Here is a 132,901-nt window from a genome sequence, read left to right on the forward strand (position 1 = left end):
CTCCATCATAACAAAAAGGACAAGTACAGTTCCAAGCACAGATCCCATAATCAGGGTACTAACAATTTATTCTTCCCGCCCCAATAACAGAGACACTGGGGATCCCACAGCAGCCAAAGTGACCATTTGGGCAGTTATGGCCTCATTCTAGGCGGGGTGGGTGTGCCTATGCAAATGAGATCAGCCCCTGAAGTTCTTTTCCACAACTTGCTACACCTCACCACCAGATGTCAGGGTGGAGCCCACCCTGTCTCTGCTTACATTTAATTCCTGCAGACTCCAAGACAATCCTGGAGGGGTGGCAACCCTAGCTGTGATGTAACCCCATGAAAAGGGGTAGGAGCTGCCTGGCAGACTAAGGGCTCCAGCAAGGCCAGCTCACTTGGCACATGCTACCCGCTGTAGAGGGGAACATTGTTTATTCCAGGGGTGCAAGATTGGCTGGCTCTGGTAGGATCTGAATCCCCTTCGAAGGGGAGGAGTTGGGGGAGTATGGGAGGCTGTATCCACAGGGCTCCTATGACTTGTCCCCCAGCACACCCCAGTGCTGCCAAGCAGTGCAGGAAATGGAATTCTCCCCCCCCGTAAAGCAGAAGCCCTGGGGCTAGGACTGGTGATGGATGGCCACAGGATTCCTCTGGGGAGCAGGGCTGGTGATAGGGTGGATGCTGCAAATGGATGGTGCTTAGGCCATGCCCTATCAGGCACTCCACTCCACTCGCCCACCCCCAGCCTAGACTAACCTAGCAGCTGAACAAGCCCAGAGCCACCCACAGTCACTGTGATATGTTGCCAGAGTACGGCATTGCCCTAGAGACCGACTAGCCCAGAAAGGCCTGGGTTTACCCTGGGGGGGGGTATTTAGGGGCTCGGTGGCATTCAGCCCCAAGGTGAGACTCTGTGGGACCTGCCCTCCCATGAAACCAGTGCCAGTACTGATAAACCCGGCTAAAGGCTCTGACTCAGGCACCCTCCCTGCACCCTGAACTTTGGATGCCCCTGCTGTTCCCTGGTGAATGCAAGAAAGTCAGAGATAATGAAACCAATGTCGGTATGACAATCCTCTAGATCAAATCCACAACCTCTGGATCTAAAAAGGAGGAGCCTCTGCTACTTAAGCTAAAGAAGCAGCTGTATGAGCAATGAGGCTGGATCAGGCTTACTAACCGCTATATACAATCCAGCCACCAGAGAGAAGCAGTGCCCCATGCAGAGTTAATATGGATTTACACATCTCAGACAACTTCTTGATCATTTACTTAGTACGTGGCCCAGTCTACCCAGCTCCCACACTTTCCCTTGGGGACACAACTCCACCTCCCACCCCAGGTCCTGAGATCTAACCAAGTCTTCTGCCAGGCGTTGTGGTCAGCTAAGAGTGCTGGATTCAAATATCTAGGGTTCCTTTAAAAAACAAAAACAAAAACAAAACAAAAGCAAAAAACCCACCACACTTTGAGCCCCCACTCAGAAACATGAAGAAAAAAGAAAAAAAACCAAACAAACAACCTAAATACCTTCCCCAGGTGACCTTAACAGACATCCATATCCCACCCACATGCAGTGAGCAGGTATGAAACAAAGAACTGTATGATGGGGAAGGGACACAGAATCCACTCTGGGAAGTACAGTAACAATCAATCAACTATATATGACTACTAAGTCGGGCACCCACTCCATGTCATCTTTGGTCAAAGTCCTTTATCTCAGCTCCCCACCCTTAGCACTCATTTCCCCCTTCCCCACTAAGCACGCCACTCAATTTGCTGTTTATAGGTCACACAGTCTAGCGTTCAGACAGATCTGTCTCCAGCCCCTAAGGAAAGGCTATGTGGTCGAGTCTTGAGGTTCCACCACTTTAACTCACCAGATATGGATTGTTTTGTCAATGTTCCCCATAGTGTCTCCAGTCCACTCTGCAACTTCTGCCGATAGCCACCTCTGACCCAACCCTGGTCACAAAGCTCCTACAGCCAAAAGAAATCTGATGAGGTTCAATAAGGATAAGTGCAGGGTCCTGCACTTAGGATGGAAGAATCCAATGCACCGCTACAGACTAGGGACCGAATGGCTAGGCAGCAGTTCTGCGGAAAAGGACCTAGGGGTGACAGTGGACGAGAAGCTGGATATGAGTCAGCAGTGTGCCCTTGTTGCCAAGAAGGCCAATGGCATTTTGGGAAGTATAAGTAGGGGCATAGCGAGCAGATCGAGGGATGTGATCGTCCCCCTCTATTCGACATTGGTGAGGCCTCATCTGGAGTACTGTGTCCAGTTTTGGGCCCCACACTACAAGAAGGATGTGGATAAATTGGAGAGAGTCCAGCGAAGGGCAACAAAAATGATTAGGGGTCTAGAACACATGACTTATGAGGAGAGGCTGAGGGAGCTGGGATTGTTTAGCCTGCAGAAGAGAAGAATGAGGGGGGATTTGATAGCTGCTTTCAACTACCTGAAAGGGGGTTCCAAAGAAGATGGCTCTAGACTGTTCTCAATGGTAGCAAATGACAGAACGAGGAGTAATGGTCTCAAGTTGCAGTGGGGGAGGTTTAGATTGGATATTAGGAAAAACTTTTTCACTAAGAGGGTGGTGAAACACTGGAATGCGTTACCTGGGGAGGTGGTAGAATCTCCTTCCTTAGAGGTTTTTAAGGTCAGGCTTGACAAAGCCCTGGCTAGGATGATTTAACTGGGAATTGGTCCTGCTTCGAGTAGGGGGTTAGACTAGATGACCTTCAGGGGTCCCTTCCAACCCTGATATTCTATGATTCTATGAACACTTCTTCTCAAAGCCTTCTATAGAAAGAGATCAATGGCATAAAAGATTCTAAATACAGCCTTTTCCACATTAGATTCCCACTAAACATCAGGTGCCTCTCTATATTGCCTGTACCCTATGCCACTACCCAGCCATACCAGGCTGAGCTTTTGGTTGGGGTGACCTCTTTCCTAGGGTACACTCTGTTGGGTGAGCAAAGGGAAAGAGAACTGCAAAGAGATAATAATGTCTTGTTACCCCTCAAGACAAACCTTCACTAAATTTTTTACCAAAATGACCCACCAATAGAAGGCAGTGGAAAGCTCCTCCCTGTGGGGAGCATCTGGCCATCTGGGGTCATGAAGCAGCTCTGGAAGGCTCCCTGCAACTCACCAGTAGGTGACAGTAACGAGCTTCCTAGTTTCAGAGTAACAGCCGTGTTAGTCTGTATTTGCAAAAAGAAAAGGAGTACTTGTGGTACCTTAGATACTAACCAATTTATTTGAGCATAAGCTTTTGTGAGCTACAGCTTACTTCATCGGATGCTTCCTAGTGTAGAACTTCAGGGCACAGGGCTTATAGCTTCCTGACTTGTTACACCCTCTCTGGATTCCTCTTCCTTCCCTGGGCCTCACAGCCTTCAGATTCCACCAGTCCCATCGACTCCAGAGGAGCTATGGCCAATTCACACCAGCTGGGGATCTGGCCCCATTCATTCCCCACACCCCTCTGCATCCTTGCAACATCAGATCCAAGAGAAGGGGGTGAAGAACCAAGGCCTGGGAGCTGCAGGGGAAGTGGACATGGAGTTGGAGGGAGGGGCAGGTGTGTGGCTAGCAGGTGGGTGTCAGAATTAATCTATTAGACTTTTGGGGCTCAGGGAGAAGCTGTGCCCTGAGAGCTCCTGCAGCTGGGCCAGAATCCCCTTTCTCAGCATGCTGTGATTGTCTGTCTCTCCCTCTCTCTCACACACACGCTGGGGCAGAAGGCGTTTAAAAAAAACCAAAACAAAAACCCCACAAGATGAAAGACACAATTTAATCTTTTTTTTTTAAAAAAAAAAAAGAATCCTGGTTTGGGGCCAGTTTCCTAAGTGGCTCTCCTGATTCTTGGGGGCCTGACTCATGGTTGTATAACTTTCAGAGTTGATGACTTGGTGCATGCACGTGTGGACTAGGAGCACACATCAGGGTACGGCTGCACTGCAGCAGGAGCTGTGATACCCAGGGCCAATATACAGACTCACACTAGCTCTGCTCAAGCTGGTGCAGCAAAAATAGTGTGGAGCCCACCACACCCTCTGGGTCTCAGCTCCATTGGCTTGGCTAAGCCAAGCCACCATCTGGGCCACTCCATCCACACTGCTACTTTTATGGCACTAGCTTGAGCTGAGCTAGTATGAGTCTGCCTAAGAACATAAGAATGGCCACATCAGTGGTCCATCCAGCCCCGTATCCAGTCTTCAAACAGCGCTCAATGCCAAAGGCTTCAGAGGGAATGAACAGAACAGGGCAATTATCAAGAAATTGATCCCCTGTCATCCAGTCCCAGCATCTGGCAGTCAGAGGCTTAGGGACACCCAGAGCATGGGTTGTGTACCCAAACATCTTAGGTAACAGCCATTGCTGGGCCTCTATGAACTTATCCAATTCTTTTTGAAGACTTTTAGCCTTCACAACCCCTCCTTGGCAATGTGTTCCACAGGTTAACCAGGTCAACATGGACTGGGAATCACACCTTGCACCTGCAGTGTAGATAGCATTCTATTTTTATTGGTGAATATTGTTACATGTCAATTTCACCATACACACCCACCCACCCCAAAGAAGAACGGTTTCCTTCACTAACCAGCTAAATGTACAGCAAGGCAAGGTAAAAAAAGGCTGCTTGCGAACTGATTTGAGTTGGTATATTCTGATAATTTGTGATTTAACAATGTGTCAACCGTTACAAAGCTTTACGGTTTTGAATCTCAGCATCTACTGCCATTAAGTGATTGCCTGGCCCTCTCCCCCACTATGTGACACATAGATCTGAGGATTTCCTGCAACTGTGAAAGTTTAAACCTAGACAAATCAGGGGGCAAAATGCTAAAATATCAACATCAATATTATCCACTGAAATTATAAAAATCCAAAGATTGAAATCTGCTACATCTGAGTCCAGATAGAGTGAGCATGTGTGCCTGTGTGTGTCACTATTTACTCTCTCCTGTGCCAACCTGTTCCCTTGGCTTTAGTCACATTCCTGGCCACACCTGCCCCCACTCTCCGCACCCTATGGGAGGCCACGTGCAGGGTGTGGACCCCTCTGGCTCCTGGCTGCACCCTCCTGCCAGAGCTGGGTGTAGGGCGGAAGCCAGTGTCACCTGCAGTCTCAGAGCCAAGAGTAACTCAGAGGAGTTACTCTTGGGGAGGAGGAGGCCTGGAGAGCGGAGGTCATCGACTCACCATACAGAAGGCAGGCTCAGGCATGATCTGAGGGGGAAGGAATCCTGCCCTATCCAGGTCTCAGGCTCTGGGATGGTGCCTGCTGGCAGGTGGCAGTTCAGGGCAGCTGAGTAATGGAGACTGGCAGAGCCTCCCTGGATGGGCTGTTAGGCACAGGGCGCTGGAGATGCAGCGAGGAGACAGGACACAGTGCCGGACACCAGGGGGCATGGAGACTGAGCTCACTGAGATCAAAGCTGTGATTGTGGGGGACAGTGGCTGCGGAAAGACTTCCCTGCTCATGGTCTTTGCCAAGGGGGATTTCCCCAGGGTAAGAACCCCCCCTCAGCCAGCATGACCTGGGGAGCGATACCCCTCCCCTCACACTGCTCCACCTAGGGGACCCTGCCCCAGAGAGACCCCTCTCACTGCTTCCTTATGGGACCCTGTCCCTGCCTCAACCCCAGAGACATCCCCCTCCTCCCCTCACACTGCTTCTCCATGGGATGCTGCCCTAGACCCCCCCTCCCCTCACATGGTTCCTCCCCCTGCATGGGACACAGACAGTGTCCCAGTCCAGATACACACAGCTTCCCCTGGGGGACCCCAACCCAGAGAGAACCCCCCTCACACTGCTCCCCACATGGAACCCTGAACCAGCCATGCTTGGCCCACCTGTTCCATTTCCAAGGTAACCTCTGCCCTCACTGGGTCAAACCCCTGGTCCATAGAGCAGCCCCTCCTTGACACAAGCTCTCTGCCCCACACCCCCCTGCCAGGTGCTCTGAGTAAGCCCTCTGTGGGCCAAAACCAGGCAGGAACCTCTGGGAGTGGAAGGAAACTCCCCCCATCAGCAAACTATGGGAGCCCAGCTGGCCAAGGGAAGTGAAAGTGATTGCTCTGGGGAAGAGTCCTGGCCTCATCACATTCTCCCTGCCCAGGGAACCTGCTCTGCTAAGGCCACCAGCAAACACCCTCCCCAAGGAGCCAGCAGGAGCTCACCCAAACAGGATCGTCCTGGCAGCCAGCAGTGGCTAGAGAGATCCCAGCTCTGGGTCACCTCCAGCAATGAACTGGGGCATTTCCAGACTTCCCAGCTACATGCTGAGATGCTGTAAGGCATTGGCTGCACACACAAGTTGTAGCTGTGCCATTCTGGCTGTACACATACAGACCATGCTGTATAACCCCCTAGTGGTGACAGAGTTACACTAACAAATTTATTTGGGCATGCTGTACTAGTCTAAGGTGCTCCTCGTTCTTTTTACTAGTACACCAGTTCTCAAACTTCATTGCACTGCAAACCCCCCCCCCCCAACAACAAAAACTACTACAACATGACCCCAGGATGGGGGACAGAAGCCTGAGCCCACCCAAGCCCCACCACCTGGCACAGCAAGCCTAACACCAGCCCTGGCAACCCCATTAAAACAGGGTCCTGACCCACAGTTTGAGAACTGCTGCACTAGTATAAACTCAGTAACCCCTTGGGGAAATGACCCCAAATTTTGCACACTAACTGTACCCACACCTCCATGCGCCACACAAAATGTCAAAGGAACCCAAGTAACGGGGAGGCTTTTCTAGCATTTAGAAGAGTTGAGCTTGAAACAGAAAGTTGGTCTAGTCTAGACCTTAACTAGCCCAGGCAGTTTGCTGAAGCATGCATACACCAGTACGGCCATCGGATCGATCACAGTGGTTTCATAAATGGAGCCCAGTCAGAAGGACAGAGCTACTTCAGGTTTCTTGGGTGAAAAATCAAAGGTGGTCTTAATCTTTCAGGGCAAATCCTATGGAATTTAGTGGGGCAGGAAACAAGGGGGCTCTGTAGGAATTCCTCTACAAACTTACTATAGAAAGCAATGGCGAATGAAACATTTTCTAAAGGCTTTTGTGACCTGTTTTATATAATTTTCTAGCAGGGGTATCATGCCCTATTCAATGCTATAAGCTGGTTCAAAAAGACGATATGAAAGGTTGTTGTAGCTGTATTGGTCCCAGGGTATTAGACACACAAGGCGGGTGAGGGAATCTCTTTTAAAGAGAAAATCTTCCAAGCTCACACAGAGCTCTTCTTTGGAGAATGCATTGGGGCACTCTATATTGGCTGCCCTTCCACCTGAACTGCCCGCTGCTCACATCTCCCCACTAGCACCTTGGTGCTTGCTCTCAGGTTGCACTTCTCGCATGGTGGAGGGGCAGCTTGGAAGAAGCACAAAAAGCCAACACGTTCTCCTTCAAACCCACCTCTGCTGCATGGCCTGCAAATGATGCCAACCTCCAAGCAACTGGGGAGCTCTGGTCACTGTGGGTTCCACTCACCATGGCCATCTTACTGTGTTTGTGGCAGCCACCTGTCCTCTTTGACTTCATGCTTGGCATGTAAACCCTCTGGGGCTGGAACCACTGCCTTCTTCTACATGTACAGGGCCAAGCACAATGGGGTGGTGTCTCTGGTAAGCAAATAGGTCTGGGAAACCATTTTTTCAGTGAATACTAAATTTGCCCACAAAATGTATTTTTTAGAGCACCAAAAATATTCACAAACTTGGGTCAAATTCAGTGACTAGTTTGACCCCCTCCAAAAAATTGGGGGCAAAAAGGTTTTTAATAAAAGAAAATGTCGCATTTCACTGTTTCGAAATGAAACATTTCATTTCAAATCAGTGTTTCATTTAGAAGTGTAGTCAGGTTTTTTAAAAATGAAAAAGGGTGAAACACACCCAAAACCAATCCAACATGAAACAAAACACTAGGAGGGAAATGTCTCTGCTCAAATGAAACATTAATTTGATCCAAAATGAATTTTTTTTCTGGGGTGGGAGGGGGTCAGGGTTGGGGGTGGTTTTGTTTGTTTTTGGTTTGTGTTTCAGCGAGAAAACCCCCCCAAAAAATCCATTTTGGTTCAAACTGATTTTTTTTCCTTTCAGTTCAGCCCTGAACTGAACAATATTGGTTCAGCTCCACATGTAAATAAAACAATAAACCACAGGGAGATACACAGCACAAGCACCCTAGAAAATCACATGGGTGGGGAGGGGAGAAGAAAACACACTGTTGCAGTGAATGGATGGTACAGTCAGTGGTTAATGGCCATCCTTGGGAGACCTCCATTCAAGTCCCTGCTCTTCCAAAGAGCTTCCTGTGTGACCTTGCTCTGCTCAGTGCCTCAATTTCCCCATCTCTACAACGGAGGTACTACTTCCTTACCTCACAGGGGTGTTGTGAGGATAAACACATTACAGATTGTGAGACACTCAGTTATTATGGTGTTGGAGGTCATGTGAGTACTTCAGATAAACTGATAGAGAAGCGTTTAAAGAGGAATGAACACTAGCTCCCCGTGGGCCAGCCTGCTGAGCAGTAGTGATGGCTGTCTTTCTTTCTTTCCAGCACAGTGACTCTCCCCTCCTTTCTCCTCCTAGGTCTATGTCCCCACAGTGTTTGAGAAGTACTCTGCCTCTTTCCAGATTGGCGGCAAGCCGGTGCAAATCAATCTGTGGGACACAGTGGGTATGTATAGGTAGAGGATGGGGTGTACCAGGGGTACACAAGTCTTCCGGGGGTACATCAATTCATCTAGATATTTGTCTCATTTTACAACAGGCTACATAAAAAGCACTCTCTCAAGAAAGATCTTGGAGTCATTGTAGATAGTTGTCTGAAAACAACCACTCAATGTGCAGTGGCAGTCAAAAGCGCAAACAATGTGGGAATCATTAAGAAAGGGATAGATAAGAGAAAATATCCTATTGCTTTTATACAAATCCATGGTATGCCCACATCTGCATATATTCATGCAGATGTGGTCACCCCATCTCAAAAAAAAAAGATATTGGACTTGGAAAAGGTTCAGAAAAGGGAAACAATGATTATGGGTATGGAACAGCTGCTGTATGAGGAGAGGTTAATAAGACTGGGACTTTTCAGCTTGGAAAAGAGACAACTAAGGGGGGAGGGAGAGACACATGATAGAGGTCTATAATAGCATGACTGGTGTGGAGAAAGTAAATAAGGAAGTGTTATTCACTCCTTCTCATAGCATAAGAACTAGGAGTCACCAAAACAAAGAATATCATGGTGGGAAGGGACCTCAGGAGGTAGTCTAGTCCAATCCCCTGCTCAAAGCAGGACCAATCCCCAACTAAATCATCCCAGCCAGGGCTTCATCAAGCCGAACCTTAAAAACCTCAAAGGAAAAAGATTCCACCACCTGCCTAGGTAATGCATTCCAGTGCTCCTAGTGAAAAAGTTTCTTAACATCCAACCTAAATCTCCCCCACTGCAACTTGAGACCATTACTCCTCGTTCTGTCATCTGGTACCACTGAGAACAGTCTAGATCCATCCTCTTTGGAACCCTCTTTCAGGTAGCTGAAAGCAGCTATCAAATCCCCCCTTATTCTTCTCTTCTGCAGACTAAACAATCCCAGTTCCCTCAGCCTCTCCTCATAAGTCATGTGTTCCAATCCCCTAATCATTTTTGTTGCCCTCTGCTGGATGCTTTCCAGTATTTTTACATCCTTGTTGTGTGGGGCCCAAAACTGAACAATACTCCAGATGAGGCCTCACCAATGTTTAATAGAGGGAAACGATCACATTCCTTGATCTGCTGGCAATGCCCCTACTTATACATCCCAAAATGCCATTGGTCTTCTGGGCAACAAGGGCACACTGTTGACTCATATCTAGCTACTCATCCACTGTAACCCACTAGGTCCTTTTCTGCAGAACTGCTGCTTAGCCATTCGGTCCCTAGTTTGTAGCACTACATGGGATTTTTCTGTCCTAAGTGCAGGACTCTGCACTTGTCCTTGTTGAACCTCAGATTTCTTTCGGCCCAATCCTCTAATTTGTCTAGGGCCCTCTGTAGCCTATCCCTACCCTCCAGCGTATCTACCTCTCCTCCCAGTTTAGTGTCATCTGCAAACTTGCTGAGGGTGCAATCCACAGCATCCTCCAGATCATTAAGGAAGATATTGAACAAAACCGGCCCCAGGACTGACCCTTGGGGCACTCCGCTTGATACCGGCTGCCAACTAAACATGGAGTCATTCATCACTACCAGTTGAGCCTGATGATCTAGCCAGCTTTCTATCCACCTTACAGTCCATTCATCCAGCCCATACTTCTTTAACTTGCTGGCAAGAATACTGTAGGAGACCGTGTCTAAAGCTTTGCTCAAGTCAAGGAACACGTCCACTGCTTTCCCCTCAAGCACAGAGCCAGTTATCTCATCATAGAAGGCAATAGATTAGTCAGGCATGACTTGCCCTTGGTGAATCCATGCTGACTGTTCCTGATCACTTTCCTCTCCTCTAAGAGGTTCAGAATTGATTCCTTGAGGACCTGCTCCATGATTTTTCCAGGGACTGAGGTGAGGCTGACTGGCCTGTAGTTCCCAGGATCCTCCTTCTTCCCTTTTTTAAAAATGGGCACTACATTAGCCTTTTTCCAGTCGTCCAGGACTTCCCCCAATTGCCATGAGTTTTCAAAGATAACGGCCAATGGCTCTGCAATCACATCTGCCAACTCCTTTAGCACTCTCGGATGCAGTACAATCCGGCCCCATGGACTTGTGGTTGTCCAGCTTTTCTAAATAGTCCCGAACCTCTTCTTTCTCCACAGAGGGCTGGTCACCTCTTCCCCATGCTGTGCTGCCCAGTGCAGTAGTCTGGGAGCTGACCTTGTTTGTGAAGACAGAGGCAAAAAAAGCATTGAGTACATTAGCTTTTTCCACATCCTCTGCCACTAGGTTGCCTCCCTCATTCAGTAAGGGGCCTACATGTTCCTTGACTTTCTTCTTTTTGCTAACATACCTGAAGAAACCCTTCTTGTTACTCTTAACATCCCTTGCCAGCTGCAACTCCAAGTGTTATTTGGCCTTCCTGATTTCACTCCTGCATGCCTGAGCACTATTTTTATACTCCTCCCTGGTCATTTGTCCAATCTTCCACTTCTTGTAAGCTTCTTTTTTGTATTTAAGATCAGCAAGGATTTCACTGTTAAGCCAAGCTGGTCGTCTGCCATATTTACTATTCTTTCTACACATCGGGATGGTTTGTTCCTGTAACCTCAATAAGGATTCTTTAAAATACAGCCAGCTCTCCTGGACTCCTTTCCATGTTATTCTCTCAGGGGATCCTGCCCATCAGTTCCTTGAGGGAGTCAAAGTCTGCTCTTTTGAAGTCCAGGGTCTGTATTCTGCTGCTCTCCTTTCTTCCTTGTGTCAGGATCCTGACCTTGCAGTGAACTGAAATTAATAAGCAGCAGGTTTAAAACAAAAGGAGCTATTTCTTCACACAATGCAGAGTCAACCTGTGGAACTCTTTGCCAGAAGATGTTGTGAAGGCCAAGACTATAACAGCATTCAAAGAAGAACTAGATAAATTCAAGGAGGATAGGTCCATCAATGGCTATTAGCCAGGATGGGCAGGGATGGGGTCTCTAGCCTCTGTTTGCCAGAAGCTAGGAATGAGCGACAGGGAATGGCTCAATTGATGATTACCTGTTCTGTTCATTCCCTCTTGGGAACCTGGTACTGGCCACTGTTGGAAGACAGGATACTGGGCTAGATGGACCTTTGATCTGACCCACTATGGCCATTATGTTCACTAGCAAAGTCGGTACAAACTAAAATTTCATACAGACCATGACTTGTTTATACTGCTCTGTATACTATACACTAACATGTTCAGAATACAAATATTGTACTATTTATTTTATAATCTTATGGTAAAAATGAGAAAGTAAGCAATTTTCCACTAACAGTGTGTTGTGACACTTGTAGGTTTATGTCGGATTTTGTAAGCAAGTGATTTTAAGTGAGGTAAAACTTGGGATATGCAAGACAAATCAGACTCCTAAAAGGGGTACAGTAGTCAGAAAAGGTCACAGGGATAAGGCTTGGGGCATGGCTTGCTATGCAAATCGTAGTTGGAGCTTGATTGTGTACACTATACATGTGTGTTGGGGTGTGGCATATTATGCAAATCAGTGGGTGGCTTTTATTAGCATGCAAATTTGGGGTAGAAAAAGAGACACTTTCAAACAAGCCAATTTTTACCACAATGGTTTTTGAAAGAAAGTGACATTTCTTACAAGTTTTTTTTTTTAAAAAGCAGATTTTCCTCATGTTCAGGAAAAAAAATATTTTTAGCCTTCCTTTTCTTAAAACATTTCCCTGGAAACAGAAGGGCCCCTTTCCCACAGGCTCACATCAGCACCCTGGGATCAAAGTTCTTTCTGGGTTCTGCTGTTGGCATCCTGAGCTCTATCCCCTACCTTGAACTTAAAGTGACACAGCCCAGGACTGCTGGCCCCCCATCCCTTCCAACAACAGGAGCCAGGCCTCAAATTCATAGAATCATAGAATATCAGGGTTGGAAGGGATCTCAGGAGGTCATCTAGTCCAACCCCCTGCTCAAAGCAGGACCCATCCCCAATTAAATCATCCCAGCCAGGGCTTTGTCAAGCCTGACCTTAAAAACTTCTAAGGAAGGAGATTCCACCACCTCCCTAGGCAACGCATTCCAGGGTTTCACCACCCTCCTAGTGAAAAAGTTTTTCCTAATATCCAACCTAAACCTCCCCCACTGCAACTTGAGACCATTACTCCTTGTCCTGTCCTCTTCTGCCACTGAGAATAGTCTAGAACCATCCTCTCTGGAACTACCTCTCAGGTAGTTGACAGCAGCTATCAAATCCCCCCTCATTCTTCTCTTCCGCAGAATAAAAAATCCCAGTTCCCTCAGCCTCTCCTCATAACTCATGTGTTCCAAACCCCTAATCATTTTTGTTGCCCTTCGCTGGACTCTCTCCAATTTATCCACATCCTTCTTGTAGTGTGGGGCCCAAAACTGGACACAGTACTCCAGATGAGGCCTCACCAATGTCGAATAGAGGGGGACGATCACGTCCCTCGATCTGCTCGCTATGCCCCTACTTATACATCCCAAAATGCCATTGGCCTTCTTGGCAACAAGGGCACACTGCTGACTCATATCCAGCTTCTCGTCCACTGTCACCCCTAGGTCCTTTTCCGCAGAACTGCTGCCTAGCCATTCGGTCCCTAGTCTGTAGCTGTGCATTGGGTTCTTCCATCCTAAGTGCAGGACCCTGCACTTATCCTTATTGAACCTCATCAGATTTCTTTTGGCCCAATCCTCCAATTTGTCTAGGTCCCTCTGTATCCTATCTCTGCCCTCCAGCGTATCTACCACTCCTCCCAGTTTAGTATCATCCGCAAATTTGCTAAGAGTGCAATCCACACCATCCTCCAGATCATTTATGAAGATATTGAACAAAACCGGCCCCAGGACCGACCCCTGGGGCACTCCACTTGACACCGGCTGCCAATTAGATATGGAGCCATTGATCACTACCCGTTGAGCCAGACAATCTAGCTAACTTTCTACCCACCTTATAGTGCATTCATCCAGCCCGTACTTCTTTAACTTGCTGACAAAAATACTGTGGGAGACCGTGTCAAAAGCTTTACTAAAGTCAAGAAACAATACATCCACTGCTTTCCCTTCATCTGCAGAACCAGTAATCTCATCATAGAAGGTGATTAGATTAGTCAGGCATGATCTTCCCTTGGTGAACCCATGCTGACTGTTCCTGATCACTTTCCTCTCGTGTAAGTGCTTCAGGATTGATTCTTTGAGGACCTGCTCCATGATTTTTCCAGGGACTGAAGTGAGGCTGACTGGCCTGTAGTTCCCAGGATCCTCCTTCTTCCCTTTTTTAAAAATGGGCACTACATTAGCCTTTTTCCAGTCATCCGGGACTTCCCCCGTTCGTCACGAGTTTTCAAAGATAATGGCTAATGGCTCTGCAATCACAGCCGCCAGTTCCTTTAGCACTCTCGGATGCAACTCGTCCGGCCCCATGGACTTGTGCACGTCCAGCTTTTCTAAATAGTCCCTAACCACCTCTTTCTCCACAGAAGGCTGGCCATTCCCCATGTTGTGATGCCCAGTGCAGCAGCCTGGGAGCTGACCTTGTTAGTGAAGACAGAGGCAGAAAAAGCATTGAGTACATTAGCTTTTTCCACATCCTCTGTCACTAGGTTGCCTCCCTCATTCATTAAGGGGCCCACACTTTCCTTGGCTTTCTTCTTGTTGCCAACATACCTGAAGAAACCCTTCTTGTTACTCTTGACATCTCTCGCTAGCTGCAGCTCCAGGTGCTATTTGGCCCTCCTGATTTCATTCCTACATGCCCGAGCAATATTTTTATACTCTTCCCTGGTCATATGTCCAACCTTCCACTTCTTGTAAGCTTCTTTTTTATGTTTAAGATCCGCTAGGATTTCACCGTTAAGCCAAGCTGGTTGCCTGCCACATTTACTATTCTTTCGACACATCGGGATGGTTTGTCCCTGTAACCTCAACAGGGATTCCTTGAAATACAGCCAGCTCTCCTGGACTCCTTTCCCCTTTTTGTTAGTCCCCCAGGGGATCCTACCCATCCGTTCCCTGAGGGAGTCGAAGTTTGCTTTCCTGAAGTCCAGGGTCCGTATCCTGCTGCTTACCTTTCTTCCCTGTGTCAGGATCCTGAACTCAACCAACTCATGGTCACTGCCTCCCAGATTCCCATCCACTTTTGCTTCCCCCACTAATTCTTCCCCGTTTGTGAGCAGCAGGTCAAGAAAAGCTCCCCCCTAGTTGGCTCCTCTAGCACTTGCACCAGGAAATTGTCCCCTACGCTTTCCAAAAACTTCCTGGATTGTCTATGCACCGCTGTATTGCTCTCCCAGCAGATATCAGGAAAATTAAAGTCACCCATGAGAACCAGGGCATGTGATCTAGTAGCTTCTGCGAGTTGCCGGAAGAAAGCCTCATCCACCTCATCCCCCTGGTCCGGTGGTCTATAGCAGACTCCCACCAGTACATCATTCTTGTTGCTCACACTTCTAAACTTAATCCAGAGACACTCAGGTTTTTCTGCAGTTTCGTACCGGAGCTCTGAGCAGTCATACTGTTCCCTTACATACAGTGCTACTCCCCCACCTTTTCTGCCCTGCCTGTCCTTCCTGAACAGTTTATATCCACCCACGACAGTACTCCAGTCATGTGAGTTATCCCACCAAGTCTCTGTTATTCCAATCACATCATAATTCCTTGACATCACCAGGACCTCCAGTTCTCCCTGCTTGTTTCCAAGGCTTTGTGCATTCGTATATAAGCACTTGAGATAACCTGCTGATCGCCCCTCATTCTCAGTATTAGGCAGGAGCCCTCCCCTCAGACATTCCTGCTCGTGCTTCCTCTCGGTATCCCACTTACCTCAGGGCTTTGGTCTCCTTCCCCCGGTGAACCTAGTTTAAAGCCCTCCTCACCAGGTTAGCCAGCCTGCTCGCAAAGATGCTCTTCCCTCTCTTCGTAAGGTGGAGCCCGTCTATGCCCAGCACTCCTCCTTCTTGGAAGACCATCCCATGGTCAAAGAATCCAAAGCCTTCTCTCCGACACCACCTGCGTAGCCATTCGTTGACTTCCACGATTCAATGGTCCCTACCCAGGCCTTTTCCTTCCACGGGGAGGATGGATGAGAACACCACTTGTGCCTCAAACTCCTTTATCCTTCTTCCCAGAGCCACGTAGTCCGCAGTGATCCGCTCAAGGTCATTCTTGGCAGTATCATCGGTGCCCACATGGAGAAGCAGGAAGGAGTAGCGATCCGAGGGCTTGATGAGTCTCGGCAGTCTCTCTGTCACATCGCGAATCTTAGCCCCCGGCAAGCAGCAGACTTCTCGGTTTTCCCGGTCAGGGCGGCAGATAGATGACTCAGTTCCCCGAAGTAGAGAGTCCCTGACCACCACCACCTGCCTCCTTCTCTTGGGAGTGGTGGTCGTGGAACCCCCCCCATCTCAGGACAGTGCACCTGATGCCTTCCAACCAGCGGAGTCTCCTTCACATATGTGAGAGAGAGTGTACATGCACATATGTATCAGCACACGTTAGTGTGTCAATATGTATGTGTGAGTGCACCAGTGGGTGGCTGAATACACACACATGGTTGGCTGTCCTTGGGGACTGGATCCCCTCTCACATACAGAGGATGGGGAGGGGTTGGGGACCCTGCACTTGAAGGGGAGGGGTACTTAGTGACCTCCATCTCCTCCTCACAGGGCAGGAAGATTACGACAGGCTCTGCCCCCTCTCCTACACAGGAGCCCACGTGATTCTCATGTGCTTCGACATCACCAGTCCCAACAGCTTCAACAACATTCTCACAAAGGTAACAAAACTTCTATAGATCAAATGGAAGAGGCTGGGACTGGAGTAGCTGGAAGCTCCTGCCACAGCCAGTGCTGCTTCCCTGCTCCCTGCAGCACCCCCTTCTGGAGAGGCTGGGGCTGGAGTAGCTGGGAGCTCCCCCCACACAGCCACTGCTCCCACCCCACTCCCTGCAGTGCCAGCCTGGGACTGGAGTAGTCAGGAGCTCCCGCACAGCCAACCCCAATTTCGTGAGCATTCATGGCCTGCCATACAATTTCCATACCCAGATGTGGCCCTCAGGCCAAAAAGTTTGCCCACCACTGCTCTAGCTCTGTTCTGCTGGCCTCTATTGTGTTCCTTAGGGGTATGTCCCATTCTCTGATTTAATGGGGATGAACATGGGGCTCAGACCCTCCCCCAAAGCCTCTGAGGGCATGTGGGGTCTCCCACCCCAGTGCTCAGCCCCTGTCTCCATCTCTCTCCCTGCATAGTGGTACCCGGAGGTGAATCACTTCTGCAAGGGCATCCCCATCGTGCTGGTGGGCTGCAAGACTGACCTGAGGAAGGACAAGGTCCTTCTGAGGCGGCTCCACGAGGCCCAGCTAGAGCCCATCACCTACCATAAGGTGACAAAGCCTCTCCCCCCCTTGGCCAACACACACCATCCTGAATCCTCAGGAAGGAAAAATAGTCCCTCCCAGAGATAATGGGCCAGGGTTCAGCCAAGCTCCTAGACTCCATGCTGGGATGAGGTTGTGGCAAGGCAGCGATTCAGTCAGCCGAAGCAGGGCATGTCCTGGGCCCTGCCAGAGACTCGAGGAAGCCCAGGAATGGTAGCTGGGGAGGTGATGCCCAATGGGAATGGATCCTGGAGGCCCCAGGCTGTACAATGGGCACAACATGCCTTCAGCAGGTACCCCAGGCCCTGCCCAGCCCTATGCCTTCTGTGGGTCTCACACCACTCCCCTGTTGCAGGCAGAGGCCATGGCCCGGGAGGTACACGCTGTCACCTACCTCGAGTGCTCGGCCAAGTACCAAGAGAACATCACCGACAACTTCATGGAGGCCTCCAGCGCTGCCTTGAGCACCATGCGGAAGGGCCAGCGCAAACGAAAACCCAAGAGAAGCTGCCTGCTCTCCTAGCCACCTCCATACTCCTCCTGGGGACACCCCAGTGTCCTGCACCCATCCCAGGACCATCTCTGCCCTCCAGCATCTCCATGGGCATCGGGTCCCACGCAGCAGGGACTGACAGGGCAGATCTTGCCCTCCTCGCAGCATGCATCACCGGGGATGAATGATGCCACAGGAAGGGCAAATACCTCCCCCATAATCTGGCACAGAATGAGACCAGAGTGGAGAAGGAGCCATATTCCAGCTCACATGATTCACTCCCTCAGCTCTGTAACAGATCACAAGTTCATGTTTGATAGCCCTAATTCCTCCCAGATTTGCCTGGCACCATCTGGCAACTACCAGCCCACGCAGCTCCTAATAGCATAGCCCGGCTCCTGCACGACTCCCACCACTGTGACCCACGGTGGCCCCATCCATGTCCACTGACCAATTCCCTGAACCCATCCACAAGACTCCACAGCCACAAGTCTCTGCAGGGCATAAGCCCGAGGAGGGACTGTGGTGTTGTCTTTGTTCTGTGTTTATACAGCACCTCACAAAGTAAGGTCCTGGACCATGGCTGGGGCTCCTGGATGCTGCAATAATACTCCTAGTTAGTATTTATTATGTGTAACAGATGAGGCTGAGCAAAGGGCTGAGGGTGAGGCTCCCTCTCCTGTCTGGAAGATCTGAGTAAGGGAACACCCATCAAAGACCCCTTGGTGTGAGAGATGGGAAGAACCAACGACACCACCCAGCATATTGCCACGAAGCCAGGGCAGCATTGTTCCCTACAGGACCATTTCCCATTGTCTTGGCCAGTCACGTTCAATGCCATTGGGGCTCTCATCACCTCCCCCGGTGGCCAATCCCATGGCCTAAGTCATCCCACGGCCTAAGTCATCCCACCTCCTGGACCATCTCCTCGCTCCCCTTGTCCCTCACTCAGGTTCCATCCTAGGACTCCAGTTATTCTCCTGTTTGTGAGACTAAGCTCCTTCCTCCTTGGTGGGGGTGGGTTAACCCATCAGAGATCCTGTGTCACCACTACCCTTCATTGCTCCATCCCTAAGTTAGCTAGACCCTCCTAAATCAGACACCTGAGCTTTTGTCTGAGCAGCTCCCAGTGTGCTGATCTCACTTTGGTGATGTGGTACCCAGAGCTCAGCACAACGGGACAGAACCCCAACTGGAGTAAATTGGCATCACTCCACTGACTCCAGTAGTGCTGCACCCATTTACACCAGCTGGGGATCTATGGACTCCAATGGAGTAATGCCAAATTTATACCAACTGGGAATTTAGCAGCTCCAGCTGATTTGGACCAGCTAGGGATCTGGCCCATTGATTCCAATGGAGTTGGGTTGATTTACACCATTTGAGGATCTGGTTCTACTGACTCCAACAGAGCTACAACCAGTTTACACCCACTGGGTACCTGGCCTCCTTGATTCCAATGGAGTGATGCTGATCAGCCCCATGGGGCAGGGGGAGGCTGGCATACATACTAGTTGTAGGGAAAGGGATGAACCATCCCATTGGGGATTAACTGAGTTAACCACAAGAGTGATACAAAGGTCCCTTAGCAAAAGGTCCCCTGTTCTTTGCAAGTAACTCTTGCCTCAGACGTGGTAAACTCACTACATCAAACATATCTTGCCAGGCATTTATCCATAAACTGTAACATGGAAGGTAGCTACAGAAAGCTCGTGATTTATCAAGACTCCTAATCATTGCAAGTAGTTGTTACAGGTAATAATTTAAGAAGCATAACTATGTTGAAAGTATGCTTTATGGACTCAGAGTAGAAGATAGTCTCCCAGGGATAGTATGTCTGCTTGAATGGGTTATCACCAGGAGTTGTCATGCCTCCCTCATTAGCTGGTGATGTAATGCAAGGCTCAATTGTCTAGCCTTGCTCCATCCCCAGATTATCAATAGAAAACTATCAGAGACCACTGCAAATATCTGAAAACACAGAGATAAAAGAGACAGTACAATGGACAAGGAGTCCCCTAGCTATGAAGGGACAAACGATTGTTTTGATATGTGACAAAGTGGGAATTTTCTGTAATATTTTATGAGCCCCTCTATGAGGCTCAGTTTCCCCTGTGTTGCATTGTTAGCCATTGGAGGGGTGGGAAGGACTGTTTGCTCGCAGGGCAGGCCACGACACACAAGTATGAATGTCACCCAACTGTCTGAGGCTGGATGGGTTTGTGAGTTGGTGTCAGTGCAATGGTGCCCCCTCTGGGCAGATTAGGGCATAACAGCTGAACTCAGCCTCGCAGGCAATGGCACTGGAACCCTTTTAACAGTGCAGGGAGGCTGAAAGCCAGCCCCCTTATCCCTGTCCACACCTCTCCCCCAGCTGGGACCAGGAGCAGTGCCATGCCTCTGGGACGGAGGGACCCACACAGGGATAAGGGGGCAAAGGCTGGGGTGGGCACAGTGCCAGTAGCAGAGACCCAGCCATGGGGCCAGCAGTTGGGACCCAAAGAGCAGAGCCCTGGGAGCAGGGGACCACATGCAGGGCCCCAGACATGGAGCCAACAGCTGGGACACAAGCCCCAGGCACAGAGCCAGAGAGTAGAGTCCCAGGCAGAGGGCCATGAGTGGGGCCTCGGGGCGGTAGCCCTAGGCACAGGCCAGCAGCCAGGAGCCAAGCTGGAGAGTGGAGGCCTGGGTGCAGGGCCAGTAGCCCTGCATAAAACCTGGGGGTGCTGCAGCACCCCACACCCCTAGTTTTCACCCCTATGATTAGGGGGTTAGCCACTCAAGTAGGTTCCAACTCAGGCCCCTCAAGCTAAGTAAGCTGGATCAGGATTCATCATCTCCAGCTGTATCCTCCACTCCTACTTACCTCCCCCAGGTTCTGCAGGCTGTCTCCTTCTAAGGTGGTGTCCCTGAGCAGTTCTTCAGCAGCTTGCTGGGAAGAGTTCCCTCCTCCAGGCCTGCTTACTCCTCTAGGAACCACACCACCCCCTCCCAGTCCTTTTATCCTCCCAGCTGCGCTGAGGCAGCCAATCAACGAGGGCAGGCAGTGCCTGTGTTAACCGTTTAGTTGCTGGGCTAGAGTGGGGTACATATACTCCATGACAGGGTCCTTTTAAAAAAGAATGGCCGAGACCAGCCCCATATAAATGGAAAGTCCAAAAAGACAATGGTAAACCCAGTCACCAGCACACTGACACCTAGCAACCAAGGACCCAGAGAGAGAAGGGTTTCCCCACCTCTCAGCAGGGAAGCTAAGCAAAAACACAGGCTGAAGAACAAAAGACTAAGAACTGAGGAGGTGGGGTGTTAAAGGTTGGCTTCTGTAGAAAGTCAGGGGCTGTCACCTGGGAATTGACCAAGAGGTCAGATGGACGGAGACAAAAACTAAACAATGGAGTTGTGATGTTCCCCAGGGTACAATCTGGCCTGTTGAACAGCTGTATTCCCCCAATTCTCCAACCTGGGGTGCCTTTTACACTGCTTTGCTGTGAGAGCAGCCACTCCCAGACTGCTCACTCACAACTCCAGGATGTAAATTACTCCCAGTTGAGTTATATGAGTGCTGTAAGTCAGCTGCTCCTGAATTATATTGCAGAGTGACACCAGAAAATTCTTAGTCCCAGACTTGTTCCCACAAATGTGCATCTTTTACTGCCCAACACCCTCCTGGACAATACAAGCTCATAGAAAGTCTGTCATTTCATTAATGGAAAATGATATGCACAAACTCCATTATCTCAAGTAGAGGTTCCCAAACACTTCAATCCAAACACACACTGGTTCAGTGAAAACAAATTTATTAACTACAGAAAGATAGATTTTAAGTGATTACAAGTGACGAGGCATAAAAGTCAGAACTGGTTACAAAGAAATAAAAGGTAAAATGCAAACTAATACTTAACTTAATAAGCTAAGTGAATTTAAAGCAAAAAGGTTTCTCTCGCCATATGCTTACAGCAGTCTGGGTGGATTTTTCAGCCAGGACCCTTCCCCTAGTTCAATGATGCTTCTTTTGTCTTTCAAACATTGTTGATGCCATGAGTACAGATGAGGGGAGAGGTGATTTGCGGCCTCTGTTCCTCATTTTTATATCTTTTCCTCCTCTCTGAGACTCCTCTCCAGCTGGGGTTCAGGAGACAGCCAGTCTGTTAACTAGGAGACAGCCAGGCTGTTCCACTGCCAAGATGTAAATTTCTCATTCACACTCTTCTTCCTGCCAAAGAATGGCCGTTTAACTCGGTGGTAGTCCATTTGATTTGTTGATACCTGGCTGAGGCATCAGTTTGCCTTTTGTCTATGAGGAACTGGTTTGAGCTGCTTCCCCAGCCTTGGAACATGTCTTATACAGAAGAATTTTATAACTTACTTTAACAACGTTACACGTTTTACCATGACAATAATGTTCAGCGGATTATGAGTTTTCAAGTGATACCTCACAAGGCATACTTTGTACAAGATTTATCATAATTTTGTAAAAGTGGTGGACATAAGAGTACAGTCTGTCACAGAGATTCACTACAGCTTGGCTGGGGCCATGGGTTAGCCAGAATGGACTTGGGTTGGGATTTAACCTTTCTTTCTCTGTGCTCACCTAAGACTTCCTATGCTGTATTGCAGCTGACTAATAAATCCAACTGTTTTCACAATGCTATGTGAATGTCACTGCAAATACTTGCAAAGGTGCATTAATGCCTGAAGAGTGGCCAAGTCCTACCAGGAGTCTGTCTCAGTTGGACCCACTGGACAGAGCTCACAGTGTGAAGCAGGAGAGCTGAAGCCTCAGAGATTCAGTCTCAGGAGGTCGTGAGGCTGTATGGCCTGCCCTGAAGGAAGAGTGAGACCCCTTGGCATATCAAAGGGCTTCCTCCAAGAGACTACCCCAAAGCTGAGGTTGTAGCACCGATCCTGTGGCTCCATGACACAGTATAACACACAGTGGGGAGAGGCCCCTTGGATCCCTTCCTTGAGAATACATGTGGTGGAGCAGACTCTGTTCATGAATGTTGGGATCCTGGTTCCTGTGAAGCCAGCCAGCTCTGCAACAGACTAAACTTTGGGGCAGAAACCTACTTTATTAGCTAGGAAAGGGAACTATTAATTGTAGCCCTAGTTTGCTTTTTTGATTTTTGTTTGGCCTTGTAACGAGTTGTTTCCACCACTCTCTCTTGTTTCTAGTTGAATCTTTATTAGTTCTGAAATAAACTTTCTTTGGTTTTATTGTAAGTGCTTACAAGTACTGTCTGTTATACACCAGGGGTGATTTAAGGTTACACTGGGGGTACCCTGCTACTTTGGGGGCAGAGGATCTGGGATTTCTGCGAGTAGCCAGTGTCAGGGGATGGATATTGCAGGGGAATGCTTCAAAGGGCTTCAGTGATTGAGGTGCACCTATTACTAACCTGCAGGGCAAAGACAGGGTTGGCATAGCCCAGAGGAGAGTGCTTGAGTGGCTAACAGGCCAGTGGTGGTAGGCAGCTAACACCCAGCCACCACGGGCAGAGCTTCCTCTTCCAGAGGCAGGAAGTAACCAGATGACTCACAGTCCTGGGTACCCCAAGAACAGTCACAGAGGCAGCATCTGACCTTCACTGCCCCACCCCTCAAATCCCAAAGGGGCGGCATTTCACCATCACTGCCCACCCCAACAGCCCACAGGGAGTGGAGTCTCACTGTATGTCCAGGCACATTGTGGCACCGCTGCATGGTGTGTCCCATGAGCCATCAGCTGCCACTGCATGGAGAAGCCAAACATGTGGGAATGCTTTTTCCCTTGTAGTAGGGGACCGAGGCTTCACCCTCCTCTTCACTGGTGATGAGACAGGAAGCTCCCTGAGGAGCTTTCCCTGGGTCTCCCCCTGTTGCTCCCTCTGGTTCAGCCCCACCAATAGTGGCAAAAGTGGGAGCTCTGGTGTGGTGCAAGAACTGGCCTCTGCTGGCACTTTTAAGATCTGTAGCTCATAGAGTGTGTCTACACTGCATAAAGAGGTGTATTGCTAATTCAGTTAGCTAACCCAGGTTACAATAGCACTGAAGACGTGGCAGTCATTGAAACCAAGGGGTACAGTGGATTCTCCATCACTGGCAATTGTTAAATCAAGAATGGATCTTTTCCTGAAAGATCGATTCTAGTGCAGACAGGAATGATTACTAGGAAGTCCTATGACCTGTGTTACACAGGGGATAGGCCTGCATGATCACAAAGGGCCCTTCTGGCCTTGGAATCTATGAACTGAGCTTTTAACTCGGGTTAATGGTGCAAGTTAAAGCCTGCAGGGGAGTCTGAGGCTAAGCCAAGTTAAAAGCCAAGTTGCCGCGTCTTCACTGCTATTTTCACCCAGGTTAAGATCAAACCTTTTTTAGCAGTATAGACATACCCATACTCTGAGCCAGGATAGATGATAATAAATGCTGCTGATTTGTCTCCCCAGCCTGAGCAGGATTGATACCATGTCCGAATCTGGATCAGATTTGCTTTCTCAGGGCTTCCTTTATTACTCAGATGCAAAACAAAGCTATTCCCTGCTCAGAGCAGGTTGCAGGAACTCAGAGACCTTTTGCTTGTGTCTGTTCTCCTCTGCTCCAGCCCCAGTTCCAGAAAGCCATTGGTTTCCCATAGTGCCCCTTCCCAACGTTGTATGATGAACCTGCTAAGCAGCAAACTACAGTTCCCATCCAACCCTGACCCCACTGCACATCCCCTTCCCCTGTCTAGACTGAGTATAATAATGACACTGGCTTTTAGAATCACTTCATCACTCTCACCTGGGAGATAGCTGATGGGTAACAGGTGAGGCTGGGCCCAGCTCCCCTTAATGGGCCAATCACCCTGTGAGAGGTCATTATTCCATCAGTGACCACCTGAGGACCTGTCCACATTGGGGGCTGCCATTGTTGCTGCCAGTCATAGAGCAGGACCAGTGGGAGGAGTTACCGGAAAACTTAGCCCCACAACCACCCTCCCACAAGGCTAGGAGGTCCCGTACTCAGGAGCCATTTTATGCTCCCTGTGGCAATCCAAGCTCACTCACTCACTAGCTCAGCATTGAGGGCCCCGTGCCACAAGGGGAGCCCCACCACCTAGCTCTGCCTCCCCCACACCCTGTGTGATCCCTGCCCCCCAGTGATGATAGCACTAGAGCTCAGGGGCTGGGATGAGGTGACTTTGTGCTGCCCATATCCCTGATGCATAGGCTGCCTCACCCTCTGCCATTCCCACACAGAGCCTGGGTCCTGGGCATCCTGGACGTGCAGGATGTGCCCTGGGTCTGGCCCCCCTCAGAACTCCTCTGTGGCTCGCAGGGAGCTCTTTCCTGATGCCTCACAGAGCTCATGGTGGCTGGATCAATCTTGCGCTTAGCAGATGATCCAACCACTGGCCATAGAGATTCTCCCCACAGAGTAGGAGCAGGAGATATGCTGCACGTTCAGCAGGGTGATGGATGTTCTACCCCTCACAGCTGCTGCTCCCATGGGCAGCAGGATGCTGTGGGGAGTCAATCACCCTGGGCGATGGAACAACGGCCCCAGAGAACATTCCGGGGCAGCTGGCAGCAAGAGCTTCATGTGGCTGGGAGTTGGCTCTCAGGGCTCTTGCCACCCACCCTCCCGCCCCCGAGATCTAGCCTTAAAGTGCTGTTCTGCTCTATAGCCCTATTCTCTGTTGTGATCCAGCCCCTGTACGGCCGGGACGTGGTGAAAGTGGGTGGAGACAGCCCCCAGGGAATAACCCACTGGCAGAGGGCCTCCCTGAGCAGCACAGAGCCAGCACAAGGTCTTGATACTGATCCCCTTGTTTACCTCTAGCATCTCAGCCCAGGGGAGCTCCTATATTCCAGCTATTCTCTGCTTCCCATGGCCCGAACTGCCCCCTTCCCTCCCATTTTAGTGCTCAGAGGAGAATTGGGGACATCGTGGCTTCGTGGGCTTCATTTATCGCAGCTCACTAGCTCAGAGACAAACTACATGCCAAATTTAGAAGCAAAATGAAGCTGCTTTCCCTAACCACCTACCAGCCCTACAGTCACCACCTGAGGTCCAGGAGGCTCCTTCCCTCTCAAGCAGCAGCCAGAATGAAGAGTTTGCAGTGGGCAGCAAGCAGGTTCATGGTTCTGCTAGCAGTGCTCAAGGCAGACAGCAATCCAGCTCTCTCTCCTGTCGCTGTGCTGGCTCTGCAGGGACAGCAGCAGGAAAGCAGTCAAACCTGGCTGTAACTAGCCCTGACTCCAATACCCATAGGGAACAGGTTGAGGGAGGAAAAAGGGATCATTGCTACCTACACGCTGTGACTGTACTTGCTTCCTTCTTCTAGAGCAGTGTTATTATATGTAACTACAGTAGTGCCTAAAGGCTCCCGACCAAGATCTGGGCCCATTGTGCCAGGCACTGCACAGACCCCTGACTGACATCTGGGCCCATTGTTCCAAGCACTGCACAGAGCCCTGACTGACATCTAGGCCCCATTGCTCTGACCACTAAACTCCCCTCCCCTCCCAGAGCCAGGGCTAGAACCCAGAAGACCAGTCTCCAGCCCCTTGTGCTCTAACCCAACTAGATCTTACGCCCCACCCAGAGCTTGTAAAAATAAAACAACAAACCCAGGAGTCCTGACTTCCAGTCGCACAGTTTGAAGATTAAACAGACATTGCTCATTAATAATAACTTGGTGCATCATAGTGGATAGCCCTGTCCTCCCCAATCAGAATGGAAACCAGTTGTTCCCAAACAGACTGATAGAGAAAACTGCATCTAAAGAGGAGAAAACTCATCAGGAGGAGCTACAAGATACAGTGAAAGGGCAACAGCTGCAGACTGGAAGGAAGATTTAGGGACTTGTGTTTTGCCGATAACCTAATGGTCCCTTCTGGCACTAAACTCCATGACTGTATGAATGCAGGTAGATACAATGCTATGGTTTGGCAGGATGGAGCTCAGAACAAGTTTGCAGTTTGGAAGTGGGAAATATTTCACTGTTATCAGTGTGTTCGGACAGGAAGTTGTCATTGCTGCCAGACCCCAGGTACCCCCATTCTTGCCATTCATAAAGGCAGCAGAGGGGGATTCACTATCCTTGCAGGCCAGGAGAGAAGTAGAGCAGAAATATCCAGCAATGCAGTTCCCACAATCCATAGATAGGAAGAACCACTCCTATTGCTTTTCATATGGGTTTGTTTTCACTGGATTTTTGTACCTTAATTGCCAATTAACTAAAGGTACTGAGCCCATTTGTAGCTGCTAGTGTGAACACTCTCCACCCTTTTGTTCCAGGCTAAAAATGGTCAGGCCCAGATCATCAAAGGCATTTAGGGTCCTACCTTCTGTTGAAATTAATGTAAGTTGGGAGCATAGGCCCAGATTCACAAAGGGACTCAGGTCATGTCTACACTATGGATGCTGTAGCGCCATAGTGTAGACACTTTCTACATCGACAGAAGGGGTTTTTCCAACCCTGTAGGAATTCCACCTCCCTAGGAGACAGGAGCTAGGAGGCTGGAAACATTCTTCTGTCCAGTAATTGTGTATACATTGGGGATGAGGTTGGCATAGCGACAGTACTTAGGGGTGCAGATTTTTCACACCCCTGAGCACTGTAGTTATGTCAACCTAACTTTTAAGTGTGGACAGACACTTAGAAAATCACAGGAACAACGCTGTGATCCACAAAGCCCAAGTGGGGTGCCTAGGCTCCACGTATGATGAATGGGGAGAAATAAGTGCCTTAGAAAACAATCTACAAAAGCCACCATGCCAGGCCGGGAGCCACACTGGCAATAAGAAATACACAGTCCAGCCTGCCTCACCCGCCTGGCACAAGCTCAATTCTCGCCTTCTAATCTCCAACACTGAAGCCTGTGGAGCGCCCCAGGATCTGTCCACCTCTTGATGCAGATTTACACCCTTCCACACAGAAGGGGGCTCTGACATTTGGTTCCACATCCCTAGCAGACTCCTTGGCTTGGGGTCTGCATAGCCATCAGGGAATCCAGGCGGCTTGGGGACTCAACCACCTGCTTCTTCCTTCCAAGTCAGTTCCCTGATACAGCTTGACCTAGGTGCAAACAAAATGTTACAAGGGCTGGAAAATATCAATGGCACAAAATTTAGGGGCTTTGAATTTCAGGGGCACTGTATCTTTGTATAACAACCCCAAATTTGGCTCACTTAGCCTACCCTGGAGCCCTATGAGGCTCGGGCATTTTCAAGACAATCTGAGCAAGCATGTGGATTTTAGCACACTTTGAAAAATCATCTGTTAAACAGCGAGTCTCAGCTTTAGCTAAAGCAGAGCAGTTGCTCTGTTATCTTAAAGACATCTTCAGGATACCTGCTCTTTTATAGCACTTTTCATCCATAGATCTCAAAGCACTTTACAAAGGAGGTCAGCATCATCCCCCTTTCACAGATGGGGAAACTGAGGCCCAGAGAAACAGCACAATTTGCCCAAGGTCATCCAGCAGGCCAGTGACAGAGCTGGGAATAAAACTCAAGCCCCAGATCAATGCTCTGCTCATGGCCTCTCTGCACCAGTTACACATGGTCATGTTTTCAAGGTTTATTTGCAACAGCTAGAAACTCTAGTTCTGTTATTTTTTCATGAGAGGTGAGATTCTGATTAACAAGAAAGCAGATTGGGAGACGTACTGGTTTCCTGTCCCAGCTCCAACCAGCCCTAGGCAAGGAGTGGGATGGAGAAACTATTCCTACATGGGTGCCTTCAGGGTGTGGGGTTGGAGACACCTGAGAGGGCAGAGGGGATGATACAGCATGACCTCCATGCCAGCATCTGGTGGAGAGATACTGTGTTTATCCCCAGAGCTCTAGGGAGAAGGGTCTCAGAGGCATTCTACTGTGTGTGCCTCCACAACTGTACAGAGAGCGGGTATCTGCACAGATTATACTGTGAGCACCCCAGGTCTGTGTGGGGAGGGGTCTTGGAGGTGATATGCTGTATGTCCCCAGGCCTTTGTAGCGAGGGGTCTCAGAGCCACCTACAGTTCTGTGGGAATGGGTCTTTGGGATGGGTATACCCCATTTACCCTCAGAGATCTGTACAAATAGGTGACTGAAGGGTTATAGAGTAGCAGCCATGTTAGTCTGTACTCGCAAAAAGGAGGACTTGTGGCACCTTAGAGACACAAATTTATTTGAGCATAAGCTTTCGTGAGCTACAGCTCATTTCATCTGATGTCCCCAGGGCTGTGTAGGTCACACTGGGGAGCACCCAAGTTGTGTGGGGAGGTGTTTGGGGGGGTCACATGGCTATGTGGGGAGCAATGGAGCCACACTGGGGGAGTCCCATAGCTATGTGGGGAGGGGTGGGGTTACACTGGGGGAGCCCCATGACTGTGGGGGGTCACTCTGGGGGTGCCCCAGAACTGTGGGAAGGCGTGGAGAGTAACACTAGGGAAGCCCCAAGGCTCCGTAGGGCGTCACACCGCAGGTGCCCCTGGTCTGTGTGCGGAGGCGTGGGGATCACACTGGGGGAGCCCCTAGCTCTAGTCCACACTCCCTCATGCTCAAATAAATTGGTTAGTCTCTAAGGTGCCACAAGTACTCCTTTTCTTTCTGCAAATACAGACTAACTCCGGCTGTTACTCTGAAAACTCCCTCTGCTGTCACCCGCTGTGAATTTTCTGAGCCTTTTGGAGTTTGCTACTACGCATGCGAACGGGTTCCAGGATGGATTAAGCTGATAGGCCGAAGACCGGTGTCAGTCTGTATTCGCGAAAAGACAAGGAGTACTTGTGGCACCTTAGCGACTAACCAATTTATTTGAGCAGACCGCAGTTGGACTCGTGGCGCGGCTTTTGCGCATGCGCCAAAGGATGGTTGGGAGGTTGAGCCAAAGCGCCTGCGCCGGCGTTCTCGACAAGAGGACGTGAGGTTCGTGCGCGTGCGCCACATGGGAATGCCCGTCGCTCTCTGGGTGGCGGGGTAGGGAGGTCGCTGCGCGTGCGCGGCCAGTGGAGCCTGCTTGGAACGGGAGGGAGGAAGCCGCTTGGGAGGAGGTCGCGGCCGCGCAGGCGCAGTGTGGCGGCCGGGCCGATCCTGTGTGTGTGTGTATGTGAGAGTCTGACGGGTTCAAAATGGCGGCGGCTGCTCCTGTGTGAGGAGGGGAAGCGAGTCCGGGCGGGGGGTGGGGATGGCAGCAGGGTGCCGAGCCCGCTGGCGCTGAGACAGAGCCGGGCAGGGCAGTGGGGCGCTGGGGTGAGAGCGGGGGGCTGGAGACTCTTGGCCTTGGGGTGCCGGGTCGGGGGGGGGGAGGCGGCGGCTGGGGGGCGAGTTAGGGGTAAGGAGATGGGATTGGGGGCGAGTTAGGGGAGGGACACCCCCCAGAGTGATTCCCTCATAGCCCTAGGGCACCCCAAGTGCGAACTCCCTTGGGGTGAGTTTAGAGGGGGAGATTTGAGGTGGAGTGATTGAGGGGGTGGGGCAGGAGATTTGAGATGCGTGTGGGGTGAGTTAGAGGGTGGCGTGGGTGGAGATTGGAGGTGGGGTGACTGGGGGTGGGGCAGGGGGTTTGGGGTCGTGGGCTGGGGTGAGTTAGGGGGTGGGTGGAGATTTGAGGTGGGGTGATTTTGGAGGTGGGGGGGCTGGGGTGAGTTGATTTGGGGGTGGGGTGACTTTCCCCTTAGGGGCATTGCCTGTAACTGGCTGAGAGTCTGTTCACTGGGTGTGTGAGGGTTTATTTACGGGGGGATGTCTGTGTGGCTGCTCCCAGCCATGCTGAGAAGGGTGAGTGTTGCAGGCACCCCGAGACCGTCCTGGCCCCCTTCTACGAGCAGAGCTGTTTTCCTGGGACTTGCCATCCCTTCTGGATACTAGGATCCTCTGAGCACCCAAGATGAAGACAGCCATGCGTGGGATTTAATTTCTCCTCTCTTTATTTTTCTGAATCTTTTTTCATCCCTAGAAAAGGACAAAGGAGAAGAAGAGACCTGGTGAGAGACTTGATTTTCTTCATATCCCCCTGTTTTTGCCAACAGTGATGAGTCTAGTGACCTCTCCAGTGCCCAGGGTCTCCCTCCTCCTCGACCCCTCTAACTTTATGTAACTCAGTGAACCACGCATTTTATTCTGGCTTCTTAGGAGCAGCCAGTCACTGGCATTATCTCTTCTTTGCCTTTCTCCTCAGAGATGAGCTGGGATTTGTATGTGGGGATTGTTTAATCTCTTTATTATATTGCACTGTTCTCATTTGTTTCATGGTTTTAAAAAACATTTTTGAAGAAAGAGAGCGGGGCACTGGGTGGGGGTGGGGAAGAGGTTGGTTTTATCCCTGAGGCAGGGAGAAAGAGTTGATGGGATTTCTTTCCGTCTTGTCTTTTACTACTCTTAAATACAAAACTTTGTAAGGAGTTTTTCCCTGACTCCTGAAGAGGGAGAGTAGGTTAAGACTTCTTGTTATTGACAAGTTATCTGGTATCTGTGAAACTTTTGTTTTAATAAGATGTGCAATTTAAAGTGAGTTCTGTGTTACTGAAGGATGCTGGATTGACAGTTCCACAGAGATTGACATCCTGAATGTGTTCCCAGCACAGCCAAACCAAGGCAGTAGCCATGCTATCTCCTTGCACTGTCGCAACCAGCTGCCTCTCTGCCCAGGCCTAAGATCACTTCTAAGGATGAGGGGTGGAGAGTTAATTCTGTAGGCCAATATCTGAATCGGCCTTCTCTGATGAGACTGCTAGGGTTGGGGGCCTGTTATACCACAACTACGCTATGTAATTTACCATGTGTTGTGGCACTGTTATGATGTACTAGTGCCCTCGTTATTATACCATAGCTTGTCTGTGCACATAAGAAAAAACTGTTTGACTGTTGCTAGACCATACTCAAGCCATGTAAACTGTCCATAACAGCGGTTCTCAGACTGTGGGTTGGGACCCCAAAGTGGGTTGCAACCCCATTTTAATGGGGTCGCCAATGCTGCCTTAGACTTGTTGGGCCGAAGCCAGAGTTTGAGCCCCGTTGCCCAGGGCTGAAGTGAAGGTCCGAGGGCTTCTGCCCTGGGTAGCAGGGCTCAGGTTACAGGACCCCTGGGCTTCAGCTTTGGCCCCCCTGCCCGGGCTGGTAGAGCTCGGGCTTTGGCCCATCCTGGGTGGTGGGGCTTGGGCGGGCTTAGGCTTCGGTCCTCTCTTCTGGTGTCATGTAGTAATCTTTGTCAGAAGGGGGTCGTGGTGCAAGGAAGTGTGAGAACTCCTGGTCTATAATAAACTTTAAGTCACTGGTGGTAGCAGTGGCGGAAGTGTTAATATAAACAGGGCACTGGCACTTTAACCATCGTGTTGTCTGATCTTGCTCATAATGGGTAGATATGACTTGATGGTGAAAACACCAGTTGCTGCTTGAGCTCTTTTTATGCTATCACTCCTATTGCTACCAACCATGGGAGATTTCCCCAAACAGCCTAGGAAAGACAAGGCCATAAAGATTGGGCTCTTTAATTTAGTTATAATACAGCATTATCTTGTCCACGTAGAAAAGATCAAACAATATTATATCAGAGCACCTCCATGTGATAATAGCGCTACAGTGGGGCAAATTCTGAGCTGTCGAATCTGTCCACACTGGTCACACTTATGGTGACTAGATAGCAAGTGTAAAAAATCAGGACAGTGGGTAGGGGGTAATAGGTGCCTATATAAGAAAAAGCCTCCAAAATTGGGACTCTCCCTATAAAATCAGGACATCTGGTCACTCTAGTCATGCTACCTGCAAGTATGTTGAACTACTGTTAGAAGAGTTTCTGCGGATTTTCCCTGACAAACATCCATGTGGATTTGTTGTTGTTGAAGGGTAGTGGGGGAGCTGCAGAGAACCACATTACAAACTATCAAGAGGAGGAGTCTACAGCATGATTTAGGAGACATGCTTCTCGGAGAGAGACATCTGAGTCTCTAAGAAAACCGTGCTACAACCCTGCTGCCACTGTATGTTTAAGTATACATTTGAAGCCAGCATGGTTCTGAATCCCAAAGTGGAATGGCTTACTGATGACTCTAATGTGGAGGCATCTCCCTGAACTGAGAATACGAACTCACTTCACGTAGACCAGAAAATGGTAATGACTCCAGATTACTAGTCACCTGGAGCCAAGCTAGAACCCCAAGGAGTTAATGGAGAAAGGAGTACATAAGAATGGCCACGCTGGGTCAGACCAATGGTCCATTTATCCTTCTAAATGACAGTGGCCAGTGCCAGCTGCTTCAGAAGGAATGAACAGAGCAGAGCAAATTTCAAGTGATCCATCCTCTGTCATCCAGTTCCAGCTTCTGGAAGCTGGAGGTTTATGGATACTCGGAGTACGGGGTTGCGTCCCTGGCCATCTTGACTAATAGCCATCAATGGACCTAGCCTCCATGAACTTTTCTAATTCTTTTCTGAGCCCAATTATACTACTTTCCTTCACAACATCCCCTTGCAATGAGTTCCATAGGTTGACCGTGTGTTGTGAGAAGAAATACTTCCTTTTGTTTTGAACCTGCTGCCTATTTCATCAGGTGACCCCTAGTTTTTGTTTTATGAAGGAGTAAATATTAGCTTTCTCCACACCATGATTTTATAGACCATGAATATATCCCCACTTTGTCGTCTCTTTTCTAAGATGAGCTGTGCTAGTCTTTTAATGTCTCCTTTTATGGAAGCTGTTCCATACACCTAATAATTGTTGTTGCACTTCTTTGTACTTTTTTTCCAGTTCTAATACAGTTTTTTGAGATGCAGTGACCAGAACTGCGTGCAGTATTTAAAGTGTGGGCATACCATGGAATTATATAGTGGCATGATATCATCTGTTTTATTATATATCCCTTTCGTAATAGTTCCTAATATATTAACTTTTTTTTTATTGCTGCTGCATATTGAGTGAGTGTTTTCAGAGAACTATCCATGATGACTCCAAGATCTTTCTAAAGTAGTAACAGCTAATTTATACCCCGTCATTTTGCATGTATAGTTGGGATTGTTTTCCAACGTTCATTACTTTGCACTTATCAGCATTGAATTTCACTTCCCATTTTGTTGCCCAGTCACCCAGTTCAGTGAGATCCCTTTGTAACTCTTTTCAGGAGCTAGCCCATTGCTGTTCTGTGGCCTCTGTACATTGTATTGCGCAATGTTACAGTCACGAATGAAGAAATGAAGGCTTAAAGGAGAGTTTCTAATAACTGTGTGCAATCTTTCACTATTTCATTTTGGTTACTAAGGAGGAAGAGGAGGAAGACAGTAGCCCCGGAGTGTCCTTCTCACTCTCTTCAGAAGAGTCAGAGATGGAGCCTGAGGAAGAGAGGATCCGTTACAGCCAAAGATTGGTCAGTATTCACTTTTTACCCATCAAACTCTCACTGTTAGTCTCTTTATTTGCCTTTCAACCCACAAAAAACACCCTGGCTTTATAGTGGGAGCAGGCTCATTACCACCCCATGTAGCAATGAGACTAGCATCTCCAGCTTATCCACTGAAACATATAACCACTTAGGTGGGCAGTCAATCAGATCATTTAATGCCTCCAATTCACATCATACAAGTGTGTCTTATTGTGGGGAAACGTTATAACCGTGGTTGTTACCAGCCCAATACATGGCCCGGACGATTGGAAAAAGGCAAATATAGTGCCCATATTTTAAAAAGGGAAGAAAGAGAACCCGGGGAACAACAGCCCAGTTAGCCTCACTTCAGTCCCCAGCAAAATCATGGAGCAGGTCCTCAAGGAATCCATTTTGAAGCACTGGGAGGAGAGGAATGTGATCAGGAACAGTCAACATGGATTCACCAAGGGCAAGTCATGCCTGACCAACCTCATTGCCTTCTATGATGAGATAACTGGCTCTGTGGATATGGGGAAAGTGGTGGATATATCCTGACTTTAGCAAAGCTTTTGATACGGTCTCCCACAGTATTCTTGCCAGCAAGTTAAAAAAATATGGGTTGGATGAATGGACTGTAAGGTGGTTAGAAAGCTGGCTAGATTGTCGGGCTCAACGGGTAGTGATCAATGGCTCTGTCTAGTTGGCAGCCAGTATCAGTTCCCCAGGGGTCAGTCCTGGGGCTGGTTTTGTTCAGCATCTTTATTAATGATCTGGATGATGGGATGAATTGTACCCTCAGCAAGTTCGCAGATGACACTAAGCTACGGGAGAGGTAGATATGCTGGAGGGTAGGGATAGGGTCCAGAGTGACCTAGACAAATTGGAGGATTGGGCCACAGAGATCTGATGAAGTTCAATAAGGACAAGTGCAGAGTTCTGCACTTAGGAAGGAAGAATCCCATGCACTGCTACAGGCTGGGGACTGACTGGCTAAGCAGCAGTTCTTCAGAAAAGGACCTGGGGATAACAGTGGACGAGAAGCTGGATATGAGTCAGCAGTGTGCCCATGTTGCCAAGAAGGCCAACAGCATATTGGGCTGTATAAGTAGGAGCATTGCCAGCAGATCGAGGCAAGTGATCATTCCCCTCTATTCAGCACTCGTGAGGCCGCACCTGGAGTACTGTGTCCAGTTTTGGTCTCTTCACTACAGAAGGGATGTGGACAAATTGGAGAGAGTCCAGTGGAGGGCAACGAAAATGATTAGGGGGCTGGGGCACATGACTTCTGCAGAGAGGCTGAGGGAACTGGGGTTATTTAGTCTGCAGAAGAGAAGAGTGAGGGGGGATTTGATAGCAGCCTTCAACTACCTGAAGGGGGGGTTTCAAAGAGGATGGAGCTCTGCTGTTCTCAGTGGTAGCAGATGACAGAACAAGGAGCAATGGTCTCAGGTTGCAGATATTAGGTCTAGGTTGGATATTTCAAATCACTATTTCACTAGGAGCGTGGTGAAGCACTAGAATGGGTTCCCTAGGGAGGTGGTGGAATCTCCATCCTTAGAGGTTTTTAAGGCCTGGCTTGACAAAGCCCTGGCTGGGATGGTGCTGGTCCCGCTTTGAGCAGCGGGTTGGACTAGATGACCTCCTGAGGTTCCAACCCTAATATTCTATGATTCTATGACTGTTTAAGCTTCAAAAATGGAAAAGTCACAGGTCAAAGAATATGCTTTCAGACATAAGAAACTGGTATAGTTGTTACTTGTGACAAAACAGGCATCTCTTAGTATTTGGGGCAGATGGGGAGAGGAGGAGTTGGGATACTGTGTAGCTTAAACTGGGGTGGCTTTCTGTTGGCATTACATTGGCCCAGATCTGACTTGAGTATACTTTTTAACCTGAGACTGTCAACATTTAAAACACTACAGTAGCACCACTATAGAGCTTCATTGTAGACACTGTACAACAACAGGAGGCGCTTCTGCTGTCACTTAGTTATCCACCTCCGTGAGTCGACAGAAGAATTCTTCTGTCAATTTAGCACTGTCTACACCGGGCTTAGGTTGGCATAGCTACAGCCCTGAAGACATAGCTATGCCGATGTACTTTTTCAGTGTAGACCAGCCCGAAGGAAATCGGCTTTACGCTGAAGTTAGTTTGAACTGGTTGTGTGTGTCTGTCTTATTTTAGTATTCGCACTCCAGAGGCCAGATCTACACTAGGAAAGTAGGTCACTATAACTACATAGCTCAGAGGTGTGAAAACCCTTCACCCCTGAGCGACAGATAAATTGACCTAACTCCCAATATAGAGAATGCTAAATTCATGGGAGAATTCTCCCATCAGCATAGCTCCCACCTCCTGTACAGGTGGAGTACCTACACTGACAGGAGAATCCCTTCCATTGGTGTCGGTAGCATCTTCTCTGTAGTGCCACAGCAGCACAGCTGCAGCAATGCGTCTGCACTACTGCAGCATTTTAAGTTTAGACCTTCCCTTAGAGAGTCTGAGATTTTATTAATGGTGTCTGTGTCTGGGACAGAGTTCCCATTAAGAGAAAAGAAGAAAAGCTGGTGTTCTTTCATTCCCATTTCTTGGAGAAGTTGTGCTAAGCTGCATGGTCAGCTTGGTCTCTTTGCCCTAACCCTCAGGCTTTTGACTGCTGCAATTAAATCTTTATCCTTTAACTCTTCAAAATAAAATCAGTTGGCATGAAGTCTAGTGAAGTGGTGCACTGATCTCTAGGATTAGGTTTCCCAGAGAGGTCGCTTTCCTTGTCATCTAGTCAGTCGCTACTTCTGTGCCTTAAGAGCCTGCGGAGAGCAAGCTGGAGAGTTGTAACTAGTGCTCACCTTGTAAGGGTGAGGTAGTAATTGTAATCTGTAGGGTAATTGGTTTCACTCCCACTAAAGAATTTGTTCCTTAGAGGAAGGAGAAGTTAGTAGGGCCATGTTTCATCTTGACTTAATGATAAAGCTCTAGTTTGAGAACTGTGTATGGCAGGGGATAGTGTTGGTTGCATCTTAAATTTTGTGGATATAATCTTCAGGCTAAACATCTGGTGCAGAAAACATCTTAGTGAAAGACACATTCTTCATACTTCCAGCCCCTTATGGCTTCTATGGGAAACTCTGAAGTAACTCCTACAGGTTGTATAGTTAAGTCATTGTTTGCCAGCCATGCCTGTTAAAAATGGCTGTAGTCATCAAACTTAAAATTACCAAGAACTTGGGGTTCTTTTACCTATAGTTGAAGTGTTGATGGTTTAGCGCCAATATGAACTGAATAAACAGCAGTGTTGAAGTAAGTTCAGACCACAGGAGAAGGAGCATGGCTGGGGATTAGAGCAGAGGACAGAGTCATAGCTTGGTTCTCTATCTGGTTTTGTAGGTCTTCCTGTGGCCTTGGGTAAGTAAGTGTGGCAGAAACCTCAGTGAAAGTTTTGCCAGAAAAATCACACCCACAACCAACATAGCTAGGTGAGTAAAAACCCTAGTGTAGATGCAGCTATGCCATCAAAATGGCTTATTCTGATAGCGTTAACTGATGTAAACAAAGAGATATTTTGCCAGCATGAGCTTTCTCCACTGGAGGGGGTGGCTTGTATAGCTCTACTGGTATATCTGCACTGGCAAACCCTTTGTCTCATAGGGAGATCTGTCACATGGGGGTTATGACGTTTAATTTATTAACGTTTTGTAAATGTCTGCTGCTTTCTTCTCTGTAGTGACTTTGAATTTACCATGCAACCACTTTATTTGGACTTCACTGCCACCCCCTTCCTAATCTCCTCTGCTAAAAGTGATCAGTGGTTGAAGATCTGTTGGGGTTAACTCTGAAGTACCAGCATTAACTATTTAACATCTCGTTGAGATGAATGGGCTGGAAAAGTAATTCTCCTAGCCCAGGGGTTCTCAAACTGGAGGTTGCGACCCTTCAGGGGCTCATGAGGTGTCAGCCCCCTGCATGCCAGGGCTTTGGCTGTGAGCCATGTGTGGAGCTGACAGTCTGAGCCCTTCAGAGCTGGGTGGCCGGAGAGCAACAGCTGCTGGCCATGCACCCAGCTCTAAGGGCAGCGCTGCCCAGCAGTAAAGGTAGCGTGGTATGGAGGGGAGGGGGAGTCACTTTTTTGGGCCAGTCATCACAGCCTGATATATTTTCAAAGGGGGTCCGAGCAAAAAAAGTTTGAGAGCCCATGTACTAGGTAATGCATTGGGCAGTAGCAGAGTCAAGAAGACTGCACTTCATCAGTTTACATTCTGTTTTTTTCTGTAAAGTTATCATGGCTGCAAAGAAGGCTAGAAACTCTTCTAAATGCAAGCTTTGATTCTGAGGAGTCCAAGAGCGTGTCTGCTACAGGGACACAGTTACAGTGCTGGAGCACCATAGTGTAAATGCTTCCTACATTGATGAAAGGGGTTTTTCCGTTGCTGTAGTTAATCCACGTCTCCGGGATTCAGTACCTAGGTCGATGGAAGAACGCTTCTTTAATCTAGCTGTGTCTATAGTGTGAGTAGGTTGACCTAACTACATCACAGGGCAAACAATTTTTCACAGCTCTGAGTGGTGGGGGTAGGTCAAGATAACTACAGCGCACAGGACGCACAATTTTTCACAACCCTGAGCGGTGTAGGTAAGTCCCTCTAGTTTTTAGGTGTAGACCAGGCCTGAATGTATTTGAGTGAGCAGCATGACACCAATTGGATGTCAAGTCTATGGGTCAGGCATTTGACCACCGTGGAGACTGAACTTCCCGCTTAGTGCCTGCAAGGCTATGCTGGCAGGAATGGTAGTGTGAGTAGGAAGCATGAACTGCAGATGTTTAGGCTCTACCTATGCAGAATGAACTGAGAAATTCATTCTCCTGGGGCTGTCAATCCAATACTTTTCACACTCAAAGACACCACTTAATTCCGTTTTCATGCAGACATGTACAGATGGACATTGTAGTGAATACAAGAGTTAAGAATTTCCGGTTAGTCATCTGGCCATTTTGAAGAGTCTGATTTGTCATACTGCATCAGAATACTGGTCCAACTAGTCGAGGATCATGTCTTCAGCAGCAACCAGTATCTGATGCTTCAGACGGAAATTAAAACCCTTTCCATATTGCACTTGGCCACTTGTAGAGTGCTTACAAGAGGAAGATTCCTCTATGACCATCTTACTGGCTGAAACATGATACTTTATCATCCTTGCATCACTATCTGAGTTCACAGAACCACAAAGGTGTTTAGTTATCATGTTGTGCCCACCCAGTGTTGTATTTGTCTCTGTGGTCCCTTCTGATAGTGAGTTCTACAGTCTATCCTGTAGAGAAATGGCTCTGTAGTTTGAAAAGTTACTGCCCCTTACTCTTGTGTTATGGAGCCAAGGTATTGTTAGTTCTGGAGATTCTTTTCCTGTCAGTGGAGCATCATTGGTTTCAGTGCACAAGAGCAAAATAATCCCAGCTTCCCAGATCTGTTTGGGTGGATTCAACCAGACTTTTAAATAGTATTGGTATAAAAAAGAATTTCTGTTCTGGCTAATGATTTATGGCAGTGAAAGGGGAATTCAGTCTTCAAGGCCTACTCAAACCTTGTCTTCTCTGATGTTAGTAAGAGCATGGAATGGTAATTGTGGGCAGTTTTAATAGCGTAAAAATGTGCCACTGGAAACATAAACATTGCCTTTCATATACTGTCAGTTGCCAAATAGTCATTGGTGGGAGCTATATGCAGTTGGCACTAGAGGGGTGGATTAGAACCAATGTGTGAAAGACTCCATATTTTAATCCCTTCAGCAATCTAGGGACACCATGGGGGTGGGTGGTGGTGGTGAATATTTGAATCACAGGAATAAGAAATCTCAGCCTCTCGTTACTCAATGGAACTTAAAGCCTTATCCATATACACACGAATTAAGACTTGCAAGACCCTTGGGAGAGAAATTAGGGATTGTTTCACTCACCACTGAAATTGTTCCACAACTGTTCAGTAATGAAGTTTAAATTAGGAAATAAAGAGCAATAACATTGTATCTAGTCAAAGCAGTTTGACTAGAATGTAGAGCAATAAAGTGTCATTACCTTAGCTGGAAATTCTGCCCGCCACTGGGTCTTTTATGTTGTCAAGTCATCAAGGCAAAGGGTCTTTGTCTCAAACTATCTCTTTGTGTTTGTACATAGTCAAACACGATGGGTGCCTTGATTGCTGATTGGGGCCTCTGGACCCTACTGCAATACTTATAATCTGAAAGGCTGCATCTCCCATGATGGCTGTTTTGTCATAGAAGAAAATGCCTCCTATAGAATGGCCGATACTGCTTTCCACCAACTCTCCTCCCACTGACCCTAGGTGTTCTTGGAGATCTCCCATTTAAGTACTGGTTTGGCCTGACCTCTGACTAGATCCACATGTGAAATCTGCAGACGCTTTGTATGAGAGAAACTCTGTCCCCACCAGCACAAAGTGAGAGCTCTTCCATTCGAAATGTGAACCTGCTTAGACGTGTTTGATGTCCGCAGTATGAAAGCTTATGCTCAAATAAATTGGTTCGTCTCTAAGGTGCCACAAGTACTCCTTTTCTTTTTGGGAATACAGACTAACACGGCTGCTACTCTGAAATCAGTATCCCCCCAGGCACTAGTTCAGATATGCTTTACAGTGTGTGGAGTCATAGAATAAGGGAAGGTGCTCAACCACAGTTTCTGCCACTGACCTCCATTATGCTGTAGGAGGGATCGTAGTCTGTGTTTTGGGGAAGCACTCAAGGCAGGGATGAGAGACGGACTTTTCTCTAGGAAAATGTCCTTTGCAGTAGAGTAAAACATACAAGTATAGTATGTTTTATACTTCGTGTTTTTTAGTAGCAGTGAAACTGGCTAGACCATTGTAACTCAGAATGCTATGCTGGGAGTTAGGAGCAGGGGAAAGGGCAAAATCAGTGCACCCCAAAGCACTGCAGCGGGGGTGGGGATGGGGGGGGGGAGCAACAGAAATGGAAGAGTGGACACATCCCCATCCTCTACAGCAGGGGTTCTCAATCTTTTTCTTTCTGAGGCCTCTGAAACAAAAACTCCACGGCCCACCTGTGCCACAATAACTGGTTTTCTGCATATAAAAGCCAGAGCTGGCGTTAGGGGGTAGCAAGCAGGGCAACTGCCCAGGGCCACATGCCACAGGGGGCACTGCAAAGCTAAGCTACTCAGGCTTCCGCTTCAGGTGGCGGGGATCAGGGCCCCAGGCTTCAGTCCCTTTCTGCCCTGGGCCCAGAAAATCTTACACTGGTCCTGCTTGGCGGAGGCCCCTGAAACCTGCTTGTGGCCCCCCCAATAGGTCCCAGACCCCTGGTTGAGAACCACTGTTCTACAGCAATCATAGATATAGGGAATTAAGAGTGGGCAGGGTCTTCCACTCTAAGCCATCTGCAGCTTCTAAATTGATCATACCTAGGCTAGCATCAAAATATAAGCCCCAGTGGAAGGAAGCCAAGTAGCCCTTGGCTTTCTAGCAGTGGGGGATGTTGGGGTGGTCATCAGAATGATTTCTCTGGCTTCTGTTGGCCTTAGGATCTCTTGTATTGGCCTGTACCAAGTAGTAATAGCTAACAATTGACTTTAGATCTCAAAGTGCTTTACAAAAGAGATCAGTGTCATGTGTGGTAGCACATTCTCTGCTCCTTGAAGTCTTTAAACCATGATTTGAGGACTTCAATAGCTCAGACATAGGTGGGAGGTTTTTTGCAGGAGTGGTGGGTGAAATTCTGTGGCCTGTGCTGTGCAGGAGGTCAGACTAGATGATCATAATGGTCCCTTCTGACCTAAATATCTATGAATCTAGTCCTGATCCCAGTTATTCAAGTGCTTGCAACTATGGCTGTGTGAGGTGGCAGGGTGGGGGTGGGAAGTGGCTTGGATTGCCAAATGCATGCAGCTGTGGATGCTTGGGCGGGTGAGAGGTGCCAAATATACTTGCATGTGAATCTGGATGGGTTACATTCACCCCATATTTGTATTCTAGGACTGCCTCCCAGTTTGGGAACAGATGCTCTGTGAGCACCTACCTTGACAGGCTATACTTTGTTAAATCACCTAAGAGGACCAACTAAAGTGGTTCTCCAGCACACTACGTGAACCTCGTGTGACTGAATGCTCTTCAGCTGTAACGTGATCATAGCTGCTAAACACACCTTACTTTCCTAGTCTAGACAGGACTTGTGAGACTAATCACTTCAACCAACTCACTCCTCCCCTTGGCCTCAAAAAATGGGTTTCAGGCTCACTTCACTAACAATGTGTGGGCAGCAAACTATCTTGTCTTGTAAAGACTCTGCTCATATTTAGCCCCAAACTTAGTTTTTGGACGTATTTTTAATGGAACCTAATTTCAGTAGAAATGATTACTTGGAATGCCCTGAAATGTCAGTGGAACAATTACAGTATGTTAAAGCATTTCTCTGCAGTATTTGCATCCTAAACATTGCAGCCTTGTGCTAGCCCATGACAGAATCTGAAGAAAAAAAAAGACTAAAATGTGACTCAGTTGTGTTCATTTTCTCTCAGCTGAGACGTGCAGAAAATAATGCTTTAAACAAACATTTAAAAGGCTGATTTGCTCTTTACTATTTAACAGAGCTGTTTTTAAAAACTGACTGTCCCTTTAACATGATTTGTAAGCTGCAGTGCTGACTGAGCTGAAGAGACACAGATGAGCACTTTCAGTTGCCTGTCAGATACTAAACAAAGTTTGCAAGTAGCATCAGTGTTTCCTTTTAATGAGCATGAACAGGTTTTATGGGGTTATCCCTGCTGGAGGTGGTACTAACTCCTTAGGATACCTGTTCCTCCCCACTGGCTTTTTATTGTTCACTAATCCTTATTTGTTAGTCCCAACTCTGGGTCTGCAGTTCAGCAGGTGGTCCTTTGGGACAGACACTTCATGTGATGGGGCAGTGGCACTGTGTTTAGAGGAAAAACAAAAGCTCTTACCTCAGTTTGAATTAGGTCATTGTCTGTGCAAACATTTGGGGCAATTGCTCCCTACCATTGGGGAAAGCTGTTAACACTCCTGATGCACAGACCAGATTTGCTGATTCCAGGGAAGGAGAGGACAAGGATGAGCTTAGTGGAGGGCTCTAAATGGCTAGTATGAACTCTGAAAGTTAATTCAGTGGCCATTGTTGACCTTTCAGTTCATTGGCTTTCAGAATTATGCAGTCATTGTTTTGTTAGGATTTAACTACAAATCCAATGATCATATGAAAATGCCCAGAGATATTCATCACTGTGAAAGAGAAGGAAGTTAAGGATCTGAGAGACCTGCCATAATCAGTGTTGTATATGCGCAATACTGAGCTCTGCTCTTATTTGTGGTCTCTAGTATATTAATACAGCACTATTAACCAGTTCTCCCTTCTAGCAGTATAAGAAATTCCATAGTAGGTCAGATCTTTGGTCTAGCTAATGTATTTAATATGTTTATTATGGTAGTGCCTATGGGCAACTCAGTGTAGGGACCCATTGTGCTAGGTATTGTGCATAGAAAGTAGCAGATGGCCCCTGCACTGAAGAGCTTACAATTTAAATGATGATGGGAGAAGGGGTATAACGCGCAAGCAGAGCGTGCAATGTAATGTCAGCAAATGGCAGGTTTTTTCCATGATTATTTTGGGGGTGGGTTTAACTAGAAGGGGGATCATTTCTGTTGATATGAGGCTCGGTTAAAGATATCCCAAAAAACTAACTCTGGGGCTAAAGAAAACAAAGGGCAGAGGGGGACAGGGCAGGAGAGAAGAGGATAAGAGGACACTGTGGAGGTGAAGCTGAGGGGAAGAGACTGTGAGGGAGCAGGAGTGGAAACGTTGGAGCAAACAGCCAATCAGCACAGGACAGAGAAAATCCAGTCAAAACTGTAGACAGTTCTCTGAAAGTCCAAAGGTCACTGCTTTGGCTGCTTCTGCCCCTGCTGGCTGGAGTCTCTCCAGCCTCTGATATTTGCCCATTCTCAGTACTTTAGAAAGGAAGATGGGAATAGGAAACAGGCACCCTAATGCTAAATAGGTTTGAGGGAGAATGAGTTTGAATGGATCAAGAGAATCAGCTGGAGTCAAAAGGTGATGCACATAATGAACAAATGTGGACTGTTGTTGGCCTTTGGGGGGAGCATTCAGAGAATGGCACAAGTATTTGGAAATGGGATATGGAACTTTTTTCTCATGTCTTTCAGTTCCAATATGGCCCAACTTGGTAGTGTCTGAAAGTGGTTACCTCCCACAACTGTTCAATGGTCTGAGACATGAGTCAGTCTTAGTTCAGTTCCTTGTGAAGCAGTAGTTATATTGAGAGGAAAGATGGCTGGTTAAGGTACTGGTCTGCAACACCGGAGATCTAGTTCTGTTGATAACTTCTGCCAGCGACCTCTTGTTTGACTATAGGCAAGTTACTGAGTTTCTTTGTACCTCAATCTTACCATCTGGAAAATGGGAATACTAATGGATTTGTCCTAAACACCTCTATATGAGGCACTCGCACAATGAGTGTGTCTATAAATGAAACCTAAAACTACCACCACAATGGGGTTCCATCTCAGCAGAGATGCCAAGATCTAGATTGTCCTTAGGAACTGAGAGCTCCCTTCACCCTAGACATGCTCTGTCTGATTCATGGTAGAGGTGTAGTTGCAGGGTGGCATGTGTTCACTCATAAGCATGCTTTGATGCTTCCAAGTTTGTATCTGCTCTGTTGATGGAGGTTCCTAGTCTTCTACCTTGCTGTGGTGGGAAACCTAAACTCTCTGCTCAGGCTGACACCTCTTGTGGAAGCCAATGGGGGAAACACTTAAGCCATGTCTACATTAAGGCAATTCACATACTGTAATCAAATGAGGGTTTACTCTGGTGTGGCTTAATCCAGGGCATACAGAAAGCATAAAGGTAGGCTCATAGAAATTCCTTTAGGTTGGTGTCTACTCCAGATCTACCTTTTAGCTCTACCCCTGCAACTGTGAACAAGGAGACCTTTGAAAACAGTGGTGGAAAAGGGAGAGGCTCCATAGCAGCCCACAGGCTACCAGCACACATTGCTCATAGCACTTTTGTCAATACTTCAGTTGGCTCTGAGAAACTTGGATGAAACCTAGCATGTGACTTGATCATCAAGGAGAGAGGGAGTAATGTGTATAGGCAGCAGGAAAAGATTCTGAGTCCACTTGATTGGATTTCTCTCACCTTCAGCTCTGAAGGCCTCTCTTAGAGAGGACTATACCTGTTCAAATTTTGTGCAGGTGTTCCCTAAAAGAGAACTGAATAAGCGCAGTGTTGGTACCTTTATGCTCTGCTTGTCTCTGTTGCTGTAGAAACAGTACTTGCAGTAAACAGCGTGAGCTCTCTGTGCGGGGACTCTGAATCTTGGTGGAGACACCAGGAGCTTAACTAAAACAAACTGGATTGAAGTATGGAGTTGTGAAATGTGCTACAGGTTACAGTATGGTAGTAAATAACTGGTGTTGATCCTCCTTACTCAGTTCTGTCAGACACAGGTTCTTTAAACTGAATAGAAGTTTTACGGAGAGGTGTCTTTCTTTGTTACACATCTGCACAAGTTGTGCACCGGGGAGGATGCAGAATTCAGGCTGTCTCTTCACTGCCAAAATAGGTAGTTATCAAGCTGTTAAAAAACAAACGTGTGTTAGCTATCCCGCTATAAAATACTAATGGAGACAAGATGCAGGCAGGTTTTACTGTGACATATTTAAGCAAGGTCAGTACTAACACTTCACCCAGCTGTATCATAATAAAAACTATCTGTGTCTTATCCCCACTAGGATTTTGCAGCAGGGTAGCTTACGCCCTTTTTTGGTGGTAAAGAGACAGCCAAAAGGGGTATGTCTACACTGCAATTAAACACCTGCAGCTGGCCCAGATCAGCTGACTTGGGCTCTTGAGGCTGTAAAATTTCAGTGTAGATGTCTAGGCTTGGGCTTGAGCCCTGGCTCTGGGGCCCTGTGAGAGGGGAGGGGAATCCCAGGGCTTGGGCTCAAGCCTAAGCATCTACACGGCAGTTTTACAGCCCCATAGCCCAAGCTCCATGAGCCTGAGTCAGCTGACATGGGCCAGTCATAGGTGTTTAATTGCTGTGTAGACATGCACAGTGTAATAAGTGCCTGTGGTTTTTACTGCTGCTGATCCTAAAGATTGGGTACAGACTGGAGAAATTGTACTGTTTTTACTCAACAGCCAGTCTCCTGAGGGTTTGGGAGAAGAGGAGGCAAGGTACAAGGTCCTAGGCATCAGATCAGGAAGCTCCTGAATTTAACTGTTGATTAGAATAAATCACAATATGCCCCACCTTCCTCTATTCTCATGCAATCCTACCTCCCTGCAGCTAGCTTCTGATGGATGTGCTTCTGGGTGTCAGGTACAGGAGCTAGCACTGGAAGGTTTTAGCAGCTATAAGTGGAGAGGAGAGGGCTGAGAAGTGTGTAGCTTGAGTATTTAGCTACCATAACTTCTCTAGCATGTTTCACCTGAGTGTTTCCAAGTGCTTTATAAATGCTCACTAATCTGCTTAATACCTTGTGAAGTAACAAAGGGATGTATAGTGAATGCTTCACCTAAAGATAAAATGCAGCTACTTCTGGGATAGAACATGACAGCTACACGGTAACACTATGCATAAGGCAATGAGAGTGAGATTCTCATTCCACGTGGGGGGAATCTGAAGGGCTCCAACTGGCCATATTCATGTAATTTGAATTTGAAAAGGACACTGAGGTTAGTTCCCCTACTTCAGTTAAAAAGCACCATGGATGGGCCCTTGAAGCAGAAGTGGTAAGGGCCTTGGGATGTCTTGTCTAATAGATGGCATTGATTTGGAGGGAACGGCAACCCAAATTTTCCCATGCTGTTGACATCTTTCAGCAAATACTGTCCTGGTCCAGCCTTGTCTAGCTTGTGAGATTTGAGAGCATTGCAACTTAAAATTATCAAGGTGTCATGAGAGAGGACAGGCAGAGTAATTTAAGCTTACATATTTTTACTTCCCTTCTGGTTTATTTGGAGAGGTCTGTCTGTCCACTCTTAAGGTGCTTTGTCACCAGTATAGAATAAGAGCCAACATGCTATTGGTTGGGCCTAGTGGGTAGTGTGTATACTGGGGATACTCTGGGAGAGGGGAAGAGTACTGATGCTATAGCTTACTTGGACTCTTTCTGGTTGGGGTGTGATGGAACACAATCCATTTCACGCCATCTACTACAGAAGAATGAAGAAGATTGAATCAAAGCGATGCCTTTAACATACACTGAGCAGTCAGAAGGATACTATATCCAAAACTTACACCACAGAGACTGAGGCTTTATCTACACTAGCACTGTTGTTGGCAAAACTTTTGTCAGTCAGGGGGTGTTGTTTTTCTGCAGTATAGACGTAGGGAGGGATAGCTCAGTGGTTTGAGTATTGGCCTGCTAAACCCAGGGTTATGAGTTCAGTCCTTGAGGGGGCCATTTAGGGATCTGGGGATCTGCTTTGAGCAGGGGGTTGGACTAGAGGACTTTCCGAGGTCCCTTCCAACCCTGGTATTCTATGATTCTTAGGCTTTGTCTACACTATGCACCTTGTAGCGGCACGACTGTACCACTACAGCGGCGGTAGCTTTGTCAGTAGGTGAGCACGCCTGCCAACAAAGCACTGTTCACATTGGCGCTTTTTGTTGGCAAAACTTTTGTCGCTTGGGGGGTGTGTGTGTGTTTTTTTTTTCACGCCACTGAATGCCAAAACTTTTGTTTCAGAGTAGCGGCCGTGTTAGTCTGTATTGTTGTTCAGCTTCCATTGTAGACAAAGCCTCAGTGAGTCCTCGTCTAGCTCTGATAGCATCCATGCTGAATTTCTGTCTCAACTCCAGTATGCTGTCACTCGTTTTTTGGCAGTCTGGTTTCTCAGCCCTTGTTTGGTAGCACTGCCAATTAATATTTAACTACTGTGGTAGGCTGAGGCATATTGGTGGGGTATTATGGAATAAGGTTGTGTTACCTGTCCTGCTACTAGAGGACATCATCTCCAGGGCAGTCTTTCATGGTTCACTTAAACTTAAGCTGTCAAATGTAAGCAAAAGCAAAAAAAACTCACAGTAAAGGGAGCAGGTTCTAGTGAGTGAGTGACCTTATTTTCTTAGGCAGAATATTGTTTCTGAAGTGATAAGCCAATCAGGAACTGGGCGACATTATGGAAGAGGGTGTAAAGTACAATGTAACCAGCAGCTTGTGCAGAGGATGGCACTGCCACGTTCCTTGTTGGAAACAGCATTCCTGTGTCCGGGGCAGCTGCCAAGAACCTGTCTTTGACCTGGCCAAACTCATCATGGGTCCTAGAGTTAAACAGTGTTGCCCATCAGTACACATTGTGTAAACAGCTGCTGAAGTCTTCTTCAGCCTGTGGGTGTTGAAGAGCCTGACTGTATGCCCCTCCCACTGAATTGTCTAGCTACTCCTTGGCACTATCAACTATAAATCCCCCAGAAAACATACAAACCACATGCTCTCTTCCCCACTTACTCTGAACCTGTGCCAGCCCTGCTTGTGATAGGAATCCCTCCTGAAACTTTAAACCCTGGAAGGTCTCCAGGTTCTGGCTAGATTCCTGCTAAATCATGAGCCTGGTACTTGAGGCTATCCTATTCTGGATAAACACCTAATATATGAAATGCTAGTTAGCTTGTATAGGGCTTTGAAAGCATAAAGCAATAAGTAGTAGTATTAGACCTTGGGGAAAAAATCTGCTGGATTAGTTCAAGGATTCTTCATGTGAAACCCGCCAGTGTCAGGGTTAGTTTAATACGGCTTTCTCTCCAGAAACCCTTCTTTGGAGGATGGGTTGTGCTACTAAAATTAGCCACCTGTCTCTCCCAGTGTCAGGCTGCACTCCAGATTAAGGTCAGCATTCAGATCTATGCAGTAGTTGGCAGAGTGTATCTAGGGTCACTTGTATGGAGGGTTGCATGATTTATTATGCTAAGGTTTGAAACCTTCAAGTTGGACAGTAGGTAACACAACACTGCTGTATTAATAAATTCCCTCAAGGTTCCAGCAGTTTTGGTTGAGCCAAATTGCCACGGGGAATCAGGATATTATTAACCTTACAACGCACAATTCAGCTGTGTAAGGTCCTTCACACACCCTTTTGCAGCAAGAGACGTAGTAGCACATGTCTTGCAGAATTGGGTGCAACTATTCGTACAGCTAAGGAAGGAGAAGATGAACAGAAATGGAGTTCAGGAAAAGCAGAGCTGAAATTATGAAAGCACTAATGCTGGAAAGAATAAAGAGTGTTTGGACCACTATACTGTCCTCCACCAAAGCTGGCAACACGATGTAGTGTTGGTTAGGCTCTAGCATGCAGGTGATTGTGATCAAGGAATAGTGGGTGGAGGTAAATTGTGGAGGAGCTGAGGGAAGGGTTAGAGATGGAGTAAAAATGGTCTTGTGGTTAAGGTTAACTAAGACTTGGGAGATCTGGGTTTAATTTTTGCACAAAAATTCTGTGGCATTTCAATCTTGAGCAAGTTGCTAAATCTCTGCCTCAGTTTCCTATTTTTATAGATAATACTACTTTGCCTCATCAGAGGGCTTGAGTTTAAATCTACAAATATTTAGGGGATGTATGGATGCCAAAGTACATTAGAAAGATCCAAATTTAGTTAGAGGTGAAAATGAAAAGAATTGAACAGGAGTGTGCATGGCTAATGAGGATGTTTTTGAACAAAGAAACAGCTACTAGTTTTCATGCATGTTTACCTGTAAATATGTGAAGGTAGAGGTGTGATGTAGAGGTGTGGTGGGGTGTGTGTGTGTGTGTATATATATATGTATGTAGTTTAGTTTTGAAGGAGAGAGTTCAGAAAAGTATGCACACATGAATGAAAAATTCCTTTTGTGGAAAGGAGATATGAAGATTAGAGAAATGCAGATTGTGAGGGTGTATGGGGAAGGGAGAGAGTAGGGAAGTTCATGGAACAAGTTTGTATAGAGTTTCAAACCAGGAGAGCAGTTCTCAACTGAAAGCAGAAGATAAGCTAGGGAAGTGGGGGAGAGAAGTGGGTGAGAGAGATGCATGTTGTGCTGCTGCTTCCTATGATGGAGAGAACTTGGGGGCAGCATTCTGGGCCCCCTGAAGTTTCAAAAGCAGAGATTTAGGAAGGTCATGGAGGAAACTGCAACAAATAAGGCAGGAAGCAACTAAAGCATTGTCGTGTTCACTGGCTTCATTCCTAAAACATGAGGTGGGTTGGGCAAGCTTGATCTGTTTTTAAATGTGACCTTGTATTTAAAAGAACACAATTCATAATTTGTTTCAAAATCTAGATTTTCAATTCTCTTCCATATTAGAGATGGGTCTGACTCTTGGAAGGCAGAAGTAGCCTGCAGAGGAGTGATGTGGGTATCAAAGGAAGTAGAGTCTGGAGAATTCCATTGTGCAGACAGGTATAAGCCTCAGCCATGCCATCCTTAAGGAGATTAGATGGGAGGTGGAAGGATCAGCGTGAGTAGGGAGAGCTGCAGAGTTGTATTATCTGTGTAGAAGTACGATCCATGCTTTTCATTTCCTTAGAGTATGTTACCTCTAGGAATAAATGGGGAAGGGACATGTAGAAGGTATCTAAGAGGTGACCACTGGCTTCTGAGTGTTGGGATGAATGGAAAATAATGTGTAATTGCCATTATTTATCCTCCTCTAACTGGTTCAGGCTTGGGCTCTTCTGTAGCGAGAGCTGCTTTGTTGGGCTTCAGTCCAGCCCCTCATTACATGAGTGCTCATTAGTATGAAGAACACTCAGATACTATTGTGCTAACATTACTGAAATACTTTTACAGCTATCCTCACTTGGTACTGAGATCTGTTAAATGTCAAGGTAATGTGGCAGCCATAGGCAACATGCCTAACCAGTGAAGTTCTCTTGCTCCCTAGTCATTGAGAGCTCTTTGGTGTGTGGTTTCTACAATCTATACGTGTAGAATGTCTTAGATTTGGGGGCACCTTATGCAAAAATATGCACATGGGATCCTAAGATGCCTGTTGTGAGTAATATTGTGGGATGGGAAGTGGAATAACTGACAACTTGGTGGGTGATGAGAGCAGGAATCTTGCCATTGCTGGAGAGGTGTGGGGTGTGAAGAAGTGAGTCATCTATGTAAGGCAGGGGGCTGGAGAGAGTTCAGTAGACATGGAGGGGGAGTGACAATAGGACATAATTTTATTGGCTGGGTGGATTTAGCTGGGTTGCTCAGTGTGGAAAGGTGATTAGAAGATTGGATTGAGGGGGTATGTCATGAGGGGTTCCTGAATTCCCTAGCTTTGCCCTTCTTATGCAATGGCTTCTAGCGTGCCTGTCCGCCATTGTACCATAAACATGCATCTTTGTCCCATTAAAAAATTGGCCTCCCTAGTAAATTGTGAGGATTCTGACCGCCAATGGAGTCAAATACTCCAAACAGCAGAGCACCGAATGTGTAGGAAAGTTTTATCTGATTCAAGATTTGGAGCATTCAGTCTCTGCTGTGCTCTGTTGTGCTCAAGCAAAGAAGTGGGCTGGCCAGGGTGGATTTGATTTAAATCACTAGTCAGGAAGACTCAATTTAATCATGGATTTCTACATAAAAGTGCATTCTTGTTGGTTATTCTAACCTTAATACATATTCTTCACAACTCAGAGATGTAGGTTTCATTTTTAGAACGTACACACTACATTTTTAAAGTGATTTATTTTGAAAACTTTTCAGATTAATTTTACAGCTATATCAGAAAAAGAGTAATTGGTTATTTCATTTATGAAAGGTAATTGAAGCAGATATTTATGAAGTCACTGGGAGGTGAACTATCTCCAATTCAACAGGTTAATCATTAATATTTGGAGGATTTTCTTGCCATGCTGTTTTAGGAAGAGAACATCACCAGACAGACATTTAATTGGTTTTAGTTAACTAAAACAACATTATGTATTCTGGATTTTTTTTTCTTCAACAGCAAACATATAATATTTTAACAAAATAAGCATATGAATTTTTGAATTTAAACCAAGTTTTTTTTAAAATCAAGTTTGTTTTTTTTTAAATTAACTAAAATAGTTAAATATTTTTTTAAAAAATCAACATGAGAAACTTAAAATATTGGCTTCTGCAGCTAACTCAGTCGTCTTCACCTTTATTTTCCTGTTTGTTCATAATCTGGAAAAGGAAAAACAAGCTTTCCTGCTTTTTCAGGTCCCAAACAGTTTCTCAATTTGGAATGAATTAGTCCAAAAGAAGAAAATACTCTTTCTACACCGGCAGAAGAAGCTATTGCTGTTAAAAGTGAGATTATCACGTCAACAGTCTCTGAATCCAAGTGCTTAAGTGACTTCGACCAGTTCACTGGTGTGACTTTCTTTAAAATATCAGCAAACATCTATTTCTTGAATGGTTCACCCTTTGCTCTGAAGTTTATTATAGTTAGCATTATGGAGGGATGATTGCTGGATGTCCATGTTATAACCAACTCCTCTTCTTCAGCAGTTAAGTTTGACTCTGGTACTGAGTATTGAGAATATCTGCAAGAAAATGATCTGGAGATAGTGCTTGTGCCATTCATTTTTTAATGCTTGTAATTTAACTCTGTCATTGCATATTTCTCTTTTTATGATCTCACTCAGTTCCTTCCAAATTTCAAGAGTGTCAGCAATAAAACCGCTGTTTCCCTGCGTTTTGTTCAAGGCTACAGAAATAGGCTTCAAGGTACTCAGCATGTGTTCAACATTTCTCTTAAGCCCAATGGTGAGAACTTCGGTTGTGACAGTGCCATCTATTTTTTTCATGATTTTGTTCACAAACTGTCATCAGATTAGGCCAGTTCTTGATATAGTGCTCAGAACATTTCACTACTTAGTTCCATCGCATGTCTTGTGGGTTCCTCAGACTTTTTTCAGAGCAGCTGCTGCAAAGTGGTTGTTATGGAAGTATTTTACAATTTCAACATTAGCCTTTATTTCTGGAACACTGAAGTCTTTGACTTGGAGGTGCATCAAATGAGCACTGCAACCGTACGTTATTAGCTTGGGACTCTCGTCACACTCTTCTAAATTTCTTCTCATTTTGGATACATATGCAGCATTGTGTCTGACCAAGCTGCATACTAGACATTTTGAAATTGTTTTTAGTTTGTTATAGCTTTTACTGCTACTTCTTGTAAGTATTCTGCTGTGTGCATTTCCTGATGTATCAATTGTTTCTGTAAGGAAGAGATTCCCTTCTTCTGTTGTCACACAAGCACATACAACAGGATCATTGTGGACATTGCTCCACCCATCAAGACTCAGGTTAACAATTTCACCCTCTAGACCTTTTGCACACTGCTCAATTTCTCTTTCGTACACTTTATCCAGCAATTTGCCTGTGACATCTGTTCTATTGGGTGGACTGTATCCTGGTCTTAATGACTGTACCATGTTAATGAAGTGTGGGTTCTCAATCATACGGAAAGGAGAGTTTGTTGCATAAACAAACTGGGCAATTTTTTCATCAATTACCTCTTTTTGTAATCTGCTGGTTTTTATCACAAACTCATCTTTTTTTTTTTTTTTTCTGGATGACAGATTTTTTTTTCTTTTTGCTCCAGGTTATAAACTGTGGCTATGTGACATACATGATGTGATTGAAATACTATCATTGGCAGGTAACTCTGAAACTATAGAAAAAGATGGTGATCTTGAAGGTGGATAGTCTTCAGAATCCTGTATGTTGAGGATGGAGTCTCCTAAACAAAATAAGTCAATGCAGTTATTTAACTATTACCACCATATTGCTCATTTAGTATTACTCATTGCATTCACTGACACTAAGTACTACTTTAAAGGTGAAATTATAAAAGGAAGATCTGCCTATTTCAGCTATTTATTTTTTATCACAACTGCATCTAAAATGGTAGTACCATAGAGTAACAACTATATTTTTTGCTCAAACATGAGAATTCAAGAATAGTCCAGAAGGAAGGAAGACAGTCCTTAAGAAAGAAGTATGAAATAAAAAAGTTTACCAACCTGAAGATCTTGCATGTTCTGACATGTTCCTTTCATCATCTTCAGTGCAGCTTCCTCCTGAGAAGGAACACTTCTCAAGATGTTTCATTCAGGCAACCAGGCCTTGCATTTCTTTGTTGCACTGTTTGTATTTTGCACGCATGCATTTTGCACAGGTTGAGGAACTTCATTAAAATATTCCCAAACTGGGTCTCTTTTACCGCCTGCTGCCATTATAGGTTTTCCCTTCTGGTGAGAGATAGTATGGTAGATCTCAAATCAGTGAAGGCTACACTCAAAAGACCTCAAGACTTCTGAAATATGCTGCGCAAACAGTTTCACTTTTGTTTCTACTGTCTGTCCCTCCCTTCTCACATTTATCTCCAGACTTCTTCTTCTCCTTGTCCAGATCTATTCTGCCCCCAACAATCTTCTATTCATTGAACTTTTTGAAACTTTGCACTTTCAGAGAGAGGTAAGGGATTGACTCTGTGTGCACAGATTTGCAGAGGGACAATAGGGCTGAGGTCTGTTGTTTCTCACCTCTCTCTGTATATTTATTTTAAAACATTTTTGCTGTTAACAAGCATGTTATCTCTGGAGATACAAATCCACAGTTTGAGAACTGCAAAACTAAGCATCTCTGATGGTATCTTCTAGACTGACCATTGAGTCCCATTGGGTAGATAGACAGATTAGCCTAAATAATCTATACAGAAACCCCTGGAACCTCAGAAGATTGGGTCCCTAATCCATGAACTACTGGAACACATTTACAAAACTTTTTTAAACATTAAATGAATATATTGTCTCATACTATAGAATTAGAATTTATAATCCCTATTCCATGATGAGATATCTTTGAGCTATAATGTATCTTTATCTTTTTTTCTCAAAAAGCATTTTATCAAAAAAAAAATCCAATTTAAATCCTTTTTTTTTTTTTTTTTTGGTTTTTAAAAAATCATTGATTTTTATCCACCCTGGGGCTGGCAAGCAATACACAGATGCCCACAGCAAAGGCAGCTGGGCCAAGAACCTCAGTTTAAAATGGAGAAATCTGCTGAGGTATATTCAAAAACAGATCAGGTCACAGCCTGATGTCTCCTTATTCACTGCCTGCCATGTCTTGGTTTGGGGTGCAGGGTGTACAGTGCAGGCTGGTCCTGCAAATAAACAACATCTGGGCAGCCTCCTTCCCCTTGAAAAAGGGTCTGTTCAACTAATACTAAGTGCATGCTAGAGCAGAGGTTTAACTATGGTGTTGGTCTGTCAGTATCTTGTGTACCTGCCTTTTCTTGCCCCTCCCACTTTTAAAATTGCCTTGCAATTATTAACTGTTGTCCAGTTATGTAAGTGTATAGTAATTATCTGGTTAGGCAGGCGAGGATCAGAATAGTATCAGGGTGAAAATAGTTTTTGCATAAAGGTCACTGCACAGAGTCTTCCAAGCTTACCAGGAACAAGTTGGAAGCTGACTAAGCAACAATTCCATTCTGCAGACCTGATCCAGGGGAGGGGGATCAATAAATATCCCAGATTGTCATCAGCTGAAAAAAATCCCAGAGGGAGAAGAGAAGACAATAACAAACTGTTTAGTTGCACGGAGGAATACTGCAAACTCTAGGAGAGAAGTCTGCTGTAAATAATTCAGTGCATCCAGTAGATATTACTGTGATAGATGCCTAAAAATAACTAAGATTCAGGTTGTATTTGAGGTAGTTCTGATTATCGCTGCAATTAATGACCATAGTTGTCTTAGCAGTCGGATTCTTTCCTTGCTCCCCCTCCACAAATGCACCTAAGTGTCTTCCTCTTCCTTACTCATGAGATGACAATGAAGTGAAAGTGCTGTGGTGTTGTCCTACTGTGTGCATGAGAGGCTTCTTGTAACTTGACAGTGAATAGCTGTTTGTTATGTGGTAGTGATTAGGAGTTTCAGTCATGGGTGAGGACCCCATTGTGCTAGATGTTGTACAAACCCGTAACAAACACTGTTCCTGCCTCAAAGAATTTACAGGCAAAGTAAATCTCAGGGTTTGTAAGATAATTTATGTTAACAAAATAGTAGAATTGGACTATGTACAATTCCAGTCTGTCAAAGAAAAACAATTATTTCCCTCAAACCATTTTGAAACAACTAGATCCCTTACTAGTTAAGTAAAAACAGGAGGGCTTTTCTGTGATCTACCTGGGAAGTGGCTGTGCCAGTGGTGAGGAGCTCCTGAAGAGTCTATATTGGTGTGAAAACAGGAATGGGGGAAATTGCCTACTTGAAGAAAAATACTTTGTTCTGCTTCGTTATCCTGGTAAATGGAGTCTGAGCCCTTTGTAGTTGACCCTGTTTGATAAGGTATAAACACTTAGACCTTGTCTAGATTAAGATTTAAAGGTGTGGTGGAGTTACTCAACTCAGTGTAATTAACACCTAAAACTCTAGTCAACACAAAGCAATTGTATTCTAGAATATACAAAACTGGTTGAGTTTAGGCTTTTTAATATCTTTAGCATAGTATGTAGCATGGTCTAAATACAGTTCTTGTAGCAGCATGACTACTTTAGTTGAGTGTGACTTTTTTATCAAAACAGTTATACGGGTCCAGCACCCTGGTGTGGATGCAGTTACATTAGTATAAGGTACCTTTCTGTCAATATAACTTATTCCACTTTCTTCATGGGAATAAGCTGTGCCAACATAAGCACCTTTGTAGTTGTACAACTGCATCTGCACTAGGGGTTATATCAGTTGAACTACACCAGTATAAAGTGTATAACTTGAGTGTGTTGACAACCTGTAAAATTTTATTATTTGACTATAGTTTTAGATCAAAGTAGGTAACTTGATCTAACATCACACCTTTTAAATCCTAGTCTGGACTAGACTTTAGTTCACACTATCTAAATCACGTTGGGTCAGCCAATATGCAGAAACACTAACCCAGGAATCTGTCCTTGCAACAAAGCCCAATGCCAACTCTGTCCACGTATTTATTCAAGTGACACCATCATAGGACCTAATCACATTAGCCACGCCATGAGGGGCTCCTTCACCTTCACATCTACCAATGTGATATATGCCATCATGTGCCAGCAATGCCCCTCTGTCATGTACATTGGCCAAACTGGACAGTCTCTACGCAAAAGAATAAATGGACACACATCTGACATCAGGAATCATAACATTCAGAAACCAGTAGGAGAACACTTCAACCTCTCTGGCCACTCAGTAACAGACGTGGTGGCAATTTTGCAACAGAAAAGCTTCAAAAAATGGACTCCGCCAAGAAACTGCTGAGCTTGAATTAATATGCAAACGAGATAACCTGGGTTTGAATAGAGACTGGGAGTGGCTGGGTCATTACACATATTGAATCTGTTTCCCCATGTTAAGTATCCTCACACCTTCTTATCAACTGTCTAAATGGGCCATCTTGATTATCACTACAAAAGTTTCTCCTGCTGATAATAGCTCATTTTAATTAATTAGCCTCTTACAGTTGGTATGGCTGCTTCCACCTTTTCATGTTCTGTGTGTGTGTGTGTGTGTGTATATATATATATATACACATATACATACACAGTCTTCTTACATAGATGTTCCATTCTATGCATCCGATGAAGTGGGCTGTAGCCCACAAAAGCTTATGCTCAAATAAATTTTTTAGTCTCTAAGATGCCACAAGTACTCCTGTTCTTTTTGCGGATACAGACTATCTCAGCTGCTACTCTGAAACCTGATAAACTAAAGTCACTCACAACCCTGGATAACAGTCTGGGTCTGTCTTCCTTGGCTATGCCACATGGCCACCTGAACCTACATAAAGCCATTCACCAGGCTACATCTCCTTTGTCTGGAGCCTTGTCTTCTGTCGGTGTATATGCCAGGCACAACATGAACTTCATTGTGACAAGAAAAGGAGTACTTGTGGCACCTTAGAGACTAACCAATTTATTTGAGCATTAGCTTTCGTGAAGCATCCGATGAAGTGAGCTGTAGCTCACGAAACTAATGCTCAAATAAATTGGTTAGTCTCTAAGGTGCCACAAGTACTCCTTTTCTTTTTGCGAATACAGACTAACACTGCTGTTACTCTGAAACCGTTCATCGTAACAATCCTTGTCCAGTGTCAAGGCTTCACTCACCAGGTGGACAACCCAGAACACTTGGGCATTGGAGTCCCTGTCCTAGTTCCCACACCTGATATGACAATAATCACGGATGCATCCTTCACAGACTGGGGAACCTGCATGGGCAGTCACACAGCACAAAGTACTTGGATACCTTTGGAGGCCATGATGCACATCAGTCTCCTGAAACTAAGAGCAGTCAGACAGGCCTACAATGCATTCCTCCCATTCACATGATCCTGTCATGTCCGGATAATATCCGGCTACGTGACAGTCATCTTCTGTGTAAACAAAGGGGGAAAATCCCTCCCACTGTACATAGAGATCAGCAATTGATGGCACTGGTGTATCCAGAGCCACCTCAATTTCTTTGACATACCTCCCAGGCACTCAGAACTTGTTGGCAGACAACCTCATCAGGCATTTTGCCATGGATCATGAGTGGGAGTTGCAGAATTCATTATTGAACAATATATTCACTCAGTGTAGTACGCCATCTTGGACCTGTTCATGAACAAGAAGTTCACTTTGTATTATTTCAGAGCAGCATGGGGTCAGGACTCCAGGGGCAATGCTCTTCTACTGTACTGGACTAGCCACTTGAAGTATGCTTTTCCTTCCATCCCACTACAACCCCAGGTTCTATGGATGATTCGTCACCATGAAGAATGAGTCATTCTCCGTGCACCCTGTTGGCACAGACCATGCTGATTTCCAGACCTTCTACAAATGTCAACCTGTCAACCCATCCACATTCTGTCCTTATCAGACCTGCTAACTCAAGAGCTGTGGAATCAGACATCCCAACCCAAACTCTCTTTGCTCACAGCTAGGTCTGACTCCCATCCTAATATCAAGAGTGTTTGTGTTCAATGGCCATTCAAACTCTTCTTAATTACAGCAGGAAAAACTACCGGAAAATTTTGTTTGCAATGTTGTAGCTGTGTTGGTCCTAGGGTGTTAGGGAGACAAGGTGGGTGAGATAATATCTTCTGTTGGACCAACTTCTGTTGCTTTTGAAGCTTTCTGAAAGCTTTTGAGCTACACGGAGCTATTCTTTAGGTCTGAGAAATGTACTCAGGTTTCCCAGATCTGAAGAAGAGCTCTATGTAGTTCAAAAACCTTCCTCTTTCACCAACAGAAGTAGGTCCAATAGAAGATATTACTTCACCTACCTTTTCTCTCTGCCAGAAAATGTTTAGTCAAATTGAGGTGTTTCTTTACCTGTTGCAACAGAACCAGTTATCAAGGGCAGCAGGTATTCCTGCTATTTTAGACTACCTCCTCGCTCTCAAGATGTTGCGTCTTTTTATTAGGTCACTGCAGCTTCACCTAGCAACAACTAGTGTATTTCCTCCTTCAGGAGATGGTTATTCTACTTTTACTCATCCAGTAATAACCAGATTCCTGAAGAGTGTAACTGCCTTCCACAAGTAGTGAAGCCACTGCTATAGTGGAACCTCGATCTCGTACTTTCAAACCATTGCCCATGTGCTCCATGTCCCACCTGTCTTTGAAGGTCCTCTTCTTGGTCACCATTTACACCAGCCAGGAGGGTGGGTGAGCTGGATCCCCTCGTGGCTGACCTGACACACTGCATTACATAAGGAGAAGGAATCCATTTGCCTCCAACTGAAATTCATCTTGAAGGTAACTTCCGAGTTCCACATAAACCAGTCAACTCACTGGTATCTTCCCTGAAGCCTCATGCCTCAAGTAAGGAGAAGAGATTTCATTCTCTCGGCGTCAGGTGAGCATTCGCATTCTACCTGCAGAGAACAAAACTGTTTAGAAAATCATCTGGCTTTTTTGTTGCTATGGAAGAGCGAGCAGTGGGACAAGTGATATCTGCTCAGAGACTAAGTTGGTTTCTGACTGTATGTTCCTTTGCTATCAGTTGGGTCATCTCCCTCCCTTGGACCAAGTGAGGGACCTTTCCACTAGAGCAGTAGTTTTCAACCTCTTTTCATTTGTGACCCCTAAAAAAAATTTTGAATGGAGGTGTGGACCACTTCGGAAATCTTAGACGTAGTCTGCAGAATCCCACTAGAGCACAGGCGACCTCAGTAGCAACTCTTCAGGAAGTGTCTATGCTGGACATTTGTACAGCAGCAACCTTGAATTTCATCCATGCTTTCACTAAGCATTGCACTTTGGTTCAAGCCTCTTCTCCTGACGCAGCCTTTGGAATGGCAGTGTTACAAACATCTATATGGCTGGCATCCTTGCACTCCCCTCCTCCTATTTTGAGTGCTGCTTGCCAGCCACCCACACATGGAATAACTAGAGGGACCAGCACTTCAAAGAAGAAATGGAGGTTACGTGCCTGTAACTGGAAGTTCTTTGAGGTGTGTGTATTCTGCTACCCATCCTCCTTCCCCTCTGCTTCAGATCATCACTGGATTCACCATAGAGAAGGACCTGGAGAGGTGGTCAGTCTGCACCTTCCATTGTGCTCTCAGTGCTGAGCACAAGGAGATCCAGGGCACAGGTGTGAACCAACAGACGCTATTTGCTAGTTTTTTTCGGTCTCAGGTACGTGATGCGCTTGCATACCCACGTATAGAGTACAGATGGGGCCACAAATCTCAAAGAACTTCGTTACAAGTAACTTCCATTTATTTACTCACATGCAGCTCTCCTGTTGTACTGCAATGCTCCCTGCTATTCCAATCCTTTGCCGTCCTTGAGCAGAGGTTGCTAGTTATCTTGAATAGCTGTGCTTGTTGCTGCAGACTGCTTCAGAAACTAAACTTATGTAGCCAATCATGTCACTTGCATCCAAAGTTGAATTTCAGTCTCGGCCTCTTGAGGCAAAATACTCATGATCTGACTTGATATGCCTCAGGTCAAGTCCATTTTATTACTTACCTTTTGTATAGCTTCATCTTGGAAGCCCTGAAACGCCCTTCTTGTTTCTGGCATGGCAACCAGATTTTCCTTCTGTTGGGACTAGTTTGCAAGAATCCTGTTTCTCCCAACACAGATGCCCCTGTGCCTTTTTAATGTTTCTGTCAGTTTGTACCAGAAACTGCATCGGAAAAGTGGGATCTCTTTCCAAAGCATTTGAAGTGAGCATTTCAGTAATCTGGGACTAGTGATGTATCTGGAGTTGGGCAGAGTGCAAGCCCAATGCAGCCCACAGTCTGACACTGCAGTTTGCCTCCACCCTCCTGTTCTATATGTGGCTGTTGCCCATAAACTATCGAGCCTAGCATGCTGTTATGCTTCGATATGCTCATCTTCTGTTCAGATAGAGCATTGCACGCTGGGACTGGTAGTCTCTTCAGTCTTTGTATTTAAAGAGATAAGGTTACTATAAAAATAGTGGACAGTATGTGTTACATGTACGTAAAAAGTAATGCTGGGGGGAAGGCTGTTTTCTGAAAGGACATTTGACAGTACTTTTTGTGTAGTCCGCTTCCCTGTAGTCTATTAAGGGAGAAACCACAAACACAAAAATACCCTTTGTTAAACCTTCTCACACGCAGGTTCATTCCAACATAGTGGTAAAATCACCAGAAGCCGCTGAAGCATTGTTTGCTCCGTTTCCACTAGTGCAGCTGAACTGTTGTGACTGCCACAGGGAGCTATTTCTAGAATTCCCTACTATAGATAGGACCTCAATTTCTAATGTAACAACCAGAAGAGAACCTTTGGGTTTTCTTGAATATCATAAAGAAGGGGAAAACATCAAGCCTAACTGACTTGCCTGTTGGCACAAAGAACCTTTAAACATAACTGAAAGGCTTCCTTAACACCCTCACGCTTTCTCTTCAACCTAGGAATTATTTTAAAATAGCACTCCAGATCTCCAGTGTGGTCGCCCGACAAATAAAGCTGTCTCAATTTTTTCACTTTGTTTTGGGCTGGGTGTGCCCCAGTCAGTATCCTTAAAATCTACAGCTATGCAGCTTTCCCAGAAAGTGAGCAGAAATGAAACTTCCAGTGTCTGGACTGAGTTTTGGTTCTGTGGGGCTGCCAACTATAGATACTTCCCTTGGCCTGCTTCACCCCTGCTATGTAGAGTGACTAACATTCTGGTTTTTCAGGAAAGTCCCAATTTTGTAAGAATCCTGGCAAATCATTCCCTCCCTTAGCTTGTGCAAAGGCCGGGGGTAGGGGCAGAACTGTAAAAGAAATCCTTGGGGAGCAGGGAAAATGAGATGCTGTGCCAGTCCTGATTCAGTGGCAGGATCCAGACTTCCATTGTAGAGATGTATCATATGTGCATTGGAGGTGGGGAGGGTGTATGGTCTCAGAACTTGTTTCCAGTGATACGGTTACAGACTAGGATAATGCTTCACTTCTTGATCTGGGGCTTTCCTCTTTTTGACCCTCCCAGGGGACAAGAGCCAGATCCCAAGGGGTTAAAAGGAGCTGGTCTCTTTCACTCCCATCTTGCAGGAGGTGGCACGCTGCAAGTGTGCATCTTGCAATGAACACAATGTGGTAAGCCAGTCACTATTGCTTCTTCTGACTACTGTCAAATCCTAGCATTCCCTCCTGATGGGAGGCTTACTGCAGCTGGGAGGTGGGATCACAGGGCTTCTCACTTACAGGGGAGTTGCATTTCTAAACATTTTAAGACTTACGCAAAAAGCACAGCACTTTGCTGTGCAGTAGTGTAGCTCTGGCCTTATCTTCACTAAGGAGCTTTGTACCTGTTTTTTCAGCTGTGGTACAGCTGCACTGGTGCACAACTTCCTAAAGTACATTAGCTGCTAGTGTGGTCAAAAGATTTAGGCTTGAAGCAAACCTTTCCTGAATCAGCATACGGGCACTAATGTTTCTTGCCTCCTGAAATGCTACTGGTTACCAAGCCTTGAACTTAAGACCACAGATGTCGTACCACTACAGCTCAAAATCCTGGACCAAAGTTGCATAGAATAGGACTCTTAATTGCTGTGTTTAACTGTTAGGCATGTGTGGATGACCAAAAAAAAAACCTTTAAGGCCGGAAGGGGCAATTATGATCGTCTAGTCTGATCTGTATAACATAGGCCTTAGATGCTCACCCAGTAACATCTGCATTAAGCTCATAGCTTCTGTTTGAAGTATAGCATATCTCTTAGAAATATACCCGGCCTTTTAAAGATTTCAGGTGATCAAGAATCCAACAATGAGGTTGGGAATTTAGCCTATTGGTCTTGTCCTACAAATACATCTAGGTGTATTATTATTAAAAACAATAGCAGAACTACTGAGAGTATTCTTACTGGGGCTAATAATAAGTGCTATTCCCAGTGGCTAGTGTGCAAAATATGGCTCTGAAACCGCCACATTAAGATTATTCAATATGAAATCTTCATTTATAACTGTTAGTATTGAGACCCTAATTTGGCCATGTTTGTACACCGCTAACTATATAATAAAAATAGACTTCCTAAAGTCTTAATTTGTCCTAAGATGGCCTTAAATGTAAACTGGCTTTATCTTACTGTATTTTATTTAAAAAAAACAAAAAACTTTTGTTGAATTAAGAATACTATTCATATTTGCAATCTGTTCTTGAAATGTGGCTTCTAAGACTGACGTTACCTTTCACTGGAGTTGAACGCTTAACCATCTACAAACTATGCAAACAAGTTTGAGAACAAAAAATAGTTGTAGAATATTTAGCTAGGTAATTTTTAAAACCATCATTCATAATTTGCATGTTGTTGCATGTCTTGCTGATAAGGTGGCTACAACCTTATTGTTCAAACTAATGTGTTGGCTTTCATGAAAGCGAAGCTCAGTTAATGAGGTGTTATCAGTGGGTAAATTTCTCTGGCCGGATGGTAGAAAATACTTTATACATTAATCAGTGATTTTTGAAGATGTTGTTAGATCAAACTTGTAAATTACTTGCAAGTTGAGGTAGTCAAAATACAGTAAAAGTGTTATCTGGCAGTTTACCAAGCAGAAAGCTCTATAAATCGGCATTTCTGATCTTCAGTAGGGTTGCCAGGTGTCCAGTTTTTGACCAGAATGACTGGTCGAAAAGGGACCCTGGCAGCTTTGGTCGGCACCGCCGACCGGGCCATTAAAAATCTGCATGGCTGTGTGGAAGTGATATGTCCCTGCCGCTCCTAGGCAGAGGAGCGGCCACAGGGACTCTTCGTGCTGCTCCCGCCCTGCCCTGAGCACTGGCTCCACAGCTCCCATTGGCAGGGAACCGCGACCAATGGGAGTTGTCGGGGTGACGCTTGCGGGTGGAGGCAGTGTGCAGAGCTGCCTGGCTGCGCCTCCCCTTAGGAGCAGCAGAGATACGTCACTGCTTTCAGGGAGCTGCCTGAGGGGAGTGCCGCTTGGATCTGGCACCCTGAAACCCCTCCCGTACCCTAAGCCCCCTCCCGCACCCAAACTCCCTCCCAGAGCCCGTGTCCCACACCCCCTCCTGCGCCCCAGCCCTGAGTCTCCTCCCGCACCCAAACTCACTCCCTTTTAGTTAACTGGAATTTTTGAGTTACTGCACCACCCATTCCCCCAACATGCTGGATAACAAAGCTTTTACTGTAATCCGCTCTTAAACCACATCCTTTTGCATCGTTTTAGCTAAATTGGTTTAAGAAGTGTACCTTAAGCTAAACCAGTGCAACTTTCTCCTGTGGATATGGCCTTAAGATTCCCCTTGTACCAAAGAGCATTGTCTAAATAGACAAGACTGAAGGGCGACAAGGATGAAAGATACAACCTACAGTGATCAGGGTGATGGTTGGCAAGTTAGTTGTAGCTTCTTTAAATGTTCTGGTTTTGTGTTTATGATCTGGCTTTATAATGCATCATGGGATCTGGGGAGAGTGAAGCTGGCAGCAGAGAGAGTGTGAAGGATGGGGAAAGAGGTCAAATCAAATGGCAAATTGAGTCCAGGATCTAAGCTAGTTATTCTGATTATCATCTCTATGTCCAGAGGTGGTAGTGCCTCCTGCTGGGGGATTTGTGTCTCTGGGATTTGCTCTTCCCATGCAAGTTACTGCTTTTACTCCCTCATTTCCCAGCTCACTTGGCTGGGGTGGAGAGTCAGATCTGAACCTGTAGAGAGGGCCCGTGGATGAGCCTCAACACCTGCCACCTATCCCACTTCCTTTGTTCCAAGTGCTGTAAACCTGCTTGCAGAGCACTGTGGTCTCAGAAGCATCTTTATACTGGTCTCCCCTATTCCCTGTCTGTTACTACTTTTTTGTGCCAACAAGGCCGAAGATTACACTAGGCATACAGAATGCAGGCACGTTTTAATCAATAACGTGGTAGGCGTGCTGGAATCTAAATGTACAAAAGACAAAATTCTGTTTCCCATCTCAAGACAAAATATTGATGAGTTGTAAAGCCCAGCTAATGTTCTTGGTGAAAATTGGGGGGCACTAGCCTCACTGCACATGAACCTCTGTCCCATCCCTTCCTTGTGAGTTGAGGTGTGGTCAACACTTGAGGCCAGTGAAGATTCTAATCCCATCTGTCCCCCATCTTGCCTAAAGTGCGGGAGTTTATAGGCAGCGGGGGGAACAAATATGGAGTTACAGCTGCATGCTTTCTGGTAGTGGGGGCAGAGGTTGCTTAGCTGTTCTTGCTGTTGCATGGCCTGCATCCAGGGAACTGACCACAATAGCTGATTATTTTCCCTGAGCAAAAGGAACTGGGTAATAAATGTGTGCACCAGTTAGCCAGTGGTAGATATCCCAGAATAATACCGGAATGACATGTTGACATGCTAACATAGCTGTTCCTCCTTTCTGGGAGGGTGGGGTGCTCATTTCCAGTGTAATACCAGTCCGGTGACGTGAGGCCCTCTGAAAACACAGGCTAGATTTTTTCTTTTTTTGTGAATCTGGAAAGTATCTTCAAGCAAAGTGTCTAATTTGGGGTTATTGTGACAGTTGGAAACGGAAGTCAGCTGGGTGCTTGGCACTGTCTACAGCTATTCTCATCCTCCTATTCGTTCTCTCCACAGCGTGGCACGATGAGGCGGCGCTATGAAGATGATGGCATCTCGGATGATGAAATTGAAGGAAAGAGGACATTTGACCTGGAGGAGAAACTCTCCACCAACAAATTCAATGCCAACTTCGTCCTCTTTATGGAAGGCAAAGGTCTGTGCCCCCTCTGCTGCCCACACCCATACTACTGCAAAGTTCCTAGAGAGAAACACTGGGGAAAAGTGCCCCTGTGAACAAACTGTCATTGTGTGTCCTCCACAGTCCTCACTCCTGTGCGAGGGAGGAGAACCTCTTCTCTAGTAGGGCATATATATAATCTCTGGAAGGAGAGGAGCTCTTCCTCCCTCCCACTCCCTTCCCCCCGGTGTGCTCAAGGCCTTAGAGGACAAAACTCACTGCTGAGTTCTTTAGCTGCCAGTTGGATCAGTGGTGACCCAACTACTGGTATTTAAATCCAGAGATTTGCCTCTATTTTTATTTTCCAGTTGCTCCCTTCACCCCTTTTCCCCTTGCTGTTTTGATTCTTTCTCCTCTCTGAGCTGCTCTGCTTTCCTAGCACATGCATCAGAGTAAATATGGCTTTTTGGCCCTACCTCCGCAAAAAAGCCCTCCTGTAGCTACTGTTAAGTGGCATGGAGTGGAACATGCTAAGTGAAGTCTCAGCTCTACCCCACACAGCTCTCTGGCTAATGAGCCAGCAGATGGGAGTCCAGTCCTAAGAATGGCTTTTTGAAGCTGCTCCCTAGCAAACCTCCACCTGAAACATACTGAGTAAGAGTAGAGCCAGGTCCCTAATTTTGCATACCCGGGTGGGGTGGGGTAAAGGGAGAGTTAGAGGGGCAATATAAGCTTGCAAGTGACACCAATAATTAAGGCTACGTTATTGTCACAGAGGTCACGAAGTTGCAAACCATGACTTCCAGAGACCTCTGTGACATTTTCTGCTTCAGCCCTGGGAGCTGGCAGCCAGTGGGGCCCTGGCAGGGATCCGGCAACAGCCTCTTCAGGGTCCCCCTGCAGGGTTCCAGTGATGGGTGACAGCCTCCTCAGGATTCCAGTGACTGGGGACAGTCTTGCGGGGAGGTAGGGAGAGAACCCCACAGCTCCCAGCCACCCAGTGGCAGGGGAAACCATGGAGCTGCAGCAGCAAAAGTCACAGACAGGTCATGGCTTCCACAAATTTTTGTTTATTGCCCCTGACCTGTCCGTGAGTTTTACTAAAAATCACTGAGACAAAATCTTAGCCTTAGGATCACCGGGGATCCTAGAAATCGGTTTGCCGTGGGAAAACGTTGGATTTGCATTTTTACAGAGAATCTTTAGTTTTTACATTTTGTGAAAAAATAAAAACATATATAATGGAACTCCAATTATCCGGTCTAACTGGGACCGGGGCCAGATCGGATAATCAAATTCAGATAATCAGGAGAATGGGCGGGACTTGGGCTGTCAGCTTAAAAATTTTAAATATATCAGTAAAAGCTTGTGTTCAACTGATACCTAAATATATTGTAGTTAAGGAAACTAAGTTCAGCATTTCATTTTAATCATGGAAGAACGTGGACTTTTGTGTGTTTTTTATTAGCGTTTTGGTGGGTTGTTAATCATGGAAAACTAGGATCCCTGATGCTCACTCAGCTCATGTGAGGTAGGCTCTAGATGCAGAGCCCTCAGGGGGAAGAAGTCTAACTGGTTTCTTTAAGGCCTCTTTTGCTTGACTGAGTTTGTTTGGAAAACGATAAACTCTATTTTCCTGTTTGTCTGACTCAGCTATAGGACCCCACATGCCCTGCCCTGCTTGTGCCTGTCTGGCTTGTGCTTATGGCAGGCTGCCTACAGCTGATTAGGATAGTGCCTGGAGATTAAATTCTGTAGGAGAGGGTGGCTAAACCCAGTTCTTCTTTCCACTCCTCATGCTACCTGCCCCTTCTGTGGTTAATATCCCCAGTATCTCTGTGGCTGGCAACCTCCCCTTAATACATCCCCTCTTCTCTCTCACCTCATGACAGACTTCAATGTTGAGTACATCCAGCGGGGTGGCCTGAGAGACCCTCTGATTTTCAAGAACTCCGATGGGCTTGGAATAAAGTAAGTGTTGAGGATAGGGAAGGATGGGTGACTCTAGCCTAGCTGGCTACTGACTGTACTAGAGAAATAACCTAGCAGTCTGACAGGGCCTTTCCATCTGAGGGTGGTCTTTCTATCCTAAGTTGTGTCTGTGGATGCTCTCCTAAAAGTGCCCAGTTCAGAATCTAGTCCCACTGTCCCCCACATGTCCAACTGTGGGAAAGCAGATTCTGGTAGCTGCCCCAGTGCGGTGTCCAACTTGTTTTTACCGTGCTTTTGACATACGTGCCCATTCTAACTGGGTGCCCATCTGGGGTGGTGGTTTTATTTGTATCGTGCAGCGCCTAGGATCCCCAGTCGTGGGCCAGACTACGTTGTGCGAGGCGCTGTATCAGCACAGAATGAAGACAGTTGCTTGGCTTATGAGCCCTGTCTGAGAGAGTATGAGTTGGGCGAGAGTTACAAGAATGGCTTAATCAGTGGAGTGAAGATGCTCTTGCCTGCCTGACTTGCTAAAGGGAGAGGCCAGTCAATAGCTTAGGACCATTCAGGATATGATAACAAGCACACTATAGGTCTTGGGTTTGGCTCTCCCTTAGTGGGGCTCAAATGCCCTTCTCCGAGCTCTGGTAGGTTCCTTGGGCATGGCTCTTTCCTGACTTGGGTGGAGGGAATTACCCAGAGGTGAAAGTAAGCTGGTACGCCATACCAGACTGGCTTCCCCAGGCTGGCACTTTAAAAGGCCTGGGGCTCCCCGCAGCGGCTGGAGCTCCTGGCCCTTTAAATCACTGCTGGAGCCCTGCTGCCGCTACCCCAGGGGCTCTGCCCTGGGCCCTTTAAAGCGCTGCCCAAGTCCCTCTGCCGGAGCCCCTGGGGTAGTGGCGGCAGGGCTCTGGCGATGCTTTAAAGGGCCCAGGGCTCCGGCTGCTGCAGTTTGACCTAGTTACGTTGCTCAGGGGTGTGAAAAAAATCACACCTCTAAGCACTGTAGTTAAGCCAACCTAACCCCTAGGTTAATGGCAAAATTCTTCTGTCAATCTAGCTGCTGCCTCTCTGGGAGACAGATTACGTACATTGCCTGGAAAACCCCTTGGGTTGCTATAGGAAGCATCTATGTGACGGTGGCATAGGTGGAGCTGTGCGGCTATAGTGTCCATAGTGTAGACATGCCCAGTGATTCTCAAGTATAGGCTGACCGTTTCCTAGAGCCGCTATACAAAGCATGTACTTGCTGGTGACAATTTCTCCTATTCCTAAGGTACCACTACTCCCCTTGTGACAGTTGTGCCCAGCATTTGCCTGTTGAGGCACCTGAGTGGATTTGTTTGCAGAAGAGTCTGTTTGCACACATTGGTTTGTGTGCTGCTATCATGTCTCTCTTGGCTGCCCTCAAAGAGGGAGGGGGAAGCATGTAGCGTTCTTTCGGGGAGAGGAGGGCAGTTGTGGAGGGATGGAGCCTTTGAGATGCCTATATGAAGCCAAGGGCTACAGGAGCGGGAGGGGTCTGTGGCAGAGACCCTAGTTTGTTTTAGTTAAGTGTCTGTCTTGCAGGATGCCAGATCCTGACTTCAGTGTGAATGACGTGCGACTGTATGTAGGTAAGTGTCTCTCCTGCTGCCTTGTGGCATGGTAGTAACTGTCCGTGGTGACTTTCAGAAGGGGTGGGGGGAGTAGTTCAGGCTGTTGAATCCATGAGCTACAACTTTATGGCTCCCTTAGCACATTGGTAGCTGAGCTCTAACAGCCCCTCCAGTCCAAATAATCAAGGATTTTTACTGCCTGAGAAGGAATCTAGTCTGTGACCAGGAGTAGCTGAGCCATGGGCTTTGTTCAGAAAACTCTAAACAGCTTCTGGTTGTCCTGGCGTGGATGAGGACAAGGGCCTAGGTACACTCCTGCAGGAGAGGGATTGGCCTTACACATAGATGGGTGGGGCTAACAAGTTCATCCCTCAGAAAGGGGTTGTCCTTTTGTGCCCTGGCTTGTCTGTCCTTAGTGGGCCCTTGTGCACAGCAGTGATGTCTGTTTTGCTCTGGCAGGGAGCCGGCGGATGGTGGATGTCATGGATGTGAACACGCAAAGGGACATTGAGATGTCCATGGCACAGTGGGCACGCTACTATGAGACCCCAGAGGAGGAGCGGGAGAAATTGTATAATGTCATCAGCTTGGAGTTCAGTCACACAAGGCTGGAGAACCTGGTGCAGAGACCTGCTACGGTCAGTAAAGTTGTCGTCTTCTCCCCCTTTTCCTTTCATCTTGGTAAAGGTAGAGCACTGAGCCTGGCCCCTCCGTACTGAAGAAGAGAGCAGCCAGAGGCCTCCCTATAATACTTATGGGGTCAGACAGGGTTGCTGCTGCTTCTCCAACCCCAAAGAGCAGCTGGAGCAATATATAAGTTTTGAGTGCCTGCGCCATTGCAGACCTTGCTAAACTGGTGAGAAGCGCAGAAAGGAATGGGTAGGCTGGTCTGTCAGAGGAGGCCACAGTAATCCTATTAAATCCTCAAGACAGTCATTGTGGAGGCAGAATTATTTAATGAGGCAGGTCGGGGACAAAGCCACAGTGAGGAGTGATGGCCTGCAGGTGAGAGAAATGTAAGCTGTTCCTAATGAGGACAAAAAGAAAAGGAGTACTTGTGGCCCCTTAGAGACTAATAAATATATTTGAACAAAACCTTTTGTGAGCTATAGCTCTCTTCATCGGATGCATTCTGATGAATGAGGACAATTAACTAGACAGCGGAGTAACCTGCTCTGCTGGAAGGGGTTCAAGTAGAGATACACGATTGAACACATCCAAGTCTGAATAAAGGGTAAATTTGGGCTAGTCCAAGTTTTAGTCCATGGACTGGGTCACTGACTCCCAACCTCATCCTGTTAAGCTGGTTCCACTGCCTGACAAGACTGTGGCTGTTTTCCAACCAGTGCCTGCTTCCGCGTTCAGTTGTGTGCACTGAATTGCTATGAAGCTTGGTAGAACCCCTTCCTGCATCTTGGGGGAAGCCTCAATCCCATTGTTAGTGAAAGCACAAGCAGCCAAATGGAAGGTGGGAATACCAGCAAAGCTGCAAAGTAATACTTTTGTTGCATGACATATGAAAATAACCCAGACAGGCAGCATCCCCTGTGTTCAGATTATTTATGCTGTTCTTAAACCTTCCATGTGCTTCAGAATCTTGTGTTACAAATGCACATTGCTATGTAGAGGTTGCAGTGGGGAGCAGGGGAGCTGGAGATTTCTGCAGCTTGGGTAAAGGTGTTGGGGGGTGGGGGTGTCTTGAGAAGGTGTGGAAAAACAGTTGGGAATGTGAGAGAAGCACACAAGCAGGATGTTATTAATATGATGGAGTAGTGAATTTTGACAACTAAATTAACTCTTAAACCTAAGAACAAGGTCCCATTGAGATAAATGCGGAGTGGTTCATACCTCAGCTATTGTCAGGTTCTCTGCAGACTCGGACACTGCTGTATTATGTACCCTTCATTCACATTTGGAAGGTTTCCTACGCAACCATAAGAATTACTGCAGTTTGTTTAAATAAGTTAGATTTCAGAGCACAGTTCTGTGGCAAGGGTGATCTACACACTGGATTCTGCAGAGTTGTGAAATGCATGAAATCCTGGATTCCAGTCCCAAGCCTGAAGTAGCAGTGCAGCAAAGTGGCTAGGAACTGTGACACCTGTTCATCCTTGTGACTGTGATCATACCTGGGAGGCAGTCTCGCTACAGCCATAGATAGTATTTCTACTTCAGTAGCCCTGTGTTTGTTACCTGGCCATTGCAGATTGGCCACAGGACCTCCTAGAAATACTCAAGCATATGAAGAGAGCCAGGGACCGTCTTACCGAGGCTTGGGCCTAATTCCTCTCTGGTTGCAGGTGGATTTGATCGACTGGGTCGACAACATGTGGCCAAGACACCTGAAGGAGAGTCAAACAGAGTCTACAAATGCCATTCTGGAGATGCAGTATCCCAAGGTGCAAAAGTAAGAGACCTCAGAAGCACAAGTACCTAGCTCCTTCTCCTTCTGGTGAATCTAGGGGGTGAGGCAATCATTCAAGGAAAACTGAATGTGGCAGGCAGCCTGGTATTGAGGAGAGATGCAGGAGTCTGTGTCCCCAGGTACTGTTTGCATATACCATTAAAATAGCAGAGCTGTTAACTCCTCCAGCCTTTGGGCAGTTGCACAAGTTCCTCTTTTTGTTGCATTTGGTAAAACTTGCATGGCTTGTCATTCTAATACAGCATGTTGAATTGGACAAGTTGCCAAGTATTTACTGTCCTGCCATAGCAAGCAAGACTAGGCAATGACAGACTTCAGTGATCTTTTAGAATCCCAGAGCTTTTAGGAAGATGAGGAGGGAAGCTCTTCCTTCTCCTGCCTGGGCTAAAGCTCCTCCTGTGTATTTCATTTCTTGATGTAAATTAACTCAACAGATTGCTGGCAATGGTAGGAATCACTGTAGTATTTGTCCCAGAGGTGGGCAAACTCCGGCCCATGGGCCTGTCCTGCCTGGCCCTTGAGCTCCCAGTTGTGGAGGCTAGACCCCGGCCCCTCCCCTGCTGTGTCCCCCCACCGCAGCCTCAGCTCGCTGTGCTGCCAGCATTCTGGCCCACCGCTCCTGCTGAGCACTGTTCCTGCCGCTCTGAGCGGCATGGTAAGGGGGGGGTTGGATAAGGGGCAGGGGGTTCCAGGCGGCAGTCGGGGGACAAGGAGTGGTTGGATGAGGTGGGGTGGTCAAGGGACGGGGAGCAGGGTGGGTTGAACAGGGAGTGGGGTCCCAGGGGGCAGTTAGGGGCAGGGGTCCCGGGAGGGGGTAGTCAGGGGACAAGGAGCTGTGGGGGCGGGTGGATGGATTAGGGGTTCTGAGGGGGGGGAAGTGGGAGGGGGCAGGCTGTTTGGGAGCCCAGCCTTCCCTACCCAGCCCCCCATACAGTTTCGCAACCCCGATGTGACCCTTCAGCCAAAAAGTTTGCCGACCCCTGATTTAGCCTCAACTGCTGCTCTGTCTGCATTTCCCTGGAGCCTAACGCTACTATTTGTCCCTTTGTCCACCCACCCGTATCTTGTCCCTTGAGTATGCTACAGCTGTTGGGGTTTCACAAGTGGCCGCTTTAAAACAGAGGTATGTGCTACCCACTTCCATCCTGCTCATCTCTTCTTCCTGTCTCCGGCTAGGTACTGTCTGATGAGTGTTAAGGGCTGCTACACAGATTTCCACGTGGACTTTGGCGGCACCTCTGTTTGGTACCACATCCACCGAGGGGGAAAGGTATGAGAGCAGCCCCTGTGGGGACTGCTAAAGATGTTTTATGTTGGTCTTTAAAAAGCAACCAGGGTAGAGCTAAACTTACAAAGCCATGTGCTTCAGGGGAGATCTGATCTCTAAACTGGGATGCTGTTCCAGGCTGGGTGTGACATAACGATCGGCGTTCGGGGACCAGCAGAAGAGACTATCTTGGGTTCCTAAAGACTAGCTGGAGTGCTTTCAAACCTGCAGCTGACTAAAGATCTTAAATTGCAAACAGGTACCCTTAAAGTAACACATGGGTTAAAAGTGTAAGGATCAGAGCTCAGGATGGGTGGTGATGGGTTTGAATATGAAACCCTTGAACTAGTATCCAACTCTGAGCTTCTCAGCTTTAGTTCATTTCTTATAACTGAACCCAACTCTGTCAAACTTCATCAAGCCTTGGATGGATTTGGATGCAAATTTCTGTGGCTCATCTCTGATTGGTTAGCATTAAGTCGCTCAACTTCGTATAATAGACTTCTCATGATTTACAGTTAAGGTTGTGGGATGTCTTTGAAAGCCTAATGTGACTTTCCACTGGTTTAGACTTCCGTGTAGTTCATATTTGTTGATTCTGTATTACAGTAGAACCTCAGAAGTTACAAACACCTTGGGAATGAAGGTTATCGTAACTCTGAAATGTTTGCAACTCTGTACAAAACATTATGGTCGTTTCTTCAAAAGTTTACAACTGAACATTGACTTAATACAGCTTTGAAACTTTACTATGCAAAAGAAGAATGTTGCTTTTAACCATCTTAATTTAAATAAAACAAGCACAAACAGTTTCCTTACCTTGTCAAAAAAATGTTTTACTTTCCCTTTATTTTTTTAGTAGTTTACATTTAACACAATGCTATATTAGCTTTTTCTTGTCTCTGCTGCTGCCTGATTGCATACTTTCGATTCCAAATGAGATGTATGGCTGACTCGTCAGTTCGTAACTATGGCGTTCGTAACTCTGAGGTTCTATTGTACTGTCTTTATTAACAAGAATGTTACCTTTTTGTAACACTTAAAGGTACAAGGCAACACAATAATAATGAAACTACCCAAGCATAATCTTCAAGGTATACTGTAAAGCATAAACAAACTTCAGTGCATAACATTTTATATGCATAAACTCAATGTTGAAAAGCCTTCCTGGGCTATTGATATCTGAAAGACCCTATAGGCATCACATGGACTCCTGCATATAAAACTACCTGGATTATTCAGGGGATTCTTCCATGTACAAACATCATTGTGTCTCATCCCTGGTCTATACTCCATCACAGAGGATCGGGTCTTTGGTAAAATGCACAGAGCTCTGACCACATAAACACCAGTCTCTAGAGGAATTGTAGGTCTGGAACCCCAGACTTAAGATATCTTCTGATGAAATCAGATACACCTGAAAGAGAGCTGGATCCCCCCAGCTCCTGGAGTCTCTTGCATAATGTGTTGTAAGCAGCCACAGATTTGCTACATCTTCCTAGCATGATAGATCTCCTTGCCTACTCATCTTGCATAAAAAGTGTTTTCAAATGTGTGGGGGTTTTTTTGTTTTTGTTTTTTTTTTGTCCTGAAACTGTACTTTGTCTTTGGCTTGGTTCAGGCCTGGCCTTAACCCTTAACATGTGTTAGCTTCTTGTGCTGAATCCTTGTGGGTTCATGTAGGAATTGTCACACTGGGGCAGACCCAGGATCCATCTGGCCCAGTACCCTGCCTGATACGTTAAATACCATGTTGTCCTGTCTACACTAGGACTTAAAACATGAAATAACAAAAGTGTAAGGACTGGAAGGGACCTTGATAGGTCATCTAGTCAAAGATTCTGCACTCAAGGCAGGACTAAATAATAACTAGACAGCTGTTTGTCAAACCTGTTCTTAAAAACCTCCAGTGACGGAGCTTCCAGAAGATTCCTAGGCAATTTTGTCCAGTGCTTAACTATCCTGACAGGAAGTATTTCCTAATGTGAAGCCTAAACCTCCCTTGCTGCAATTTAAGCCCATTCTCTGAGGTTAATGAGAACAATTTTTCACCCTCCTCCTTGTAACAAAGTTTTATATACTTGAAAACTGTTATGATGGTCCCTCCTCCATCTTCTCTTCACCTGACTGACTAAACCCAGGTTTTTCAATCTTTCCTCATGATTACTAGATCTTTAATAGTTTTTGTTGCTCTCCTTGGGAATTACTCTAATTTATCCATCTTTCCTGAAATGTGGCACCCAGAACTGGACGCTCTGTTCCAGTTGAGGCGTTACCAGTGCAGAGTAGAGTAGAAGAATTGTTCCTTGTGTCTTGCTTACAACAGTCCCGCAAGAATGATGTTCTTTTGCCAGTATAGCTTACTACATTCAGGGAATTTGGCATAGGCCAAGGGTGGGCGAACTTCTTGGCCTGAGGGCCACATCAGGGAATGGAAATTGTATGGCGGGCCATGAATGTTCACAAAATTGGGGTTGGGGTGCAGGAGGGGGTGAGGGCTCTGGGGTGGGGCTGGGGATGAGTTTGGGATGTAGAGGGTGCTCTGGGCTGGGATTGAGGAGTTCGGATGGCGGGAGGGGGATCAGGGCTGGGGCAGGGGTGCAGGAAGGGGTACAGGTTCCGGCTGGTGGTGTGGGCTCTGGGGTGGGGCTGGGGATGAGAGGTTTCGGGTGCAGGAGGGTGCTCTGGAGTGGGATTGAGGGGTTTGGAGTATGAGAGGGGGTCAGGGCTGGGGCGGGGGTTGTGGCGTGGGGAGAGTCTCAGGGGTGCAGGCTCAGAGCAGCGCTTACCTCAAGCGGCTCCCAGAAGCAGTGGCATGTCCCTTCCACAGCTCCTATGCGAAGGCATGCTGCTCCATCTGCAGGCACCGCCTCTGCAGCTCCCATTGGAGCACTGGAGGGGGCCATTGGAGCGCTTAGGAGCCAGAGTGGGACCATTCTGTGGCTTCCAGGAGCCTCATGGTGCAGCCCCCGACTCTGCACTCCAGCCGGAGCACCGGAGCAGGGCTAAGCCATGTGGTGCGGCTTGCGGGCCAGCTTAAAACCGCTCCAGCCCGTGGGCTGTAGTTTGCTCACCTTTTTTTTGCTGGTATAAGCGGTCTCTTCTGGGAATTTTTAATCCTTTCTAGTGTAGGCTAGGCCTCGGTGTCATGGATGCCAAAGATTTGTGATAGCTTTTTGTAAACACTATTTTAATTATGCACAACACTTTATGGAGTTTGACATGTACAGGAAGGGGAAGATCTTCTAACACCCAAGGCAGCTAAGGCATCCGTCTGCCACTGAAAGGTACACAACTTTCAGCTTGCTCTGTGTTAGAGGTGCACAAAAATCGGAGCCATTTTGGAAAAATTTCCCTGGAACCTAACGACTCCCCCCCATTTACATTAATTCTTATGGGGAAATTGGATTCGCTTAACATAGTTTCGCATAAAGTAGCATTTTTCAGGAATATAACTACAATGTTAAGTGAGGAGTTACTGTATTTCCATACTGTAGGGTACACAGAGGCTAATAAGAGAATAATCTTAGACATTTTCAATAGTAGAACTGCACGTCTGAAAACGTTGCTATATATCGTGTGTGTGTCTAAGGATCTAGAATTTCCAGTGGGTTTTGTATTTCTTGTCTCTTTGGTTTGCCTGTAAGGTGATAAGTTTCCACATACCCTGGATGATTGCAGTACTCAGTATGTCATTCTGACATTAAGTCTCTCTTGTTAGTTGCTGGTATCTCTAACAGAATATCTATTGATGGTTCTGTTAGAGCCATCCTTTATGGATCCTATTGTGGGTGGAAAGAGCTGGATGTATGATGCTTGAAAGGAATAATAGAAAAGGAGTGAAGAGGGTTTTGTCGACAACTGTTGAAGGATCTCTACCCAATGAACCTTGCAGATCTTCTGGCTGATCCCACCAACGCCCCAGAACCTGGAGCTCTACGAGAATTGGCTGCTGTCAGGGAAACAGGGGGACATCTTTCTTGGTGACAAAGTGTCAGACTGTCAACGAATTGAGCTCAAGCAGGGCTACACGTTCGTCATCCCCTCAGGTATAAGGGGCTGGGGGGGAGAACCCTGGAAGTGTGTGTTTGTCCTTGTCTTTGAAAGGAATATGTTCTGTGCTAGGAGTCAGGAAGTCTGAGGCAGTGCGGGAAAGAATCTCTGGGGGACACGCCCATAAAATTCGGGCAGTTCAGAGCAGGATGATTTCTCCTTGAATTTCCTGGATAGCAAGCCTCTGTGAGAGAGGAAAATATGATACGCTTCTGTTCTCTCTAGCATCTTTCATACAAACTCCCATAATGGATCACCACGTTAAATAGATACTAAATCTAAATAACAAAGCAGGGGTCAGTAATTAAGAGGCAGAGGAGAAAGATGTGTTCAGCTGAATATTTGAAATGAGCTGGATAAAGAGAGGCTCTTTCAGACGGCAGAAGTTGAAGAGAAGGTGCTTGGTGGGAACTATTGGAGGTGCAAAATGGAAGCTTGTCCTGATAGAGGAAGCAAGGTAGGGTAGTAGGGAAGAGGGTGTGTGGTTGGTTATAACAACTCCGTGGACATTCCTAAAATAAGGACAGTTTTGACCTGTGTCCTGTAACAAAAGGTGGGGGGAGGAGAGTGCATGTATTTAGGAAATGAGTAATGTGACTGCACTGCTTTGTGTGTGAGAAGGTGGCAGCAGCATCTGGCAGATGCTGGAATCTGGAGAGCTGGAAGCATCAAGATGGGAGTTGCAGGAGTGAAGGTCAGAGGATCTTGAGACTTTGAGGGCTAACTGTATAGTGACTTGTAGAACAAACATGTGGCAAAAGGGAGTTCATAGCCAAGGATGGTTCAAGGGCAAGGAACTGTGGAAGCATTTGGGAGCTCCAAACAGATGAGAAGGTAAATGAGAAGTGGCTTTTGAGTTTGGTCCATCTGTCCAAGAGAAACCCTTCTGTCCTTTGAGACGTTGGGACCTTCAGCTAAAGGGAGCTGAATCAAAGTTTAAGGCTGACTTTGCCAAGGCATGCAGAGGGTAAATAGAAAGGTGTCAAGAGTTCTTAAACATACTGCTGAGTACGATCCAAGTAAGTGTTAGAGAAGGTGAAGATGAGAACTCAGAGAAAAGGTAGACAAAGCAGAAAGATGAGTTGATCCTTGTGGAAATCTATAGATCTGAACACTTCTCTTTAAGACTCTTGATGATTTGAGTCGGGTATGCCTTGAAAATTAACAGTCAACTGGGCTGTGCTGGCAAATGGAATGGTCTACTGGAAATCAAAGCTTGTTTGAGCAAGAGAGCTTTCTCAAGAGCTGGTCCAAGGCTATGGAACTGCTACAGGATCTGCAGGCCACTATTCTGTCCCAAATGCTAGGCACACACTAGCCTGCCTTCACTAATAAAAGCATATAAATTACCATATGCAGCTTCTTCCTTGGGCAAGGAATGGAGAATACCATGTCAGGATTTTTCAACTGTGCTCATAATGCCTAGCATCTAAGTTGCCTCAGAGGGCTCTTGTTGCAGTGAAATTTGTTGCTGAAATTTGCCACAGGCATGGTTTGTAAGAGGTGGTTGGAGAGATGAGGAAAGCTAACATCTCTTCAGTGAAAGCAAAGATTACAAATAAGTAGCAATTGAGAGAGGTTTTTAAAGCAGAGAACAGATCGGAAAGATACCTGAATAAAAGAGCTGAATAAAAGTGTGGTAGGAATATGGGGTGTTAGGGACAAATGTTGCAGAGGTGGCTTTTCTAAGAGATTGGGGTGATAGGAAGGTAGGGGGAAAGAAGGAGATGGTATCAGTGGGGCTGGAGGTAGATACTTCCCTGAACCATGGCTGCCGTAGCTTTGAAGGAAGTAAATTCCTCCCTGCTGGTTGTGGGAAGGCTTCAGCAAGGAGAGAGAGCTGTGAGAGTGAAGAGTACTAATGGTATGAAAGAGAGAGAATTACATGCACCTTTGGAAAGAATGGGAGGATCAGGAATTAGACCACTGTTTAGAAGGCGTCGCTACCGAGCATATCTGTGCATTCTAGACCTTCTGGTTTAGTAAACAGTGCATAGTCCATCTCTTCTTTTTCTCAAGGCACTGACCTGTTTGACTAGGGTCTATTATAGCTGGCCTGCATACAAAACAGAGAATTGCAAACTTTCACTGGAACGAATTGGTTAAAGGCAGCTATTGAGCTATCCAAGCCGAGGGAACCCATGACCAAGATCACATCCTACTGGAGAATCTAGTGTGATCAGAAACACTTCAATTTCTGGATGGGTGAGGTAGACTGCCTGCTATTTCTTTGAGACCACAAGTGTGCTAGGTTCCACGCAGATACAGACAGGCTCTGCCCCAAAGAGTTTAATGTGACTAACAATCAAAGGAAGAAGTAGAAAAGGGAGAGAAGGTGCTGCTGGAGGTAAGGGAGTGAGTGACAAATGAGAATTTTCAGACATACATGAGTGGGAGTGGCTGGAGCAGCTAAGATTGGGATTAGCACTGCAAGGCACACACTGTCCACATCCTTCCAGGGGCTGGGATCAGCCAGCTGGATTCAGAGTTGGAGGGGTATTTTAAATTAATGTGGTCTGTGAGGATGCTTCAACCATGCATTTGTTAGACAGAGTTAGTCTATGAACTCTCCAGTTCATAGAATCATAGAAGATTAGGATTGGAAGAGACCATGGGAGGTCATCTAATCCAACCCCCTGCTCAAAGCAGGAACAACCCCAACTAAATCATCCCAGCCAGGGCTTTGTCAAGATGGGCCTTAAAAACCTCACCACTCCCCTTGGTAATCCATTCCAGTGTTTCACCACCCTCCTAGTGAAATAGTTTTTCCTAATATCCAAGTTAGACCTCCCCCACTGCAACTTGGGATCATCGCTTACTGTCTTACTCTGACAGGTTGGATCCATGCTGTGTATACTCCCACTGACACTTTGGTTTTCGGGGGCAATTTCCTGCACAGCTTCAACATCCCCATGCAGCTACGGATCTACAACATTGAAGACCGCACAAGGGTAAGGAACATAGGAGGGCCTGAAGGCGACCTCTGAATCAGAGACCCTCCCTCAGCACAAGGGAACAAATACAGGCTACCGAGCTTCCAAAAGGATCTGTCTCCAGCTTACTGTGTCTAAGAAAATGGGAAGACTGGCTGGTTTGGGGCTGGGGGAGGATGGGGTATGGGGTATTAACTTCTAGGGCACTGGTTCTAATCCAGCTCCAGGTTGGGGAGAACCAGGGGGAGAAGGGAATTGGGTACAGTGAATCTGAGTGGGGCTATCCAAGCCCTTCTTTGTAGGAAAAGGAAGATTACTTGTCACTGGAGTCGCCCAAATGTGGTGCTTCTGCATTTTCATTTTCCTTCCTCTGCTGCTTTGGAGTCTTATGCTAAGTTTTGACCAGCAGAGAGAGTTATTGTGGCCAAAGGCCTCTTGTGACCTTGAGTGAGAGTGCTTGGATCTGCAGGCTGATGCATCCCCACCAGTTAACTGCTGTGAACTGAGTTCAGGACTTGCCAAGTGTAGCACACAGCTCCTAACATGAAGCTGCAAAAGCACTACGCAGACTCTTATTGGCAATAGCCTTCCCTTCTCTTAAGCATCCTTCAGAACATGTAACTTACGTTAGATTTTAGCTTGAGGTCAAAGTGTGGTACTCGCAGCTAAGGTGTTGTGTAGCGTGCTTGTCTTGCTACTATCCCTGCAACAATGGGGGAGGGTTTGTTCGATGTTAAATGTAGCACAGATCTGTGACCCTAAACAAGAATAAAATGTTAATGGCCTGGGAGTGAGGTATGCCTGCACTGCCTGTGGGCAGTTTCCTGCAGTGAGATAAAATGTCAGGATGCTGAAAGCACTCCCTGTATATGCTGTTCCATGTACCTGCAATTCCCAACCCTCACAAGAGGCTCACTCTGGGACCAAGATAGCTGTGCTTGGAGTGTTGTCACTGTGCTTTCCTTTTGAGTGTAGCTGATCTCTTCCCTTGGCTCTGTCTTGCCTCTTTCACCCCATGACAGGTCCCAAATAAGTTTCGCTACCCCTTCTACTATGAGATGTGTTGGTATGTGCTGGAACGCTATGTTTACTGCATCACCAGTCACTCCCACCTGACCAAGGACTTCCAGAAGGAATCACTCAGCATGGGTAAGAGCAACTGCTTGGCCCCCATCTCCTCCTTGTCATACTGAAGGAGTTTCTTCCAGTTCCCTCACTGCCAATACAGCAGGGCAGGGGGGCATTCAGGAGGTTCACTTCCTTAAATTTCACACTTCCTGTCTTTCCTGTTAGTCATGTTTAAGGGAATCCGCAGGGAGAGGGCAAACAGGATCAATGAGTCAAAAGCTGCAGTTTGTCCTGGAGCTTTCCTTTACCCCCATGAAGTGCTAGGCCAGCCATCTCTGCTCGAAAGGGCTGCAGATAATCTAGCCCAAGTTGTCCCCCTGTACGTGCCCAGTTAGTGATGTGCAGCCTCTAGTGAATGGCGAAGGGGCGATGTAGTCCCTGCTGCTATGTTCATGGGCCGGCTCCAGCTGATGGGGAAAATGTTTCCTGTGGCCTAGAACCTCGTGTGCTAGATTAAGTTGCTGTGTCTGTGGGTTTTTATATTGAGGGTTGCAGGGGCCTCTTGCAACATAGCAGGAGCCAGGAATCCAATAGAGGGTGATGTATGAGACCTTGCTCTCAAAAGGGATCCGAAAATCATTTGCAGGATGCCCTCTCATCACACCTGTAGCATTTCCAGGGCTAGAACTTCTACCCAAAGGGCTCCAGCAAAGGCAAAGCCCTGTGACTCCTCTTTCCCCTGCAAATTTCAGAACATTTTCTTTAGTAGCTTAAGATGGTCAGTTCAGGGCAGCCTGCTGCTCTCAAACTCCTGTTCTTCTACAGTGTGGCTCCATATCCATTTGATCAGCTTCCCCCAGCAGTGGAGTGTGGTGAAATAATGAACAGAGGTGGTGTTAATGGGACAGCTATAGGAGCAGCAGCATCCACAGCCCTTCTCCTCTCTCAGCCTTGGTGGGGAGGGGTGCTTTACATTTGGCACTCATTGGAAATCAGGCTACTCTTCTGCCACTCTCGCACAGTGGTCACTCTAGATCAGCCCCACTGGTGTATCCATTCAGTGTCTTGCTCTGTCCAGCTGCTTGTTTTCCTGGCTTTACATGCCGTTCTCTCTGGTGGTTGAGGGAGATGCCTTCCTGTCTCCTTCAGATGATTAGCCTGAAAACCCTCAATCTCCTGTAAGCAGTCCGCTTGGCAGGCCTGCTATTCTGCTCCTCTCATTCTCTCTCTCTCTAATCTTTCCTCTCACCCTCGTGGCAGATATGGAGTTGAGCTGCTTGGAGCCGGGGAACATGGATGAAGAGGACGATGCAGCAGGGAGGGACCCCAGGCGCCCAGTCACCAGACGATCAATTCTCACAAGCCCTGTAGCTAACGGTGCCAACCTAGACTATGATGATCTAAGCAGAGGCTGCAGGAGCCTGCCAGGCCTCAAGAGAACTCTGTCTATGGACTCCTCTGACTCCAGCCGGGGCTCCCACAATGGTCAGGCCTGGGATCCCCATGGCAGCAGTCCTTTCAAGTACAGGAAGGTGCATCTGACCCAGTTTGAACTGGAAGGTCTACGCTGCCTGGTGGACAAGCTGGAGTCGCTGCCTCTGCACAAGAAATGTGTCCCCACGGGCATAGAGGATGAGGACGCCCTCATTGCTGACGTTAAGGTATGTAGAAGCTGAGAACCTCTGCTTCACAGAGTCCCATATCCCTGCCTGCCATTGTCCGTATACAAAAGCAAGGAATGCCAGGATGCTCCTGGCTTGCTGGGGGCAGTGCAAGAGAGGCTCAGGGAGGAATTCCTCCTGCAGCTGATGAGCTTGTGCCTGAAACCATGAGGTCTGGCTACGTGATCTAAGCTGGCACATAGTAATCAATGGTTATAAAACTACATCTTCCATTACTGAGTCCACTCCGTCTTGGTGACATTCTGGGAGAGGTGCCCCAAAGGCTCATTTAGTTCTAAATGTGCTACCTCTAACTTGGTGCCCCCCTTTTCCAATGGGGACTGATGGTTTTTACTCATATTTCAAAGATAAAATGCAGGTATTCAATCTACCAAATGATGTTTAGAGGGGATCTGGGCCCAAAGGGGAAAACTGAACCCAACCTAATTTTGATTCCTTTAGGGGTGTAAAGATGCCAGTGTGACTAACTATCTCTACCAAGGCAGTATTTTCTGGTGCCGTCATGGACACGAGTTCTGAAAATCATCTTAGGACCCATTTGGTTCATTTTCAGGTGACACTGCAAGATTGTTCATGGCACAATGTATTCTCCATACTAGCCTTAATCCTCCTTAGTGGTCATCAGAACAATCTCCTCCGTTCCTCACTGCCCATTACAGATGGACTTGGTTGTATTTTTGTTTGGTTGTTTGCCCAGGATATATGATCTCTTGCAGGTTTCGCTAGGTGGGTTATTATATGCATGTTTCTCCTTTTCACCCTGTATCCCACCATGCTTTGCAATAGGTAGGCCTATGAAGATGGTCACCATGAGCCAGGTCTCTAACCCTTGCATTACTGAAAGAAGAAGGGAATTCCAGCCCACCCTTTTCTGAAAATATCAGCTTTGAATCCTAAAACCAAGGTTAGAAGGCTGGGTTTCTGTCCCACCCTTCCTCATTGTCCACTCCTATGTTATGCTCTCTGTCCCTTCTGAAGCAGATAGAGACACAAACTTAGCCTTATCTCTCCACAGGTAGCACTGTCAGCCTTCTAGCCAAGCTTTGCCCATACTCCCACCATCAGCACAAGTATGATTCCCACCCATTCCTTCTTTACTAAATTTAGAAAAAACATGGTCCTTCCAGTTTGGGGAGGTGAGCCAAGGCTGTGGTTTATGGTAGTTAGCTAGTGGAGAGGTGTCTGCATAGAAGAGTGTACCGTTGGATGGTTTAACTTTATTTTGCTTTTGTGGCTTTGTCATTTATGTTGTCGCAACCTTAACCGATACATAGTATAGTGTTGTGTGATATAAGAATTGTGAAAGCAGTGTGTCTGCACTCTTGACCTGAATAAGGGATTTGCTGTGTATCCTTACCATCTGAATATCAGGAGTGCTGCCTTTAGATCCTCTCACAGATTGCACCAGTTGATGTTGCATCTTGTGAATTACATGGCATACCAGGCACATTCTAAATGTCAGTTAATGGACGCTCCAGACGGAGCATAGGAACTTCTTGGCCACTTTTCTAGGTTTTTAAATCCACAAAACAACGTGGTCGATCATGCCTTGCAGATCAACAGAAAGGACTGCAGGTGAAAAGGAGTATCGACTGGCCAGACCATTCAATAGAACTCCTGAACCAATTGTGAAGTTCCACAGAGTTCCTACCTCTTGTGAAAGAACCTCTTTGAAATGTGCATATAAACTCAATCCATAATTTCAAGACTTTTTCTCCACAGCCACGAGGGTTAGAAACTTGTTCAAATGAAAGCTTTGATTCTGGAGCAACTACTTGTCATCAAAAATATTAATCAACAAACATCATGCTTTTTTTGCCTCTATCTTCACTAACAAGGTCAGCTCCCAGACTGCTGCGCTGGGCATCACAACATGGGGAATAGATGGCCAGCCCTCTGTGGAGAAAGAGGTGGTTAGGGACTATTTAGAAAAGCTGGACGTGCACAAGTCCATGGGGCCGGACGAGCTGCATCCGAGAGTGCTAAAGGAACTGGCAGCTGTGATTGCAGAGCCATTGGCCATTATCTTTGAAAACTCGTGGCGAACGGGGGAAGTCCCGGATGACTGGAAAAAGGCTAATGTAGTGCCAATCTTTAAAAAAGGGAAGAAGGAGGATCCAGGGAACTACAGGCCAGTCAGCCTCACCTCAGTCCCCAGAAAAATCATGGAGCAGGTCCTCAAAGAATCAATCCTGAAGCACTTACATGAGAGGAAAGTGATCAGGAACAGTCAGCATGGATTCACCAAGGGAAGGTCATGCCTGACTAATCTAATTGCCTTCTCTGATGAGATTACTGGTTCTGTGGATGAAGGGAAAGCAGTGGATATATTGTATCTTGACTTTAGCAAAGCTTTTGACACGGTCTCCCACAGTATTCTTGTCAGCAAGTTAAAGTAGTACGGGCTGGATGAATGCACTATAAGGTGGGTAGAAAGTTGGCTAGATTGTCGGGCTCAACGGGTAGTGATCAATGGCTCCATGTCTAGTTGGCAGCCGGTGTCAAGTGGAGTGCCCCAGGGGTCGGTCCTGGGGCCAGTTCTGTTCAATATCTTCATAAATGATCTGGAGGATGGTGTGGATTGCACTCTCAGCAAATTTGCGGAAGATACTAAACTGGGAGGAGTGGTAGATACGCTGGAGGGCAGGGATAGGATACAGAGGGACCTAGACAAATTGGAGGCTTGGGCCAAAAGAAATCTGATGAGGTTCAATAAGGATAAGTGCAGGGTCCTGCACTTAGGACGGAAGAACCCAATGCACAGCTACAGACTAGGGACTGAATGGCTAGGCAGCAGTTCTGCGGAAAAGGACCTAGGGGTGACAGTGGACGAGAAGCTGGATATGAGTCAGCAGTGTGCCCTTGTTGCCAAGAAGGCCAATGGCATTTTGGGAAGTATAAGTAGGGGCATAGCGAGCAGATTGAGGGACGTGATCGTCCCCCTCTATTCGACATTGGTGAAGCCTCATCTGGAGTACTGTGTCCAGTTTTGGGCCCCACACTACAAGAAGGATGTGGATAAATTGGAGAGAGACCAGCGAAGGGCAACAAAAATGATTAGGGGTCTGGAACACATGACTTATGAGGAGAGGCTGAGGGAACTGGGATTGTTTAGTCTGCGGAAGAGAAGAATGAGGGGGGATTTGATAGCTGCTTTCAACTACCTGAGAGGTGGTTCCAGAGAGGATGGTTCTAGACTATTCTCAGTGGCAGAAGAGGACAGGACAAGGAGCAATGGTCTCAAGTTGCAGTGGGGGAGGTTTAGTTTGGATATTAGGAAAAACTTTTTCACTAGGAGGGTGGTGAAACACTGGAATGCGTTACCTAGGGAGGTGGTAGAATCTCCTTCCTTAGAAGTTTTTAAGGTCAGGCTTGACAAAGCCCTGGCTGGGATGATTTAATTGGGGATGGGTCCTGCTTTTGAGCAGGGGGTTGGACTAGATGACCTTCAGGGGTCCCTTCCAACCCTGATATTCTGTGATTCTATCATGGAGGAAAAAACAGCTCAGATGAATATTGTTAAATCAAAATAACAAACTAATAAACTTTAAAGTCAGCTTTCCCTTAGATGCACTTAAAATCTACAAGGTAAATCATCTTTTAATCTTAAACGAGTAAATTTTTACCAAAAGCTTGAGACTTGAATAAAGTTAAAGGGACCATTTTTAACAAATTATAATTAAATCTTTTGATCAATTTGGTAGAATCCTCAACATTAAATCTTCACTCTCAGATTATGTGCTGAGAACTTGGACGAGAGACGCTCCATTCTTTATGGAAAACAAAGGGGTTTTACCTTATGTAGCAAAATTGAACCAAACCTTAACTTTGGAGCTGCTGTCGATGCCTCCATAATTCAATACATGGCATAAAGGATGAATGAGACTTGGATAACTGTGTTTAATTTGCAAATATTGGAATCATAGAATCATAGAATATCAGGGTTGGAAGGGACCTCAGGAGGTCATCTAGTCCAACCCCCTGAGCCCGACAATCTAGCCAACTTTCTACCCACCTTATAGTGCATTCATCCAGCCCGTACTACTTTAACTTGCTGACAAGAATACTGTGGGAGACCGTGTCAAAAGCTTTGCTAAAGTCAAGATACAATACATCCACTGCTTTCCCTTCATCCACAGAACCAGTAATCTCATCATAGAAGGCGATTAGATTAGTCAGGCATGACCTTCCCTTGGTGAATCCATGCTGACTGTTCCTGATCACTTTCCTCTCATGTAAGTGCTTCAGGATTGATTCTTTGAGGACCTGCTCCATGATTTTTCTGGGGACTGAGGTGAGGCTGACTGGCCTGTAGTTCCCAGGATCATCCTCCTTCCCTTTTTTAAAGATTGGCACTACATTAGCCTTTTTCCAGTCATCCGGGACTTCCCCCGTTCACCACGAGTTTTCAAAGATAATGGCCAATGGCTCTGCAATCACAGCTGCCAGTTCCTTTAGCACTCTCGGATGCAACTCATCCGGCCCCATGGACTTGTGCACGTCCAGCTTTTCTAAATAGTCCCTAACCACCTCTTTCTCCACAGAGGGCTGACCATTTATTCCCCATGTTGTGATGCCCAGCGCAGCAGTCTGGGAGCTGACCTTATTCGTGAAGACAGAGGCAAAAAAAGCATTGAGTACATTAGCTTTTTCCACATCCTCTGTCACTAGGTTGCCTCCCTCATTCAGTAAGGGGCCTGAATACCCCTGAATACCTTCCCATTTCTCTGGTACCAGTACTGTGAGTCTTACCTGTTCGCTATTCGTTGGTTCAGTAACTCCCATATTCAGCATGGTTTGTATTTCTTCCTGCAGAACTGCAGCCATCTTTTCAGAAATACAGTGATACTATTGCTTTATCTGAGTGGAGTCTTACAGTGGTGATATGTTGTTCTGACTGGTCTTTCTGCTAGTAGTGCTTAGTCTTCCCTTGCAGTTCTTTGTTCTGTGAGATGTGTTTCAAATGAGGTTCTTCCTGGTGTAACCCTAGCCTGTCTAGATCTTACATCTTCTCCATCCTCCGCCCTTGTCTGGCTCATTGCTCTGCTCACAAAAAGTTAAGATCTGTTCTCACCTCACTTGGCATTTGTCTGGGATAGCTGCCTGATAACAGCCTTGCTTTCTTCAAACTTGCATATTGTTCTTCCCACCCTGCAAGTAACTTATTCTGTTGCAACTAGGGGCAGCCCACAACATTTTGGCACCTGAGGTGGGGAGCTCAAATGATGCCCCCATGTCCCATCGCTTGGGCCAAAACTTTGAAAGGTCTCAATTCTGCCTTCTTCCTGTTCTACTCCTCTCATGGTACTGCTCTGCTACCTACCCCAATAAAGGAGAACTAATAACTTAAAATGCCTTGTTCAAAAATTTTAAGTAATGCTTACATTTGCTTTCAGGCATTTGAAAGTTAACTTTTCTTGTCTGCATAGTAAACACTGGCATTTTTATCTGTTTGAATAATCAGTGGTGCTTTCCGTGCCGCCTTGGTTGTAAAGATTGAACTGCTTCCTGAAGGTCCATAGTCTGGGCCAGCTCATGCTCTACTGAGATGGTTGCAAGGCCGACCAGCCTCTCCTGTGTCATTGTGGAGCGTAGATGTGTTTTTATTAACTTTAGCTTGGAGAAGCTGTGTTCTCCACTGGCAATTGTTACAGGAAGTGTTAGAAGTATGCGCAGAGCAACAAAAGCATTTAGAAAGAGGGTGTTCATCTTATTTGTGCACATATATTTCAGAATATTCTTTGGAGTTGATCCTGCTGAAATGTATCTTGAAAGGGCTTTCAGTTCATCACCCAAATCACTCGCATCAGTATCGCACATGTCCTCATGTGTCAACACGGTCTCTAGTGCCCTGCATTGCTGGTGTAGGTCGTCTTCAGGTATAGTGAGGAGTTTTGAAATATCATACAACATCCCAAATATACTGCTGTGTTCCTTGAGCTACATGAAACGTTCTTCAACTGACTGTATTGCACAATCTAGCACCTGGTTAAAGAATTCAACTTTGAATTATTGTTTGGGGTCTCTTATAGGATTATCCCATACCTCATAATCAAAATGTAGTCTTCTTCGGTGACTCCTGTATTCTTGAATGGGTGGGGAAAATAGCTTCAGTGTGAAGTTCCTCTGCCAACTTCTGTGCACTCTTCAGAATGTTTTGAAATCCCTCATCTGACCGGTAAGACTGTAGATATGACTTTGCTTTGTCCAGTTGTTCCATTGCTCCAGATATATCAAGGTCAACACCTTGGAGTCTCTTGCTTATGACATTTATTTCAAACAGTATGTCGTGCCACAACACTAAGCCACACAGAAATTTGAAGTTATGTATGTTTCTGGTGATTCCATTTCCCTCTGCCACTGTTCTCCCACAAACAGTTCCTGTCATAGCATTAGCCTCCATAATGGCAACTATGGCATCATCTACCTTCCCAATTTGGTGTTTGATAGGCTTTATTGCCTCCACTCGACTTTCCTGTTAGGGGCTTATTCCTTCACCCACTTACTTCCCTGGTCCTTCTCACATGAAGAGAGAGCAACAATACCCAAAGTCCAAAGGTGCAAACAATTCAATGTTCTTTGGGGTGAACCTCCAGCAAGCATGATTCTAGTTTCCTTCCTTAGTGTCCACCTTCCTAGCTCTGACACCACAGAGCCTTAGCTGTGTCCCTGTCCCCATTTCCCCCCCCCCCCCTTAGCAAAACATGATTCCAATTTCCCCAACCCCATTCCCTGTTCCCATTCCCCTCACACACACACACACTCTTCCTGATTGACTGCAGACTGTATAGTAAAACTTGAGTTCTGCTTAGCTATACCTTAACCAATCATTTTACTGAAATTTAACTAACCAATCCTCACATATTGTAACATGATTATTTAACCAATTATATCCCATCACCTTAATTAGTTTACACCCAGCAAAATTAATTATACAGCAGATAGAAACAATCACAGAACCAGACAGAGACCATGCAAATAAACAATAGCAAAGTGGGAACTATAATGACAAAACAATACAGAAGTGAGGATTTCACATCCCAGCTATTGATTAGTGAGTTCTTGTGAGACAGGATGCTATCAAACGAAGTTTCCTTTTACATTTTCTAGGCACTTCCCTTTCTCTGGAGTTGATAGATCAGATCACCTTTCTAACAGCTCCAGATTGCCTTATTTCAGTGTGACTAGTTGGGAAAGTAAGGATGTGACCGCTTGCTTCCCAGCTTATGGCTGCCTCTGCTGCTTAGCCAAAGGCCTTAGCCTAAGAAAAGGGCCTCAGACTGTCACAGTGAGAAAAGGCCTTATACAGTCAGTGACTTTGATTCTCTCGTACCTCTATAACTATCTAAGTGATAAGAATACACCTAAATTCTTAGAGTATAGGCCTTTACAGACAGGCCTGAATATCTATATCCTAACATCTCCCATCATGTGGCACTCAGTGGTTTCAGTATCAGAGAGGATGTTCCCAGATGTTGCTTCAAAATTTGCCATTGATGAGTTGATTCAGAGGAAAATACATATATGCTTTGAATTACATTTAAAAAATTCAGCAGCCTCAATAGAAGCCCCACTGACCACCAAGTTCAATGAATGAGAACTGCATGGGACAAAAAATGCTCAAGGGTTTAACTCTTGGATCTGCGTCTGCACTCCTATGTTCTTTCCTCTCATGTTGGCACCATTATCGTAGCCATGACTTCTCATGTCAGCTATCGCAATTCCCGTATCTTCCAGCTTTTTAAGAATCACATTTGTCATACCAGCTCCTGTAGTATCAATGTCTATAAATTCTAGAGAATGCTCTCTGACAGTCACCACTGCAGGGACATTTTCACTGGGTTCTGTTACAAAACGCACCATTAAAGTAATTTGTTCCGTATGGCTGATGTCAGGTATGCAGTCCAGAATAACAGTAATATTTTGCCATCTTCAGATCTGCCACAATCTTCTGTTTGATTTTTGTTGCCAGTAACTGTATGGTCTCATTTTGAATTGTTTTTCCAAGGTAGTGGTGTATGTACATTTCTTGGGTGGTGACTCTTCTTAGATGCTCCTGGAGTACAGCATCAAACTCGGCCATCAGCTCCACAATTTTAAGGAAGTTTCCATTGTTTGACACATACAGCTGATCTGAAGTGCCACACAGTGTTAGGTTTTTGATAGCAAGCATTCTCACAATGGCAATGAGCCTTTTCAGAGCATTTTGCCAGTAAAGAGACGCTGATGCAATCTTCTCTTGATGCTGATCATCTGTGGTGGCCTTTAACCTTAGTCTCATCTCAAGCTCTTTCCACCTATGGAATGCTCTCTAGTGATTTGCTGCCTTCTCATGGCATGCCAGATTTCTAGCCAGATTTTTCCAATCCTTTGTTCCTGTAGAACCCAATGTGGCTGGAACATTAGACTGGAAGAGTTTGTAACAATAACAGTATGCAGCATTCTGGGGTTTTGAGTACATAAGCCATGGCCCCTCCACTTTGTCACCATTGGGGATTTCACGCCAGTAATATGTTGGGATAAAAACTTCTATTTTCATTGTCTTTGGGGAACATGAAGTTTTTCACTTGCTGTGGCCCATGCAGTACAAGGAAGTCCCTCAGGCTACCTCTCAAGTGGGTCCACGGTCCTGGATCATCTAGGCTTAAGGAGCTAAACTCAGCAGCAGCTGTTTCTTGCGCCTCCACCACACTCTTCTCTGATCTGTGCTTTTCTTCAGGAATGTGAATGGTTACATCCATTTGAGATGGAGATATGGATGCTGCAATAGCTGCCAGGTCACCTGCACTCTATCTGGAAGATCAGGCATCTCCTCACCACTCACATCCTCACTGAGGCCGGAAGGCTCACCGTGAACATTTGTGTTTATGTATCTCAGGAGAGCTCCTTCCTGCTTAGATAGAAAAGCTTCCTTTTGCTTTTTTTCCGAATGCTGTCCCAGAGGGGCGTTTTCTTCTTTCACTCATGACTGCTGTTCTGTGCCAGCTATAGTGGCTCTCAACACTCAATTGAAGGGGACAAATAAAGCAAGCTGGTAGCAGGGCCTGAGTGAGGAAAGATATCAGTGTTTTAAGGGCCTACCTGGCTCCTACTACTTCAGTTGACTGCCTGTTCTCCTTAAGTGGGTTCAGGGAAGCAGCGTGAAACCGGAAGGTCCCTGAGAAGGTGGTGTTAATCAGTCCAGGCTCCTTGGGGTGCTAGAGAGGTACATAAGAGGCTCCTCCTCCTCCTCTCTCTCCCTGCAGCTCCTGCTACTTTCTGTTCCCTCACCTTTTTGCCTGCCTGCCTGTTATGTCTCTTGTGCCCTCCTTCCTCCAGCACAGCACTCCTCCAGCTCTGTGCATCTAGAGCAGAAAGAATACACATGCACCAGCAGCAGACACAATTTTCTACGCTCTGGGTCCTAGTGGAGCCGCCCCTCGTCCCCTACCCCCGCCCAGTCTGGCACCTGAGGCAGCCACCTGAGTTCACTTCATGGTAAGGCCAGCCCTGGTTGCAACACTAATAAATAAAACCTTTTGTCCTGGTATTAGTAGGTTTTGCTTCCTCATTATGCTGGAAGTGGGGGCTTCCTTAAAATGTTCTTGTGCCAGCTTGCTCATTTGGAAGAGTCCATCTCTCACCTGAAGGTCTTGACTTGCTTTACTTTCCAGGCTTAGCTACAGTTCCCAGGTTTCTTTAAGAATGTGTAGCAGTCCTCACATCTGTCAGACAGAATAGAACAAAGTAAAAGCTATAGATACCTGAGGTATTTGGACATGAGCAGTCACCTATCCCAAACTGCCTATGTAGCATTTACAGATTCCCACTGCATCTTTTTAAACCTTTCTCTAGGGCTGTCAACCAATGAACGCATTTCATAGAATCATAGAATATCAGGGTTGGAAGGGACCTCAGGAGGTCATCTAGTCCAATCCCCTGCTCAAAGCAGGACCAGCACCAACTAAATCATCCCAGCCAAGGCTTTGTCAAGCTGGGCCTTAAAAACCTCTAAGGATGGAGATTCCATCACCTCCCTAGGGAACCCATTCCAGTGCTTCACCACCCTCCTTGTGAAAGTTTTTTTCCTAATATCCAACCTAAACCTCCCCCACTGCAACTTGAGACAATTACTCCTTGTTCTGTCATCTGGTACCACTGAGAACAGTCTAGATCCATCCTCTTTGGAACCCCCTTTCAGGTTGTCAAGGTTCCTTCCCCACTCTGAACTCTAGGGTACAGATGTGGGGACCTGCATGAAAAACCCCCAAGCTTATTTTTACCAGCTTAGGTTAAAACTTCCCCGAGGTACAAACTATTTTACCTTTTGCCCTTGGACTTTATTGCTGCCACCACCTAGCGTCTAACAAATATATAACAGGGAAAGAGCCCACTTGGAAACTTCTTTCCCCCAAAAATCCTCCCCAAACCCTACACCCCCTTTCCTAGGGAAGGCTTGATAAAAATCCTCACCAATTTGCATAGATGAACACAGACCCAAATCCTTGGATCTTAAGAACAATGAAAAAAACAATCAGGTTCTTAAAAGAAGAATTTTAGTTGAAGAAAAAGTAAAAGAATCACCTCTGTAAAATCAGGATGGTAAATACCTTACAGGGTAATCAGATTCAAAACACAGAGAAATCCCTCTATGCAAAACCTTAAGTTACAAAAAGACACACAAACAGGAATATACATTCCATTCAGCACAGCTTATCAGCCATTTAAACAAAACCGAATCTAACACATATCTAGCTAGATTACTTACTAAGTTCTAAGACTCCATTCCTGATCTGTCCCTGGCAAAAACATCACACAGACAGGAGAACCTTTGTTTCTCCCCCCCTCCAGCTTTGAAAGTACCTTGTGTCCTCATTGGTCATTTTGGTCAGCTGCCAGTGAGGTTATCCTAGCTTCTTAACCTTTTACAGGTGAAAGGGTTTTTCCTCTGGCCAGGAGGGATTTTAAAGGTGTTTACCCTTCCCTTTATATTTGACACAGGTAGTTGAAAGCAGCTATCAAATCCCCCCTCATTCTTCTCTTCCGCAGACTAAACAATCTCAGTTTCCTCAGCCTCTCCTCATAAGTCATGTGTTCCAGTCCCCTAATAATTTTTGTTGCCTTCTGCTGGACTCTCCAATTTTTCCCACATCCCTTCTGTAGTGGGGGGACCAAAACTGGACCCACTATTCCAGGTGTGGCCTCACCAATGCCAAATAGATGGGAATAATCACTTCCCTCGATCTGTTGGCAATGCTCCTACTTATACAGCCCAATATGCCGTATGGCTTCTTGACAACAAGGGCACACTGCTGACTCGTATCCAGATTCTAGTCCACTGTAATCTCCAGGTCCTTTTCTGAAGACCTGCTGTTTAGCCAGTCAGTCATCACCCTTGTTGCTCACACTTCTAAACTTTAATCCAGAGACTCTCAGGTTTTTCTGCAGTTTCATACCGGAGCTCTGAGCAGTCATACTGCACTCTTACTTACGGTGCAACTCCCCCACCTTTTCTGCCCTGCCTGTTCTTCCTGAACAATTTATATCCATCCATGACAGTACTCCAATCATGTGAGTTATCCCACCAAGTCTCTGTTATTCCAACCACATCATAATTCCTTGACTGTACCAGGACTTCCAGTTCTCCCTGCTTGTTTCCCAGGCTTCTTGCATTTGTGTATAGGCACTTAAGATAACTTGCTGATCATCCTGCTTTCTCAGGATGAGGTACAAACTATGAGGCAGGAACCCTCTCCTCTTGCACTCTCATGCTTCCTCCTGGTATCCTGCTTTCCCACTTACCTCAGGGCTTTGGTCTCCTTCCCCCAGTGAACCTAGTTTAAAGCCCTCCTCACTAGGTTAGCCAGCCTGCTTGCGAAGATGCTCTTCCCTTTCTTCGTTAGATGGAGGCCGTCTCTGCCTAGCACTCCTCCTCTTTGGAACATCATCCCATGGTCAAAGAATCCAAAGCCTTCTCTCCGACACCACCTGCGTAGCCATTTGTTGACTTCCACAATTCGACAGTGTCTACCCCGGCCTTTTCCTTCCACAGGGAGGATGGATGAGAACACCACTTGTGCCGCAAACTCCTTTATCCTTCTTCCCAGGGCCACGTGGTCTGCAATGATCCACTCAAGGTCATTCTTGGCAGTATCATTGTTGTCCACGTGGAGAAGCAGGAAGGGGTAGCGATGCGAGGGTTGATGAGTCTCGGCAGTCTCTCTGTCACATCGTGAATCCTAGCTCCTGGCAAGCAGCAGACTTCTCGGTTTTCCCGGTCAGGGCGGCAGATAGATGATTCAATCCCCCCGAGGAGGGAGTCCCTGACTACCACCACCCGCCGCCGCCTCTTGGGAGCGGCAGTCGTGGAACCTCCATCCCTAGGACAGTGCATCTCATGCCTTCCAATCGGCGGAGTCTCCTTCTGTTCCCTTCCCTCAGAGGTATCATCTAGTCAACTCTCCGCATTAGTACCTGTGGAGAGAACATGAAAACAGTTGTTTACCTGTATCTGCGTTGCTGGTATATGGACGCTCCCCTTTCTTCTTCTGGAGGTCACATGCTGCCAAATTTCTTCACCGTCCTTCTGTCCCTGCTGCGCAGCCTGCTCTGAATCTTCAGAATGTTGTGCCCATAGAAGCATATCCTGACATCTGTAAAGGAAATCTTCAGTTTCCCTTGTGCAACGCAGGGTTGATACTTGTTTCTCCAGACCTTGAACCTTCTCTTCCAATATGGAGACCAGCTTGTACTTTATACAGACAGTCGCTTCTGTCCTGTGGAAGAAAGACAAACATGGCACATCCTGTGCAGATAACAGCTGAATGCTCACCATCCATATTACCTTCCTTCTAAGAGCTTCCACAGGTGCTGTAGTAACTACTCAGAGAAGCCTGCAAGATGAAAGCCTCAGTGGGCTCTCCCCAGGCAAACTCCCACTGTTAGCCGCTCTGCTGGTTCGCGACTGACTGGCTTTTTATAACAGTCAGGCCCACTCAGGGCTCACCTGGAACAAAGCACTCCCAATTCACACTTTTAACATTTGAATTTTTTATTTCCAATTGTCTGTACAGTGGCTGCATAACCCTGGACATGACATTTCTGGTGTTTGCGGTGTGTCCTGGATAACAATTGAACGAATGCACTCACCACCTGCCGGCTTTTTAATATCTTCTTTGGGAAAGGCTTCTGGGTACGTAGTCATTAACAGCCACTAGATACTGGTTATCCAAATAACTGAATTCTAGGGGTCTTGCAGCATCCATCATTTTGTGAGGAAAGTGGCACCTCCTACAAGTGGAAATGTCACAAGATGTGTAATCACCTTTTTTTCTTAGTGAAGGCAACTTTCTGGAATTTCAGGCCAGGTTTGAATCCATTCCTCTACTTGTTGATACAAATGAGGCCAATAAAATCTCAGTGCTGTCCTGTCCTAGGTTTCTTTTTGTTGGTGCAGGGGGTCCTGCCTATGGAATTGTGTCAAACCATTAGGACCGTTCCTCTACAAGCTTTAGGGATTACTGGCTTCTTCCTTTTATGGGCCACTCTGATACATACTTATCTGTGGTCCCATACTGAGACATAGTTTATACCTTCACTGATATACCCCTGACTTCAGCCTCTATACTCCCAAGTGGTGTAGAAGAGTGAGGTCTGACTGTAGAACATCAATACTGAGAGGGTTGTACCACATCCAGCTTCATCTTTCTCTTAACCTCGCCTCATCGTGCCCTACCCTTTTCTCCAAGGCTTTGTTTTTTAGCTTTTCCTGGCTCCTCAGCAAACCTCTTGGTGTGATTCCAGGTCTTTCCTTTCTTGTCCTGTGATTGAATCACTATGCAAGCTGTAATGGTTTCACTAAGAAGGCCTATGAGAACTGGAAAACCTTGTCCTCATACCCTATTGGAAGGGAGTGTTCCTACTTTAACTTGCATCATAAAACAGTGATGTGTACTTCAGGAGCTGCATAGATCCCTCAGTCCTCATACATACAACCTGAGCATGGTAGCTTGGTCCAGATCTCTTGCAAAGAACAATCTTCTGAGAACTCCCTTTATCCAGCAGCACTCTTACCTCCTGACCATCATGCAAAGCCTTGGGCATCTTACTGGTGCATAGCTAATATCTGGTTCCTCTTGAGGTACATAACCTAAGCTGGCAATTGAGAGATTTTAACAGGGCAGCCATTAGTTTATGCCTCATCTGGTCTCAATAATAAATGAGGTTCCCTCCCCTCCCTCCACCTGCTTTATGATCTTAAAACCTACTTCACACACACCCATTTTTTCCAATCACCCTTGTCCCTCCGTCTTCCCACACATAATGCTCCCCAAAGTCTTAGTGGGGACCTGGTTTCTTAGTAGCGTAGCTGTTCAGTGGGCCATCAGAGAAATTGTTATATCTACTACCTGCTCATTGGACTTAGATGGTTCATAAGCCCAAGTCTGGACCTCTTAGTAATTGCAGTAGTAAATGTTTATATTTTGGTAGTGCCCGGAGGTCCAACTGGGATTGGGACCCCATTAAGCTCGGTGCAGTACAAACACAGAGAGACTCCCTACCCTGAAGGGTGAACAATCTGAAGTTCCCATATCCAGGATCTCCTCTCTGGTCTGGCTGCCGCTAGTGTGTAGCTGAGCTAATCGTTCATTGCAGAGTCTGACTGCTGCCCAGAACTGCTCTGTCTCTTCACCAATCTATTTTCTGTTATCTCTGCAGTCACTAATTAAATCCTCCTTCATTGCATGATGGGCTGCTACTGCCTCCCCTTGCCTGCGGGGCCTGTAGTCCACTCCATCTGTTAGCCATCTGTCAGCCATGCAAGGGTGGTCACCATTCATTCAAAGCAGGATAGTTCTCCTGTACCCCAGTCTTCTCCCCCCTGCAATAAATCAGGATCATTTAGGTTCCTGCCTCACTATTCTCCCTCTAGGTTCTGAGTGTCTAGAGCTGCTCTCTCCTGTCTCTGTTCAAGAAGTGGCGAGGACTTAGTTGCTGAAGCCCACATCTTTCAAAATTGCTAAACTAGACTTCTGGTCATTAGATCCTCCCTTTTTCATACTGGAGCAAGGATAGCCATGGTTGGAGAAAAATTTAGGACATAGAGGATCCATGGCTGGAGGGAGCTGGCCATTGCTCAGTCTGGAGACTGCCCAGAAGCATAAAATAGGCACCCTCTGCAGCAGAGAGGAGGTCACTGGCTACATGGAAAGTTGTTCCCATGCCACAGAGCAGAGTGAAACCTACAATGAAATCTGCAAAGGTTGTAGCTTGAAAGAGGTGTTTGGTCTGAAAAAGCAGCCACTCCTCATCTCTCCTGCTGTGAAAGGGAGGGTTAAACCTTCCCTATTCACCTGTAAAGTGCAGTAGACAACCACCCAAACTCTCAACCTTGATATATCAGGGTGTGATGAGAGGCGGTAGCTTCCTGCAGCACAAGATGAGTAAGAAGGCATATGTATTGAATATGTCAGAATCATTACCTAATGAGACTGTATGAAGAAACCTTTCCCATTGAGGGACAGGAATGCGGGGCATGTTTCACAGGAGGTGCATGTGATTGGTTGGTGAAACACCCAATGTACTCCATGATTTGCAGCCTTCTGGAGAATTGTGATCTAGCATCTCAGCTTTTTATTATACGAAGCTTCTAACCTTTATCCGTGCAGAGATGTCTTCCTAAGTCTGTGGACAGCCTGCAACAGTAGACCTGAGAGGGTCAGTTCACCATGGTGTTAATGCTGATGCCCCATATGGATGGCAGTTCAAACCACAGCCTTGTTAGCTACTGGATTATTTTAGCAGAAACATCCAGCTAATCTGTGCATCCCTGCCACATCCTTCTCAAACTGCTCCTCATGCCCCTTGGGTGCAAAAAAAATCCAACTGTCCCCTGCTCACCTGCCAGACTTTAAGCTTTCCCTGCTAGCTTCTACAAGAGTGAAGGTTCTGTGGTATGTAATATATGAAACTGGGGGCAGCATAACACAATTTAATAGACCTTAATTAGTACCATTTTCCTTGTATATTTCATACTTTAATAACATCCTCCATTTTTAACTGAAGCTGTCCCACAATGTATTATGTTGAGATTCACCAGTGATGGGAACGGGATGGGTGCACTGGGATATCTTGGGCATGGCTACACTGGAAACTTCGAAGCGCTGTCGCAGGAGTGCTCCCACGGCAGCACTTCAAAGTGCGAGTGTGACCACACACGAGCGCTGGGAGAGAGCTCTCCCAGCGCTCCTGGTAATCCACCTCCAGGAGGGGATGAGCTCAGAGCCTGTCTACACTTGCGCTTTAAAACACTCAGACTTGCTGCGCTCGGGGGGGGGATTTTTCACACCCCTGAGCCAGCAACTTAGAGCGCTATAAAATGTACGTGTAGCCAAGCCCCTTGTGTAACTCAGGTAAACCCAGTATGGCTTTTTGAGGTAGCCACTAGAGGGGGACATATAAATTGGTTCGAGGCTGCAACTGCCTCTAAAAGTTAGCGGATGAGGTCTCTTAGCTGAAGTAGTGGAGGTTCATGGTTTTAGATCCCCAGGTTCCCAGGTTCAATGCCTGCAGACTCAGTTTGTGTTCAGTAGTCTGCGTCCCCCCATGCCCCTCAATGAGATGCTGTGTAGGGCCGGGGTGTCCGTTCAGAGGAAGCCCGTAAAACAGCCTGATTAAGAAAATGGGAAGGGGCTAGCCAGGGCGTGTAAGACAAGGACAAATGCAAGCCAGCCGCAGCGCACACAAGGGGTTAACGCTTTTCTGTTGCTCTTTAAAGTCAGCCACACTGCCGAAGCCCTCGGGGGTCTGGCCCTGGGTTCTCCGATTGCAGTGGTGAGGGGAGGGTACAGGGGAGGGGGGCTCTTCGGGCAGCCCTGTCTGCCAATCAGCGAGCCGCCAGCCGCTTGTCCCAGCCTCCTCTGACTCTGCAGCAGAACGGAGCTGTCCTCTGCGCGCTGTCTCGCTCGCTGGCTCTTTCTCTTCTGCCATCTTCCGCTGCAAAGCATTGCTGGGAGCCGCATGTGGGTGACGCAGCAGCATTGTCTGCAGGCACAGGAAGCTGCGGACGGGGTCTGGAAAGGAGCGAGCTTCTGCTGGGGCAGCTGCCTGGGTTCGGGGGGCGGCTCTTGGGAACATGTCTCCCGAAGAGCGGGGGGTTTGCTGATTTACACACTGTAAATCGGAAGGAGTGGAGCCAGGGAGAGCCCCGCAGCTCGTAGTGCACGGAACGAAACAAAGGGGCTCGGAAACTTCATTCCGCACAGCCTCGGCAGCTCCAGAGGGACGTGGCACGCAAGGTCAGGCAGCGAGGAGTGCTTTCTTGGGGGGATTAGATGGGAACCTCCGGGGGGGGGGCACTTGGTTGCCGTCCACGTTTCCGCAGAACAATGCTATTGGCGTCCTTCTATGAGATCTGCCCTCTCGAAACAGCTCCCTGCTGGGGCTTGGGCTTTCCCCTCTTCTCTGACTGGGGTTGGCTTGTTTACGTGGGGTCCCTGCACCTTTTTGGGGGGAGGGCGTTCTGGGGTGGAAATCCCGTCGCCCGTTCCCTCTCTGGGAGTATTTTCCGCTTGTGCTAGCGATCCTCGAGGCGGGGTGTTTCAAGGCTGGAAGTTGGCGTTCTCCGTCCTGAGATGAGCACAGAGGGGACACGTTTAGGGTTCCCTGCCCCATACTGCCTTGTTTGGTTAGATGTTGGATCACGGTGTGCCCCCTCCCACTCAGAGCAGGGTGTTCTTGCCTGGAGTACCTGGGGCAGGGGGAGTGTGCATTTCCCCCTCCCTGCTCTGATAGGCATTGAGGTGTATGTGTGTCTAAGTGCCCCTGACCTTTCCTTTCAGTGTGTGCTCATGTGAAGGCTGGCTGAGGGAGGAAAGTCTGGTTGTGGACAGTATGCTATGCTGCTCTGGGAGTGGAGGCAGCCACTTCCGCCCGCGCCCACAGCCGCCTTAGAAGGGCGGGGAGTAACTGGAAAGCAGCCTTCCCCAGCAGAGGCTCCCTTTGGGGGACGTGCATCCCCTGGGGTGGATGTGAGCCCAGCCCATGCCCTGTTTCCTCCTGGCAGCAGGAAGCACTGCACTTGCCTGGCACATGGGAGTGCCAGCAGGAGGCTCCTGAAAACGTAGCCATAGCAACAGCCAAGTAAATAAAGCACATCTGCAACGGCAATCTGGGTGGGTGGGTGGGGTAGAGAGCAGAGGCCAGGCTTGGCACTGGTAGCCCAAGAGCCTTCCAGGGGATGCAGGTGCTTGTCGCTAACACCTGGCTGTAGGATGTCCTTGAGTTAAAGGCAGGAGGGCCAGCCCTGGGAACGTTCCTAGAAGCCTCGAAGCCCTGCCGCCTTTTGGAACTGTTCATTACTGTGAAATCCAAACTGGAAGGCAGAATGAGAAGACGCTTCTAGCTACCTGGCACCCAGCACAGGGCTGTGTGGTTTCCTTGTGAGAATGACTGCCTCCTACACCAGAGCAGGGGCTGGCTGTCCTGCACTCTGTCTGCTGCTTAGAGCGTTCAAATTACAGGGAAGCATCATGCCCCAACTTGGCTCCTCTGGAAAAGGGGCTGGGCTTCTGCTCCTCTACAAAAGAACTAGTCCCCACACAAGTGCACACTCCTCTCAGCATGGTCTGCCAGGGACTGCTGGGCTGAAACGGCTAGATAACTATCACTTGTGTAGCTCAGCTCAGCTCTGCTAATGATGAACAGGTGTCTCTGCTGGGGGTGGAGTGGAGGACAACTCTTCCCCAGCCACTGCAGCAGTATGTGAAAGGAATGCTCTCTCCCTGGCATCTGGACAGATCCAGGCTGGCAGCAGTTTCTTGTTCCCTTGCTTATGTATCTGTGCTGCTGTTTGTCTCCTTCCTTTTCTCTTCCTGACTCTCCAATAGCTGCTGCTGGAAGAGCACGCGAACAGCGACCCAAAACTGGCACTTACAGGAGTCCCTATCATCCAGTGGCCCAAGAGAGACAAGGTAAGAGACGGGGCTGTACCATGGCCCAGCCAACTGCTGGCGGTTTTGGTTTCATCTGGCTTCTCGCCTCCCTATTGCTTCTTCTGAGGAGAGATTCCAGTGGTGGAAGTGGAGAGCAGAGCCCTGGAACCTAACTGCCTAGTGACCCTCCATAGGGGAGGGGAGTCATGTTCCCAGCAGCCCTTCCCAGAGCTGCTTAAATGCAGGAATGTGGATGGGAGAAGGCAGCGAGATGCAGGATTCAAGGAAGTGGTGCTGTTATGTTCCCCACTTCAGGTGAAAAGCAAAGTGCAGAAGGAAAGATAAACACAAGCCTAAGTGCGCTTCTGTGCACAAGAGTTGGCACCCACCGACAAGCACCTCTAAGCCAGTGAACTTTTCATAAGTGGCTGTCTTGGAGCAGAGTGTGGTCCTCCCACAGATACGGCCTTTATCTAATGTCTGCTCTCTTAACAAGCCCACAGCAGGGCGAAGCAGGCAGCTTCCCCGCTCTCATGGAGATCAGTCCCTGCTATGCTCCTGCCTTCCTGCAAAGGAATGCTTCCCAGAGGTGGCAACTGGCTAGCGATCCAGAGTGACTGCCTCAGACTCTGCCCTCACATCCTATCCATGAATCTAAGTGTGTTGGTCTGAATACCAGTCATTCACATGCAAACGGGAGTCACCACTCTCCACCAGTTCCATCCATAGTTTGCCATCCAGTCGTGGAGCCGAAGTGATGCCATGTGATTTATTTGTCCAAACACTTGCCACTAGTGGTGAATAGTTACAGGAAAAACTTAGTGAAAGGTCCCATAGGCTGAAATGTCTGCCTAACCTATTCGGCGAATATATAGAAATAAGCAGTAAGGCCTAGATTTTAAAAGGTACATGGGAGTTAGGTACCTAAATACTTTAAAAAAAAAAAAAAAAAAAATTGCCTGTACATCCATAAGTCAGAATTTGTTCCCCAAAAGGGAGTGAGCATGCTGGATAATGGGCTCTCTCTGATAGAAATTACTGTGGTGGCAGTTGGCCAAGTAGTTTTTCTGCCTTCCTACCTCTCGACTTGGAGAAAGGGAGATACAATAAGCCCCCCACCGAGGCCTTTTGGCCAGGTGGGTCTGCAGCTTACCCCAAAACTGAGGATTAATTTATGCCCCATAGCTCTGTGAGGGTTGATAATCTGTTCCTCTTGTTCTGGCTGCTCTCGCCATGGGTGTTGCTCTTAGAAATGTCAGAATACGATGTCTCTTGGAGGAGAATTTGGGAATTGTACTGCTCCAAGAGGCAGCGTGTCAGTATTCAGGCGTGGACCAAAAAGTCTTGCTAAATCAAAAGATTGCTGACCAGCCCTAACAGGCTGAGCTTGGATCCCAGCTTCCCAGTGGTATAAAGCCCTGGCAGTTGGAGAATTTTCTGCAATTGTGTGAGAAAACTGTTGCAAAGGTGCTTAGCAGCTGGGCTGGTTATAAACAGTTTCAGATTTGGTGTACTTTCCCAGCCACTGGCTCTGGGTCAGAGGAAGCAAGTCTCACCAGGGGAAGGCTGGAAGGAAGCGAGCCACTGTCTAAGGTCATAGTGAGATGTAGGGGCCCATTTGCAGCTCTAACTCGACTGGAAGAAGAGGTTGGGGCATGGGTTGGGAAAGAAGATAAGCGCTGCAAACAGTCATTTCCCTTCCTTGGCTCATGGTATGCACCCGACTCTGGGGTGTAGCAGTCTAGTGGCTAGGGATCTAATCCTGCCTTCCCTTGGATACATTCGTTCTCAGCTCTGTAAAATGGGGAAAATGCTGACTGGGCTGAGTCTGTGCCGTCCTTTGAGATCCAAATGAAAGGTGCGAGACATGGGCTTGCTGAGATGCTCCTGCTGCTTGAACATGACAGAAAGCTGTGAGCCATGAACCTCCCAATCTTTGACCTCTCCTTTGTGCGTCTATTGCCAGCTAAAGCTCCAGGCCCGGCCGAAGGTGCGCCTGCCCACCATCCCCATCACCAAGCCTCACACCATGAAGCCAGCCCCACGCCCGGCACCTGTAAGGCCCACAGTGTCTCCGATAGTGTCAGGAGCACGACGGAGGCGGGTGCGGTGCCGTAAATGCAAGGCCTGCATGCAGGGCGAGTGCGGCATGTGCCACTACTGCAGGGACATGAAGAAGTTTGGGGGGCCTGGTCGCATGAAGCAGTCCTGCGTCCTCCGGCAATGCTTAGCGGTGAGTTCTGTGGCAAGTTACGTTGTGGGGGGAGCCGTGGCTGGCCACTTGCGGGCAAGGATAGCAGGGAATTTTGCTTGAGCCTTCCACTCCAAATCTGAATTTGACAGAGCAGAATTTGGGTCAACACAAGGGAGCTCCTGGAACTAGCCATCCCCCAAGCTTGAGGGCACTTCCTTTGGTGTGTCTGTCTCCCTGGTTTCACTCTTGGCTTCCTTTGTAGCCCAGGCTGCCTCACTCGGTTACGTGCGCGCTTTGCGGGGAGGTGGATCAGAATGAGGATTCGCAGGACTTTGAGAAAAAGCTCATGGAATGCTGCATCTGCAACGAGATAGTTCACCCTGGCTGCCTGCAGGTGAGGTGGGCTCAGGGACATGGGTTCTGGGTCCACACTCGTGTGTGGGGAGGGAGGGGAGTGGCTGAAGGGTGGTGCTTAACCACTTGATATCTCCCATCTACAGATGGATGGGGAAGGGCTGCTGAATGATGAATTGCCCAATTGCTGGGAGTGTCCAAAGTGCTACCAGGGTGACGAGTTGGAGAAGGGCCAGGTAAGAGGAGACCCACTCGCCTGGACAGCACCAGTGTGGGGAGAATGGGAGCACTTGGATTGCTCTCTAAACGTACACCTCACTCGGTTCTTCTCAGGTGGGGAGGTATGTGGGGAAAGGGGGAGCCCAGCTGGTTGTGGGGTGCTACTCACTCTGGACGCTGAGTTGCAGGAAGAATTGAGAAGGTTCTGTTGAGGTCGTCATGCCATGGAGCCAGGCATGTGTGCACGTATATGCATGGGCACATTGGGTCAACAGGAACTGATGCTCTTGAGGGCAGTGAATGCCACATCAGGCAGGTGGGCACTGGTGGAGCTGTGGCACCTCGGTGGGGCCAGGTGGCTTGTGGGCACTGGTGAAGCTGCATGTTGCTAACTTCCAGTGGAGCTGGTTCATAGCTCTTCCATGTCCACCCCGCACGACGTTCACAGAGAGCCTGTCAACAAGCAAACTCCAGCATCCTGCAGAAGAAACAACTCCTCAAAGGGCACTGGCGCCCAGACCCTGCCACCAAGCAGCGAGCAGACTATGTGCGGCGCCGGCTGGCCAAGTGGAGGCTGGCAGCGCTGCCTAGGCAGCAGAACTACGGTTACCAGCTCATACGTAGGACTGTGCCTGTTGCCTCAGAGAGCAGTGTCCCAGAAGAGGCAAGCAAGGTGGGGGACCCTCCTGCAGGGAGTGGGCCTGCAACTTGGGAGGAGATGAATGTGGCCAGCCTGGGTGCAGGGCTCAGCAGTGGGAAGGGCGCAGTTTCCCATTGGCCTCAAGGACATAGCAAAGCCTTGTGGCTTCATCCTTCCACCACCACTCCCTTAGGAAAAGGATCTCAGTGGGTACTTAGCCATCCTGAAAGTCAGGATGCTTGTTCAGGTGGCCAGGTGTGGATTTAGGAGCTGAGTTCTGATCATGTAACTCCTAAAAGCTGGTGCTGTTCCCAGACAGCCTCCAAATCTCTGCCCCTCCTGTCAGTGTGACTCCCAACAGTTTGACTGAGTCCCCTGTGCCAGGTGGGTTTGCAAATGGTGGAGGGGCCACTGGCCCCACCCTGGAAACCAGTTGTGTGTGAGGCCTGGTGAACTTGCCATGGCCTGGATGCGAGGTTACTGGAAAGAAGATGACCGCAGCCTGGACGGTTGGCTTGAGCCCCTCTGGCCTTTATATTATAACACCCTGCACTACCTACCCTGGTTACTACAGCTCAGTATTGGGAGAGCAGACCTGCCATATGGACAGTGTTGGGCAAGCTCTCCTTAGTCCCTCCTCCACATACTGGGCACTGCTGGCACGGACCCCACTATTCAAAGTGCCCAGAGAAAGGTGGTCTTGCCGAGGTGAGTGGGGCCCTGTATCAGCACAGTGATGGTGTGTTCCCCTAGAGTTTTGCCTGCTGTGCCATCAGGGGGTGCTGTCTGGGCCTGTACTGTTGATAGGTGAGGTGTTAACTCCCCTCTCTGGCCGCTTTGCAGAAGCGGAAGATGGAGGAGAGCGACGAGGACACAGTGCAGGCCAAAGTCCTGCGACCCCTGCGGAGCTGCGAGGAGCCCCTGACACCCCCACCGCACTCTCCCACCTCCATGCTGCAGCTGATCCATGACCCGGCATCACCGCGGGGTGTGGTGACGCGCTCATCCCCGGGGGCTGGTCCCAGTGACCACCACAGCGCGAGCCGGGATGAGCGCTTCAAGCGGCGGCAACTGCTGCGGCTCCAGGTCACGGAGCGCACTATGGTGCGGGAGAAGGAGAACAACCCTAGTGGCAAGAAGGAGCTGTCAGAGGTGGAGAAGGCCAAGCTGCATGGCTCCTACCTCACGGTCACACTGCAGAGGCCCGCCAAAGACCTGCACGGCACTTCCATCGTGCCCAAGCTGCAGGCCATCACCGCCTCCTCCACTAATCTGCGGCACTCTCCCCGCGTGGTAGTGCGCCACTGCCCGGCCAGGACGCCCCAGCGGGCTGGGGAGGAGGAGGCAGCAGACGAGGAGGAGGCAGCAGATGAGGAGGAGGAAGAGGAAAGCATGGAGGAGGGCGGGGCGGCCCGGCTGAATGGCAGAGGTGGCCGAGCGCAGGACGGCGAGGAGAGCTGGATGCAGCGCGAGGTGTGGATGTCCGTCTTCCGCTACCTCAGCCGCAGAGAGCTCTGCGAGTGTATGCGGGTGTGCAAGACTTGGTACAAATGGTAAGTGGGGCATGGTGCCACCCCCGCCCTCATCAAAGGCAGTGGACCCGCGCCAGCTGATTAGTACCAAATAGGAGATGACTAGAGCTGGGAGGGTTGTTTCAGGGTCAGTTGCAGCCCCATCACAGCTGGTGCGTATTGGGCCCCTGGCAGAGGTGCCGTGTCCCTCTGGCTCTTGGGTGAGGTATGTTGGTGCTGGAAGTTTGCCATGCTGCTATTTGTGCCATACCTGTTCTCCCTTCAAGAAATACACTTCTCTGAATGGCTCTATTGGGCCGTGGCCAGTCCCTCCATCAGAGAGCATTTCCTGAGTTCCAGTCCCCCACATCCTTGCTAGTGCCCACAGTGACCTGTCCTGCACTCTCCTTACCTTTCCTGTGGTTGACAGTGTCCTGTGTCCACCAGCCCTCTCCTGGTGGCTTTGCAGAACTGTCTCCAGGCTGTACAAACTAACTCTCTGTGGAAGGCGCTGGGGACTGTCTCTGAGCTCTGCACTGTTGCAGTGATCTCCCATGGGGTCCTGAGTATCTCTTACCTCCTCCAGTCCCCAGTCATGATGGGCACATCATGGATACCTGTTCCACCCAGGGGCCTTTTTCTCTCACCTCAGGCTACGTGATGGTTCTCATCAAGACAATGGAGTTACCTGTAGCTTGTGTGAGGAAAGCTGGCCACTCAGGCAGAACATGCAGCCTCCTAGCTAGTGAGGTGGGAAGCAGGGACCTGTATTTCCCTAACCCCTCAGCAACTCCATTGCCCATGAAGGCACAAGCACACTAGATCCTACAGGCCTACAAGACCCTGTTAGCTGCTAGCCCAGCATGGTCTCTCTTCCAGGCATTCCCCGGTTCTTATTGTAACCAGCAGTGCTGAGATAACCAACTGCCCTGCTTCTGGTTCCCGGGGCAGCCTAACCCCTGTTCTGAGTGTGAGCTGCATGACTGGCATCTGAAATGGCTCCTCCAGCACAAGCTGGAGTGTGTCCAGAGACAGACTGGAGCTGAAGAGCCTGCAGAAGTCTGATTAGCACAGCAAGCCCCTGGGTCCTTTGGAGCATGTTACCACTGGAGTTCCTTCATTCCCTTGGCATCCAGCAGTCTGTATCGGGTGGGGCTATGGGCTCTTCCTGTCCAACCGGCATGTCTCTCTGCATCAGGTGCTGCGACAAGAGATTGTGGACAAAGATTGACTTGAGCAGGTGCAAGTCCATCACTCCCCAGGCCCTGAGTGGCATCATCAAGAGGCAGCCGGTCAGCCTCGACCTTAGCTGGACCAATATCTCCAAAAAACAGCTCACCTGGCTTGTCAACAGGCTGCCCGGTCAGTGGGCCTTGTGCTTGGGGTAGGGTGAGGGGGCTTTTCTCTTTTGCTTTGCCCTTGGCATTACAACCCACACGCTGAACTGCCCCTTGTCTGGTAGCCCCACCACCACTCTGAATAGCCAGCCAGCCTGTGGGTGCCATAGCCCTGTGCCCCTTGTGGATGTCAGAGGTAATCTAGGATTGTTGCCATGTTCATGTATCTTCAGGGTATCTCATGGTACCACCCACTCCCAGGAGTCCTTGTGGATCTTCCTGAGTCACACAGGGAAGCTGGCTCTAGCAGTAAGTTCCCTGTGTCCCCCAGTCCCCGGCATTGAAGAGGAGACCTCCCCATCCCTATCCTGCCAGGATGAAGTAGGAATTCGGGGTCTGTGTACATCCCATCCTGGCCTTCTCTCTCCCAGGGGTGGGCAAGGGGTGAAGTCATTGGAATGTGTTGGTGCGGGTGTGGACAAAGTGTCCTGTTGGTCTCCGATCAGAAAGGAAGCTACAGGGGTATCTTGGAGTTGAGGGCTCTCTTGACTCACTGGTTCCCCCTCTTCCCGGCAGGCCTGAAAGACCTCATCTTAGCAGGCTGTTCCTGGTCTGCAGTGTGTGCGCTCAGTACCTCCAGCTGCCCCCTTCTCAGGACCCTCGATCTTCGGTGGGCAGTAGGAATCAAGGACCCTCAGATCCGGGACTTGCTCACACCTCCCACAGACAAACCCAGTATGTTGGTTCCTGGGTCATACAAGGGTGGGCGATGTGGTTGCGCAAGGAAGGCCTGTGTTCAGGTGGGCAGGGGTTGTAGTTACCAAGAAGAATCTCCAGGGGGCAGTGTTCAGGGAATGGGGTGGGAGCTGTGGTTGCCATGGGATGGGGGTATTTCCTCAGGGATCTGTATTTCTGGGAGCGAGATTAGGGCTGTGGTCTCCAGGTAGTGTTGCAGGGTGATTGGGCTGCACTTATTTATTAGAAGTTCACGTCTTGGTGCAGGTGATGAAGTGGGAGGTGCTGGCATGTAGCAGATGGCAATGCATCTAGGGGTGGCCGTGACATGATTGTTTCCCACGCACCTCGGCAGGTCAAGACAATCGCAGCAAACTCCGTAACATGACAGACTTCCGGCTAGCTGGTCTGGACATCACCGATGCCACCCTCCGGCTCATCATCCGCCATATGCCCCTGCTCTCACGACTCGACCTTAGTCACTGCAGCCACCTTACAGACCAGTCGGCCAACCTCCTAACGGCCGTGGGGTCTTCCACACGCAACTCGCTCACTGAGATCAACATGGCAGGTGCCTGCAACCTCTGCACCCTTCCACTGGCACCTTGTGTGGTGCCAGACAGTGCCACTGCTCTGCCTTCATTTACCCTCGCTTTGGATGGGTTCCATGCTGCTGGGGTACAGTGGCGGGATGGGGGTTAGTTTCCATGTTGGCTCAGTTGTGGCCTTTAGCACAGCCCTTCTCCAGAGGGATGAGTGAGCTGTGGGTCTTGGACAATACCTGGCAGCTAGGAATCTGCTCCCAAGGCCGAATGAAGGGGGTGAGCTTGTGTCTTCAGTGCCCCAGATGTTCCTCAGCATCTGCTGCAGGGTTGTCCTCTGAAATCAACACACTTTCCTTTTAAACACATTCAGTCGATAGCCCTTATGGCGAGTGGGGAAACGCTCAGACGGATGAAAATCTTCATTCCACGTGAGAGCGAGATCAAAACTGTTTCATAACTGAGACTCTCTGAGCTGCCCAGATGCCAGTCAGCCCTGCTTCCAGGCTCCCTGGCATATAGCCAGGACCCCCAGCTTGAGCTGGGGCTACAAGGGCTGTGCCAGGCTCCCAGTTCTGTGGCAGCTGACCCAGCAGGTGGGGGGGAAGCAGGCGAGATGGCTGGGAATCAGGCAGGCTTCCACTGTAAGAGTGGATGAAGTGAACACATCCCCATGAACATTTTGATTTTGTGAAATCAGCCTTTTCTGACACACATTGTCTGACAATTTCCAGCCAGCTCTACATTCCAGACCCAAGGGTTCCCTTAGCTACTAGAACTCACCATCTTCCTCTTGAAAGTTGCAGGGTGAATGGTAGAGACCCAGTCCATGGCAGGTGGAAAAGATTAAAATTTAGGGGATGCTTAGATGGAGTTTGTCATCAGATTAAATTCCCGTGGGGGTGCTGCTTTGGATATTCATGGGGCTATGGGGCAGGGGCAGATGTTAGCTGGGGTGGGGGGGGGCTTGCTGTGCTGACTGGGATATTTGGGGGATATTGCTCTGGCTGGGATGTTTTCATATTGAGTATAAACCTCAATGTATTTTTCCATTCCTCTAAACTACCCCATGTTCCCAGCTGGCTGCCCCAGCCTTCTGCCAAACTTGTCCCAGCTTCCTGTGGGGTGTGCAGGGCTATGCGTGGCATGGTGGGGTACTGTGTGCTCTGCTGTAACCCCTTCCTCCTCTTCTGCTCAGGTTGCAATAAGCTGACAGACCAGTCACTGCTGTACCTGCGGCGCATCTCCAACCTCACCCTGATCGACCTGCGAGGCTGCAAGCAGATTACCCGCAAGGCCTGCGAGCATTTCATCTCAGACCTGTCCATCAGCAGCCTCTACTGCCTATCTGACGAGAAGCTGATCCAGAAAATCAGCTAGAGACCAACCCCAGGCAGACTGAGGAGAAGGAAAGATCCCACCCCATCCCTCTCGGAGAGGCGCTCCTCCTCCCCAGCCCTGTCCTGCTGTGAGGCCAACATCATGCACTCCTCCATCACCCACCTCCACAGGCAGGGCAGTGGCCAACCCCACTCCACTGGGTCTCCTCCTCCTCCTCTTCCTGGGACTTCGGCAGGGGAAGGGGGTCCTGCCAGGCTGACCCATAGCTGAGGAGGAATGGGCTGTGGCCAGGGGAACTCGTTCTGGAGCCTGGCTGCTGTTAGTCTGAGGTTGTGCGGAGGTATCCACGCAGGGAAACGTGCCCCTCTTTTCTCCCTGTCTTGGCACCCCAAAACAGATTTCACTTCCTACTCAGCATGGGCAAGGGGAGTGTCCTCCCCCTGGAAAAGAGATTGGAGCTGGATGGTATGAAATGAGCGTGCCTGGTCTCTCCAGTAGCACCGTCACGTGTGGCTGTTGGACCTATGGCTTGTCATACTTGGCACACATGCCACAGCTCTGCCCCCTGAGCTTTTCCTCCTCTTGGCCTTGCCTCACTAAGGTGACTGGGGTTTGCCTCCTGCAGCTTGTATGTAGAGGGCAAGAGCCCCATGGCAATGGGTTCTCAAGGCTAGGTGTCTCCCATGGCTAGCCAAGCTTCCACTCGAGAGCAGCGCTAGCCTGCTCAGAGCACCATCTATCCACACCCCCATGAGGATGAGTGTCCAGCCCTTCTGGAAGGGCTGGGGGTGGGTGTCTGCAGAGGCCAGGTCCATCAGAGCTCAGGGAGGACTCAAAAGGTTTCCAGAGGGGTTTCTAGATTCTGCACAGGGTGGGCTACATGCTCTCCCCACCCCCTGGGACAGGCTAGTACCATTGAGCACTCTTGGGATGCTGTGACCAGAGGAGAGGATCCTTCTCCATCTTGTCACCCAGCGTGTAGCTGTCGGCTCTTGACCTGGGAGATGTGGAGGGGGGCGTGAAAGTCCCCGTCCCCCTACCCCTTTAGCTGCCACTTTTCCTTTGCAATGAATGGTCGGTCCAAAGAACCCTCTCTCTTGGGCAGCAGAGAGCTTTTTGCACTTTAAAAAGAAAGGTTGGAATCTTATTTTGGGTCATTTATTTCCCCTCCTCCCCAAAAGTGACTGGACGCTCCCCTGACTGACTGAGCTTGTCGATGTTTAATGCACAGTTTGCACTCTGCTCTCTTCCTGCCTCCCAAATCCTCTCCTTCTAAGCATACTGATAGCACAAAACCAGCCTGCCACGTGTTCCCCCAGCCCCTCTCCAGCCTTACAGGGGAAAAAGGAACTCTAAGCAGCAGGGAAAAGGGGGAGGGACGAGCGGTTGTGAAACCTCAAAGGAGAATCGACCAGATGCACCCTCACTGCTTCAAAAGCAATAAGGGAGGCAGAAGCAGCTGTCACCCCTCCAGCTCTCCCCACAGCCTGCCGGCTCCAAATTCTCTGGCACCAATGACTTCTGCTGCTGCAGTGTTGGCTGGGGGTGGGGGGTGTCTTTTTTGTTTAGATCCACTGAATCCACAGTGGAGGGCTCAGGTCCTGTGCTTCCCCTTCCCTTCCCCTCCCCTCCCCTCCACTCCCCTCCGCCTCCATATCGTGAGCCTGCTTGCTTGCTGACTGGAACGTGCAAGTGTGATGAATTCCGCAGTGCCTCGGTACATGGGAGTTTTGCTACAATGGATTAAGAGTTTTGGGTGGGGGAGCCCACTTTATCACTGACCAAGGAGTGGAAGCTTTCTGCCATTTTGTTTTTGGTTACTCCTGTGGAAAACAGAAGAATCAAACTACTTTTTTTTTTTTTTTTTTTTTTTTTAAGAAAAGCAGGGGAAGCTATACACAGGAGATATACGTGCATCTGACCTGGGGGACGCTCTGGGCCCGAGGATTTTTGGGCCGGCTTTTCATTTTCAGTTTGAAAAACAAAAGCATCTTAGCTACTGTCACATATGCATTCAGCGCTGAGCAACAGCGGACCAATGAGCTGGGGTGTCCATGGTAGGCAGGAGGAGGAGTCGAGCTGATTGGGTGGAGGAAGTGGTCAGTCTTTTAACTTCGCTGTCCCACAGCCTTCTGAGACACAGCCTTCCACTAAGTCTGTGGCTTCAGAGACTTAAAAAATTAAAATAAAGGTGTGATACTCGTTCCTGTAGCTGGCCACCACCTTGGAGGGCAAGGGATGAAAATCCACAAAGGAAAGAAGAAAGAAAAATATATATATGAAATCACTTAGTGATTTAAAAAAAAACAACCCTGCTCCCTAAATAAAACTCCCTGAAGAAAGTCACTATTGGTTTAAAGGGTTTTGGTTGTGTTTTCGTGTTTTGTTTTTTTCCCCCCAGAGAAATATTGTAAATATATATTTTTTGTTGGCAATTTAGAGTCCATCTCCAACATTCGTGCTTTAAAATTAAATGTAAGCATTAAGGGTAAAAGAAAACAAGTCTTATGCTGTTTGGGTTGGGGGTTATTATTTGGGGGTAAAGGGAGGGGGAGCTAGTTGGAATTTTTTTGTTTTTATTTTCTCTTCTAAGCATTCTCCAATACTGGTTTTAGAGAGAATCTTTGCTCATAACCTATTACCACATGAACAGGAGAGACATTTGTGGGGGAGGGAGGGGAAGATACCAGCCTCTGAAGGGAAATATTTTGTTTCTTGGGGGTGGATTTTTGGAATAAAAGTTTAAAGAAAACACTGTCAGGTCTACATGTTTTTTGTGTGGGAGTTGGACGTCCCGAGAGAGGGAGGTGAACTCAAGTTGATGGTACCACTCAGTTTCCTAGTTTCACTGCCGTCATCGTGCGACCCCTCCAGTGAGCAGAAGAGTATAACAATCCTACTAGGCAATTTATTGTGCATATTTAGCTCTTCCTATTTCAGTTAATGATGTTTCCCTTGTCAAACTCTTGCTAGTTCTCTGATTAGACAGTCTTCAGACCAATATTTTCTGTTGGCAAAAACGATGGTATAGAGATCCTGCAACTCTTCAGGCTCTTGTAAAGTAAAAGATGAAGCACCTGCTATGCATGTTCTGTTGGATGTCATCTTTTGACTCATGTAGGCCCCTCTAATGCCGTAAGTCCGTTGGGAGGCTCAGTACACTGTGTCCTTTCCCAAGCTCCTTCGTAGCTTTGGGTTTTACTGAAGAAAAGCCTTTCTGAAACTTGCTTGATGGAGTTTTTAGCAGAGAAGCAAAAGCTTTTCAGACCAGCTGCAGTCACTATATATAAACAGCCATTGAAGCAGGGAAGTGCTTTGAGAGGCTCAGTGGAAGGAACTAGAGAATTCAATTTCACTCTACTTTGCTTGCACCATTCATGCTCTTTGTGGGCATTGGGTTCCCAAGGTGTTTGTAATTTAGGGCTTCTATCCTGTGGTGCATAATAGTGTAGTTTTCTGAAGGCTGTAATACTTTAATTCTGGTTGTTGGGCTGGATGATATTTATTTAGCCTGTGATATACAGGAGGTCAAACTATATAATACGGGTGGTACATTCTGGTCTTAATCGCTCTGCATGCAGAAGTTATTCTGGAATCAGGTATGGTGCCTCTGCGTATCCTGCAGTGATCTCTGCTACCATGAAGTATTGTAAACTCCATCTAAGTTCTTGGCTTGCACCCTGAGCATCATTCAGAGGTACTGTTGCCCTTGTTTCTCCATCTCCATTGGAGAGGTGGGCTATTGACTGATGATGTACTGCTCAACTGTCATTGCCTTTCCTAACTGGTGTATTGCACCAACTTAGCATCATCTGCCCATTGAATTTAATAGTGAGTATAATTAACCATTAACAATTTACCAAGGGCTGTGCTGGATTCTCCATGACTGGTCATTTTAAATTCAAGATTGGATGTTTTTTCTCTGCTGTAGTTCAAACCAAGTAATTTTGGGGCAGTTCTCTAGGCTCTTATACGGGAGGTCAGACTAGATGACAACAGTGGTCCCTTCTGCCCTTAGATCTGTGACTGGACTTAAACCAGACCTAACTGTGTGGCCATACAATCATGTTAATACCTAAGTATTTGGAATGACTTTCAAATGACCTTGGAACAAAAAGTTGGGGTATACTGATGAGACACAGTTGGGAGGCATTGTCAATACAACAGAAGACTGCAATGTTGTACAGGAAGAAGTGGATGACCTTGAGGACTGTAGCAATAGAAATGGGATGAAATTTAATAGGACAAAGTTCAGGATCATGCACTTAGACACTAATGAAATTGCTATAAACTCAGGGCTTCTCCATTGGAAATGGCCAAAGGAGAAAGGCCTAGGTGTATAGCTGATCGTGGAATGACTGAGCCAACTGTATGATGTGGCTGTGAAAAAGGAAAATGTGATTGTAGGATGAATCTGGAGAGGTATTTCCAGTAGAAAGAGGGAAGTATTAATACCACTTTAGGAGGCAGGGGTAAGCCTCTGGAATACTGCACCCAGATGTGGTCATGCAGGTTCAAGACCAATGAATTCAAACTGGGCCAGGTGCAGAGCAGTGCTGCTAGCATGATTAGGGGTGTGGCTTACAAGAGGAGACTGAAGAGCTTGGCTATTTCGCCCGACAAAACAAAGGTGGGGGAGTGGGATCTGATTGCTCTCTCTGAATACATCGGGGTTGTAAACACCAGTGAGGGAGAAGAGCTGTTGAAGCTAACGGCACAAAAGCAAATAGGGATAAACTGGCCATGAACAAAGTTAGGCTGGAAATTAGGAGCTTTGTAACCATCAGAGCAGTGAGATTCCAGGATGGCCTCCTCCTAGCAGGGATTGGGAAGAGGGGGGACAACTTGACTTATTTTTAAAATGGAGCTTGATCAATTTATGGATTATATAACAGGGCTGCCTGTGATTGCAGGGAACCAGAATTGATGACCTGGGGTGGCCCTTCCACTCCTGTGTCCTACACTCAACTGAAACCCAACTTTTCCCATCTGCTCCTTTCATTCAATCACTTTGGGGTTTGCATATAAAAAGCAAACAAGTGACTCTGATTCAGTGTCTGACTGCTGCTACTTGGTTCCGTGAGCTTGTCACAGATTTATTTCCATCCTCTTTAACATCTGTTTCATTCAAGCTTTCTGGCTAAGATCATGTCCAAACTTTCCTTCCAACCCTTTGTCTCCCCGTGCTCCTGACATCCTGAAAAACAAGCTTTTTTGCCTTAATCTTTCTTGCCTGGGCTTATACAGGGCTAACTTGAAAACTAGCTTGAAATCTCACGGTCCATTGCACCCATCTGTATGTTAAGGCTGACTTGTCTAACAGCACAGTGGACCAAAACATGTTAGTGATGGCTACAGGCCTAGATTCCCTATATTTCCACCGCCCCCTTCAATGAGGGATTGAAAAATGAGAATTCATCAACCCATCCCAAAAACAACAAGGAGTCCGGTGGCACCTTAAAGACTAACAGATTTATTTGGGCATAAGCTTTCGTGGGCTAGAACCCACTTCATCCCATTCCATCCCATCCCATCCCATCCCATTCCATTCACATTATGATCATTTATTGAGGTCTTACAACCCCAGTCATGGACCAGGACTCAGGGCGCTAGATGCTGTACAAACACAACAAAAAGATGGTCCTTTCCCCAGAGTCTACAGTCTAACTCATCATTCGTACCAATGTACAGGGGATGGTTTCAGTAGTCTTCCTCCCTCCCCCTTTTTAATACCTGTTTTAACGTTAGAGTTCTAGATAGTGAATATCTAGCTGTACATGCTTTTCCAGACAGCTTCTGTCCCAAGGAGCTCTTGGCCAGTAGCATCTTCTCTTTGGAAGCTTCCAGTTCCATGTTCTGAATGCCAAAGCAAGCGCAGGCTGGCTGTATGACAGTAGTGCCTGGAGGGGCCCTGTTGCATGATGCGCTGCAGATACACACTGCGACAGTCCCTCCCCAAAGAGCTCAGTCAGAATAGGCAAAGCCGAGAGAGGGAAAGCAGGTCCAGCGATGGCAAGTGACAAAGGAATGCTTTTCGAAAGTCAATGGGATTTAGAGTATGAGGTACCTAAATCACCTTGGAAAAGGAGATAGGGTCCGGAGTCACTTGCCACTTCTGAAAACATTGCCTTTGGTCAGCGTCATCCACTAGGGCAATATGCAGTGCCAATCCATGGGGTCATCTGCACTCTCGCTCTCTCAGTAACTTGAACTCTGCATCTTGTTCCTTATTCTTTTTCAGGGGAAGTTGTCTGTGCCTTGGTCACGGTGACTCTTCGTATTCCCCTGCCGCGGGCTCCAGATCACCCTCCTTAGAATCAAGTGTGCTAAATGCAAAGACACTCTTGTTGACTATTCGACTGCTGATTGCAACCTGGGAATAGAAGCTGGGGAGTAAAAGGCCTATTGGGAATCCTGTGAAGCTATCTGAATGATAGAAATGGAGCTGTCCTTCCTGGCCCTGTGCAAACCAGTGGGGAAATAGGATTCTCTGCCTGTCTGGACACCTTGCTAGAAACACAGTTAGGAAGATGTGCATGAATTTGAAGAGAGGAGACAGCTGTAAACAACTCAGTGGGCACTAGCCACCTCTGAGCTAAAAGTGGATCCACTTCATGAAACTGCCATTGCTCAGACCTTTCCCTGCAGAGACATTTACTCTGTCAATGGAGGTGTAACCCTTTTTCCACCCCATGGGTAAGGTATAGGTATAAGGAAATTGATCAGAGTGAAACTGATGGGCTTCCTGCATGGGAGCTGCTCTTTCCCAAAATGGACAGGTGATGGCAGTGTAACCCTGGCAATGAGAAAAGGAGCTGGTGTGTAGATCCCTTTTGAGAACTGTTGCAACCTCATTCACTGATGAATGGGGGAACTTTTTCTGCCTAGCTAACAGCAAATGAAGGAGATAAACCCAGGGGCTCAGACAGGAACAGGCCACCCCTGCTGGGCTTCCGGCTTCTGCTAGTGGCCTGATTGCACACTGTGCAGCACAATTTCAGGCCATAGGAGACTCACCTATGGGGATGCCAGTTTCCTCTTGGATGCCATTTTCCCACCCCTACTACGTGGTCCCTTTGGAGGAGTGCGGGCTCTTCCCCATCCCCTGGCGCCTGTGCCACAGTCCCTCGTGCTTCTGCTTTCCGCTGCTCAGAAACCCAGGCCATGTTCCTGCTCCCTGCCATGTCTTGCTGCCTGCACCCTTTCATGTGGCCTGTGCCCTGCTGGAGCTTCTCCCCTGGTGTCCTTCACTCATGCAACCTCCTTAGCTTCACATACTGCCAGGCTCTGCCCTGGTTCCTCCTTTTGATCCCTCCACCTGCAGAGCAGGGAAGGGTGGGAGGGAAAGTTTTTCCTTTCACTTTCTCTGCCCTGCAAAGTCAACTTAGCAGCCTGCACTGCTGTCCCACCCTGGCTGCCTTTAATTTCTCCTCTACCTTCCCTAGTTTGCCCCACAACCCAGTTCCTGACAGGTGTTCCTTTCCCCCTGCCCCCGTTCCTGGGGTCTCTGCCTGCCACAGGAGTCTCCTATCACCTACCTTCTGGCTGAGATTTCCCCAAGTGACTCTTCTGGGTGCCCTTTTAAAGAAGCTTGATTTGTGGGTGTTCAGCTGGGGGGAGAGGGATCTGAAATTTAATCCCAGGCCCTTGAAAGTGTCTCAAATAGGTCACCCCAAGTCACCTTCAAACCTTTGGCCATCAACCCGATTCTAGCAATTGGGTCTTGGCAGGCCCAGCAGGAGATGAATCATGACCTGTCTTTCTATCCACAGAACGCACTGCTCTTTCCTTTGCGCTTTGCTTTGCCTTTAATGGAGCTGAGCCATTTAAGCCCAGATCTTTGAAGGGTTTTAGGCTGCTAACTTCCTCTGAAATGAATACGGTAAGTGCCTAAATACCTTTTAAGAAGCTGGGCCCTGGAGACCCTCTGAAACATGCACTGGCTTCGGAACAAAGACTGAAGGGCTACAAAGGCAGATGAAGTCATTCAACGTGCTGCCCAGCTGTCCCCTGCCACTCAGGAGCCGTGCCTCAAAAAGTGGTGCAGGTGAGTTGGCCGTAACAGACAGATGATTATGAAGAGCGAAAGCCCCATCCTAGAAGTGACCTAAAGAATCAAAATGGCCAGACTCTCTGGATGGCAGAAAGCAACATGTCTGGTGCCAAGAATTCCCAGCAGGACTGGACAGCTCGAATTTCCAAGTGATGGAGCAATGCTGCAGCTTAAAGAGCAACCTGGAGACGACTGCAACAGTGATGATGATGGTAAAATTGCGCTAGAGTCAAACCTGAGTTATTGGGGTCATTACAGGAGTAACCAGGTGCTGAGGGAGTTGGCTGATGTGATTGCAGATCCATTGGCCATTATCTTTGAAAATTTGTGGCAATTGGGGGAGGTCCCAGATGATTGGAAAAAGGCTAATATAGTGCCCATATTTTAAAAAGGGAAGAAAGAGAACCAGGGGAACTACAGACTCACTTCAGTTCCTGGCAAAATCATGGAGCATGTCCTCAAGGAATCCATTTTGAAGCACTTGGAGGAGAGGAAGGTGATCAGGAACAGTCAACATGGGTTCACCAAGGGCAAGTTATGCCTGATCAACCTGATTGCCTTCTATGATGAGATAACTGGCTGTGTAGATATGGGGAAAGCGGTGGATGTGATATGTCTTGACTTTATCAAAAACTTTGCTAAGTCTCCCACAGTATTCTTGCCAGCAAGTTAAAGAAGTATGAACTATAAGGTGGATAGAAAACTAGCTAGATTGTTGAGCTCAACGGGTAGTGATCAACGGCTCAATGTCTAGTTGGCAGCCAGTATCAAGTGGAGTGCCCCAGAGGTTGGTCCTGGGGCCAGTTTTGTTCAACATCTTTATTAATGATCTGGATGATGGTATGAATTGCACCCTCAGCAAGTTTGAAGATGACACTAAGCTGGGGGGAAAGAAGTAGATATGCTGGAGGGTAGGGATAGGGTCCAGAGTGACCTAGACAAATTGGAGGATTGGGCCAAAAGAAATCTGATGAGGTTCAACAAGGACAAGTGCAGAGTCCTGCACTTAGGAAGGAAGAATCCCATGCACCGCTACAGGCTGGAGACTGACTGGCTAAGCAGCAGTTCTTCAGAAAAGGACCTGGGGATTACAGTGGACTAGAATCTAGATATGAGTCAGCAGTGTGCCCTTGTTGCCGAGAAGCCATATGGCATATTGGGCTGTATAAGTAGGAGCATTGCCAGCAGATTGGGGGAAGCGATTATTCCCCTCTATTTGGCACTCGTGAGGCTACACCTGGAGTATTGTGTCCAGTTTTGGTCCCCCCCACTACAGAAGGGATGTGGGAAAAATTGGAGAGTCCAGCGGAGGGCAACAAAAATGATTAGGGGGCTGGGGCATATGACTTACGCAGAGAGGCTGAGGGAACTGGGGTTATTTAGTCTACAGAAGAGAAGAGTGAGGGGGGATTTGATAGCAGCCTTCAACTACCTGAAGGGGAGTTCCAAAGAGGATGGAGCTCAGCTGTTCTCAATGGTGGCAGATGACACAACAAGAAGCAATGGTCTCAAGTTGCAGTAGGGGAGGTCTAGGTTGGATATTAGGAAACACTATTTCACTAACAGGGTTGTGAAGCACTGGAATGGGTTCCCTAGGGAGGTGGTGGAATCTCCATCCTTAGAGGGTTTTTAAGGCCCGGCTTGACAAAGCCCTGGCTGGGATGATTTAGTTGGTGTTGGTCCTACTGTGAGCAGGGGATTGGACTAGATGACCTTCTGAGGTCTCTTCCAACCCTAATATTCTATGACTGTTTCTGACATGTGCTCTGCAGGATGTCACATTGGAAGATCTAATGGTCCCTTTTGGCCTTGAAATCTGAGACTAGAAGAGGAAATGTTCGAAGGGTGACAGAATTCCTTGAGGGCACTGAGTCCTCTGAGTAGAGGTAATCTGGACCTGGTGGAAGCCTTAAAACTGAACAGGCTCTTAGTGCCTTGGGAATTCCTCTCCCCTGAGAGTTAGAACTTGGCTTCAGGAGAAGATTGCATCCTTTTAACGTACTGCATCAATTTAAACTAGGGCTAATCCCTGCAGGAAGAGGCTTTCCCTTTTGGTTTACCCAGGCTCCGATCAGCTTAGTTTAAATCAATAAGGAACCAGTTTAAACTAATCTCCAATAAGCCATTCTTAAACTGAAAAGAACTGCTTTCCCCTAAAAGCTTCTGGTGATATCTGGCATGCCCTGAGCAGGTATAACCCCTCCAGCTAGGCTCATGCCCAGTTTGTTTCTGGTTTGGATACATCGCCTGTCCTTCTCAATGAAAACATCCACACCCCGAGTTTTGTTTCCTCGGTGCTGGATAAGATGCTATTATTGGTGGCTGGGTTCATGAAAATAATCCCACATTGAGCCACATCATCACACGTATTTGTGTTTATCATTCTGATCTACATCATGCAACGTCCCAGGCACCTGCCAATGGGTCTTGTTTGGAAAGGAAAATTAAACATTCCCACAGACACCATTCCTCCACCCTGCCAAGAGTTTAAGCATACAAACAAGTCCTCTGTGTGTGGGTTTGTGCACAAATCCGGGTCCATTGCTGGGTCTCCTAGGTGCTACCACAATGCAGATAAAACGTGCTTAATTTTAAAGCAATGAGCTTCCACTGTCCTTAAAGTTAAGCAGGTGCTTAAGTGCCTTGTTGGATCAAGGCCATAAAGGTTGAGGTGGGTTAGTTCAGGGGAAGATTGCTGTCATAAATATAAAGGGAAGGGTAAACACCTTTAAATCCCTCCTGGCCAGAGGAAAAACCCTTTCACCTGTAAAGGGTTAAGAAGCTAAGATAACCTTGCTGGCACCTGACCAAAATGACCAATGAGGAGACAAGATACTTTCAAAGCTGGGGGTGGGGGAGAAACAAAGGGTGTGTGTCTGTGTGATGCTTTTGCCGGGACCAGAGCAGGAATGCAGGCCAGAACTCCTGTAAAGAGTTAGTAAGTGTTAGATTCTGTTTTGTTTAAATGGCTGATAAAATAAGTTGTGCTGAATGGAATGTATATTCCTGTTTTTGTGTCTTTTTGTACCTTAAGGTTTTGCCTAGAGGGATTCTCTGTATTTTGAATCTGATTACCCTGTAAGGTATTTACCATCCTGATTTTACAGAGGTGATCTTTTACTTTTTTCTTCAATTAAAATTCTTCTTTTAAGAACCTGATTGTTCTTAAGATCCAAGGGTTTGTGTCTGCGTTCACCTATCCAAATTGGTGAGGATTTTTATCAAGCCTTCCCCAGGAAAGGGGGTATAGTGCTTGGGGGGATATTTTTGGGGGGAGACTTTTCCAAGAGGGCACTTCCCCTGTTCTTTGTGTAACACCTTGGTGGTGGCAGCGTTTAACCTAAGCTGGTAAGAATAAGCTTAGTGGGTCTTTCATGCAGGTCCCCACATCTGTACCCTAGAGTTCAGAGTGGGGAAGGAAGCTTGACAATTGCCCACCCTTGCTTCTAAGGAAACCCAGAGACCGCTGGCTGTGCTGGGCATACAACAAATATAGTTGCCCTTAGATGGAGGATTGGAGTCCAGCCATCAGGCTTTGCGAGCCTGCCCCAGACCCTCAGCCTGGTCCATGCATCGTCCTAGCAAACACTCAGCACCCATCAGATTCTTGAGGGTGCAACCTTATTGCCTTTGAGGGAATTGCACCATCTCTAAAACAGACCTTCTGCCTGGAGGTGTTATCCACCACTCCGAGGGCCATGGACGGGTGCATGTTTGCCTGCCAAGCTCTGGATCTTGCAGCAGACACACGATGTAGAGATGTGGTGTCTGGCATTATGCTACACCACTCGAAGCTGCCTGCTGTACCCGCGGTATGGGCCAAGTGGCCCATCTCCCTTTGGTGAAGGTTTGCATGGGGGCAGAGCAGATGATGATCTGGAGAAGGTAGAAGAGGGTAGGGCCTGGGGTCTTGGCCCCATTGGAGTCCATGGCAAAACTCCCATTGATTTCTGTAAGAGCTATCCAGGTCCACAGCCCGTTTTCCAGCCAGAGGAGAAGGAACCCATCCTGGCAATCTTCTTGGTTCCAGAAACAAAACCCTCCTTCTGGCTCCTTTGCACCTTGAGCCAGCCCCATCCAGCCTCGTCTGCTGTACCAACTGTAGAGGAGACAGAGGGCAGGGAGAGATGCTTTGGCCTCCTGATTCTCCTGCTGGCTCATCCTTGGATCTGATGGGTTGTCCAGGAGCCCCATCCCACTCCGCATCCCCTGTCCTTCCTCTCCCTTTTGGAGGCTCTCCAGTCTTTTTCCTTGACGTGTGGGGCCTCTGCAGCCCATTGAGTTCAGTCTGGAGACCTGATCCAGATCAGTCTCATGCCCCCTCGCCTGCCCTTTCTCAGGGAATCCTCCCCTCACCCTGCTCAGAGCAGACCTGGGTTCCTAATTCAGGATGAGTGCTGGAGAGGAGATGCCAGCAGTCTGGAGGGGAAAGCTGCTCCCGAGAGAGACTCCTTCCTCCCAGCAGGTGACATTCGCACCTCCCCAGATTTTCTAGTCAGAAGGGACTGTGGAGACCTGACTTCCTGCATAACCCAGGCCAGACACCATCTTACAGGGATCTTTCCCCCCAGAGCCGTAACTTCTGGTGGAGCCAGAGCATGTCCTTGAGCAAACTCCTAAATTTGCAAGGTTCCACATTCTGATTCTGGATTCCACACCCTAAAAGACACAGATTTTTGCAATCGCTCACCCAAAGCACCCTTCTTTCCATCCAGCAGTGATCCCAGCCCACATGTGTGTTCCCCAGGTGCCTAGTAGCGGTGACAGCATCCCCCTGATGCCAAGGAATACATGGGTGCCATACACAGATGAAACTTGTCCTGCGCCATCCTCCAGAAATGGGCTCCATCTGCATCAGCTCCCTCATCTGCCATTGTAAACCTCAGGGCTTGTATGCAGGAGGTGAGGCTGTGTATGCAAAGGGCCAAGGAGGAGCATGGTCTTCAGGAGGGTCCTTGTCTGGCTGGTAGCTTTGGTAGGTCAGCGGCTGGGAATGACTCTGCTGCTCCCACCTGCTGAAATGCCTTAGATTCAGCATCAAAGGGACAGTGGCCAGTGCACCCGTGTGACTTAACAGCCTGACTTTGACCAGGGTTTAGTCTTCTGGGTCACTTAAGCTAAGAGCCTCAAAGGGATTTAGGTGCCTAGCTCCCATTGATGGGAAACCAGCCAGAGAGGGGCACCTAAACACCTTTTGAGGCTCTGGGCTTTGTGCTTTGGCCAGTGCCCCCCAGAGCCCTGTTCTGCTTTCACCCCAATATCCTCTGGTTCCTGTTCTCTCGGGACCTCTAGCATTCAGCAGAAAGAACCAAGGTGGTTGGGGAACCTCAATACCCCAGCTCTGCCTGCTCAGGGGCGGGCGAGGGCCCTCAGGAAGTATCTGATGCTCACTGGGGCTGCAATCTCACGTGTGTGTGCATAAAGGCCACTGTCTGAAAGAAGCAGTGCAGCAGAGTTGGTGGCAAAGGACCCCTTTCCCCGAAATACCTGTGGGCCTGGACTCTGAAATTGGTCAGCATCCTCCCGTCTTAGTGTCCTGATCTAGGGAATCCCACTCCACCTTTAAAGGGAGACTTTTATTGAAACAGGTAATGACACAAACAGGCTTCCCCCTAGCTCACATCCCAGCTTTGTCTCTTTTGTTTGCCAGACACCCAGTCTGGGTGTCTCCACAGCACATGGAGACCTCTAGTGGCTAGATCATATATTGCAAGTAACTGTAGTACACCTAAGATTTGGGAACTACTGCTTTATCATGCAGCCACAGATTTTTTTTTTTTTTCTGCTGCTTGGCACAGCACAGAAAATTGCATGTGCGCTCTGTAGGGAGCTGGACCAATGCTCTGAGACCCCTGGATCTGGTAATCTCCTGTGCAGAAGTCTGGGGATTTCCCTAGAAACTGCATGGAGGTTTGAAAAAGTAGATGCTTTAATAGAATTAAATGGTTGACCCTGTGCCCTCAGCCCTCTGTCCCCCTTTCCCCACATTACCCACCCCATCTCCGCTGTTGGCCCATGTTTCATTTGATCTTGGATCTGGGTGATTTGACGCTGGCCCTAAACTTTATGTTCTGTCCATGCATCACTGCACCACAAAGGTGACTGGGATGACGGTTGGACTTGATAGTGTCCTGAGGTCCCTCTATGCCCAATGTGGCTAAGATTCTCCAGCCCATGCTGTGCAGGAGGGCAGCCTGGGAAGACAATGGGCCTATGGGCCTGGCAGAGGCTGCTCTAGCTACAAGCAGACTGGGGGTGGCAAGGGTCAAGGCTGGGAGGAGGCAGTCACCAGCTGGGACTCCAAGGAAGTGGCCCCCAGCCAAGCTCCTGGGAAGCACTTTCCAGCCAGACAGGGGGTGTGGGCTCGGGATGTGAGTGGGGGAAGCCAGGTGTGAGCTGAAAGTGTAAAGTGTGTGGGGGTGGGGGAAGGCAGGCTGGGATGAACTGGGAGTGCAACATGTGCAGGACCGGGTGTGGGGACAGGCTGGGGATGCAGAGGGGCTGGGTGGGGGCTAGAGGTGTGGGGTGATTAGACTAAGGATAGGGAGTGGGGGGGGGCCAGGACGGGGGCTTGGGGATTCACAGTGCAAGGGGATGGGATGGTGGTGCCGAGGGCAGAGTGGGAGTTGCGTGGGGCTGGGCTGGGAGGTGCAGTGTGTGTGTGTGTGTGGGGGGGGGTGGGCGAGGTCTGGGCTACGGGTACAGAGTGTTGGAGCTAGGCTCAACTGGGGGCACAGAATGTAGGGGGCTGGAGGCATGGAGTGCAGGGGCTGCGATGAAGGTGCGAGGGGAACTGGGATGAGGGCTGCAGAGTATGGAGGGCTGGGTAGGGCAGTAGGTACTGAACGCAGGGGGGCTGGGCTGGGTGTGCAGTGTGCTGGGGGGTGGGGCAGTCTAGGCCAGCAGACCCCTGGGTGGGGGCTGAGATGCCCAGACCCCACCCCCATCCAGTGGGTAATAGCCCATTGTCCCCATGTGAGGGGGATCAGCACCCCCAGCCCAGGTGGTTTTGTGGTGGGGGAGCCACACTGCCTGTTAGCCAGGACCCTGTGGTCTGGGAGCTACCCCTGCCAGTGCCCGGCTGTTGAACTGTTCCCATCTTGCAGGGTCCATCTCTGGGCCATGTGGCCCCTGCAGTCCTAGGCTGTGGCCTGCAACATCAGCCTCCAATCCAGTTGCATAGGGTTCCAGGGCAGGGGTGGCAGCAGCAGTGGGAGGTCCTGGGTGCCTGCCACAAATGCTAAAGGGGGCAGCAGGCTGAAATTTTACTGAGGGCGGCAGATTGTTTTGAGCAGCCCGGGTGGCCTGGATCTATAGACCATTGTGGAGCGGGGCAGCTGGAATTTGGGTGTCTGGATGGAGGCATGGGGGGGACTGCCAGATTTAGAGGTGGATTTTGGCTCCCGACCCCCAACTCTTGCAATTCCCCAAGGCCATGCTCTGGTAGGAGGCTCAAGCAGCAGCGGGGTGGCAGGCTGTGCTGCAGTGCCCCCCCTGTGACACACACCTGCCCCAGCGCATAGTGCTAGGCTGCACTCCTCACCCTGCCCTTTAGAGCAGTTGGTGGTAAAGTCACTGGGACCCAGTTGATCATTGCAATGCCACAAGGATGGGAGCAGACACGAGCAAACATTACTGAACAAGAGCGGGCAAAGCTGGGCTAGCCCTTTAACACTTCAGGAAATATACAGCCTATGGGGAAAATGCACCGATTCACCTCTTGGTCGCCAGTCTGACTCCAGCTCAGCCCGGGGTGATGGGGATAGCTGCTCAACACACCCAAGCTTCCATCACCAGCAGTAACTTGCCAAAGCCAAGAAGGAGCCCTCTGTTTTTGCCAGGAGAGTGTGCGGCACCTGTGCAAATGGAGACTCGGTTTGAAAATAAAAGCCCTAAAATTCTTACTCAGAGAGTAAGAAATGTGGTCCAAAAATGTGGGTGTCACAGGCAGCTAGATTCCACTGGGTAGCTGGATCAACTACCCCCACCAGTTACCAGCTGGTCCTGATCAGCTGGGTGACTTTTACAATGGCTGAGCCATGTGACTTCCAGGAGACACACAAAACCCCATGGAAGAGGAAACTGAGGGAGACAGCCCCACACTTGGCCAGCAGGGGGCACTATAAGGCAGGCACACACCCTGTTTTGGGATTTGATTGTCAAAATTATCCAAAGGAAAAAAAAACAAAAAACTAAAAACTAAAAATCAATTGGGAAATACTATCCCATGGCCTTGTGGGAGTTGTAGTTTGAATACCTTGTGCTCCCATTCTTCTCTATGAGCCAGACTCCCTGGTTGGACTACATCTCCCATGATGTACCACAGTCCTGACTGATTGGAGAGGGGAGGCAGTGCATCATGGGAGTTCCTAGCTCTGGTGCATCACAGAATCATAGAATATCAGGGTTGGAAGGGACCTCAGGAGGTCATCTAGTCCAACCCCCTGCTCAAAGCAGGACCAATCCCCAATTAAATCATCCCAGCCAGGGCTTTGTCAAGCCTGACCTTAAAAACTTCTAAGGAAGGAGATTCTACCACCTCCCTAGGTAACGCATTCCAGTGTTTCACCACCCTCCTAGTGAAAAAGTTTTTCCTAATATCCAACCTAACCTCCCCCACTGCAACTTGAGACCATTACTCCTTGTCCTGTCCTCTTCTACCACTGAGAATAGTCTAGAACCATCCTCTCTGGAACCACCTCTCAGGTAGTTGAAAGCAGCTATCAAATCCCCCCTCATTCTTCTCTTCTGCAGACTAAACAATCCTAGTTCCCTCAGCCTCTCCTCATAAGTCATGTGTTCCAGTTCCCTAATGATTTTTGTTGCCCTCCGCTGGACTCTTTCCAATTTTTCTTGTAGTGTGCGGCCCAAAACTGGACACAGTACTCCAGATGAGGCCTCACCAATGTCGAATAGAGGGGAACGATCACATCCCTCGATCTGCTCGCTATGCCCCTACTTATACTTCCCAAAATGTCATTGGCCTTCTTGGCAACAAGGGCACACTGCTGACTCATATCCAGCTTCTCGTCCACTGTAACCCCTAGGTCCTTTTCCGCAGAACTGCTGCCTAGCCATTCGGTCCCTAGCCTGTAGCTGTGCATTGGGTTCTTCCGTCCTAAGTGCAGGACTCTGCACTTATTCTTATTGAACCTCATCAGATTTCTTTTGGCCCAATCCTCCTATTTGTCTAGGTCCCTCTGTATCCTATCCCTGCCCTCCAGCGTATCTACCGCTCCTCCTAGTTTAGTATCATCCGCAAATTTGCTGAGAGTACAATCCACACCATCTTCCAGATCATTTATGAAGATATTGAACAAAACCGGCCCCAGGACCGACCCCTGGGGCACTCCACTTGACACCAGCTGCCAACTAGACATGGAGCCATTGATCACTACCCGTTGAGCCCGACAATCTAGCCAACTTTCTACCCACCTTATAGTGCATTCATCCAGCCCATACTTCTTTAACTTGCTGACAAGAATACTGTGGGAAACCGTGTCAAAAGCTTTGCTAAAGTCAAGAAACAATACATCCACTGCTTTCCCTTCACCCACAGAGCCAGTAATCTCATCATAGAAGGCGATTAGATTAGTCAGGCATGACCTTCCCTTGGTGAATCCATGCTGACTGTTCCTGATCACTTTCCTCTCATGTAAGTGCTTCAGGATTGATTCTTTGAGGACCTGCTCCATGATTTTTCTGGGGACTGAGGTGAGGCTGACTGGCCTGTAGTTCCCAGGATCCTCCTTCTTCCCTTTTTTAAAGATTGGCACTACATTAGCCTTTTTCCAGTCATCCGGGACTTCCCGCATTCGCCACGAGTTTTCAAAGATAATGGCCAATGGCTCTGCAATCACAGCCGCCAATTCCTTTAGCACTCTCGGATGCAACTCGTCCGGCCACATGGACTTGTGCACGTCCAGCTTTTCTAAACAGTCCCTAACCACCTCTTTCTCCACAGAGGGCTGGCCATCTACTCCCCATGTTGTGATGCCCAGCGCAGCAGTCTGGGAGCTGACCTTGTTCGTGAAGACAGAGGCAAAAAAAGCATTGAGTACATTAGCTTTTTGCACATCCTCTGTCACTAGGTTGCCTCCCTCATTCATTAAGGGGCCCACACTTTCCTTGGCTTTCTTCTTGTTGCCAACATACCTGAAGAAACCCTTCTTGTTACCCTTGACATCTCTTGCTAGCTGCAGCTCCAGGTGCGATTTGGCCCTCCTGATTTCATTCCTACATGCCCGAGCAATATTTTTATACTCTTCCCTGGTCATATGTCCAACCTTCCACTTCTTGTAAGCTTCTTTTTTATGTTTAAGATCTGCTAGGATTTCACCGTTAAGCCAAGCTGGTCGCCTACCATATTTACTATTCTTTCGACTCATCGGGATGGTTTGTCCCTGTAACCTCAACAGGGATTCCTTGAAATACAGCCAGCTCTCCTGGACTCCTTTCCCCTTCATGTTAGTCCCCCAGGGGATCCTACCCATCCATTCCCTGAGGGAGTCAAAGTCTGCTTTCCTGAAGTCCATGGTCCGTATCCTGCTGCTTACCTTTCTTCCCTGTGTCAGGATCCTGAACTCAACCAACTCATGGTCACTGCCTCCCAGATTCCCATCCACTTTTGCTTCCCCCACTAATTCTTCCCAGTTTGTGAGCAGCAGGTCAAGAAAAGCTCCCCCCACCAGTTGGCTCCTCTAGCACTTGCACCAGGAAATTGTCCCCTACGCTTTCCAAAAACTTCCTGGATTGTCTGTGCACCGCTGTAGTGCTCTGCCAGCAGATATCAGGAAAATTAAAGTCACCCATGAGAACCAGGGCGTGCGATCTAGTAGCTTCTGCGAGTTGCCGGAAGAAAGCCTCATCCACCTCATCCCCCTGGTCCGGTGGTCTATAGCAGACTCCCACCACTACATCACTCTTGTTGCTCACACTTCTAAACTTAATCCAGAGACACTCAAGTTTTTCTGCAGTTTCGTACCGGAGCTCTGAGCAGTCATACTGCTCCCTTACATACAGTGCTACTCCCCCACCTTTTCTGCCCTGCCTGTCCTTCCTGAACAGTTTATATCCACCCACGACAGTACTCCAGTCATGTGAGTTATCCCACCAAGTCTCTATTATTCCAATCACATCATAATTCCTTGACATCACCAGGACCTCCAGTTCTCCCTGCTTGTTTCCAAGGCTTTGTGCATTCGTATATAAGCACTTGAGATAACCTGCTGATCGCCCCTCATTCTCAGTATGAGGCAGGAGCCCTCCCCTCACAGACGTTCCTGCCTGTGCTTCCTCCTGGTATCCTGCTTTCCCACTTACCTCAGGGTTTTGGTCTCCTTCCCCCGGTGAACCTAGTTTAAAGCCCTCCTCACTAGGTTAGCCAGCCTGCTCGCAAAGATGCTCTTCCCTCTCTTCGTAAGATGGAGCCCGTCTCTGCCCAGCACTCCTCCTTCTTGGAAGACCATCCCATGGTCAAAGAATCCAAAGCCTTCTCTCCGACACCACCTGCGTAGCCATTCGTTGACTTCCACGATTCGATGGTCCCTACCCAGGCCTTTTCCTTCCACGGGGAGGATGGACGAGAACACCACTTGCGCCTCCAACTCCTTTATCCTTCTTCCCAGAGCCACGTAGTCCGCAGTGATCCGCTCAAGGTCATTCTTGGCAGTATCATTGGTGCCCACATGGAGAAGCAAGAAGGGGTAGCGATCCGAGGGCTTGATGAGTCTCGGCAGTCTCTCCGTCACATCGCGAATCTTAGCCCCTGGCAAGCAGCAGACTTCTCAGTTTTCCCGGTCAGGGCGGCAGATAGATGACTCAGTCCCCCGGAGGAGAGAGTCCCCGAGCACCACCACCCCCCTCCTTCTCTTAGGAGTGGTGGTCGTGGAACCCCCAATCTCAGGACAGTGCATCTCATGCCTTCCAACCAGCGGAGTCTCCTTCTGCTTTCTCCCCCCAGACATATCATCTGGTCCACTCTCCGCAATGGTACATGTGGAGAGAACATGAAAGCGGTTAGTTACCTGTGTCTGCGTTGCTGGAACCCAGACATTTCCCCTTCTTGAAGATGTTGTTTGCCCAGGGATCCCAGCCCATAGAGGAACATGAGGAAATGAGAAAACTGAATTACAGCTCTCAGGAGGCATCATAGCGGCCTTTCAAAGTCAAAATATTTCTGTTTTCAGGCACTGGGTTTTTGGATGAAAAATCTAAATTTTCTGTGGAAAGCAGCAGACATGCTTCACTAAAAGCTTCATTTGTTTGAAAATTAATTTGGCCACTGAAAAACATTTTTGATGGAAAACTTTCAACCAGTGAGATCCTCCCATTTGACACAAACCTCCGTGCTCAGTGGCATGAGATTCTTGTTTAAGCTGCAAAACAGAGGATGACACAGCATTGCCAATTCTTGCATATCTGGCGTTTTCCATACAACCCCAGCTCCAGGAGTCATGGGATTTACCTGACAACTCCAGCTTTGTTCAAATGAAAGTTTCTGGAGTGGGGCAGAAACGCCCTGTGAATAGGGGTACAGAGGGGTAGCGGGGAGAATGAGGAGGGCTACAGAGACTGGAGCGTGGGTCGGTGGAGGGGCAGCTCGCTCCAGGCTGGGAAGGGTCATCCAGTAGTTCCTGCTGCCATTCCCATGACAATTCTTCAGCAGCTGGTACCCGCTGGGTCAATGCCTCCTGCCCCCGACTCAGTTTCAGGAGCCATGTCCTGTCCTGCACCTTGGCAACTGGTGCATATGTTTCCTGCACCTCCCCCAGGCTGGGTACCTCCTCTTGATCTTATGCACTGGGGGGGCCAGCAGCTCCCACTTTCATCTCTGCCCCCTTGTGAGTATGTGGAACATAGATGGGCCCTACTTTGCTCTCGCCCCGGTGAGATGTTGTGGGGGTGGAAACATAGATTTTCCACCCCCCCCCATATTTCCATTGTAGGGGCACTAACCCTGACACAAACACCGTACACCCCTGTCCCTGGCTCTGCCACCCCTGAAAGTTTCTGACCCTCCTGGCTGTGTGGAAAAGCTGGAAAATGTGACCCAAGTGCAGCTTAGCTAGAACTCAAATTAGAACCCAGGTTTTGTTATTTTTAAGGATCATGGTTTTACAAAGGCTGACTCATGAGTTTTGAACACTTGCGGTTAGCACCATGGATGATGTTAAAAAGCTTATCTTTACAAAGCAGAGCTACTAAGGGCTTGTCTACACCTAAAATGTTGCAACTGCGTCACTGCAGTGCTTCAATGATGATGCTACCTACATTGATGGGAGGGGTTCTCTGGTCAGCATCAGCACTCCACACCCCCCAGCGGTGGGAGCTAGATCGACAGGAGAATTCTCCTGTCAACCTAACGCTGTCTACACCAGGGGCTAGGTCGGTTTATCTGCATCACACAGGCGTGTGGATTTTGCACACCCCTGAGTGACATAGTTATACCGATCTAACTTCCTAATGCAGACCGGGCCTGAGATCAGAAAGGGACATGGTGATCACCTACTCTGACCTCTTGCGTAACATAGGCCACAGAACTTCCTGGAAGTAATTCCTGTTTGAACTAACGCAGAGAAAAACATCCCATTTTGATTTAAAAAATGCTGGTGATGAAGAATCCACCACAGCCCTCCGTAAGTTCTTCCAATGTGAACCATTACCCTCACTGTTAAACATTACACCTTACTTCCAGTCTGGATTTGTCTAGCTTCAACTCCTAGATAGTGTAGGTGAAGGCACCAATTGTCTCCTTGAACACTGTTTAGTACACCCTCTCCAGGATATGGGAGATAGGGGTTCAATTACTGCTTCTTCCTGATGTGGAGAATGGCTCTGCATGCCCTAACCAGGGGGCTGTGCACTAGTCTGACTGATGTCTTGGGACAGAAGTGTCACCATTCTGCCAAGTGATAGAATGCTTTTCATCATTCACCCTGTTTGTTCTTTGCAGCTTGGCCTGTGAAACTAGGCTGGTCAATTTCATTATTTCCCTAGTCAAGTTCACCTCCTGCTGCTCCTGCTGTTAAACCCACACCAGGGAGAGGTGAAATCAAAGCCAGGAGTTTTAATTAATTTTTTGTAAAGGACAAA

The 132,901-nt window shown here is 47.7% G+C and overlaps 2 protein-coding genes across 4 annotated transcripts; both read left to right on the forward strand.

Moving 5' to 3' along the window:
• The first annotated feature begins 5,413 nt into the window (after positions 1-5,413).
• Positions 5,414-17,554, forward strand: RHOD (ras homolog family member D). Its single transcript, XM_077819253.1, has 5 exons — positions 5,414-5,515; positions 8,613-8,700; positions 16,321-16,430; positions 16,903-17,037; positions 17,387-17,554. Exons 1-5 carry the CDS (start codon positions 5,414-5,416, stop codon positions 17,552-17,554), a joined length of 603 nt encoding a protein of 200 aa, XP_077675379.1.
• Positions 17,555-29,545: 11,991 nt separating this feature from the next.
• Positions 29,546-113,496, forward strand: KDM2A (lysine demethylase 2A). 3 transcript variants are annotated; one of them, XM_077820814.1, is made up of 22 exons: positions 29,546-29,627; positions 30,435-30,462; positions 33,730-33,834; positions 65,910-66,048; positions 67,905-67,983; positions 69,514-69,560; positions 70,002-70,180; positions 71,843-71,949; positions 73,144-73,237; positions 77,130-77,283; positions 80,123-80,238; positions 81,243-81,369; positions 82,549-82,949; positions 101,837-101,920; positions 103,848-104,114; positions 104,338-104,469; positions 104,576-104,665; positions 106,132-106,841; positions 107,998-108,161; positions 108,713-108,871; positions 109,227-109,442; positions 110,612-113,496. In XM_077820814.1, exons 1-22 carry the CDS (start codon positions 29,608-29,610, stop codon positions 110,791-110,793), a joined length of 3,600 nt encoding a protein of 1,199 aa, XP_077676940.1. In that variant the 5' UTR covers positions 29,546-29,607; the 3' UTR covers positions 110,794-113,496. The 3 variants fall into 3 exon arrangements, with proteins under 3 accessions (XP_077676940.1, XP_077676941.1, XP_077676942.1); XM_077820815.1 differs by lacking the exons at positions 29,546-29,627; positions 30,435-30,462; positions 33,730-33,834 and adding an exon at positions 62,354-62,428; XM_077820816.1 differs by lacking the exons at positions 29,546-29,627; positions 30,435-30,462; positions 33,730-33,834; ... (8 more) ...; positions 81,243-81,369; positions 82,549-82,949 and adding an exon at positions 99,431-100,246.
• Positions 113,497-132,901: the final 19,405 nt, after the last annotated feature.

The sequence above is a fragment of the Eretmochelys imbricata genome, chromosome 6 (assembly GCF_965152235.1).
Source record: "Eretmochelys imbricata isolate rEreImb1 chromosome 6, rEreImb1.hap1, whole genome shotgun sequence".
NCBI lineage: Eukaryota > Metazoa > Chordata > Testudines > Cheloniidae > Eretmochelys > Eretmochelys imbricata.

Coding starts and splice junctions, on each gene's coding strand:
- RHOD (XM_077819253.1), top strand. CDS start 5,414: ATGGAGACTGAGCTCACTGAGATCAAAGCTGTGATTGTGGGGGACAGT. Junction 16,431..16,902: donor TCAACAACATTCTCACAAAG/GTAACAAAACTT, acceptor CTCCCTGCATAG/TGGTACCCGGAGGTGAATCA. Junction 17,038..17,386: donor AGCCCATCACCTACCATAAG/GTGACAAAGCCT, acceptor CCCCTGTTGCAG/GCAGAGGCCATGGCCCGGGA.
- KDM2A (XM_077820814.1), top strand. CDS start 29,608: ATGGCGGCGGCTGCTCCTGT. Junction 71,950..73,143: donor CAGTATCCCAAGGTGCAAAA/GTAAGAGACCTC, acceptor GTCTCCGGCTAG/GTACTGTCTGATGAGTGTTA. Junction 109,443..110,611: donor CACTGAGATCAACATGGCAG/GTGCCTGCAACC, acceptor TCTTCTGCTCAG/GTTGCAATAAGCTGACAGAC.